Source organism: Ostrea edulis, chromosome 5, assembly GCF_947568905.1.
Source record: "Ostrea edulis chromosome 5, xbOstEdul1.1, whole genome shotgun sequence".
Taxonomy (NCBI): Eukaryota; Metazoa; Mollusca; class Bivalvia; order Ostreida; family Ostreidae; genus Ostrea; species Ostrea edulis.
In genome coordinates, this window is record NC_079168.1 from 90,433,552 (window position 1) to 90,540,372 (window position 106,821).

General features: G+C 35.8%; 3 protein-coding genes across 3 annotated transcripts; 2 read left to right on the forward strand and 1 right to left on the reverse strand.

Annotated features, from left to right (window-relative positions):
• Nucleotides 1–23,003: 23,003 nt before the first annotated feature.
• Nucleotides 23,004–24,980, forward strand: LOC130046676 (uncharacterized). The gene is made up of 3 exons (XM_056139252.1): nucleotides 23,004–23,463; nucleotides 24,046–24,222; nucleotides 24,321–24,980. Exons 1-3 carry the CDS (start codon nucleotides 23,020–23,022, stop codon nucleotides 24,840–24,842), a joined length of 1,143 nt encoding a protein of 380 aa, XP_055995227.1. The 5' UTR covers nucleotides 23,004–23,019; the 3' UTR covers nucleotides 24,843–24,980.
• An 814-nt stretch (nucleotides 24,981–25,794) lies between these two features.
• Nucleotides 25,795–26,981, reverse strand: LOC130055044 (uncharacterized). Its single transcript, XM_056166214.1, is given in 4 exon segments — nucleotides 25,795–26,109; nucleotides 26,111–26,218; nucleotides 26,220–26,321; nucleotides 26,961–26,981. Coding segments are annotated over 4 exon segments (546 nt in total).
• Nucleotides 26,982–44,472: 17,491 nt separating this feature from the next.
• Nucleotides 44,473–89,111, forward strand: LOC125652294 (uncharacterized). The gene is made up of 10 exons (XM_048881369.2): nucleotides 44,473–44,554; nucleotides 68,248–68,502; nucleotides 69,346–69,642; nucleotides 69,877–70,155; nucleotides 70,242–70,490; nucleotides 72,370–72,675; nucleotides 75,506–75,784; nucleotides 75,936–76,208; nucleotides 82,135–82,263; nucleotides 87,591–89,111. The coding sequence occupies exons 1-10, from the start codon at nucleotides 44,494–44,496 to the stop codon at nucleotides 87,614–87,616; spliced, it is 2,154 nt and encodes a 717-aa protein (XP_048737326.2). The 5' UTR covers nucleotides 44,473–44,493; the 3' UTR covers nucleotides 87,617–89,111.
• The last annotated feature ends 17,710 nt before the right edge of the window (nucleotides 89,112–106,821 follow it).

Sequence of the window (106,821 nt, forward strand, 5' to 3'; positions counted from 1 at the left end):
TGCCATTGTTCATATATCTGATGGTTACCCCAGTATTTAACCCAAAACTGACACTGGCGGTGTCTTAAACTTACCATAATAATAATATTTCTTACATGTAGTAAATCGTGACCTTTATCATTATGTCACTCGAGTAAACTCGGGTGACCTATTGCATGGTTTAAGAAAAACTAAATGCAAATGATATTAAATTGAAACTAAATGGACATTTAGGAGTAGGTAGTCCTTTACCAAAATTGTATGATCCTAGGGGGTAAGGGTTTGGTTTCGGGGTGGCGCTACAATTGTTATAGTGATTATTGTCTTTATCATTTGGAGGACTTCATTAAGTTTACTACTGATACAGTATAAAAACTAAATGATTATTCAAGAAAGGCAGTAAAGGATGTACAAAAAATGGTGAATTTTGCAACCCCAGAGTTTTGACTTTAGGGTGGGTCCAATTAGCGATATCGTTTAATGATTATACATATATCATATTATGTAAAGCCTTTCATCAGCACTTTTGAGGGCATAGAAGTTAAAAGAACACATCTTGTTTTATGCTATTGCTGAATATTAGAATTTAGCTTAGGTATTAAGAACAGAATTTTTTTCTAGAATTTTAGCCCTTGTGATACTTTTAACTAGCACTCAGTTGACCGATAAGGCCTGTGGGCCTCTTATTTGGTTAGGATTTTGGTTATACCATGATAAGACTATTTCGCGTGCCATTTTTGATGACAATTGTCCTTGAATGTGATTGATTGTTTATGGTTTAACATCCCTCTCGAGAATCATTCACCCACACGGAGACGTCACCATAGCCGGTGAAGGGCTAAAAAAAAAGGCCTATACTCGGCGTTTACTGCGATCTTTATTGTGCCACACCTGCTGTGACACGGGGTCTCGGTTTTTCCTGCCTTATCTGAAGGACCGCCCCATTTAGTCGCCTCTTACAACAAGCAAGGGGTGTCGAAGACGTATTCTAACCCGGATCCCCACGGGGTTGTCCTTGTACGTGAGGATCACAAAATAGAATATTAGGGCATTTGTTTTGTCCAGAACATAACTTTTTTGTCTTATGGCATAGGCCTTTGATATTTGGTATGTGGTTATACCATAATAAGACAATGTATCACGTGCCATTTTGATGACCTTTGATGTAAAGGTCAAATAATAGAATATTTAGGGCTTTTTTTCTCTCTAGATCATTGCTTTTTTGTCTTTTGACATGGAATTTGTTATGTTGGTAAGTATAATTTAATATCTTATTGTTCGCAACAATGTTCTTTGGTTGAAGTACATATACATACATATAGGTGACTGTTATGTACCGTGACTCGTAATCTTCCACTTTAAAGATGATCCCTACAAAATGTTTTTAAAAAACTAGGGAAAATGTAAGGGGAGACATCAGTTTTAGTGTGCTAAAACAATTCTTCCTAGTTATTATTGTCACGCATATTTTCGTGTTCTTACCAGTTTCTAGAGGGTGGCGTGTAGGTGCAATATATACAAAATATCGTTGAGTTATTGCACACGAGGAGGCGGAGCCTCCGAGTGTGCAATGACGAAATTATAATTTGTATACATCATCGAACTGTCAATCATGTAACTAATTAATCCCATGACCTTGTCATTGACCCCTTTTTATATTTTTTGCATCCACCAATAAAAAGATTCAATTTGCAACACGTAATTTACTCAACACTATGGAATATATATATATATATATATATATGTATGTATGTATGTATGTATGTATGTGTGTGTGTGTGTGTGTGTGTGTGTGTGTGTGTGTGTGTGTGTGTGTGTGTGTGTGTGTTGTGATGGAATTCTGCTTCTATCTTGATTAAATGTTGAATCTTGTCTCATTTGCATGGCTCCTCTTACATGTACTTCCTATGTGAAAGAGTGGGATAATAGTAGTTGGATATCGCATACACTGTATGTGATATTATGATTGGTTTGTATATTGTTCAACATCACTCTCTAAAATCTTTCACTGATATGGAGACGTCACCATTGCCGGTGAAGGGCTGCAAAAGTTAGGCCTAAGCTCTGCGCTTATGACCATTGGGCAGGGAGGGATCTTTATCGTGCCACATCAGCTGCGGCACAGGACCTCGGTTTTTGCGGTCTCATCCGAAAGACCGCCCCAATTGTTAAGTCGCCTCTTATGACAAGCAAGGGGTACTGAGAACCTACTTTAGATAACCCGGATCTTCACGGGACTGTGGAGATAGTCTTGTCCCATGATCCCCTGCTCTACGATTGGGGTCATGTAACAGCTATCGTCATGTTTAATGGCGGCGCCCATGGTAACTTCACGGTGGCGTTAAAGAGTTTAGCAAAATAAAAAGTAAATTGTTGTTGTTTAGAGGTAATGTGATATGTCTGACATAAACAGTCATAATTTTTATATTCCAGTCTTCGTTTTTTGATGCTTTTTAGGGCATGACAGGCGTTGAATTATAAATAAATGACTGCTTAATTGTGTATACATGTTTCGTCATGCCCCAACGTTCAGCTGATTCTTGTATTTTTAGGCATGTCTTAGGTTTCCTTTCAACATAAAAAGACAAAGTCTGTGTTCTTCTTTCAATAAATAGGGCCCAAGTTTGTAAGGTCTTTCGGATTTACTTGATTTTGGACTCATTTTCGTGCGAATTTCCTCGAAGATGGCACGTTTTGTTTAATTCTTATATCGAAAGAAAGATCTAACTTGACAACAAACTGATCAGATGAGATCACAGGGACACTTAAATTCTGAATTCCTCATTTCTAGTTGATATATTTACAAATGGGTTAACCTTTTAGCTGATTTTTGTTGTTGTTGAATGTAGGGGTATGATTGTCCTCAAAGTTTTGGACCCTTGAGCGAGTTAGCTACAATAACCTCTGTGTAATGTATGTTTAATATCTGTATCAATTCAAATTTCTTATACATAGTACTCTCAATGGATTTAGAATTAATATTAAGAGAAAAGAAGGCTTTAGTTTCATACAACATAGCTATGAAAACAGAATTCAGCTATCTACGTCCAATGCAAGTGCAGTGCCTTCGTGAAGCTGTTGAAAAGGATTTGATTGCAATTATGCCCACTGGATATGGCAAATCCCCTGTGTATGAGCTTTTGCCATTTTACTGTAAATGTGTCAAAAACATATCTTGTAAAGTGATTGTAACTGTGCCATTGAACTCCATAATTGACCAAGAAGTTGACAAACTTAGAGATGATATTTCCCATGTCAAGCAGGATATCACTGTTTTACCCAATAAAACCTTTTACATTGGGCACCCTGAAGATATTTTAAAGTCTGCATCAAATATTTTCCAAGCCACCAGAAATGTGGAAGAACATTTGTAATTGTGGATGAAGCTCATTGTGTACTTGAATGGGGGAGAGGGGGGGGGGGGGGGCGACTTTCGTCCTGATTATAGATTAATTGCGGATCTACGCACATATTTTGAAAAAGTAAAATTCTAGCAGAGATACACAGGATGCCATAGCCAGACATCTGGGCATGAATTTTTTTTATTTCTATCAATTCTACACCAGCCCTAAATCCAAACATTAGCATTTCAATACAGAAAAGAATCCCTACTACAGGAGATAACAGTGTGAAAGGTGCATACAATTTTGTATTTAAGCCACTTTTCCTTCAACTTATTCAACTTAAAAAAAGGTTCCCTCTTACTATAGTGTATACTAATCTTCAGAGGTGTGGATACGGAGTGGAGTTGGCTAGCCGATTGGTTCCCTCTTACATTCTCAACCCTAACAGTGATCTTCCCTCTGTTGTGCAGTGTCACGCTCAACAGCCAAAAGAGGTTCTAATTTGTTAAAAAAGTTTAATTGTTACTAGTCTAATGTCAATCTTCTTAACACTTGATGCATATACATGTACTAAGTTCATGAAATATCCGTACTAAAATGTGTCCCAAAATTCCATTTCAGATTAATCAAGCAATAGTCAATGCAATTACCAGACCTGATTCCCCAATAAAGCTGGTCTTTGCTACTGTAGCTTTGGGTATGGGTTGTGACCTCAGATGTGTGAAGCGGGTAGTGCATGCGGGTCCACCTTCTTGTATGGAAAGTTTGTCATCATATAATATTTTGCGGTCTAGTTCTCTTCTTTGACAGTTTGTACCATATAATATTTAAACCTTTTACTTTCAATTATAGTATATGTCCAAGAAATAGGCAGGGCAGGACGTGATGGTTCTCAGGCTGAAGCAATTTTATATTGGAATGCAACTGATCTCTGTCATGACTTTATTGACAAGTCTTTTAAAAATTTCTGCAAGAGTCAAAATATTTGTAGAAGAGTATCTATAACTCAATATTTCAACACCGTCTACACAAGTTCTGTAGAAAACTGCTGTGATATCTGCATGGGAAATGTTTACAGTATTGAACATTTTACATCCCCTAAATTGACACAGAGGCAAATCATGAGAGACTCTTTACGAGCTTATGTTTCCATTGATACTACCAACACATTAAGTGAACATTTTATTATGATCATAACTGATGTCTTTGAACATTTACACAATTCAAACCAAATCCAAAACATTCAATATCCTTGAACATGTAGCCCAAACAGTACTAAATATTAAGCATGCTATTTCTGCTTTGTGAAGCACTTTACAAATTTATGTAATCCTATAAAATGTTACTTATCATGACCAATGTACTTTGAGTATATTGTATGAATAAAGAAGTTTTTAAGAATCTTTCCAAAATAGAAATTTTTTTCCCTCATGTGAGCAGATTTGATAAATTTTATTAGTAAATGCAGGTACCAGTACAAAGGAAATGATGTAAACACACATACATAAGTGCATGTGTTTTCAAATGCTGATTGCTAATTACATGCATAAACATAGTTGCAAAACATGCTACATCAAATCAACTTTACATGTAGATTAGGGGATCATGGGACAAGACTAGCTATTTAGGCGGTTCCTGGCAATTCGTAAACAAATTGCTGTAATCTCTCTCCCACGAAGTTTATTCCACACTGTAAAATTGTATATTCTCGCATAACGAATTTTAAACTTTTGCAATAATATCTTATCTATTCCGTTCATACAAACAACAAAATGTACGATATGAAATACACCCACATTAGATTAAATTAATTGTTAATTCCGATTTATGTATGAATAGGGATGGGTATGATTTGAATAGTTTTCAAGATGGTTTACTTAAATAACGCGAGGAATATAACACCAGTCGACGTAAACGGTGCATTGTGACGTCGCATCTAGCTGCGATATGTGTTCTTTCAAACCAAACAATCGCAGCCATTTTCCTTGAATTCCCCTGCCACTCATTGATCATTAATTTTTTATTCAATATATCAAAAATTAACTACCATTTCATAAAAATGAGCAATCAAATCAATGTCATACACATTTTGGCTGCTTTTTACTCTCTTGTAAAGGAGTTTTTCCTGTTCGAGAACGTAGATCTCTAGTCCTTTTCAAGGTCTTTGTTGTTGGTACAGCCACATATGTGTGAAAAGATGGAAATCTGTCCATTTTCTGTAAAGGTATTTCATTTAGCAATAACAAGGAAAACTTTACAACAAAATATTTGTAGTTTTAAACATTAAGTGTTAGATTAAACACGTCTACTTTTTTCATTAATTTTTATAAATGTGTAAATAACAGCACATCAACTGTGTGAATAACAATGCAAAATATAGGCATTGAAGTCATACATTTCACATCCAACGATGAAAGTATCATACCATCTCATGAAGGACATAAAGCTGATCCACTTTCACATTACATAGATCAGTCAATATAACTCTTTTTTATCACATGAGATGGCTGAATTTGAATGGTATAAATCGGTCCCATCATGGTGTTAACTTCACAATGTCTAAAATGCAAGTTCTTGGAAATCTCAAGTTGGAAGGTCTTTGTAATCTGTTATATGGACCAAACTGATCATAAATCTATTAGCTGTAATAATTCTATGCAACAAAGTCGCAGTATAAAGCTCAAGTTTCCCTAGCAATGGCTAACATTGATGACTAGGAAATTCGAACTGAAAAGTGGTATGACTCGTTACTCCTGTCTGACCTCGGTTATTAATGTTGATTTTCAGAGATCATGTGACCTTAACAGTCTGGTGGTCGTGATAGTTTTGTTAAGACACCCTCTGGTTAGAAGCTATAGACCAATTTATAGGTCGTGAGATATGTAAACAATATAGACAATTCTCATAATAATCAATAGAAAGAAGAATACGCCTTTTTTATGTGCATCTAATTAAGAAGAATAATCCTATGAACCTTACCCATACTATAGTTATACCCCCGCAACAAGTTGTGGGGGGGGGGGGGGGATATACTGGAATCGGGTTGTCCGTCCGTCTGTCCGTCCGTCCGTCTGTAGACGCAATGGTTTCCGGGCTCTAAAGCATTGTTCTTTCCACCTACCGTCACCATATCATACATATGGACTACCCATGAGATGAAGATGTTCCCTATCGATTTTGGGGTCAAAAGGTCAAAGATCAAGCGCACTGGACATCGAAGTAGCAATATGGTTTCCGGGCTCTAAAGCGTTATCCTTTCCACCTACAGTCACCATATCATACATATGGACTACCCATGGGATGAAGATGTTCCCTATCGATTTTGGGGTCAAAAGGTCAAAGGTCAAGCGCACTGGACATCGAAGTAGCAATATGGTTTCCGGGCTCTAAAGCTTTATCCGTTCCACCTACAGTCACCATATCATACATATGGACTACCCATGGGATGAAGATGTTCCCTATGGATTTTGGGGTCAAAAGATCAAAGGTCACGTGCACTGGACATCGAAGTAGCAATATGGTTTCCATTTAAATTCTTTAACGGCTTTTTTCATCACATGGAACACCCTTTGGGAGATTGGTGTAAGCGGCGGGGGGGGGGGGGTATTCTTACTGAGCATTGCTCACAGTACCTCTTGTTTCACTTGTTTTGTAATGTAAATTGTCAAAATTCACGATCACTTTTTACCTCTGAAAAACGTACCTTTACATTGCTATGCGAACCGCCATCTTGTAATGGCACCGGCGTTTACCTGGCCCCAATAACGAATGATCAATGAGTGGCGGGGGCGCGGACCAGACTACTGTGTAGATTGCCACAGTTTTGATAATATGTGATATACATCGTCCTAAAAGTCAAAGAAAATCGGCTGGTCGTGGGATAAGGGTGGATTGTATGGTGAAATCTACCCCGTAAAGAATGCGTGAAAGAGAATCAGGACTATGGGGAATACAAATTTGAACGTTGAGAGGAATAAACACTTTTTTGTTACCTATTTCAAAGTAAATGAAGTGCTTTATTTTCATTCTTATAGGAGTTTTGAGATTGATATCTGTTTGTTAGCTCTTCTGAGCCAAAGGCTCAATGAGCTAATGCTATGGCCATTTGTGCGGTGTGCGTAAACTTTTTAGAAAAAGGGCTATAACTCAAGAACCCCTTGGCCAATTTTTTTCAAATTTGTTACAGGGTATCATTGGCCCAAGGGCTTTCATACATACTAAATAGAGGGATGTGACCCTTTAACAAGGGGAGATAATCAGGAAAATACAAACAAAAGTAGTGGTTGCTAAAAAATCTTCTTCTCAAGAACCACTGGGCAGATTATCACCAAACTTACACATAAGGATGAGGATATGTTGTAGATTAAAAATTGTTCAAGGCATTACCCTGGGGCAAAGTGCGTGGTGTCAAGGTCACTTCAAAGTTGACCTAAATTTATATTTCCTTAAATCTTTGATATTTTAGTCATTATAAAGACTAGGATCATCAAATTTTGACAGTTGATGCATCTTAGGACTTTGTGTCAAGTTGTTTCAAAAGTAGGTCACGGTGACCTACTTTTTGAATTTTGCAGGTATTTATTTTAAAATTAATTTTGATGCATATCTTGGACACTTTGAAGCCTATGATCATCAAAACTTGTCAGTTGGTGGATCATGGGACCTTGAAATGCGTCAACTGAAAAATAGGTCACCGTGACCTACTTTCTGAATTTTATGGCTTATCATTTATAGATATATTTTAAGTTGTTATTTCAAATACCGAGAGGTTTAGAATCATCAAATCTTGTAAGTTGATGCATCTTGAGGCCTTCAAACATATTTATAAAAAAAGTAGGTCACAGTGACCTACTTTTTGAATTTTGCAGATATTCAAATTTCACATTTTCAATTTTAGATGCATATTTTGGGCACTGTAAAACCTAGGATCATCAAACTTTGTCAGTTGATGCGTCTTCAGTCTTCGGTTTGTGTCGACCAAAAAGTAGGTCACCGTGACCTACTTTTGGTATTTGACAGCTAAATTACTATATTTCAGACACTATTTGACCTACAATCATCAAACTTTGTCAGTTGATGCATCTTGAGTCTTCGGAGTGTATCGACCAAAAAGTAGGTCACTGTGACCTACTTTTGGCATTTGACAGTTATATTTATATATTTCAGTCACTAATTGACCTACAATCATCAAACTTTGACAGTTGATGCATCTTGAGTCTACGGAGTGTGTCGACCAAAAAGTAGGTCACCTTGACCTACTTTTGGAATTTGACCGCTATATTTATATATTTCAGATACTATTTGACCTACAGTCATCAAACTTTGTCAGTTGATGGGTCTTGCATGTTCGGAGTTCGCTGACCAAAAAGTAGGTCACCATGACCTACGATTGGAATTTGACAGCTATATTTCAATATTCAGATACTAATTGGCTTAAAATCATCAAACTTTGTAATTTGATATTTCTTGGGTTCTCAAAATGTGTAAACCAAAAAGTAGGTCACATTGACCTACTTTTTTTGAATTCTTAGGATTTAACTAAAGATTTAGAATACTAAGAGGCTAAGAATAGAAATGGTGGGGTTGTACAATTTATCAGAAGAGCGATTCTAGGCCCTTGGGCCTCTTGTTATCTTCACCTTTCACGTAATACATCGTTAATTTACTTTTTTTGTTTGTATGGTTGAAACCTAGAGTGTAATATAGACGTGCATGGAGCGCCAACTTGTCATAATTTAGAATGTCGAAATTACTAAATTTTGAAAGAATGTTTATAGTCTTTCTCCTTTACGAATTTTTCCCATGGAAAGTTTTATATGAAATATGGAAACTTCTCATGGACAGGGAAATTTTGCAAGGCCCGGAAAGTGTTTTCCTATTTCAAAGTCCAGTTCTCCTGACTGTTGGACCCCGAATTCGATAGAAATCATAAGTTTGTTGACTTCGGCTGAAATCAATTGATGCCAGACATCAATGTCCAGTTTGTCTGACCTTTCAACCCCCAAATCAATACGGATCATGTTCATTCTATGACGAATGTGCGTGTGAAGCATGAAGACTGCAGGTGAAAAGCGAAATGACTTGAGCTCCGAAAACCAATCCGTCTTAGGAAGGACAACCTGGTTCCAGCATGTCCCATCCACTATGTTATAGATAGATAATCAGGTTAAAAATCAATGTATGAAACAGGGTGATATAAATAGCATATTAAATGACAGAAACAAGAAAATATAAATACACTTACCCATTTCTAGTATGATCTTAAAATATTATGCAATTTAAATACATGTTAAGACTAGCAATTTGAACTATATAAACATATAATGGTTACCACAGTACCATTGGATTGATTTGCACCTAAGGATAACCCTTGAAAGCACGAGTGTTTATTTCCCCTGGGGTCCTTGTTGCGGAGGTATAAAACATCGTAGTTGTTCGCCGAGTGAAAAATAACGTTGAACAACATTTTATGTTGCAAAATATTTTTTTTTCAACACAATATATTTAGGTTCCCTTTCCCTTGGATAATAAGGAATGTTGTAAAGATTTTTCACACACCATTTGATTCGATCTATAAATTGAATAAAAGTAATGCATTAAAATTTAGAATAACAGCCTATCTTTATTGATTAACTTAAGATGGCGGTTCTGTTTTATAGCCATGATTTTATTATGGCTAATGCTCTAACTAACTGATCGCCGATTCACCGTGAAACCCAGCCCACCATGAAAATACCGGGGAAATGCCATACATTCGATATATTTGAAGGATGTCCTTGACAATTTTCTCCGAATCCGATATTGACTCTGCCTTATGAAAGGCGAATATATAAGTACATACCATAGCTATGTTCAAAACCTTTGTGAAATACTTAAATGAGTATTCATAAAGTATTCAAAATGAGGCTAAGGTCGTATTGTAGTGACTCTATATACATGAAAGGTGAATATAACGAACAGTGATCAATCTCATAACTCCTATAAGCAATACAAAATAGATAGTTGGGCAAACACGGACCCCTGGACACTCCAGAGGTGGGATCAGGTGGCTAGGAGGTGTAAGCATCCCCTGTCGACCGGTCATCACACCCGCCGCGAGCCCTATATCCTGATCAGGTAAACGGAGTTATCCGCAGTCAAAATAGTGTGCCAAGAACGGCCTAACTATCGCTATGAAACATGCCAGACAGCATTTTACCCAATGATATGTTGTATTGACGAACTAGATCGTTATAACGACCATAGAATTTGCGAAATGCTGACTTCAATCGAGACTGTTGAAACCCCTGTACTATCAACTCGTTTCTCAGTAGCTTGCCTCGATTTAAAAACTTACTATACGCAGAACAAGCTCTTGCGTGTCGAATCAGTTGAGAGATATAAACACCATATGCAGGTGGTAATGGGTTATTACTACATAAATATGAGAAGTTAACGATGGGGAAGTTGAAATCATCCCGTTTATCATACAGTTGAGTTGTCAGTTTGCCGTTAATGTCTTTCAATAAGGTATCTAAGTATGAAGCAGAAGTGGACGACTCCGTGGTGTCCTTTATTTCCAGCTCACAGGGATATATCGAATATATATGAATTGAATGTTATTATTGTTAATAGACAGAACGTCATCGAAATGTCGAATTGAAGGCCATACCGAGATTTTTTCTTCTCACGTAAAAGTTTTTTAATACATTCTGCTTCATATGAATATAGAAACAGGTCAGCTAACAAAGGAGCACAATTCCTGTCCATGGGAATTCCAACAGACTGTTGGAAGACCTGATCACCAATGATCACGTCAATGAGGAACTCTAGCATATTTTTCATTTCAATGTCAGAGTACTTGTGCCTGGAATCAGTGGTGTTTAACAAAGTAAGTTTTTGAATGACTGATCACAAGATATGAATGTTTCCGTTTTCCATTTTTGTTGAAGAAGCAACTGTCTATGATGTCAAAAAGTCTAGTCTTTTAATTTATCGTGAGGAATGGTCGTGTATAGTGTTGAAAAATCATAGCTTTTAATGTTATTGATTTGGGAAAAATTCTGTGATTTCAAGTTTACTAAAAGTTCTTAAGAATTTTTTAGAATCCACATTTGATTAACACCAATTCTGGTATATGTAGTTGCACAGAAAGTTTCTCCTTCACAGCTGTTAATATTTTCGTGAGGAGCAAAGATAGGCGCTTGGTAGAGCACTTACTGGATCCAGCAATGTATCTTTGTTTGTAAAGGTTTTTATGTAGTTTAGGAATCCAGTATAGGTACGGTAACTCGTATTCATTCGACCCATTGACTGGGATATTAAATGTGTCTAAAACTGAAGCATGGTTTTGACGAATTTCCTGTTTTGAAAGGGCAGTTGGAGTACAAGTACGATTACCAAAAGTGGAATTAATGCGAAGTTCGTTTAAAATACAGTTGTAATAAAGAGCCTTAACAAAGACAATATTGTTAGTAGCTTTGTCAACTGGAACCAAAACATATTCCTTATGTAACCTATCTTAATTCTTTTATCACTTCAGGTTTACTAAACACAGAAGGATAGATGGTATGTAATTTTGTTTTAATATGTCTAATGCGGGATTTTAATATCCCTCTTATGCTTTTAACCCAATCTGACAATGTATCAAGTTCTTTTTCATATTCAGCCCAACGTCTGGCATAATCTTCGACAGAATTCATCATAGAGATGACGTTCTGTCGCCAATTAAAAGACTGAGGTTCTCTGTATTTAGAACAGTTTAGAATAAGTGATTTGAGGTCCTCATTTTCAACTATGTCAACATCACCAGTAATGACATGTCCAGCTGGACTATAGTTGAAAGAAGATGAAGATCAAGAACACGTTGGTGGATAACGGATAAGATGGTCTATAGCTTTGCACTGCAAAGTTTGCTTATAATTAAAAAGTTTGGATGCAATAGTATAAGTATAGCTGTAGGAAATACAGGGTGTAGACTTGAACTTGAAATAAGTTGGTATACACGACTGAACCCTTTTATGACGAAGAATGTTGCTTATGTTGAAGACATCTATTCCTTTGTTTGTAAATTTGAGTTCAGTCTATATTCAGGTGTTGAAAAATCCAATTATAGACTAGCTGTGGCTTCTTCAAATAACGTATGTCGAACTCTCAATGGAACAGTGTAAAGTTTTGTGCGAATATGATGTGGACCTAATTGTCTGTTGGCGTAAGGCAAAAGTGAATCAAACGTGACATCATTTATACTTGGTCTTTTATATGAACGATGTCCATGACTGCATTTCCGTCTTTGAGTATTGGGAAAGAGTCCCATCACATTCACGTTATTCCCCTGTGGACTAGTCACATTCTCCACCTCATATACGTTATCATTGCATCCATATGGAAATGCAGTGCCTAGGGTCCTGATCCAGTGATCTTCTCGTTGTCTACGAAAAGGGGTGCTTAATGTTGGATTGTTTGTGTGATGGTAATTTGTTTTCCAAAATCCTTACCCTCATGGACAAGATGGAGTGATCCGGTACATTGAAATGCTTGTAAAGAAGTTGGTTACCACCATTATTTATTTGAAATATGTGCCCCGATCTTTTATTAAGTGAACCTTTTGTTTCTCCCACATAAATTAACCCATGCAGATTACACTCATACAAGTCAAATTATCAAAAGTTTTGGTACAGAAACTACGTTCAGTGAGATTAGTACTAAATGAATTTAGTGAATGAAATGTAGTACCAACATGGCGAACAGCGAAGCCTTCGCAACGTTTTCAACACGCGCTCTTCGTTTAGTGTCCTGCTGGGGAAACAATTAAAAAAATGCTCGACAAGTGAGAATGAGGAGGCGTTCGGATATGACGTTCACCTTTTCATAGTTATATATTGTAACAATAGAATTTGCGAAATGCTGACCTCAAACGAGATTGTTGAACCCTCGGTAATATCAACTTACTTATCAGTAGCCTACCTCGATTTATAAACTTGTCATACGCAGAACAAGCTCCTGTACATCGAACCAGTTGAGACATTAATATCATAAAAAGGTGAGAATGGTTGGTTGGTTGTTTGAATATTGTTTAACGCCCGGAACATTGCTATATAAATATGGAAGTTGACGATGGAGAAGATGAAACCATACTGTTTGTCATAAAGTTGACATGTTAGGTTGCCTTTAATATCTATGTTCAATAACATATCTCAGTATGAGGCAGATGTGGAAGACTCTGGTGCCTTTTATTTCACGTTCACTAAGATGTAAAACTTATACGGTACCAATTTTGATGCACCAGATGCGCATTTCGACAAAAATGTCTCTTCAATGATGCTCAACCGAAATGTTTGAAATCCGAAATAATAGTAAAACAGTAAACTTGTAGGCCCTAAGAGCTATTTTAGAGGAAAATAGAGTGCCAAAAAATTGGAGTCAAATTCGTCTAAGGATAAGAGCTATGCATGAGGGAGATGATCCTTAATTTTGAAATGAATTTCTAAATTTTATCACAGCAATTAAATATACATCCGTATTTTCAAGCTACAAGTAACGAAGTACTTAGCTACTGGGCTGTAGAGACCTTAGGGGACTAACAGTCCACCAGCAGAGGCCTCGACCCAGGATATATCGAATCGACATATATGAATGAAAATCAGTGTTGTTAATAGATAAAACGTCGTCGATATATCTATTTCTAACTTCGACTTCGACTTGAAGGCCACTACAAGATATTTTTCTTCTCATGTAGAAGCTCTTAAATGAATTCTGCCTCGTGCAAGAATATTAAAATAGGTCAGCCGATAAAGGAACACTCATGGGAATTCCAACAGACCTGATCACCAAAGACTACAAATGAGGAACTCCAGCAATCGGAGTGCTGGCTAACAAAGTAATTTTTGAATGACTGATCAGAGATATGAGTAGTTCTTTTTTGTATTCTTATTAAAGACGCAACTGTTTATGATGTTAAAATGTCTGGTCTTTCATTTATCGCGAGAAATGGTCGTGTAAATGTTGAAAAGTTATATGTTTAGGTGTTAATTTGAGGACAGTTTTGTGATTTCAAATTTCATTTACACCACTTCTGTTATGCCACACTACGTTTGAGGTCTCTCTTTTTTCAGCTGTTGATATTTTCGTGAGAAGCAATTGGTAGAACATTTGCTGGATCCAGCAATGTATGTAAGTTGGTAAGAGTTTTTGTTAAGTTTAGGAATCCAGTTTAAGTACGGTAACTGATACACCTGCATTCGTCCTATTGACTGGGATATTAAATGTGTTGAAAACTGAAACAAGATTTTGAATAATTTCACCTTTTGAAAAGAAAGCTGGAATATAAGTAGGGTTACCAAATGTGGAATTAATAGATTTCACTTGAAATGCAGTTGTAATAATGAGCTTTACAAACAAAGACAATGTTGTTACAAGCTTTGTTATATGAAATTCATGTAACCTATATAATTCTTTTATCATTTTGATAAGTGATTTTAATATTCCCCTGATACTTTTTATCCATTTGGACAAAGTATCAAGTTTATTTTGTCCTTTTTCATATTTAGCCCATCGTCTGGCATACTCTTCGACGGAATTCACAAGACAGATGAAAGTTCTAACCCCAATATAAAGACTGGGGTTCTCTGAAATTAGGACAATTTCAGGTCCTCATTTTCAACGATATCGACATTACCAGTAATGACAATAACTAAAAGAATTAGAGGTACTTTCAAAGAAAGTGCCATCATACAAGTTTTTGTGTGCCATTAACACCGGGTTTGTGGACAATTCACTGGCCTGCTATATTTTTGGCTCATATGAAAATTCGAACCATGCAAGCAATTTCCACAAATACTGTCAAGACGTCTCTACCCCAAACTGGCATATTCCCAGAGACATGAGGTCATTTTTTCGCCCAAATACATGTTTATTGTTGTGTGATTGGTTGACGTGCACAAAGTGGCTGTAAGAATTTAACCAGCACTACCCGTGCCACTCAGACAAAAAACCCACAAGTTTAGTTAGTAGTCAAGGATTTACCACCCTCACCAGTGGACAATGCAATGATCAACAATCTGTGTGCAGTATTGTGCTCTGAAAAAAACCCACCTGAAGGTCGAGTCGTTGAGTGTGACGTTGAAATAGGTGACAGAGCTAGGAGGCGGCTACACGACCACAGACCCGGAATGGGAAGTGGCATAGTTCAACAGAACAAAGTCACAACATCGGTCCAGGAGATACAGTGAATGTTAACATGGTTTAGTTACAAGTTCGATGTTTGAATTAAAACATGAGTGTTAAACCTGAAATTTTTAAGTATATATCCTATTTACAGGTTTGAAAATAAAATATTCTGATTATTTATTACACAGTTTACACTTCCATAATTATGTATAACCTTAATTTCATAGTATGAGAGATTAATAAAATCCTGCATAGTGGTGACAACCAATATGAAGCATCGTGTCAATATTTGCTACTGTATAGATCTCTGGTTTTGTCCCCCGCCGCAATACGGAAGTGGACATAGAAATACCGGAGTCCGCCCCACTTGACTTCGTGGACGCAACTCCTCCGAAACTGCTCAATGGATTTTATTCACATTGTAACATTGTTAGTCACCATATGTAGTTGATCATATTGCGCCATCATTTTATTTCGACAAATTTTACAGGAGTTATGGGACTTTGTTGAATTTGTACATACGTATACTATACTATAGTATAGGAACACTTTGTGGACGCAACAACTCCGAGACTGCTGTACAGAGACTGATGTACGGATTTTGCAGGAGTGTTAGTCACAATATGTAATTGATCATCGCAATTTTGATTCTACAAATTTTACAGGAGTTATGGCACTTTTGTGCTTACAACTTGTTTGCAGCGGTAGGGGACATATGGCTACGCGTAGTAATCTTGTTAAGGCAACATGTTACATCTACATACAGTCTGTCTGGTCAATACATCCCCCATGTTACATACATATGTATACATACAGTTTGCCTGGTCACTACATGCAAGGTGAAGATAACGAACAGTGATCAATCAGTGTGCTAAGAACGGCTTAACAATCGGTATGAAACACGCCAGACAGCCTTGACCCAATGCGAGGTTGTATTGACGAACTAGATCGTTATAACGACCATAGAATTTGCGAAATGCTGACTTCAATCGAGACTGTTGAAATCCCTGTACCATCCCTGTACATATATATGTATACATACAGTCTGTCTGGTCAATACATCCCCCATGTTACATACATATGTATACATACAGTCTGCCTGGTCAATACATCCCTAATGTTACATACATATGTATACATACAGTCTGCCTGGTCAATACATCCCTAATGTTACATACATATGTATACATACAGTCTGTCTGGTCAATACATCCCTAATGTTACATATACATAGTCTGCCTGGTCCATACATCCTAATGTTACATACATATGTATACATACAGTCTGCCTGGTCAATACATCCCTAATGTTACATACATATGTATACATACAGTCTGCCTGGTCAATACATCCCTAATGTTACGAATACATACAGTCTGTCTGGTCGCTACAACCTTCATGTTACATATACATAGTCAGTTTGTCTGGTCAATACAACCCCATGTTACATGTACATACTGTCTGTACTTGCACAAAAACATCTGAAAGAGATTTTTAAAATTTTCTCTCTCTAAATTTCATATGATAATCAGTTTGATACATGTAACTCGTCAAGCAGCTAAAACCGGCTAAATTCCACTGATATTCACGTGGACTTGTGAGAGATGTTTTGCTCGTATTATGAAGACTACTCTCACATTCAAATTGAAGAAAGAAAAATACAAATTTTTGCGAAATTTAATTTTAATTTTGATTGTTATTGCTAAATATTTTATATTCCACCCATTATACAACATTGTAAGCTTTTTCTTATTCCACAATAATCCTGAGAGTATTCTTTGTCTGAGAAAACGGGGGCGTAACACTACACAGACAATTCTTTATTGATTGTACGAGCAAGTCTATACATTAAGAAGGCTAATTTTAATTAGATTAGGAAATTTACATGCAAAAAATATTTCCATCTAGTCGGCAATGTTGATCATGCCCCCTCGGGACTCTCTGACTGCAGATGTCTCATCAATATCAATTCTTTGCAATTGATAAATGATACGCATTTTTTTCTGTAGTATACATGAATAATTAAATACATGTATTGGTACATAGCCGCACTTCACATTCAAATCCCTTGGCTATAATTATAATACAACGCACCGATATATTCTGGGAAATGAAAATCTATATGGCATAGAGATTTCATTTTCTCTCTTTGTTGTTAGGGGAGTGGGGTATTAGCATAAAACTAGAGAAGCGTTAGCAAAATCTAACCTAATGCGTGATAATCATTGAATGGTATAAACATCTTCACAATACACCCATGTAAGACAAATTCCCAACACCATTGGCGGGTTAGATTCCCTTTATTCCAAGTCCATAAAAACATCACGTTACTGAAAAGTCTAGAGATCACGGCTACCTATGTCCTAAATCATAATGTATCAGTTGTGCTAGAAAATTCGTTTAGAGTGTTTCGGAGAGAACACGCCGCTTCGACAGGCGGGTAGATCTGAGTTTTTCATGTTTATAATTGTAATTTAACTACTGTTAACGAAAATTGGCGAATGTAGTCAGCTGTAGAAATGATTAAGCACACGAAATAACCACAATTACCCATATTTAAAGCGGTAAGATGACACGAGCTGATTTTCCGAGAGTAGGAGGTTGAATATTTCTCGCGACTCGATATTGTCAGGGTCAATTTGTATTTTGCCAAAATTCCTATCTAAACGGGTCAGGTAATGCTTTAAGGGGGATTGGTTATCAATTAGAGGGAACGTTCTTTAATGCACACCCCGTTGATAGATTCAGTAAAATCAGAATTTCTAATGCAAAAAAAAAAATGTCTAAGCTTTCGATATTTTTCATCAATGTACTCCCGATGGACGGACAATGCCATAATACAGTTCACATGTACATCCCGTCTGACGAGGGGCGTATAAAAACTAAAGCATGAGAGATATGCAAATTTACTGCATATAAGCATACAATTATTTATAAAAGATAATATTGTACCTGGAGAGCGAGACATAGCATTGTAATACATAATTGTACATGTTTCGACTTATTCCCTTCGATTGCCTTACTAATGAAAACTAACCTTCGCAAGTCAGTATAGGGTTAAGAGATCACTTTTCAAGAAAGAAAAATAAGAATAAAGGTTTTTAGATACTATTCTAATATTTACATTCTACTTTTATTTCTGTCGGTTCCCGTGTGCATTCGGGTTACAAGAGGACCTCAGTACTCCTTGCTTGTCGTAAGAGGCGACTAAATGGGGTGGTCCTTCGAATGAGACCCCCAAAACCGAGGCCCCGTGTCAAAGCAGGTGTGGCACGATAAAGAATTCTAAAGGTGTGGCACTGCTCAAAGGCCGTAAGCGCCGATCATAGGCCTAAATTTTGCAGCCCTTCACCGCCAATGGTGACGTCTCCATACGAATGAAAAATTCTCGAGAGGGAATGTCTAATCACTTTCAAAAAGACACATGCACATCTTAAATGTGTCCATAACAATTGTGCAAAGTTTGAGGAATGTCAAGTTAGAGGTGTGAGAGAAGTTGATTACACAAAATAGGTACCGTCTATTCAAGACAAGAGTTAAAAAAATGACATAGCTGAACTACAGGTAAATTGTTCAAAATAAATGTCTGATCACTTTCAAAAAGACACATGCACATCTTGAATGTGTCCATAACAACTGTACAGAGTTTGAGGAATGTCAAGCCAGAGGTGTGAGAGGAGTTGAATAAACAAAGTACATGTAAGTGCCCGATTACTGGGACGCCCACCCGACAGACATTCAGAATCTCCATTCTATAAGCCGGATACACGTTGTGCAACTTGGCCAAATATTCTCGAGAGGGACGTTAAACAATATACAATCAATCAATCATTTCTGTCGAAATTCCCAGTCATTAGAATAGACGTTCTATATTTAAATGTATTCATATGTTCACATTGGACACATTCATTTAACGCCTTTTGGCAGTATTTCAGCCATTGTATGGCGGTTTTGATCGGTCTTCAAAAGGTATGGATTTCCCCTGACGGCTCCCAGTCATCTTCACAAGTCAAGGGTTCTTAATTCGTTAATTCGCACTAACCTTTGACATCAGTCACCAATCAAAGCATGGATTTTGGACAGGGGATGAAGCAATAAGCTAAAATTAAATCAGCCAATGAGATTCCTCGTTTAAGATGCGAGTTTGGTAAGAGCAAGAAACAGAAAGTAGAAATGGTCTTACTTTTACTTGGGGGGTGGGGGTGGTACTTTTACTTGGGGGGTGGGGGGTCTTACTTTTACTTGGGGGGTGGGGGTGGTACTTTCCTCAACATCATGAACATTGCATGATGATTTTATGTGAAACGTTATTAAGAATTCACATTTTAGTCCCTTCAATGTTATAGCTTTTAATCTATTTCATAGTCAATTTTAAATATAGTGTTCAATTTGTTGAAACACAATCGACAAACATACAATCCATCGTTTTCATGCGATGGGCCTGTCCTTTCCTCTGATGTAGCGTCCGAAGCGATGTACATTGCCGAATGCTATGTTCTTTTCAATCTCGAGTTCATAGTATATGAAGTCTCGGAGTTTTCCTTCAGTATCCTCATGAGTGGTCTCTCCACCACGACCAGTGAATACCAAATTGTTCTTCATGGATCGACACTTCAAATCCAACACTGCTGTTTTTAAAAACTCTTTTAACTTATCGGACTCGTCGCTCACATCACGGAGCGCTCCAGAACCACGTCTACGCTCGCTGATGTCTACTCACTACCTCATGAAATAAACCACCGGTGCCTCATTGAATATAATATTGAATTTGTTGAAAAACGATATTATACAAATGTAATATTTTACATTTACCATTATGACATTAATTAAAAATAATTCAAGGTAAGATTCATTAGATGATGATATTAAAATGTGTAAAAGACGTACATGTATTAAGCCGTTCTTTGCACGCTGATTTTGACTACTGATTACTCTGTTTACCTGATCAAGACAGGGCTCACGGCCGTTGTGACCGGTCGACAGGGAATGCTTACTTCTCCTAAGTACCTGATCAAATCAAAATCACGGCGAAAGAAATTATATCTAATTACATGTAATTATAACGATTATAATTACCGGGTATATAAATCGATATACATACAGCACGTGAGAATTGGTTACATGTTATGAACGCATTATTACAGGCCGCGCAAGAGCGTTGTCTGTGGTGATAGGTGTGTTCAAACTGTGCATGCGTTTCTGCAGGATTGATGTGAATGTATTGTTTTTTAAATATCCCTAATTCTAGATCTAATTAATGTAATACGTACTTAATTAGGGACTGAAGTTACATGTATTGCAAAATTAATCGTCGAGTGCATAATCTCTTAAAATAAATCAAACATATTGACATAAAATGTAATATATATACCTTTTAAAATAAATCAAACATATTGACATAAAATGTAATATATATACCTTTTAAAATAAATCAAACATATTGACATAAAATGTAATATATATACCTTTTAAAATGAATCAAACATATTGACATACAATGTAATATATATACCTTTTAAAATAAATCAAACATATTGACATACAATGTAATATATATACCTTTTAAAATAAATCAAACATATTGACATACAATGTAATATATATACCTTTTAAAATAAATCAAACATATTGACATAAAATGTAATATATATACCTTTTAAAATAAATCAAACATATTGACATACAATGTAATATATATACCTTTTAAAATAAATCAAACATATTGACATACAATGTAATATATATACCTTTTAAAATAAATCAAACATATTGACATACAATGTAATATTATACCTTTTAAAATAAATCAAACATATTGACATACAATGTAATATATATACCTTTTAAAATAAATCAAACATATTGACATACAATGTAATATATATACCTTTTAAAATAAATCAAACATATTGACATACAATGTAATATATATACCTTTTAAAATAAATCAAACATATTGACATAAAATGTAATATATATACCTTTTAAAATAAATCAAACATATTGACATACAATGTAATATATATACCTTTTAAAATAAATCAAACATATTGACATAAAATGTAATATATATACCTTTTAAAATAAATCAAACATATTGACATAAAATGTAATATATATACCTTTTAAAATAAATCAAACATATTGACATGAAATGTAATATATATACCTTTTAAAGTCGTTACGTGTATCGTTCTGCGTAAAATTATTTCTGCTAATTTTGCTTTCTAAAATTTTTAAGATATCTTAATAAAAGTATCACTTCACAATACAACTTATCGTGCTGAGGGGATATACAAAATGCTTATTATCAGTGTGGTCCAATCTCTAAATAAGCTTAACGTAAAAAAAATTTTTTTAATCGATTTCTTTCATCTTCTGCGGCCTGATATCTTTGACTCTTGCGTCAAGTTGATTTCTTGTTTACATATATTGTTTGTGTAAACAATATATGTAATTATATAAGAAATACAGTTTTTTCATTCATCATACGCATGCTACAAACAATAATATTTACATATACCAATAACCGCATTCTAAGAGCATGCTCAGATCTCAATATTCAAATGAGGTTGATTTTCGTTATGCTGATGCTATAACCAAAGCTACTTCCACCATCTCCGACTAATCAGGATCAGGAAAGGATAAAGAATCAGCCAATCTAATTAAAATCAGGAACCTACGTGCATGAGCGGATCAAAAGATCTGATCTTGCTCTCGGCTCATCGAAGATCGCCTTGAGCTGATTTAACAAAAACCAAAATAACCCCCCCCCCAAAAAAAAAAAACAAACCCAGTCCATATTTTATTATGTTTTACGTCCCATTCCGAAAAATTTCACTCAAGTAGAGACGTTACCAGCTGTAGATGAAGAGCTACAAATTATACATGGCGCCTTCAGCTGTATAAGGTAGTGAAGATTCATTATCGTGCCAACGCCCACCACTTCGCTTTCAAGTCATATCCAAAAGACCCATGGTTTCCACATCAAATGGTAGAAGCCTGGTGAAGGAACACTTACTACTACCTATGTCAGATCCACACCTTTAAACAGATGTACAGTATTGTATCCAACAATGTTATGAGGAGGTCAGCATTTGCAAAATAAAAAGTTTATCATGAACAAGAGAAGCAGAAACAGAGAAAGTGGGAAGTCATCCACAGAATCCACCGTTTTATATACTTCATATTTATGCATATGTATTTTAAAATCATTAACTTACCATGAAAAATATTGATAAAGGAAAAAAAAAGATTTTTAAAAAAAATCATCATTCTGAAAAAGACTACAATTTTCAAATTTTATATCCATTGAATAAAAGACCCCCCCCCCTTCCCCGCCGAAAATAACAATTTTCCCCAAACACAACCGTCTTAAATCGAACTTGCTTTTATTCGTAATTTAGTTCTACACCTGATATAATATATGTATGGGCGACTTCACTTGGAACTATTGTACACGGTTAACTGACGTCTTCTGTCTAAATTTAACCCAAATTTGCATAAAATCAACTGAACAACAATAGTAAGCACGCGTGTTTAGTTCAAAATGGCGCAGTATAAGATGCTTTGCGTTTACATTTTTGAGAGTTTACTGGATGACAGAGAAGACGAATTTTCATACGAATATAGTAACTTCTTACTTCATACAGGAGCTTTTCTCCTCCACGGCACAAAATCTGTGTCACCACGAGTAACCGGTTATGTTGAAAATGTTATTCCTTTCTTTTCTACGGATAATTTTCGGTATCATTATCGTATAAGTAAAGAAATGTTCGAGGAAATACTTACCAATATCGGTGCCTACGTTACATCCAACCACGGTGGGGGCATTGAAGGGATTCCTCCATCTAAGCAACTCCTTGTATTTATGTGTTACATGTCAAATAAAGTGACAATGCGTGAAATTCGACATTATTTTGACATAGGACAATCCACAGTGCATGTTGTGTTGAAAAGGGTGAACGGCACATTCAACGAAAACCTATCAAAGGTAAAGATTACATACTGATAGTATACATAAAATGTAATGCATAGGAACCTGAAATTTTATCAATAAGTTTCATATCCCCTCAAGCATTTTTTGATATAGGGGTTTAACTTATTGCTAAACTGTTAGGTGCAAATAGGGGGTACTATTTTTTGATCTGTGGCTTTTTTTGCAATTTATTGGTTAAATATCAGGTACCTGTAGCAATTACATGTAAGGGGAAGGTGCATGTTTTTACGTCAGGTGGACTAAACTTTTAGATCGAAACAGGGCCCCCTGAATCTCTGTGCTGTGATCTACATTGAAGTTTGACAAACACATTCCCCCTTTCAGTGTCTCATCATAATATCATTGTTATAGATCACCTTGGTTGTTCTTTCATTTGTGATTTCTGTAGCACAATGCGATGGGACTGAAAACAGTGAGATTTGTATCGCTGAAGTCTTGAGCAAGGTGCTTTGCTCAAATGAGCTTTTTTTTGCCGTAGCATTCAAGCCAATATTAACATCTTCATATTTCATCTGCACACATCTATAATTATCATTTCCCCCTGAAATCAATGATTTTTTAAATTTTACTTTGTAGATCATCCAATGGCCAAATTTTATTGAGCAACAGAGAATCGCACAGGACTTTCAGCTTCAGTCTGGGCTTCCAGACATAATTGGTGCCCTGGATGGGACGCACATCAGATTATCTTCTTGTATTGGTGGAGATAATGACTATATTAACAGGAAGCATTACCCATCGATACAACTCCAGGTGATAATACTTCATATTGTGAAATTTACTACTTTATTGATAAATGATACCTACATGCTAATTATAAAAATATATTTTATTTAATTTTTTAATTACAGGTGGTAGTAGATGCTGATTTAATGTTAAGGGACATATACACAGGCTGGCCGGGATCAACTCACGATGCCCGCGTACTACGAAATTCAAGTCTTTTTACCAATGCTACTGGTGGACAGTACTTTGATTTGAATAGGTACATAATTGCAGACAGTGCATATCCGTTAAAGGCCTGGTTGATCACTCCATTCAAAGACACCGGTCATTTAAACATAAATCAGAGGAGGTTTAATCGAGTTTTGTCATCTGCACGACAGGTAGTAGAGAGGGCTATTGGTCATCTAAAGCAACGGTTTCGGCGACTACAAGAAATAACCATACATGACTCTGATGAGATTATCAAGACAATAGTATCTGGTTGCATACTGCACAATCTTTGTATCTTGCATCAGGATAGTGTGGAGGATTTCTTAACAAATGATCTGAACAATGGCAATGGTCACCCTAATAATTATCCAAACGTGTACCCTGATGGAAGAGATGGGCTGCGGAGGAAGCAACAACTTGTTCAGGGACTACCATGACCATTTGCCTTGAAATTGCAAAAACAATCATCTGCTCATGGAAATCATCATTGTTTTAGTACAGAATAAAAATGCAAAATGATCAAATTTTGTTTATCAAAGAATATCTTTCTTAGGAACAGTAAAGTTAACAAAATTAAAATTTGAACAACAAAAATAACAAATAACAATACAAAAATCACTTCACTCTCTCTGACACCCAGACAAAATGTCCTATCTCTGATAAATCATTGTCATTTATAGAACTGCAGTTCATCATGATAATACATGTGCATGTGTCAATATAAACAGCAAACGTAGTTTAACTTTAACACATAAAAGTTTATGAACACAAAAATATTCCTTTACTCCTTGTAACCATAAAACAAGAAAGATGAGCCAATGCGCCACATTGCTCACCTGAACAACATTTATCATCACATTCATATTAACAGCGTGCAGGAGAGACGTGAAGGCTATACCTACAAAAATTACCTTAATAATAAGAGTGGAGGGCATATTAAACAAACTTCAGTCTTAACTGCATCAGGACCATCTGAACAAACTTAAGGCTACACTATATTCATGATATAAGGATGCTTTTACATAAATTTCACTTTGTGCACATATTGTTTCTGTAAAGATTTTTTTAAAGAACTAATCTAAATGATTAACCAATGTTAAACTTTTAACCCCTATTGTAACTCAATCTTGTTCAAAAGATGGGGGAATGGGGAGGCATGTTTAAAAAAAATTACATGATAAAATTAACAAGAAGCCCATTTGAACCTTTGGCTCAGGTAAGCTCAAAATATTTAAGGTACGAGATATGCTTTAGTTGAAAACTGGTTGAAGTAAAAGATTTTAAAAGTTAACAGACAGATGTAAAATTTAGGAAGACAAATGGCAGGCAAACAGTACTTTCAACTCGGGTCAAAAAAAAAGTTTTGGCACCCATAGGACATTATAAAGTTCACTTTTGATCATGACTTTTAACCGATCTTTTAAAAATGTCCAGCATTCTGTCAAAGCGTCTGAGTTTTTCTTCCTGGTGCCTCTCCATCTGTTCTCTCATTTCTTTGTTCATATTTTCCATTTTATTCAACAGGTTTTCTGCAGAACGCTTTTTAGGTCGAGCGGGTTTATCATCAGTTGTTTCTTTCTTTTTATCTTCTCCATTTACTCCACTGTCAAATGACACCGTTGCTTTTGTTGATGCCTTGTGTCCAAACAAATTATCAAATTCATTTTGGTACTTGAATTCATGTTTCTCATTACCAGTTTTTTTTATTTAAGTCTATAGTTTCCTTATACTTTCTTTTCAAATTCCTCCATTTATTCAAAATCTGAATTTTAGTAACCTTAATTCCTGCAGCATTCATTTTTTGAATTTTTTTTTTGCCATAATGTTTCATGATTCTTATTTCTATGAAAGTCTGCATCCATATCTGTTCTCAGTGAAATAAGCTGTTTTTCCTCACTTTCGCCCCATATGTGAACCTGAAATGAGTTTTAGGTGGATTAGATTTTTCCCATCATCATAATATCAGGTATGATAAGTAAAAAGAGCATTTCGCAGAAACAATATATGTAATGAATTTACTCTGATAATGGCTATGTTTAATAGACAACTTTTACAAATCAATACTAAGATCTAAAAGTTCATTGTTTGAAAAAAATATAGCTTATTTATTTATAATACCTCATCTGCAGAAGAAGAAATTTCAATCTCTCTCAAAGATATATGGTACTGTTTCTACTTTTAACCATTCATCACATACATAGCTTTACTTAAATGTTTAGCAATATATATAAGCTTACGACATTTAGATTTCTTCTTATTTTTTCTCTTGCTCTTCTTTCTATAGCTATTGTAGTCTTTCAATTTCAAATTAATATTTGATTGAAACTCTTCTGAAGTGAGAAATGTTTTAGGGCTTGAATTAAATTATTTTCTGTACACAGATAAGGAGGGGATGGAGTGAATAAAGATGAGGTAAAACATCTTGTTGAAGCCAAGCATGATGATGGATAAGACCCAGATTCAGATGATTCAGAATAATATATTGGTATGAGTTTGGGGGCATAACAGTTCAGAACATTGTCCCCATCATCCAGGTTATACAGGCTGTAATGTACCTTTTGATCACCATCTTCCATAGGAACAGTCTGTGGCAATGGAATGACATGTTCAGGAACAAGTGCATTTGCAGTCGGGGACTCAGGATCTTGTGTGGTCATGGCAGGTGATTCTGAATGGGGCTGAGACTGGGAGTCGAAAATACGTTTCAGAATGGATTGCTTTGTCTCCGCATCTGAATAACAAAAACATTAATATAAATACAATGCACAAGCTAGAGATGTCATAGGATTTCTCTCAAAAGTTAATATCATGAGCATGCATCATTTAACAAAATAGTGAATAAAACAAGCATGAAGGGAGGAGAGAAATAATTCAAGCAGTTCATTTTCTTTCTATTAAACCCATATAATAGACTTATTTGGCATTATATATGAAAAATATATATGAAAAATGAGTTTTAGTCATACCATTCTGCTGTAATGAAATACATTACCTCCATTGGGATTATTCAAAAATTTTGCAAGTTCTTTGGACATTTCGCAGGTCAGTTCTTGTCCATTCCTATTCCTCACTTTGATTTGAACTCTAAATTAAAAGATAGAATTATTATTAATTATGATTACTTTAACCAACACAGCAAATACCTATATGCGAAAATAAAACAAAAGATAGGGAAATGCAATTCTTTTAAATACACAAAACAACATGAACAAATCGTTAACAAATTGCAAACCTATGATTATTCTAAGATTTTCCTAATATTTTTTATATAGTTGTCATATAGAATTCATTCATTTTAATTATAATAACATACTGATAACTACCAGACATGTCTGAGTTTAATGAATTTGGTATCAATCAAACAAAACTATTACCACAAGCTACCAAATGGAAAAAGCTTAGCTTCAAAAGAAAAAATACATACCTTATATATACATATACAACGTATATATATATATATATATATATATATATATATATGCGGTGTAATGACAGAATTTAAGAAAGTTTACATGCTAAGAGGCTTTGTCACTCAGTAATTATCAATTCAGACATTTTTTTTTTTTACATATAATTCACCCAATTTCCTTTGGCGTCAACGTGTCCCCCCCCAATGCACACTTGTTGAATCTCACTTACATTACACATATACTTCAAAGCTTCATGGCTTCCCCCACATCTAAACTAATCAATTTAAGAAGCTTCTGTAGGAACTAAAAGAATATAGTGACCATAGAATAACTTTACTTCTCTAAATTGTAAAAAAAAATATCAAGACACTCGTGTTTAAAGAACTAATTCGAAGTGAGAAATCATACAAAAAAACTAAAATGACTGCAAAGATGGCATCCAAAATATGATGACACTAGACATGATCATATTCATTGCACAAAGTCATATAAGTTGTTAAGAAAAAATTCTCTTCACTCACGTTACCTACTTTCTCCGCCATCTTTTATCTTTGTGTACCATTGGAGTAGTAGGGGCTAGCGTGTGTTCATCACGGGTTAAGGTCAAAGTTGAAATGATGTCACTATTGTTGATACAATGCCTGTTCATTTGTTACTGACATCCTGCGGATTAGTGTTGAACCCGAAGATATAAAGAAACAGAACCGATGAAAACTAAGGTGAAGTTTACAATCCACAGTATGAGATATTAACAGATATAAAATACGAGATATAAAGACTAACAGACAATGTATACTTGAAGGGAATTAAAAAGGTCATCTCATTATTAATCTAAATATTAAGATACAAGTATTTAGTTTAGAAATAAACTACTAGATGTCTTCCATATTTAGGATTGGAATGCTGCGGTTACAATCTCTGTTACTTAAAAAATATTTATATCAAACAAATGCGGAATCAATAAGATCATGAATTGTTGTTGTTATATACATATATGCTTACTCCTTTTAGGCATTTGATACCACCTCTGGTGTGTCCAGGGGTCCGTGTTTGCCCAACTATCTATTTTGTATTGCTTGTGGGAGTTGTGAGATTGATCACTGTTCGTTATCTTCACCTTTCATACATACCACAAATTTACATGTAAATGTGCGTTAATGCCGTTTTGCCACCCGGGGGGATATATAAAGTACCTGTGTTCTTTCCAATCGCTACTCGCTAACACATCTGTCAATGCCGATATTTCAAAATTCTTGTAATATGCATTGTAAATTCTTCAACAGACGCATAACTTTGCTTAATCAATTTATGATGCAGAATTTTAAGATGAAATTGTTTTCCCGCTTGTAAACAAATTCCCAAAATTTAGATTTTAATCATAATAAAGTATTTTCTTCCGATTGTTGGTGTTATCTTAGTTATATTAATCATTCTAATTCTTAAATTGTTTCGTTTCCCGCTCCATCTTCCGTTCCGCGTTTTAGCAACACCCAATGTTTCATTCCGATTGTTAGACCGTTCTTGGCACACTGATTTGACTACGGATAACTTGGTTTACCTGATAAATATATAGGGCGGGTGTGAGAAGTCGACAGGGGGTGCTTACTCCTCCTTGGCACCTGATCCCACATCTGGTGTGTCCAGCGGTTCGTGTTTGTCCAACTATCTATTTTGCATTGCTTATAGCAGTTATGAGATTGATCACTGTTTGTTATTTTCACCTTTCATGAATGAAAGTTATGATTGTTAATAAAGGAAACGTCGTCGATATATCTAAATGTTGAATTGAAGGCCACGGCAAGAGATTTTTGCTTCTCATGTAGATTGATTGATTGTATCTTGCTTAACGTCTCATCTTCTCATGTAGAAGATGTAGAAGTTTTAGAATAAATTTTGCTACATAGGAATATAATAACAGGTCAGCTAACAAAGGGGCACAATTTGTACCCATTGGAATTCCACCAGACTGTTGGAAGACTTGATCACCAAAGACCACGAAGATATTTTCAATGAGGAACTCTAGCATATTTTTTATTTCAACTTCAAAGTACTTGTGCATGGAATCAGAGTGATTTTTTTTTTGGATGACTGATCACTAGATATGAATATTTGCGTTTTCCATTTTTGCTGAAGAAGCAACTGTTTATGATGTCAAAAACTCTAGTCTTTCATTTATCGTGAGGAATGGTCGTGTAAAGTATTGAAAAGTCATACGTTTTGATGTTGTTGATTTGAGAAAAGTTTTGCGATTTCAAGTTTACTAAAAGTTCTTTAGAATCCACATTTGATTTACACCACTTCTGGTATATGTAGTAAGTGTGAAGTTTCTCCTTCACAGCTGTTAATATTTCATCAGAAGCAAAGACAAGGGCTTGGTAGAGCACGTACTTGATCCAGCAATGTATCTTTGTTTGTAAGGGTTTTTATGTAGTTTAGGAATCCAGTGTAGGTGCGGTAACTCATATTCATTCGACCCATTGACTGCGATATTAAATGTTTCTAAAACTGAAGCATGGTTTTGAAGAATTTCATCTTTTAAAAGGATAATTGGAGTATAAGTACGATTAACAATAGTGGAATTAATGCCAAGCTCGTTTAAAATACAGTTGTAATAATGATCCTTACAAATAAAGACAATGTTGTTACAAGCTTTGTCAGCTGGAACCTAAACATATTCCTCATTCAATATATCGAATTCTTTCATCACTTCTGGTTTATTAAACACAGAAGGATGGATGGTACGACCAGTGTACTTTTGTTTTAATATGTCTAATGCGAGATTTTTATATTCCTCTTACACTTTAATCCATTCTGACAATGTATCAAGTTCTTTTGCATATTTAGCCCATCGTCTGACATAACCTTCGACAGAATTCATAATAGAGATGAAACTCTGTCGCCAATTGAAACACCGAGGTTCTTTGTATTTAGGACCTTTTAGAATAAGTGATTTGAGGTCCTCATTTCAACCCTATCAACATCACCAGTAATGACATGTTCTGCTAGGCAAAAGAAATTGTGATAAAAAGAAAAGAAATTGATACAGTTGAGTCTAATTGCATTTCATATAGAAATTAAAATGGCAATTTGTGGGAAAAGGAGGAAGCCAACGTCGGGGGTGTAGGTAAAGTCTACGGGCTATGGATGGGGGTTCAGGGCAATAACCAGATTACTATTTTTGTGAAACTCTGATGAAGGTTATAAATATTAAATTATGCATCTGGTAACTCGCACAAAATATATAGTCATTCTGCAAAACGGCATTGCTCTTCAGCATATTTTTATTACTACATACATGTACAAATTATCAAAAGAGTTTGCATTGAAAGACCCTAATCTGATAGAAGAAATCTATGATTTAAAAACATGTTCACATAAAATAAAAATTTACTGCCTTAAAATATTAATTTAGCGATATTTGAGCAAGGGTAGAAAAAGGTTTTCAACTCGAGCCCAAATATTGGCGAGCTCTAAAGATTGGGACAGAGAAAATTCAAGCTACATATACGCCGACAGAAAAATCTCCATAAACTTAACGATCGTCCTTTTTCATGTTGCAAATTATCATCTCGTTGATCTGGGATTACGAACTGAAGTTTATTACCTCAATTCCATCCAAGTCTTATTATTCCCTGTGCATTGGGAATGAATAGGTCTGTGTATTGGAATAACGATCATACCTGGAGCAAGACGATAGCTGTCACGGTCTTTATTCGGCGTAAAAGAGGAAGTGGTGAATATAATTGTAGAGATTGTTTTGAGCAACAGAAAATACAAAGTAATACCTCTGGGTTTTTTCAGCATCTGAAGATAGCTGCTCACGTGTAATTACTAGTCTCAACTCCTTGGCATGTCGGGTGATTCAAAACGCGGTGAGATACCACACTCCCACCCTTCATTGGTTTTCTTAGGCTAGGTTAATTAGCATACACACACCTAAACATCAAACATGTCACTAACAATGACAGAGAAGTTCATTACAGTACTTGTGTCTATGTAAGCCTGACAAATGATCAACTCACTTAATTCTAGGCTTGTGAATGGATCCTAATGTATCCTTACAACAAAACACATTTCATATGGATTGTGTTTTTTCATTATATTGCCTATTTCCCCGTTTTCTTTTATATCAAATATCTCAATTCTAATGGTAGAGGTCGCATAAGTGAGATGGGAGGTTTGAAGGAACGAACCCACCATCCCTTGAGCTTAATAGAAAATAAATATATCTCTCCATTTTATGTACTTTCAAGATAGCAACTCACCCTAACATTAACACAGTCAACAAATTATATTTCAAGATAGCAACTTACCCTAACATTAACACAGTCAACAAGTTATATTTCAAGATAGTGGTGATGTACAGTGTATTTTCTTAATTTACTTTCCGAAATTTACGTTATTAAAGTAACGACGTTTTAAAAACGTCGTCTGACTTCACAATATGAACGTTGAGAAATATGATCATATCACAGGAAAATAGAACGCACGAGACTATTTGGGCATCTTTGGTGTAGTGGGTTATCTTTTTTGGGTCAGTAAAGATGGCAGTTGCAGGGTGGAATAAAGAGATACACAATGTCTAACGAAGAATTGATTCCATCGGGTTTTATGCACGTCAGACTGGTGGTCACCACAATGACTGTACGATATTGATCTTTTACTCAGAAATCGATCGTGGGATTCTTTCAGTATTATCTGGTATACGTGTGCAATTACTACGGCATTAATAACTACATTCTGCCTACTATCAGTCTTCGTTATAAAGAGGAAACACTACTCTTGATTTAGTGGTCGTCGCGTTGTTAATCGTATTATCTACATAGTTATTGACCTAGAAGTCGATAGGTTTTATCCTTTGCAACCGAGTGCAGTAAGTACAAATACCCGTGGGTAATTGTAGTTTGATTATAAACTTCCCATTTGTTTATGTCTAGAGGCAAAAAATTATCGAACTGGTCATCTCTGGTTATTCTATACGAATTACCCTCATGTTGATACGTTTTCAAAATATGTTACAAATACCCTTTAAATGTTACCTTTTTCTCTCTCCATACATAGGAGTTTAGTCTCCATTATATGATAATGCGACCATGGATAGCAAAGATGACCCAGAAGGTGACTATAAATGGAGTATATAATGCAAGGTGAAGATAACGAACAGTGATCAATCTCATAACTCCTATAAGCAATACAAAATAGATAGTTGGGCAAAGACGGACCCCTGGACACACCAGAGGTGGGATCAGGTGCCTAGGAGGAGTAAGCATCCCCTGTTGACCGGTCACACCCGCCGTGAGCCCTATATCCCGATCAGGCAAACGCAGTCAAAATCAGTGTGCCAAGAACGGCTTAACAATCGGTATGAAACACGTCAGACAGCATTTGACATACAGTCTGTCTGGTCAATACATCCCCCATGTTACATACATATGTATACATACAGTTTGCCTGGTCAATACATGCTAGGTGAAGATAACGAACAGTGATCAATCTCATAACTCCTATAAGCAATACAAAATAGATAGTGGGGCAAAGACGGACCCCTGGACACACCAGAGGTGGGATCAGGTGCCTAGGAGGAGTAAGCATCCCCTGTTGACCGGTCACACCCGCCGTGAGCCCTATATCCCGATCAGGTAAACGCAGTCAAAATCAGTGTGCCAAGAACGGCTTAACAATCGGTATGAAACACGTCAGACAGCATTTGACATACAGTCTGTCTGGTCAATACATCCTCCATGTTACATACATATGTATACATACAGTTTGCCTGGTCAATACATGCTAGGTGAAGATAACGAACAGTGATCAATCTCATAACTCCTACAAGCAATACAAAATAGATAGTTGGGCAAACACGGACCCCTGGACACACCAGAGGTGGGATCAGGTGCCTAGGAGGAGTAAGCATCCCCTGTTGACCGGTCACACCCGCCGTGAGCCCTATATCCTGATCAGGTAAACGGAGTTAACCGCAATCAAAATCAGTGTGCCAAGAACGGCTTAACAATCGGTATGAAACACGTCAGACAGCATTTGACCCAATGCGAGGTTGTATTGACGAACTAGATCGTTATAACGACCATAGAATTTGCGAAATGCTGACTTCAATCGAGACTGTTGAAATCCCTGTACCATCAACTTGTTTGTCAGTAGCTTACCTCGATTTAAAAACTGACTATACCCAGAACAAGCTCTTGCATATCGAATCAGTTGAGATATATAAACACCATATGCAGGTGATAATGGAATATTGCTACACAAATATGGGAAGTTGACGATGGAGAAGCTGAAATCATCCCGTTTGTCATACAGTTGAGTTGTCAGTTTGCCGTTAATGTCTACTTTCAATAAGATATCTAAGTATGAAGCAGAAGTGGACGACTCTGTGGTGTCCTTTATTTCGAGCTCACAGGGATATATCAAATCGACATATGAATGAAAGCTATCATTGTTAATAGACAAAACGTCATCGATATATCTAAAAGTCGAATTGAAGGTCACAGCGAGAGATTTTTTCTTCTCACGTAGAAGATTTTGAATAAATTCTGCTTCATATGAATATAAAAGCAGGTCAGCTAACAAAGGAGCACAATTCGTGCCCATGGGAATTCCAACAGACTGTTGGAAGACCTGATCACCAAAGACCACAAAGATATTGTCAATGAGGAACTCTAGCATATTTTTTATTTCAACTTCAGAGTACTTGTGCGTGGAATCAGAGTGGTGTTTAACAAAGTATGTTTTTGAATGACTGATCACTAGATATGAATATTTCCGTTTTCCGTTTTTGTTGAAGAAGCAACTGTCTATGATGTCAAAAAGTCTAGTCTTTAATTTATCGTGAGGAATGGTCGTGTATAGCTTTGAAAAGTCATAGGTTTTAATGCTATTGATTTGGGAAAAGTTCTGTGATTATTATTCTGTGATAATATTAGATCTGATTGACTAAGAAACCTTTGAAAACATAATGTATCCTTTTGAAGTAAAAGCCACACCATTCAGGGTGATAGTATCTAGCATTGGGAACGATTATTGACTACGAATAAATCTGTTTACCTGATCAGGATATACAATGTAGGGCTCACAGCGGGTGTGACCGGTCGACAGGGGATGCTTACTCCTCCTAGGCACCTGATCCCACCTCTGGTGTGTCCAGGGGTCCGTGTTTGCCCAACTATCTATATTGTATTGCTTGTAGGAGTTATGAGATTGATCACTGTTATATTCACCTTTAATTATTTGACAGCGGATGATATCAACAAGACATGTTCCAGAAACATGTACGTCTCTCGTACATTCTTTAGTCTCTACCCAGAGTTCCATGCGCTACGATTGATAGATTGTTTGTTTTGCGTCTCGTCGAGAATTTTTCACTCATACTGAGACGTCACCAGCTGTATATGTAGTACCAGATAATGAGACATATGCTTAGCGCTCAGGACAGCAGCAGTTAGGGTTCTCTATCGTGCCAACGCCTGCAGCGATACTGGACGTCTATTTTTAAGGTCATATCCGAAAGACCCGTGATTCTTACTTCCAAGTGTCGAGTATTAGCCGAAGGAGCAATCAGTACCTACTTTAACGTCTTAGGTTTGACGCGGCCATGGCAAGAGCGGCGCTCGAACTCGCGACCTCCCGGTTACGAAGCGAACGCTCTACCACTAAGCTACCGCGACCAGTCCGTGCGATACGAGCACTACACCTCTGTCAACGGCTCTTTATAGAAATCTTTTAGAAGTTTCTATAACGCATACTTTATGTTTCAAAAGGTGAAGATAACGAACTGTAATCAATATCATAACTTATATATGCAATACAAACAAGCATTCTTAGAGTATTGCATGGCAATACAGAATTTGGCTCCACTTTATTGGCACTCTGGTTTTGGCTATATTTAGCTCTAAAACTTCATAGTTATTTCGGATTTCAAACATTTCGGTTGAGCATCACTGAAGAGACATTAATTGTCGAAATGCGCATCTGGTGCATCAAAATTGGTACCGTATAAGTTTTACATAGTCCTCTACCGGTTGCAAAAATCACTGTACCACAACAATATTCAAAGTTCATTATGTAGGTTATGATAAAAGGGAAAATTGGGGAACCAGGATAGGAATGGTTGGAAATCAACTACTATTCGAGTAGAGACTAGACCAAGAAAAAAGACAAATTTATGATTAGGTTTAGGTCTTTAACCAAGTCAATAAACTGTGACATGTAGATGATCATGAATAATTTAGCTATATTGTAGTATTACTGGGCTAGAAGTTTTAATGAGTTTAGTATTATTTGCTGTAAATTGTTTAAAATCGCTATTTTCTGATCCTAAATTTGGAACTGCAGTGTACTTCTTAATTTACGTGATGGTTGATTGAATATCGTTTCACGTCCCTCTCAAGAATATTTCATTCATATGGAGACGTCACCACTGCCGGTGAAGGGCTGCAAAGTGTAGGCCTATACTTGGCGCTTATGGCCATTGAGCAGAGAGGGATCTTTATCGTGCCATACCTGCTGTGACACGGGGCATCGGATCTTGCTGTCCGCCCCATTTAGTCGCCTCTTATGACAAGCAAGGGGTACCGAGGATCTATTCTAACTCGGATCCTCACGGAATAATTCGATGTAAACATGAAATTGAAACTTAGAAAGGCTGTAAAAATACGGTAAGACTTGGAAAATAAGAGACAAACCGCTAAATGATGCAAATAAACGCACCCTCTCATGAGACACCCCCCCCCCCCCCCCGGTGAAATATTGAAAAGGATATACATGTATATGTGACCAGCCATGAGATTTTGGTCATGAAGAAATTCATTTATGTACATAAATAAAATCAAATTGAATCATAAATAACACCAATGTCATTCACTAGCAATTCCGTTTATTTTAATAAAATAAATGAAGCAATAGGATGACCACAATCATTAATGATTTCGAACCTTCGAGATGAAAGGTGTTACGAAATTTTCCATTAATTCATATAAAATTCCTGATGCAAATGTTTATGATATCAAAATGCTTAAACTTGATCTACTACTGCGCCTATTATATTTGCTGTGAAAATAGACTTGTATAATGATATCATATGTAGCCAGGGTAATGTGGCCATTTTTTTCCTTAATGTCCTGTCCTCCTTTTTTTCTTCTTTTAAAATTTACATACCTATAAGATACCCCATATCCACTGGTTTAGGTTGGAATGTAGGGGTTTCTAAAATCATAACCCAATAAATGCCAATAGTAAAACAAACAACATTTACTCACAATTTTTTTTATTGCAACAGCATATTGGTTGACAACAATTAGTAGGGACTGGCTTTAGTCAGACTGACAACAATCCATTGGTGGGACTTATTCTTCAAATATCATGTCCGTATTAGTCTCTTCGTCAAGATTGATTAAATTAATAAGCTTTGGGTGCGTTTTGAAGTGTCTTCAATAAATATGGTCTTCGAAATTCAGTAATTAAAAAATGTACATAATATTGAAAAGTTTCGTTATTTCTCACCCGTTACCTACTTTTTTCTCTCTCTAAATTTCTGATAAAATATACATTAATATTTAAGATTATGAGTCAACATTTTTAAACTATGTAGTGTCAGTAATTTTTCTACTGAAAAGTTTAAAGCACTTGAACTCGTTTATTGTTCTATCCAAATTCCATATGTATCCTAACAGGTACATTTACTCCTATTTACATGTAACATCATACGGGACTTGGTATCCAGCTATTGGCTCATCATATTGCTAAGAAAACAAAACAAAACAAAATTACTTTCAGTAGATCCCGGTAGGATCATCGTTTAGGTTTTGTTGAAACATATGCAACTAAGTTTAACTGATACATCTATACAAATTAATGCATTAATTATCAATGTCATTAGTATGTAATCCATGGCTAACAAGCACAGTACAAACTGCAAACACTGGATTTTAGTTGCATGTTTTACAACTTTGCAAACATGCATGTAGTGCTCAGAGCAGTGTAGTGTGACAACGTATCGACCCCTTTCCCCTTACAATGACAGTTTTACACTTCCTCTGACTCTCCCCTTTTGTGACAGTTGTAAAAGAGAATACATAAAAATTGAAGATATGTATCAGCAAGTGACACCCCCCCCCGGAAAAATTATGCTATGTGCTTGGATTATAAATGTCTGCGTAGTACAATAAACAACAAAACATCTTACCGAGTTCATAGATACGTATTTTCGTTATTTTGTGGACATTTAGCTGACTTTGAGGCCTGTGACATAAGGCAATAAACGACATGTACACTTCTGCAAGTCTGCCTTTCGTTGATGGAAATGGTGTGAATTTGGCTCCATTAAGTTTGTCTGGATACCTACTGTGTGATTTACAGATTCCAGAGAAAAATGTTTAATCATTCATCATACGAAAAGATGCGTACACACTGTATTATTAACACATGATCGGTCGATAACTTTCTGTGTTTACTATACAACACGATGGCGGATGTCCGATGTTTGTCCGAGGCTCGAGTTGGTGGGCAGGGCTTATTTTTTCAGAGCATTTCATTGGTCAAAATATAAGGTCACGAACTGCAGTGGATCGGTGTATTAGCACGACAAAAGTGTAATTATTTCTTAAACAATGAGCATTAAATGTAAAATTGAGTACTTTTATTTGCTGAGAAAGTAGATGAGCCCCATTGCTTTTCAGGTCACGACTCAATTTTACATTTTACAAAGCATAAGAGGGATATTAAAATCCCGCATTAGACACATGAAAACAAAAGTACGTACCATCTATCCTTCTGTGTTTAGTAAACCAGAAGTGATTAAAAGAATTAGATAGGTTACATGAGGAATATGTTTTGGTTCCAGCTGACAAAGCTAGTAACAACATTGTCTTTGTTTGTAAGGCTCATTATTACAACTGTATTTTAAACGAACTTGGCATTAATTCCACTTTTGGTAATCATACTTATACTCCAACTGTTCTTTCAAAAGATGAAATTCTTCAAAACCATGCTTCAGTTTTAAACACATTTAATATCGCAGTCAATGGGTCGAATGAATATGAGTTACCGTACCTATACTGGATTCCTAAACTACATAAAAACCCTTACAAACAAAGATACATTGCTGGATCCAGTATGTGCTCTACCAAGCCTCTATCTTTGCTTCTCACGAAAATGTTAACAGCTGTGAAGGAGAAACTTCAAACTTACTGTACGACAACAAATGCCAGAAGTGGTGTTAATCAAATGTGGATTCTAAAAAAATTCTAAAGAACTTTTAGTAAACCTGAAATCACAGAATTTTTCCCAAATCAATAGCATTAAAAGCTATTACTTTTCAACACTATACACGACCATTCCTCACGATGAATTAAAGACTAGACTTTTTGACATCATAGACAGTTGCTTCTTCAACAAAAACGGAAATATTCATATCTAGTGATCAGTCATTCAAAAACTTACTTTGTTAAACACCACTCTTATTCCACGCACAAGTGCTCCGAAGTTGAAAAAAAAAATATGCTAGAGTTTCTCATTGACAATATATTCTTCGTGGTCTTTGGTGATCAGGTCTTCCAACAGTCTATTGGAATTCCCATGGGCACGAATTGTTCTCCTTTGTTAGCTGACCTGCTTTTATATTCATATGAAGCAGAATTTATTCAAAAACTTCTACGTGAGAAGAAAAAATCTCTCGCTGTGACCTTCAATTCGACTTTTAGATATATCGATGACGTTTTGTCTATTAACAATGATAGCTTTCATTCATATGTCGATTTGATATATCCCTGTGAGCTCGAAATAAAGGACACCACAGAGTCGTCCACTTCTGCTTCATACTTAGATATCTTATTGAAAGTAGACATTAACGGCAAACTGACAACTCAACTGTATGACAAACGGGATGATTTCAGCTTCTCCATCGTCAACTTCCCATATTTGTGTAGCAATATTCCATTATCACCTGCATATGGTGTTTATATATCTCAACTGATTCGATATGCAAGAGCTTGTTCTGGGTATAGTAAGTTTTTAAATCGAGGTAAGCTACTGACAAACAAGTTGATGGTACAGGGATTTCAACAGTCTCGATTGAGGTCAGCATTTCGCAAATTCTATGGTCGTTATAACGATCTAGTTCGTCAATACAACCTCGCATTGGGTCAAATGCTGTCTGACGTGTTTCATACCGATTGTTAAGCCGTTCTTGGCACACTGATTTTGACTGCGGATAACTCCGTTTACTTGATCAGGATATAGGGCTCACGGCGGGTGTGACCGGTCAACAGGGGATGCTTACTCCTCCTAGGTACCTGGTCCCACCTCTGGTGTGTCCAGGGGTCCGTGTTTGCCCAACTATCTATTTTGTATTGCTTGTAGGAGTTATGAGATTGATCACTGTTCGTTATCTTCACCTTGCATTTGATACCTTATGTCTGTGAAGAAAAAGTTTGTCAAGATAATGAGTGGATAATATCTTTTCATTATGCCCAGAGTATTCTGGATTGACCCTTGACCTTGTGACCTTAAAATCGATAGGCGTCATCTACTACTTAGGATATACCAATGTACTAATAATATATTACCATGTCTAGTTTGACCCTTGGCCATGTGAACCCAGAATCAATAGGGTTCATATACTCCTTACGATGTACCAGTGTATCTAATCTCAGCGAGATTCGTCGAGGCTGGATATTTGGACTGACGCCTCTTCCGAAACTCAGACCAGTGTCACATAAAGTGATTCGGGAAATCTTGCCTGAACTTCGGCCGCTTGTTGCGATTAAAATGGGTTAAATTGAATTTCTTGCCCGCTTCAACTTTTCGCCTCAGACATCCTATTAACTCCCTATCACAATGAAACATGCATTTCTTACCTTTACAAGGTGTAAATCCCACAGTAATTCAAGTTGGCTATTTTCGAAGCCATTGCAAACGGCCACCATTTCATATTTTACCTTCTCAACACTGAAGAGTTCCGATAGTTTAGGACGCCTTCTAATAGATTGATTAAATATTACACAGTTTTCTTTTTATTCTTTTAATTTTTATGCTTAAATGCTTTGTACAAAGTAATTGTCAACCAATAAGTTCTGTATTTTCAATCATAGTACAAATGGTCATGAAGTAGTATATCGGAACTCTTCAGTGTTGAGAAGGTAAAATATGAAATGGTGGCCGTTTGCAATGGCTTCGAAAATAGCCAACTTGAATTACTGTGGGATTTACACCTTGTAAAGGTAAGAAATGCATGTTTCATTATGATAGGGGGTTAATAGGATGTCTGAGGCGAAAAGTTGAAGCGGGCAAGAAATTCAATTTAACCCATTTTAATCGCAACAAGCGGCCGAAGTTCAGGCAAGATTTCCCGAATCACTTTATATGACACTGGTCTGAGATTCGGAAGAGGCGTCAGTCCAAATATCCAGCCTCGACGAATCTCGCTGAGATTACAGTGTATCAAGCTTGATATATGTTCTCAATATACTGAGCGGACAATATCTTTCTATTTACAATGGTCCTGAGCGAACAAAACTTGGTCTACAGTCCGGCCAACAGGTGCAAAACAATCGAGATAATTTGATTTTATATCAAATAGTCTGTATTAATTTCGAAACCCTGTATGCTGGGTCTACACATGTTTCCCGTGGGGATACGGGTTAGAATAGGTCCTCAATACCCCTTGCTTGTCGTAAGAGGCGACTAAATGGGGCGGTCCTTCGGATGAGACAAGCAAGGGTTACTGAGGACCTATTATAATCCGGATCCCCACGGGACTCTATACACCGAACATGAAATAAAGCTTCTGAAATAACTAGGAAGAGTTGTTATAGCTTCCCTTCCATTTTCTTTCTTTTTTTAAATAGAATCTCCCAGAAAAAATAAAACGAACACGTTTCGGTCCTTGATCTATCGGGCATACATGGTTGGGTTTAGCTGCAGAACTGTAGCTCTCTGAAAAAATATTTTGACATAACAGAGAGCTACAGAGCCACCCCTTATAAAAACCTTCGATTTACGGCGCACAAAAAGCTGCGCACGGTTGAGACCTTATATCGTTGTATTCTTGAGTTACTGTCTCATAAATTTAATATCAAAAAATTCTTAACATATTTTCCTACTATATTTGTGTCTAAACATACCTTCAAATATTCATTAAAGCCCCACATGACCTGAAAACTCCAAGCTTCAAATGATTTCGTTTGTTGACGTAGCCATGTTAGGTAGCCGGGTCAGTTCGTACCCTGTTGTTGTTAGTATATATTCATAAAATTCGTTATATGTTATGTATTCGCTCTTCATTTATTATCAATACGAATAATTTATAGAAATTAAAAAAATAAAGTTTTTCTAAAGGTAAAATAAGCTCTTGATTCATGAAAATGCTACTATAGTCCTTAACACTCGTGTGGCAGGGATGGAGACCGCACCAGACTAATGAAAGCCGCATTGCCGTGAGTTTAGCTATTTGAATAATTATTATTTAAAGGCACTGGGATGATATATTATTTAAAATATTTAGCTAAAATATTTGTGGGGATATTAGTTCACATCTAGACGTTATTGTGCAAGTATACTGTATGGAAATTAACCAGGATTCGAATTGACCGGCTACCTAACATGGCTACGTCAACAAACGAAATCATTTGAAGCTGGGAGTTTTCAGGTCGTGTGGGGCTTTAATGAATATTTGAAGGTATGTTTAGACACAAGTATAGTAGGAAAATATGTTAAGAATTTTTTGATATTAAATTTATGAGACAGTGAATCAAGAATACAACGATATACGGCCTCAACCGTGCGCAGCTTTTTGTGCGCCGTAAATCGAAGGTTTTTATAAGGGGTGGCTCTGTAGCTCTCTGTTATGTCAAAATATTTTTTCAGAGAGCTACAGTTCTGCAGATAGGTTGGGTTAACGTGTCAAATCACTTTCGGTTCCTGATACCTTCCGAAAACCAAGATTGTACACATAGATGAAAATTACCGCCGCGGTGGCGTAGAGGTTAGATCGTTCGTAAAGTAGGTCATGGTGCATCAAAACACCTGAAATGCTAACTGCATTCCTCCGAAAGGAAGTTTTTGACCAAATTTCAGGGCAATATCTGAATCCGTAACAAAAGAGTCCAGAAAACTGTTGAACCTAGTTTTAGTCCAAAAGTAGATCAAGGACGGACCAATCCAGCTGAAATGCAAACTGAACTTGTATTCCTCCCAGAGGAAGCCTGTGACACAATTTCAGGGCATATCTTTATCCGCAATGGAAAAAAAGCCCGGAAAACCGTTTCACCTCTTTTTAGCCCGAAAGAAGGTCAAGGACGGACCAATCCAGCTGAAATGCAAACTGAATATGTATTCCTCCAAAAGGAAGCCTGTGACTAATTTTCAGGGTAACATCTATATTCGTAATGAAAATAAAGAGGCCCATGGGCCACATGGCTCACCTGAGTCACGTTGGCCTATATTTATAGATTTTCCCTATATTTTCGCTTGTAAAACTTTGATCCCTATTGTGGTCCCAACCCACTTCCGAGGCCCATGATTTTGACAAACTTGTACTGCACTATGTCAGGAAGCTTTCATGTAAATGTAAACTTTTCTGGCCCAGTGGTTCTTGGAAAGATTTACCCTATATATTTGCATGTGAAATTTTGATCCCCTACTGTGGCCTCATCTTACCACCAGGAATTATGATCTTAACAAACTTGATTCTGTCCTATTTCATGCAGCTTTCATGTAAATTTCAACTTTTCTGGCCCAGTGGTTCTTGAGAAGATTTTCAAATGACTCCCACCTTGTTTTGCATTTTTATGATTATGTCCCCTTTGTAAAGGGCCTGGTTCTGCACTTAAATAAACTTGAAAGCCATTCACCAAGGATGCGCTTCGCCAAGTTTGGTTGAAATTGGCCCAGTGGTTTTGGAGAAGAAGTCGAAAATGTATTCATAATGTAAAAATGTCCCGAAAACTTTGACCTATTTTTAGCCCGAAAGTAGGTCAAGGATGGACAAATCCAGCTAAAATGCAAACTGTTCATGTATTCCTCCAAGAGGGTGCATGTGACTAATTTTCAGGGCAATATCTGTATTCGTTATGAAAAAATGTATGGAAAACTGTTTGACTAATTTTAGTCCTAATGTAGGTCATGGACAGACGTGCCAATCCATCTGAAATGCAAACTGAACTTGTATTTCTCTGAGAGGAAGCTTATGACTAAATTTCAGGGCAATATCTGTAACGAAAATGGGTCGAAAAACTGTTTGACCTTCTTGTAGCCCTAAAGTAGTTCAATGTGTACCAATCCAGCTGAAATGCAAACTCACTCTTACACTCTTGAGGGGAAATTGTGACCAAATATCAAAGTCGTACATGCATTCGTTACGGATAAAAGTTCGGAAAACATTACCTCGGACAGACGGACAGCCAGCCAGACAGACGCACAGACAGCGCCATAACATAATACCGGAAATGAAACATTCGCATTGATATTAACTAATGAAATTAATAAGGAAGAAACAGATACTTATAGTTTAATGGTCGTGTAATTAAAATTCATTCCCTGTGATGATATTGTGAATTATCTGATATATGTTTTGGGGAACTCAAACCCGGAAATAAATTTAATATTATACCGTTCATCATATACATACACGTATTCAAATGTAAAAAGGTTCCTCATTCTTTGCAACATGGCCGACGGATACATCAGAGGAACCGTGGCAATGCTTTGTGTTATGTCCTTCCTGCGAGGTGGGTTGTTATCTATATGTTGCTTTTATTTAAAGAATATTTGCTAGTGATGAAACAATATGTCAGTCAAACTTTGTTGCAGGTATTCCATAAAAATATGGTTATATTTTATCTACATGTAAGATTAGATATAATCAAAGTACTTAAAGTACTCGTGGGAGTTGAACATTGTGGAAATTCAGTTAGAAAAGATAGTACTGGAAGGGTAGGGGGATAAATGACTGAATATTATCATGATTTTAGATACAAATCAACTGTTGTTGTTTCAAAGCGTTACAACAGCAAACATGGATAATGGAAGGCCCATGGGCCACAACGCTCCTCGAGTAACTGAAGTCGTGTTGTTGTTTTCTAGAATTTCACCCCTTTATATTCTCATGAAAAATGTGACCACATATTATGGCCCAAACATTCAAATCAATATGGTTATCAATGCCTTGCAGTTATGAAGAAGTTTTTCCCCTGTATATATACATTCAAGTTTAATCCTAGTTATAGCTAATTCTAAGGATGCATTACTTGAAAAGGTAGTCCAATATGCTAAACTGTCACCTGAGTATACTACAGTCGGAACACTTCTAGTATACCGGTCCCCAAAATAAGGCGCTAAAATGTGTGCCGCCGAAGGCGGTTTAGTATATATATACGATCGCGTTAGCGATCAGTAAAATCGCTAAAACGGGAAAAAAATCACAAAAATAACCCCAAATTCGAATTCCTTGTTAAAAATGAAGTTTAAAAAACTGTTTTTTAAATCAGTTTTTTAAATCCGAAATGAAAAATAATGCAAGAAGACGTACATTTTTTGTTCCAAAATAAATGGAATCCGTTGTTGAGCAAAAGGGTCACGTGCGCTTTGTATACGTAATTCTCATGAATATTTGCATGATACGACGTCACTGGTGTTGATGTAAACAAACTGAACAGCTGATTTGCGATGAAAATGCCTCTAAAAGTGATTTTTTTTTTATTTGTGCTGATGCAAGAGAGCTGATTCACTAGGATTATCAGTTTTGATAAATTTGGACGGCAAAATCTGTGGCAGCTGTGGCAACGGGAAATTTGGATTAAAGGGTTCGTCATTATCAAGCGACGGATTTATATGAAGATGTTCTAACCAAAATTTCCATCAGGACTGGCAGCTGGTTTGAAAGGCACAAATTAACGCTGGAAAAAGTTCTGTTAATAACATATTTCTGGGTATACAAAGCTAGTAAACGTTTCGTGAGACACGAACTTGAAATTGCAAGTCAAACTGTTGTTGATTGGTATAATTATTCCAGAGAAGTGTATGCATATTTAAGAGAAGAATTCAGAAAAAATAGGAGGAGTGCGATTTTTTTTTTTTTATTTTTATTTTTTTTTTGAAATTGACGAAATTTGGTAAAAGAAAATTTCACAAGGGACGGAAAGTGGACGGTGTCTGGGTTTTTGGAGGCACTAAAAGGGAGACGAAAAGGTGCTTGTTTACAACAGTGGTAGATCGAACACGAGAAACTTTGCTTGAAATAATAAAAACCAAGATACAGCCCGGTACAACTATAATTATAAACTTGGGGCACACACCAATACTATAGAATCTACTTGGCGTGCATTGATCTGATTAATGCAAACAACAGCTTATAGATGACTTTATGTTGTAAGGTAAGACAATTTTAACTACATTTGACTTGTCGGGGGCTACCGCCCTCAAGCCCCCACTTAGTATACTCAAACGCCGTCGGGCTTTTATTTTTATCGCACGATTTTCATTGCTCAGCATCCGAGGCGAAAATGCAAATGGCGGCGTGTTTACATTCCGCTTAGCAACGGCAAGGGAAATAACTGTTCATGCACAGTCGCGTGCTTCTGGGGACCGGTATACTAGAAACTTCCCCTACAGTCCTGTAGAGGATCAATGGAATGGTAAATAATTGTATAATAACTCAAAATAAATGAAATGCAAAAAAATTAAAAATTGTCGGGCATCGGAAATGCACAAGCCGAGTTGCGCAAGGAATGGGCATAGAGGGAACCGGCAGAAAAGTTTTCAAGAATTATCAAGCAGGGAGCAAAATTTTGCGTACATAAATTTCAGCCGACTTAAATCCTTTGTGACCTTGACCTTTAACCCTTGACCAAAATCAATAGGCTTCTTTGTCTCATCAAGGGCGATAATCCATCTAAGTTTAATTGAGATCCTATCATTTGTTAAAAAATTATAGTGCAGAAAACAAAATTTTCTCCAAATTTCAGTCTATTTATAGCCACTGTGACTTTGACCTTGTGACCCCGGAATCGATAGGCTTCTTGTCTTACTTAATCGATCTAAGTTTGATTGAGATCCTATAATTCGTTCAAGGGCTATGGTGCGGAAAACAAAATTTTCTCCAAATTTCAGTCTATTTATAGCCAGTGACCTTGACCTTTGACCTAGTGACCCCAGAATTGATAGGCTTCCTCATCTTACTGAGGGTGACAATCCATCTAAGTTTGAATGAGATCCTATAATTTGCTCAAGAGCTATGGTGCGGAAATGAAATGTTGATGCGTGCCCGCCTGCCCGCCCAAAGGCACTTCATCAGATCATATGCCGAGTTCGACTTCATCGCAACTCCGCTAAAAATGAAACACTAGTCAAATAATGTTATTTATTGCCAAGGTATTTGGGATATTATACTGTGACTCAAACAGGGGGTGAATGAACCTGACAGTATGGAAAGCATATAGTGGAATCAGACTTGTGATGCTGGAAATCTATAGTGATTAATAAACTATACATGTACAAGATCCATAACTTTTTTTTTCAGTTTGTGAGGGAGAATCCTCATGTCTCTTTCATCTGTAGACAAATAAACAATGTGTTTTGACCAGAGCAATTTCCAATCCTTTTTGCAGCATAAATTCAACATTGTGGCAACTGGGTTAAACTTTGATAGTGAAGTAAAACATGGCAGCACCTTATCCCATGCTCTTAAAATTTCTGTTTGACACACTCATGACATCCACTCAAACATTACAGAGTGCAGCAAAATCCCATTGTAATAGGGGATTCAAAATGGATAACTGGTACAAAATATGGTACATACTATTCAAAAAGGATAATGAATTTGACATATTGATGTCTTGGAAAAGGAAATTCTGACATCGGGGCTCTAAGCGTTTTCAAACATTGTCATTTGATAAAAGTGTTCTACATTTTTAAAAATAGAGATTAATATGTCTTTACATACATAGGTGAGAAAGTTTCCATTATTCCTAGCCGAGACATACCATGTATGCTTAAAAAATTCATAAACAAATATCACACTACTCACGTAGAAAATGTGGACCTTACCGTCAGATCATCAAGCGCAGCGAAACACGCCATTTCGAGATTATAGTCGACGAAAGCTCGGTAACAGTAATGAATAAGGTACACTCATTTTGTATCTATTTTGTGACTTTCTTTATTAAAAGGAACAGTTCTCTAATGTGTAACGTGCAATTACTACGTAATTCAATAACTTGAAGCATGAAGCAGTTTCACTTTGCCATCGGATATAAGAAATTTTATTTCGTATTCCGATCCCAATCGAAAATTGTTGACTGGGAATGACGTGTTTTAATTCAATGTACATGTAACATCAAGCATTTTTTGTATCACATTAAAAAAAACCCAAATATATACACATACACAATGTTGTAGAGTTATTTCTTGTAAATTTTCTGAGGTTTCGCACCATATTCGATATTTCGCGCCACGGTGTCAATAGGGCTTGTGTGCAGTTGTCGTTCGTTTCCCTATCAATGTTTATAGGTGACGCTGTGCTACAAACGACAATTTTCAACCTTATCTTTTATTTTTCTATGTCTATCAGTATCAATTTGATCGAAATCTTGTATTCAAATTGATTTGAATACAATATCATTGCATTTATTTACATGTCAATTATCAAAATTAGATTAATTCAGAAAAGTTACATGGATTATTTAATGGCGGATGTTTATAAAAGTTTACGTTGATTTACCTAGGAGTAAATCAGCTGACACAGAACCCCCGCTGACGACCACTATACAAATCAATACAAATTACTGCGCAGAAAAGTGCGTGATGACCCAGGGAGATTGAACATAGTTCAACTCCCAAAAACTACGAATATATGGAAAGGGGCACAAGAATTGAATAAAACAGGGTGTCTGTTGCTTCTCACAACATGACATGCTGTATGTAGTATTCATATATTATGCCCTAGATTCAGTTCCACAAAAGACGTTGAACTGACAATTAATGTTAGATAAATATTTCAGTTTACTTACCTATGCGGAGCTGGATCAGTTGATGATTTGATAAGTCAATCAAATTATTTTTGAATTTTATTTTATCAGCCCTAAGAACCTGTCCTATCATCAGAACATCTGACCCAAGGGCCACGAGTTTTACAATTTTTGTAGTGGTCTTTCTACTCGCCGTGAAACATCAATCAATCAATCAATCAGAGTCTGTTAGATGTCTCGGAGTTGTTTGTATATTGTTTTACGTCCCATTCGAGAATGACTTCGTTCACTTTAGGAGAAGTGCAACCAATCTTGATCCGTATACATGGCGCTTAGGACATTGACAGTTATGACTCTTTATCAGGCTACTGACAAATAAGTTGATGTTACAGGGGATTCAACAGTCTCGTCTAAAGTCAGCATTTCACATATTCTACGGTCTAAATAACCAATACAGTCTGTCATTGGGGTGAATGCTGTCTGACGTGTTTCATACCAATTGTTAGGTCGTTCTTTACACACTGACTTTGACTACGGATTACTCCGTTTACTAATCGAGATATTGGGCTCACGGTGGGTGTGACCAGTTGACAGGAAATGGCTTACTCCTAGGAACCTGATCGCACCTTTGGTATGCCCAGGGATCCGCGATTACCCTACTCTTAATTTTGTATTATTTATATAAGTTATGTGATTGATTACTGTTCCTTATCTTCACCTTTTCATTATGACAAAGGTCGCGGTAGTTCAGTGGTAGAGCTTTCGCTTCGTGATCGGGGATTCTGAATTCCGAGTCGAGCTCGTGTAATAAACATAGGTAGTGAGTATTCCTTTGCCAAACGCTCGGTGTTTAGAGGTGAAAGTCAATGGTCTTTGGGCATTACCTTAAAACGCGGGTTCATTGTCGTGACAGGCGTTAACAAAGGTGTTGCTAAAACGCAGGACGGACGCAACTAGGTTAAGGGGTTCCATAGTAAATTGTACTATAATTTTGGTACGAAATTACACCTCAAATTCACTGGTATGATTATAATTAATTGAAACGGTTTAAGGTATATATGGCGTATTTTTATGATCAAAATTCGAAAGATGTTTTCTATCCTTTCATTACTTTATATGAAGATATGACTTTTCCCATAAATCAATTGCGTTTCAAAGATATTAAAATTAGAAATCAAATGCCGATTTATTTGTGGAAGCCACAGAAAAAAAGATTTGAATAACGCCGCCTTGAATTGGTCTTGCTATACTTTTAGACCAAGAGATCATGACATCAAATGAAAGGTTTTGCCAAAAGGAATTTAATACATACAAAGGTTCTAAACCCTAACCTTAAATAGTTCTTGCCAATGATGGGTTTTCTTAAAAGTGGCAAGTCAAACTCACAAGTTCCAAACGGTCAAAAACTATTAATTAATATGCCCCCCCCCCCCCCCCCCCCATGAAATACCTGTAGATACATTGTAAAACAACAAATGCATTAGAAACATAAATGTCCCCACCCATATGGCAATGTTGAAGAGGACCAACTTTAAAATAAAAAATACGGCTTATCTACTACTAGTAGTCATACATGTAGCAACCACAATACTAAGTTTGATCTCTATGAGGCAATGGGTTCTGAAATATTTCTTTAAGGTCCAGAGTGAATTGATTTATGACCTTTTGTGATTCATAATGAAAAGAGAGTCGTAATATCATTAGACATTTTGTTGAGTCGCCAAACTATGTAGTGCATTGTAAATATGTACCGACCTTGGGGGGTGGGTGGGGGTGTATTCAATTGATTGACTGATTAATTGTATCTTGCTTAACGTCTCGCTCGAGAATTTTTCACTCAAATGGAGACGTCACCAAGATCGGTGAAGAGCTTCAAATTTAGGCCTATGCTCGGCGCTTACGGCCATTAAGCAGTGAGGGTTCTTTAGCGTGTCACACCTACTGTGACACGGGACATCCGTTTTTAAGGTCATCTCCGAGGACCCGTGACATTCACACCTGATGCCGAGCGTTTGGCGATGGAACTGTCACTACCGTTTTTAACGACTTAGGTCTGTTGCGGCCGGGATTCGAACCCCGGCCTTCCGCATGCTGGGCGAACGCTCTAACATCTCGGTCACCGCGGCGGTGGGAGGGTATTCAAGTTTGATGTCCCATGAAAATAGTTCACAGTATAATGATAAGACAATATGTCCCTAGAGTAGATTGACCTGGTGACCTCAAAATATATAGTGTTCATCTACTCTTTCAAGGGGAAACTAACACAAGTGTCTATTAAGCAAAGGGTTCTCAAGATATAGAGTGAAGAACACTTAGATGACCGACTAATCCACAGGTGCAAGCATAGGCCCCTGACCCCCTCCCTTTTTTTTCAAAGGCAGGAACATCATTGTAAAATCATTAAAAAGAAGTAACAATAGCGAGAGAGTGAAACACATGAATGCACACTGTGCCAACAAGCATTCTGAGAGTTTTGCATGGCAATACGTAGTCCCCTACCGATTGCAAACAACAATATTGAAAGTTCATTATGTAGGTTATGATTATTTGGAAATAATTATTAAATGGAGGGTACATAATTTGCCCGGCCTACTCCTCCCACAGTTTTCAAGTGAGAGCCTTCTTCTTTTGTGGAGTGTTTGTATGGGTATTGAAGATGTGCATGTGGGATGGATTTTGATTTTCTACAATTTTTGAGAAAATTACAGGTTGTTGAACTTAGTCTATTTGGAAATTAATATTCTATGGAGGGTACATAATTTGTCTGCCCAACTCCTCCCACAGTTTTCAAGTGAGGATCTTCTTATTTTGTGGAGTGTTTGTATGGGTATTGAAGATGTGCATATGGAGAAGGATTTTGATTTTCTTCCATTTTTGAAAAAAATTACAGGTTGTTGAACTTGGTCCATTTTGAGGAAATTTCGATTTTTAAGCTAAGACCCTTTGTTCATATGAAAGTTTGTTACAGCCTCATGATGGCTGATGCTACCTGAAGCAAAGTTATACAAATTATAGCTCAAGAAAAACACCCTATGTAAGCATTTCACGGGCGTATTATGTACTGTTTGCGGTACTCTTTTTAAGGAATATTTTGGTAATTATTTATTATTGATAAATGTAAGCACATTCTATACTAGATCTTGACTTCACAATTTATCTATTAACCTAAACGCATAAAACCATGATATTGTCCGTATTGCTCATGACATTTGTCTCTAATGGCCTATAAACAGCAACTTGGATCAACTCGCCTCACTCAACTTCTAACCGTTCAAGGTGCCACAGTATAAATTGACAAAAGGCAGCATGTCTTTTCCCTTTGTTACTATCTTGTGGGAGGGCTAGGGCATCCTGTCTGTACATCAACAGACACTCAGATTTGATTGATAGGATATTGTTTAAGTTTCCTCTCGAGAATTTTTCACTCATATGAAGACGTCACCATTGCCGGTGAAGGGCTAAAACATAGGCCTATGCTCGGTGCTTACGGCCTTAGAGCAGGGAGGGAATTTATCGTGCCACAGAAGTTGAGACAATGGGCCTCGGTTTTTTGCGTTCTCATCCGAAGGACTGTCCCATTGGGTCGTCTCTTACGACAGGCAAGGAGTACTGAGGACCTATTCTACCCGGTGTTGTAAAGCATAAAATCCCCCCCCCCTCCCGCATAGACTTTTCCTCCGAAAAAACGGGCCCGGGATAGACATTCCCCCCGGAAAGATGGGCCTGGAATAGAATTTCCCCTTACGAAGAATTAACCCGGGTCCAACCCCAACCCCCTAAGAAAAACCGTCCCAGTATAGAAATTCCCCCTAAATGACAGTACACCCCCATTCTTACATTTTAGCTATGTATCTGTTTCCATTTCTATTACTAGAATTCTCTTGCTTATTTAGACCCAGTAATTCTTCTGATTATTTTTGTGTGTGTGTATCGTGAACAATCATCATCTTATGATTTTTTATAAAAAGGAAATTGCTCAAATCGTGTAATGGTATATCAAAATTCATTCAGACATCTTAAGTCTTTATCGTTATTTACTAGTATCTAACATTTGAATTAGTAAAGTTGGGAAGAACTTAAATGATTTTTTTCATTTAAATAAACGAGAAAATTGAATTACTTTTATTTATACAGTTCATCTATTTCACTTTTCAGATATTTTAATTATACATCTTATAGTCACGTCGCGCACGGTACTGGTGTTACTTTCATACGTGCATTAGAAAATGTTTCCGCTATGTTTACACAGTTGTATATTTTGTGGATTATTAAAGTCTTATACATCAATGGCAAGGAAAATATATAAATAATAATAATAGCTTATATAAAATATAATTTACACGCATTATATTATCAATAACGGAGTTATATACACGCAGATGTCGTCATTTTTCGTTGTCCCGCGTTACATGAAATACGCATACGCTTTATCCACAGATTAATAAAATGATTGATTTTGTCCCAAATAACGTAAGAATTGGTGTATGATTGTGACGTCCCTATCTAAAAACCATAAACCAATTACTTTAAACATTTAGTTCATAGAATTGATATAGCGACCTTAAAAATGGCAAAGACAGTGCCTGTCAGTGGTGTCCCGTGTTTGTAGATAGACTGCAAATGCAAATCATCATGACCAGTAGCACGCCTAATACAGGGGGAAGTTGACTATCCTTGTTACATTTATAATGTACATGTATCGTGGAGCACAATGTATACCAGTATTATAAAATTCTGAGTATATCCATCAAGTAGATTGATTTTATCGGTGTCCAGTGAAATGTCCTTTTTCTACAAATACCGCGCTTTTTAAACAATTCTACCATTTTATGTCTTATTTCTAAGCATTATTCCAACGCGAATATTTTCATGAATATAACTTTATCCCGCGTCCATTTAGGAAAACGAAAAGATACTTAATGTCCAAATAAATGTCCCATGTGATTTTGTCGCGCAATGACGCGACGTCAATGTACACAACCTACGTCTAGCTAAAACGTAAAATGTTGCTTTTATTATTTTTGAATTATCTAAATTAAAATGATTTTTAAAAATAGTATACAAGGTATTTAAGCTATTGCATGTGTATCTCATAGATATGTTTTACTCTAGATCTGGTACATATACTTTAATTGACTTTATCAAATGACAATTGTACAGACTACATTTTGTTGCATGTACTACTGTATGTCATCGTCGCAAACCACGGGTTATTGTTTCATTCTATTTCACATACGTTTGTGAAATAGAATGAAACAATAACCCGTGGTTTGCGACGATGTACTGTATGTATGCATATAAAAATTCAGCATTGAACAGATACACTTACGGTGTGTAAAACGTTGCAATATTATACAAATCTTGATTTATATACGAAACTCTTTAATCATATTCGATAATCTTGTTATTCATATATGACAAAATTTTAATTATATTCGATAATCTTAATATTTATATGCGAAAATTTTGATTTATATTCGATAATCTTGTTATTTATTTACATTTGGTAACCTTGTTATTTATATTCGATAATTATATAAATCTCGATTTATATTCCATAATATTTGATTCGTATTTGATAATGTTGATGTACACATGCTAGATGTACGCATGAATTTAGTCATATTGATTGTAGGTGAAATGCATAATTTCAAAAATTGATAAAAGAATTAGCTTCATTGACCATGACCTGACCTCGGATGTCTTAAATTTAACTAGAGGAGCTACTCTGCTAAAATTAAACTTTAATAAATATACAGCACTACCAGCCGTGAGACATTTGGCCTACTGCCTGAATTGAATAGTTGACCTTGCCCTAATATGCTGAATAAACCCAGTAGCTATGTCGAAGCTTGGGTGGCTGCCCTGTAATCCCCCATAGGCTGCTTACCTAGCTGGATTAACAAGTGTGATACAAATTTGAATATGTATTAATCGTAATCAGAAACAGGGTGCAAATTTACATATATGGCGGAAAGGGTCGCGTGCAATTTTTTGTGGGGAACTGGGGAGGCGGCCAGTTTGACTACCAACGTAGGGGCAACACAGGGGGCCTTATGTGGACATGGGTGCCTGGACCTGAACGGGTGATCATCTAAGGGGGAAGAGATCTCTGCGCATCTCAGCTGTCTCCTGCGTGCTACCTGGTTTAAAGAGCAAGTACAGAGCAAACTGTGGACCCTCCTACAGTTTCCAACATGCACCAGCCAGTAGCATTCCCTAGGAGGTGGATGTGAGCACAGGCACCAGAACGGTGGATATATATAGCGTGTTAGATCTTATGTACCCCCCCCCCCTTCCAATGAATGAAAGATATATACATAAGTCACATATTAAATGAATTGAATGTCAAAATCTTGTTAGAGTATCAGTGACGTGTTGAACAACCTCACTGTTGTATTTAGGACCCAGGTGATCTCTGGCGGGTGTGAGCGATTGCCCCTGGAATATTTCGCCCATATGCGTTGGTACTCCAGAAGAGTAGAGGAAGCCTCTCTCTCTCTCTCTCTCTCTCTCTCTCTCTCTCTTAGAGTAAAATAAAAAAAATTCGCATATGAATATCAAGATTTCTCACATATAAATCAAAATTTCCGTCCGCATATAGATATCAAGATTTCTCACATATAAATCAAAATTTCCGTCCGCATATAGATATCAAGATTTCTCACATATAAATCAAAATTTCCGTCCGCATATAGATATCAAGATTATCGAATACAAATCAAGATTTCCGCATATGAATAACAATATCATTAGATCAAAAGTTCAACATCTGACAAAAAAATCTAAAGTCACACGGTTTTCACGAGACCACCCCTTCAAAACTAAATATGATATATATTGAAACTAACCGATTCGCAAGTAAAACATACGAGTATAAATAACACTCTGTATACCTTTTCTACTGTTTATTCAGAAATGAAAGTGAACATTAAAACGTTAAAATGTAATATTATTTGGAAGTTTTTATCTCTCACTTCAACTCACCGTGGTTATTATTATTATTCATTTATAAAGCGCAAAACTACATATACTTTCTATGCGCTGGTTGTTGTTTTTTTCCCACTAGAGCGTGATCGATGTAGATCGATGACAGAAACGTACGGGAGTTTTTAACCCCCCCCCTTCCGTGTTTGGCATTAATAAAAAGTATTAAAGAGAGCAATGATTATTAAACATAGAGACTTGAACAAGTCTATATATATCCTAGAAAAAACCAAAACTGATTTTTTTTACTGTGTTCAAAATTTTCAGAGGTCATATTCATAAGAATTGCAAGCCTTATTTCATGGGATGGTTACCTGTAAAATGCGAAACGAAATCGAAAGGAAACGAAATCTACCGAAGCAAAACGAAACCTACCGAAACGGGTACCCTTATTTCATACGACATGCCTGCTGTTGTAGGCACGGTGAAATAAATACAGAACGTATACTTTGGAGTATTTCTAAGAATTCATAATTTTTATGAATGTACACTATACACGTACAAAGATTTATTTTCAATTTTTAAACATTAAATCATGCATGTGCTTTAGTTATGATATTACAGCTTGGAGATAATGAATTTGTTTAAAATGTGACGTTGCTTTCGTGATTATATTTTGCCACAATTTATGACGTTATAAGTGTAACGTAAAGTGACACCAGTACCGTGCGCTTAGTGAGTCGATTTTTTACGAAAAATCCTACTTATATTGACCATCGTTAAAGTCTTTTGGTAAGCATATTGTATTTACAATAAAAATATTTGTTTGTTTTATGAATATCGTAATATTAATGAGCGCATATCTATTTCCTTAAACTATTATAACAAATGAAATCCGGAAACAGGGGGGGGGGGGGGGGGGTTATATATATACCAGGGCGATTTTTCCGCCAAAGGGGAGACTCTATACTGATTTTGTACATAGGGGGAAATTATATCCTGGGGCGCAATTCCGGGCCCGTTTTTCCGGGGGGGGGGGGGGGGGTCTATGATACAACACCGGATCCCCACGGGATGAAACATATCTGATATACATATTACATGTAAAAGCCCTACATTAACTGGATACTGGATATTGGACTACAAGGGCTTTGCAATTGAGGACTAACCAAATCACGGTTAGGGTGGTTCGGGAGGGGTTGTCCCCCTCCCTTACGGGAGAAAATATTGAAGCATTACAGGTAATGATCAATTGCAAGCACATTAAATTCTTATCTTTGAAATGATGGGGGGGGGGGGGGGTTGGGGGGGGGGGGGGGTTCCATCTCCACACCCCTTAATTCTGCAAGTGAGACTGTTAGTTAACTCTATGATAAAATTTAGAAGATATAAAACAGAAAGAATTTTGATACAAGTAAAAAGTTTCATATATTTTTGGAAAATTATCTAGATGTGCAATATTTAGGATTAAGCTCAATAAAAATCCGAAGTACGTAACATTTGATAAGGGTAATTTTCGCATGGGGCGCCTCTATGCCGGATTGATTAGATCGCGTCGTATACGTACATTTAATGACAGAGTGAAATTTTAGTGTTTTTATTGAAGAAAATATGTGGTTGTCATAGACAAAAAACTCCGCACTTTTATCGTGTCCAGAGTTAAATGTCGCACTTTTAAAGGTATTTTGTTGATTAGGAATATGCATTGATTGATCACTATTTTACGATCAAGTGTTGCATCTATATATTTTGGAAAATGAACTATACGTGATGGCTGGTCGAGGGGTTGGGGAAAGGGTGGGTGCTTTGATCAGTCCGCTACTAAAGTTTTCCTAGTAATGAAGACAGTATTAGTTCTTCATTGTAAAATCTATTTCCAATATCAACCGTAACTATTTCAACTCCAGTAAAGCTTCCACCAAAAAATTACAACAAACAACAAATCATCGATACATAAATGTTCGAGATTATGTCTCTAGGTAGTGTCAAAAATAACAACGAAATCTTTCTTTGGAAGCGGAAGACCATAATGATAACAGAGATAACAATGAGGTCTTCAGTTGGAAGCGGAGGACCTGAATTACAGTAAACAAAAAACCCATTTATACTAGACTAGATAGGTTAGGGTCAATGGCTTATGATCTCGTGTCTGACGAAGCGTAACGTGTAGAATATAATAGGATAGATTGTTAATTGGGAATACAAAATGACTGACTAGTGCGACCACTATTTTTTTTTTTATTTAAGTAGTGTCAAGAACAACGAAATCTTCCGTTGGAAACGGAAGACCTTAATGATATCTTATTCAGGTTTCCATTTGGGAGCAGAAGACCTTAACTACAAGACTTGTTCGGTTAGGGTCAATGTGTTATGTTGTCGTGTCCGACGAAGCGTAACGACTAGGATTTAAAAGGATAGTTTGTTAATTGGGAATACACAATGACTGACCAGTTGGGCCACTATATTTTTTTTTATATCCGAACTAAACATCGTGTGATTATTTCCTGTACATATATGAAGTATTCAAATTGTACATTGTATAGAATATCAGGGACTAAGTAGAGTGATTGAACAGTATTTTCCGTTCAAGTGCCATTTCTATCTGGTCAAAACGAGCCTTTTGTCAATTTTGGACCATAAATTCTGCAGGAGGAGGGGTGGCTTCTGCTCCTCCGCCGCTAAAGTTTTGGTTTTTTTTAAATTTCAAAATATTCATAAATAAACACCGCACGATTATCTATTCTAAATATTCAAATTATTCAAAATGTTAACGTTGTCTATTTCAACTTTCAATATAGTTAGGAAGCTAAGTGAATAACGCTGAATTTTACCGCAGATATCCATTGACTTCATTTACCTGATTATTATAGATCAACACAATTATATTTATATGTGTACTTTTAAAAAGTGGCGGATCCAGGGGGTTAAATTGCAATATGAATACTTTACTTTTGAAGAAAGAAAAAATAGAAAACCCAAACAGATAGAAACTCCAAATAAACAATGAAACATACTAGTAAAGATCACAGGAATTTATCACGTACAAAATCAGTATCTAGGTAGTATTAGTGGGTTAGTGTCTGACGAAGCGTAACGGCCAGAACTCAATGGTGAAGTTCGTTAATTGGAATTACACAATGACTGACCAGTGCTTTACGTTCAAGGGTAAAAATGGGCCACTTGTCAATTCTAGAAATTGAACTGTGCGAGGGAGAGGGGGATGTTCGCTCTCGGTCATCCACCACTAAAGTTAATAAACATCATATGATGAATTCCTTAACATGTATATATGTAAAGTATTCAAAATGTTAACATTAAATTTACTTGTATTTTAACTTCCAATAATGTTACAATGATAGATGAGTACCGCTGTTATAGGCATCACCAAAATTATCTAGCTAGTGGCGGATCCAGAGGGGTAAGAAGTAGGCATAAAATCGTGATAACAGTACTTTGCTTTTGGAATAATGATAAATAAACCCTGACAAGACAACCCTGATATATATATATAAATGTCCGTGATCATAGAAATGTATCACATAAAAAATCGATGACTAAGTGGAATAACAATTAATTGTCAATGATAACAGGTTTTCATTGCGAAGCAGACCTTAATTACAATAAACAAGTACACCCACAAGATGTTGTCGTGTCTGACGAACCGTAACGAGTAGGATTTAAAAGGGTAGTTTGTTAATTGGGAATACACAATGACTGACCAGTGTCCCCACTACATTTTTTTTAAATTTCCGAACTAAACATCGTGTGACTGTTTATACCATACAAATATGAAATATTCAAATTGTACATTGTAGAATACCAGGGACTAAGTAGAGTTACAATGGGAGTAGTTTTTTTAATTGGAAGTACACAATGACTGACCAATATTTTCCGTTTGAAAGTGCCATTTCTATCTGGTCAAAACGAGCCTTTTGTCAATTTTGGACCATAAATCCTGCAGGAAGAGGGATGGCTTCCGCTCCTCCGCCTCTAAAGTTGTTTTTCTAATTTCAAAATATTAAAAAATAATCCTCGTATGATTATGTATCCTAGATATTTAAAGTATTCGAAATGTTAACGTTGTTTATTTCAACTTTCAATATAGTTAGGAAGCTAATATTAAGTGAATAACGCTAAATATTACCGCAGATATCCATTGACTTCATTTACCTAATTAGTAGATCAACACAATACGTCTACCTAATAACTGGCGGTTCCAGGGGGTTAAACTGCAATATCAATACTTTGCTCTTGAAGAAGAAGAAGAAGGGGGAAAAACCAAACAAATAAAAACTCCAAATAAGCAATGAAACACACGAGTAAAGATCATTAGGAATTTATCACGTACAAAATCAACTCACGACTAGTGTCAGTGGCTGTATTCAATGATGAAGTTTGTTAATTAGAAATACACAATGACTGACCAGTGTTTTACGTTCAAGGGTAATGTCTATCTGGTCAAAATGGGCCGCTTGTCAATATTAGAAATTGAATTGTGCGAAGTAGGGGTGGAGTGTCGTTCTCGGTTATCTACCACTAAAGTTAATAAACATAACATCATATGATGAAGGCATGCCTTTATATATATATATATATATATATATATATATATATATATATATATATATAAAATATTCAAAATGTTTACATTAGATTATATCTACATTTATTTTAACTTTCAATAAGTTAGAATGATAGGTGAGTACATGTACCGCTGTTATAGGCATCACCAGAATTAATTTAGCTAGTGGCGTATCCAGGGGGGTATTATAAGAAGTAGGTATAAAATCGTTGTAACGGTACATGTACTTTGTTTTTTGAACACTGATAAATAAATCAGATAATCCTGATATATAAATGTCCGAAATCATAGAAATGTATCACAATACAAAATCGTTGACTAAGTAGTGTCAATGGATTGATTTAAGGTTTCATGTCCAACGAAGCGTAACGATTATGATTTACGAGGGTAGATTGTTAATTAATTGGGAGTACACAATGACTGAACAGTGCTTTACATTCAATAGTCGTGTATATCTGGTCATTAAGTGGCTGGGGAAATAATTAGTACTATGCGTGAGGGATGGGAATGGGACGGGGGATCCGCCCATTCGCCACTGAAGTTATTATTTGAAAAATAAACATCGTATAGTTAAATTCTTTTGCGTATACAAGGTATTCAAAATATTAACGTCATCTATTTTATCATCCAATGAAATTAAAATGATAAGTGAAGACTGTTGTATCCACACAACTTGTGTAACTAATTAGTGGCGGATCTCGGGGTTAATACATTTGTAAGTAGACCTAAAAATTTGCGATAACATTGCTTTGCTTTATGAGTAAAAAAAGTCTACAATATTAATAAAACATTGATACACAAATGTCGAAAATCATATAAGTTTATCACTATAAAATCGCTCGAGATGTTTAGAACACTTAGAGCCGAACTTCCCTAGAGTCGAGACGTCTGTTAACCGTTTATTCGGACACGCCTGTCAAAGTCTTTTCGACGCTTAATGTAAAGGTAGCAATCGGAGAAAGTACTTTGACTTGAGAATGAATACGATTGTAGAAGGGAGGGAAAGATGGACCGAAGCATGCATTTTGTAAAACGATTCTTGTGTTGTTAAATAATCGAGAATCTTATTTGAGATGTCTGATTCGGTTCACTAAACAACTTAGCATCACCTAGCAGAGTTCATGTTTCACCGGAAGCACTTAACACTAATTTTAGAATATGTAAACAAGTTGTAAGCTAGGCCTATTCCGTAATTCAACAACATATCACAGGAACTGGTAATTTAATCTGTAGTAATAATACTGCTACCCTTTATAAAACCACAAGGATGGTGGGTGACGATAATTTTAAGAACTATTTTGAAACGAAGTTTTGAGTGAAGTATCAGCCCTTGTAGGTTCCCCCCCCCCCCCCCCCCAATAGCAGCTGATTAGGGGATGGTACGGTATATGGTATATACCCACACTATTATTAATACAGACAAAATTACCGGTTCCTGTGAACATATTTTAGTACCTGACGACATATGAAGGGTTGTGAATAGTGAATGTGAGCAACTGCATGTGAATGCACGGGCAATGGAAGTTGATGTAAATAGATACATGTAGTATGTGCATGTATATATATTTATACATGCACATACTATATATTTACATTAACTTACAGTGCCCGTGTGTGAATGAGTATTTCATAGTGTTCTTGTCTGCTTGTTGCAATAATATAGTCCCGTCCAATTTTATATGGATATTTTTGTGCAAGGGTTATATGTATACAATTAAAATTGCATGGGGAAAAGTTTAGTAATGCAGAGCTCTAATATCTTTTATTATCTCTCATGTTTTTTAGACATTTATTCACAAACACATAGGCCTACACATAAGAGTTTATAATTACTATATATATTTAAAAATTAATGCCATGCCTTGGCTTTTAAGTACATTTTAAGAATCATGACAAACAACACTTTTTAAGATACAATTTTCTGTTTTATTGTTATATTCATGGAATAAAAATCCCATCCTGTGTTTTATTTGGGATATCTATTCCCATTCATGCTCAAATAGGATATTTACTGCCATTTCATGTTCATTATGGGACATTTCCTCCTATGGGACATTGTATCCCATATTAAGTTTAAATATGGGAGTTAAAATCCTATGGGAGAAATTATATTTTTTCTCCCATAGGATTTTTTGTGGGAGTGAAAATCCCCCAAGTGGGATTAAAAATCCCTCCAAAATCCCATGGGATTTTTTGATTTCAGGTGAAATATCTTAAAAACTACAATAGGTGCAAGTGTAAATGTTGGTGCATGTCTTGTGAACATAAAATCCCATCTTTTTTTGTGAAGGGTTTATTTGTATTCTTAATAAAAGGGTTGGCGAAACTCCAGACTTTTGTCGTGTCCAGAGTTAAACGTCGCACTGTTATTATATGATTTGAGTTGAATTAACGAGTTATTCTCGGACTACACTATATGTCATTTCGAGATGGGCGAAATAATTTGTGAATACACAACTTTGTAAAAAAAACAAACAAAAAAAACAAAAACAAAAACCAAACAACAAAACCTAAATCCGTTAGGCCTAATGGCGACTTTCACGAACTGTTTACTGTTGAGCAAACGGGTTTCTTGTGGACTCAAGAATGCAGTTTTAAAAGGATGAGTTAAAGATAAGTCCTGTTGAGAGAAAATTGCTGGAATTTTGTTGAGTGGAACTGGAATCAAATGCAAAGTTCAATGTCGGTACTAACGGAGAGCGTGGGACACGTGCGTAATCATGATGTGAGATGCCAGGTGGGGGTCTCTTGAGGGTTGTCACGGCTTTCAAGTGAACAAGTGGGTGTTACAGAGGGTTTTTAGAGTTTTATCAGTGAATTTCTATTAAAGGCTGTGACAGCTGTTGTAATGTCATACGGAAGCTTCGTTTCGGTCCCCACTGCACTAAAAAACATATTATGCCGAAGTTCGAAACCATAGTCGTTAAAGGCTACGATATTGCAGTATCTCTGAGGCAGTGTGCGTTGTATCTGGTATTTGGGTTCGTGACATGATGGAAGTTGTCGCAAGGTGCAAACTGGACTATTGTCATCCTCGGTTGAATACACTTAACTCTCAGCCCGGGATTGTAGAAGCAGACGTGTGTTGTTATATTTGCGGCGGGGGGATGTCCTCAAATAGTCATCTTTATTTCAATTTGCATAATTAATTATTATTCATATTATTTGATATTTGTTTGTTTTTGTTTAATAAATTTATATAGATCGATAGAATTGTCATAATAAATTTTCTTTTCAGGATTCCCTAATCTATATATGAATACGAAGCATCCAGAGGAATCCTCAACATTCCAATCGAAAGTAGTTCCGGCCATTTATTTTTTCCCCCGTTAGATACGATATTCCAATAATTTTTCAACCGATGAAATAGCGTGTAAAATTAAACGATGTTGAAATCATCTGATGATAACATATTTACCGATGTACATGTATATAGAAATATAAGGAGGAATTTTTTTAATTATGCTTTTCATTTTTTATGCATTTGGCAAAAATGGAATTTAAGTCATAGAAATGTACCGGCAAGTTGGATTGACAGCTGTTTGATCTTCCACAAGTCTTTCTGGTTGTGTCGGCATTTCATTGGTGAATCTCTAGGTTTTTGGATGGTAGCCGCCATGTGAAATTCTATCTAACACATGACTGAAGTGGTTTCTCCCAGTTGTTTCTCTCGATCTTGATCTGTCATTTCTTCAATGTGTGCCTGAAAGAATGATAGATGGAATAAACTTTCAAATTAATATTCATACGCCATCAGTAGGGATAGGGCAATTGATTGATTGATTGAATATTGTTTAACGCCACTCTCGAGAATATTTCACTCATATGGAGACGTCACCACTGCCGGTGATGGGCTGCAAAATTTAGGCCTGTGCTCGGCGCTTATGGCCATTGAGCAGGGAGGGATCTTTATCGTGCCACACTTGCTGTGACACGGGACCTCGGTTTCTGCGGTCTCATCCGAAGGACCGTCCCATTTAGTCGCCTCTTGTGACAAGCAAGGGGGTACTGAGGACCTATTCTAACCCGGATCCCCACGGTATTATATATATTGTAATTGAGTGTAATTACAAATTTCCAAGTAAATGGAAGTGATATGTAAATGAGTATCATTTACAAGTAGAATGGTAATTTAACTTTGAAATATGTCATGTCAATGCAATTATATTTCAATCACTTGTATATACAATAAACTTCAAACCTTTTTTTTCTACCTTGTTTTAACTCCCAATTGACTTAAAATTAATTCAAATTAATATCATTTCATGGAGACATTACAGAACTTATTGATGATTGGAACAAAATACTTACATAAGAATTAATATTTATGTACCGTGTGATGTTGAATATGATTAATGGTCTCCTTTGTGTATTGTCCTTAAAATAAATATCCCATCAATATACCTGTTAATTGCTAAGTTAACTACTTGGGGGCACTTTTCAGTATATAGAATAAAGAAAATATAGAGTTTATGTTGTTAAATTTTAAAAACTAAAACTATTTAATATTGATGCGATTTTTACAGAGAATTTACTTTTCATTCTTGGAAATAAATAGAAAAACCCCTTATGTGGCCCCAATAGCTGTCGCCGAGTTTACGGTGTGTCTAAGTTAACACAAAATAAACAACACAAATCTTTGTATTAACTATGTAATGTCCCAATTATCGATCAATACTAAAAAAAACTTAAATTTCGAAATAAAATCGCGATTTTGTTATAACAAAATATTTGTTTACACTTACGTTTTCCAACGTGGCTCCCACGCTGTATTTTCCTGCGCTCATGCGCAGCAGTGTTGAAAATGATGGATCTCATTAATATTCCACACAAATACAATGGGGATTCCAGTCAAATACAGAAACACGAGGTTATCTAACTTCAGTGAAAAGTTTTAATTTAACATTCGTAACATGTATCTGCCCTCAAATTCGTATCAAAATGTTTACCACAGATACGCCATACAGTATCAACCAGTCTCAGAAAGCAGTCCCGGGGACTGCTCTCTCAAAGAGTGGGACTGCTCTAGAAAGCAGTCCAGCAGACCCCGGGACTGCTTTGTTCAGCCAAGCGTGATGAATCACGTGATGTTATGATTGACAAGAAACATGTATGCACAGGTTTTTATTTTTTATGACAAATGAAATTTAGCGTTACAAAAATATTAACTCAATCTGATGCTCAAAAGAAAAACAACTCAATCCGATGCGCAGTAGAAGTCCTACTTAATCCAAAATTTACTAAAGTTTTCAAAAATATAATCAAACGAAACATGAATAAATACATAAGAAATACATAAGAATAGATTTTTACTGCACAGTAAGAAGTGACTAAATGGGACGGTCCCTTGGATGAGACCACAAAGTCACTGCAGGTGTGTCACGATAAAGATCTCTCCCTGCTCAAAGGCCGTAAGCGTCGAGCATAGGCCTCAATTTGCAGCGCTTCAACGGCAGTGGTGACGTCTTCATACGAGTAAAAAAAATTCCCGAAAGGAACATTAAACAATATACAATCAATCCTCGATATTCATGATAATTGCAGCACTCGTAAGTTTAAGATCTTTTTTGAGGCGCACCTGCTGAATTTAAAATGATTTATTTTAAGTTCCTGTTGGAATTTTAAACGGATACATCCATGCAATATTGAAATAAAAAATATGAGTATTTCATATAATTATATTTTTTGAAAACTCTTAAAGTACTCTACTTAAATGATTGTACACGTAATGCCTTTTTTTAAAGTGAGTATTCAAATTAAATTGTTTCATGATCATTTTGTTTCGAATTTTAAATCAAATATTTAATATGACAGTTTCCGTATGTTTCTTTGGAACAAATTTAGAATATTTAAAAAAAATTAGCAGCTGATTTGATGATTTGTATCAAAATTATCTTGTTTAAGCTAGATTGCTCCCGTTGAATTTGAGCGATGAGGTCCAGATTGAATATAAGGATGACCCCATATTCTTAGGTTAAAGGTCAAAGATAAAAATATTTCATATCCATTTTATTTCGTTACGGCTCTAGCAATGACTTAATAATGGAATATTTCCATGTAAACTCAGGTGACCTACATGTATTGCAAATGGTCTCGTCCGTCTTACGTTAACAATTGGAACATTTTTAACGTCTTGATAAATAACGTTCCAATTGTTTTCAAATTTGGTATGACGGATTTTTGGGACAGGGAGAGTATGACTTGTAAATTTCAGGACATATGGGGCCTTAGGGGCGGGGCATAAACTGTCAAAAATTGACCAATTTTCAAACATCTTTCTACAACCGCAATGTCGAGGAAAAACTAAATGCATAGTGATGTAGCGCAGGATGGCATGTGCCAAAATTGTAAATTTCATGATATTCGGGGTAGAGGTTCTGACTCCAGGACACCCTTTAACAAAATTGTAAATTTCATAATTCTAGGACTTGGGTTTTTGGTATCAGGGTGGGGTCAAAGTGGTAAGTGATTTACAATTCAATATTTTTAACTTCTTGATGACTGTCATTCTAATTCCTTTCAAATTTGGTATGAAGCATCTTTGAGACAAGGGGACATAAATTGTAAATTTCAGGACTCCTGCATCCCCATGGTCTTAGGGACGGGACAAAAATTTGCAAATTTTCAAAAATGTTCTTCACTACAACCGGATATCTCCAAGTAAAACTAAATATATAGTGTTGTAGAGCAGAAAGGCCTCTACAACAATTGTTACAATTTCATGATCCCTGGGGTAGTGGTTCCGATTCTAGGGCCGGGCCAAACTTGTTATATATAGTGTATAAATGTACAACATTTAAATAATATCTTCGTTCATGATATTGATAATAAATTGAAACTAAATAGATATTTAGAAGGAGTAGGTAGTCTTTTACCATTTGTAAATTTCAATATCGTAGGGGGTAAGCGTTTGGTTTCAGGGTGGAGCCAAATTTATTACAGTGATTATCGTCTTGATCATTTGAAAGACTTCTTTAAATTAGCTGATATAGTATAAAAACTAAATATATATTGAGGAAAAGCAGAAAACGATATACCCAAATTGTGAATTTATCAACCCCAGGGCACTACATGTAGGATACTGTGTTAATGTTACATATATTATGTAAAGCCTTTCCTCAGTATAAACAATTTAGTTTAAGAAGACAGCTTGTTGATAGTTTGTTTATACTTTTGCTGAATATTAGAAGTCCAAGGGGACTTTAGGTTTGCGCTCCGTCCGTCTGTCTGTCCGTCAGTCCTGCAAATCAGTTTTCCGGACTTTTTTTTTTGACATGGTTGTAGATATTCATTTGATATTTGGTACATTGCTTTGCCATAACAAATTACAGATCAAGTTGAAGTTTCGTCTCGGTCCGTTGATTTTTCACTAAGTTATGGCCCTTGGACTAAAAAAAAATAGCATGAATTATTAGTTTTTCGGACTTTTTCTTTATGTGTTTACAGATATTCATTTGATATTAGGTACATTGCTTTGCTATAACAAGTTACAGAACAAGGTCAAGTTTTGTCTCGGTCCATTGATTTTTCATTAAGTTATGGCCCTTGGACTTAAAAAATAACATTAATTATCAGTTTTCTGGACTTTTCTTAATGTGCTTGCAGATATTCATTTGATATTCAGTACATCATGATGATTGCTTTGCCATTACAAGTTACAGATCGATTTTGAAGTTTTCCTTGTCTAGTCTTTCTACCTGAATAGTAGTTGATTTCCAACCATTCCTATCTTGGTTTCTCAATCTTCCCTTTTACCATAACCTTGGTCTCATAAAGAACTTTGAATATTGATGCAGTCCAATAATTTTTGCCTCCGGTAGGGGACTATATGTTTTGCTATGCAATACTCTCAGAATGCTTGTTTTTATTATTATTATTAAAATGCATTCGCGTTTCAAAAATAATGTTATTGGCATATTCTAATTAGTTTTATGATTTTTAAATTTAGATGCACGACCAATGGAAATAAAAATAAAGTTTGTAAATGGAAGCGTACAAATTTCTTGGAATCAACCAGATCCATCACAAGTCATGGAGGAGTATGCAACATTTACTGGGGATTCAAGAGTTGTTACGCCTTGGACGAGGGTCGAAAAAATGAAATTTTCCATAACGGATGTGCTTAACTATAGCAGTATACAATTAACCATACAACACAGATATCGAAATTTTTCTTTTTCCGAGTCTCAATTTGAAACCAAAGGTAGATCCATTAATGTTCATCAGTTATGTACATGTCAAAGACATCGTTGAAAAATACGTATACTTATATACTTATACATGTAATACTTATATACTTATAAGTGAAAGCAAAGAGGATTATTATAGTTTCCCTCTGTACGTCTTGAGACCTTCTCTTTCGGGTACTTTTTTCGCTACGCTTCGATCGAAGGAGTATGAAACTTGACGTGTAACCTCCTAATGTTTACGTGAGGGAAAAAAGAAACGCAAGTTTATTTACGATATTTATTACCTTACATTATTTAAATTATTGATGATTATTTCTTCGTTGGGTTCTTCAATTATTTCATTATTACTGCATACAGTTGATGCAACACGCGTTTCCAATGTACTGAACGAAACCGATTAGGTGCATGTGCAAGCAGCCACTGCAATCGACATTAACGTCGCCTATGCGTAAATGTCGGACCAACTTCGGGACGTCGTGGCCTTAGATAAAACTCCCGCAACCTATTCCTAACCGTTCTTGGACACACTGGTCGACAACTTGGCGTGTCGTCTCTGTCGTCGTCCGAAATCGGTTGACGCGGTTATCCGTCCGCTCCTGGGACGGTCACCCAATATCCCCGTGGCTCTGATGCGCCCAACTAAACGGGATATATGTGGTCTCATATACACCATACTACTGGGCTACATGACGTTGCGAATTCCCCTGCATTATCAGAACAATGGTCCTACCCCTATTGACTTCATTCAATCGCGACATTTCGCTCTACAATCGCTTCGAAAAGAAATGTTGTGTAGCTGATCTGTACTGTTCCAATGTTAGATTTGCTTTAATTCAGATTTTTAAAATTGATTTTAGTTAACAAGCAATTCTTCAACGAAGGTGACACTGGGATGGTTTCATGGAATATCCACGCATTTCCGCTGACAGGATTGTACGCAATTTTTCATTCAAATACACAAATTTTAAAGGTGGGACTACAAGACACAAGTAGCATTGACCAAAACAAATACATTTATCTGAGTACACCGACAAGTTCCACAAATGTGAAATTCCGAATTAGAAATATCACAACTGCAGACGCCGGAACATATAAAGGAGGCGTGTCAATGGCGACGACCGTCAATGAATTTGGAATCCTTGTTGTTGTATTTGGTAAGTTCCACTTTACACATGACTGTACATTCCTGAAGGGGGCGATCTTATTACACATGTAAATTAAAGTTAACGTTGTAATAGTTTAAAAAATCGATAGAAATAGTGGATCTAGTTAAGTAACGAAATTTCCTCAAGTAATCAGTACATTTTGATTTCATCTAGAAAAACAAACTACCAGAATTCAAATATTTGATAAAAATATAAATGCCAGGTAACGTTTTAAATTTTAAGGGGTACCCAAAAAACCAAATATCATAGGACAAACTGCCGTAAGTCCAGGAAATGACGTCACTCTCGAATGTTCCAGCAAATCTACTTCCACCCCAGTGTTCTATAAGCAGTTTCCGTCCATCACATACAAGTGGTACAGGAACAACAGTTATATTACATCAGGAAAAATATTGAGATTACGCGTAGACGAAAATCTTTACAAGGATTTCATCACTTGTCAAGCCAAAGAGGAATTACTTTCAGATCACAGTGATGTAGTGAAAATTGTGAAACCAAACTGTAAGTTTCCCTGTTTAAGTAACAATGTGCATGTAATTTAATATCGGTTATAGGAACGTAATTTGACTATTCTGTTATTTCAATAGGCACAGAAAGGAACATAATAAAGTCAAAATTTAAAGATGGTAATGCTGTGTTTTCATTGATGACAACGGGTTCTGGAAAAGTGCTGGTATTTGTAACTCTGAACAGTCATAGTGGTGCTGATTGGATGTTGCAACGCAATGATGTTGAAAATCAGACATACACATTAAAAAATTGTTTAAAGTATTCTACAATCGAAGTTGATGTTGCTTCTCAGCATGAAGTTTGTCGCTCTGTATTCACTAACAATCGTAAGTATGATGCAACTTTCAAAACCATCCAAACCTTTCCCCTAAGGCTACTTCAGAACAAAAAGTTCTTTAAAGGCCGATCAAAATAAATTCTACGTTTTACATGTTGACCGTGCGTAGGTTTTTGGAAGTTGTTGAATAACAAATATAAATTAATTGTTGGAACCAAATTCAATATTTGTGACTTATTTGGTACAGATGTGATGGATTCCCTGACGACGTTTTCCTTTAATAATTTTGATTACCACCAGCAAAATACATCTTTTTTTGCCCAATATTTGGATACGTACAAGATAATGTTTTATTCAAGTGTTTAGAAATTGTGTTTACTGATAAACGTAAAAGAAAGTTGACACTCACTATACAACAATGCGAGAATTAAAATTCTTATTTTTATCTCCCCTTAATAATTGAGATATAAAAATGATAAATGTTTTTGAGTTGTTGTTAAAGGTTCTTATGATCAATATTTTATGTGTTATATATATATATATATATATATATAATATATAAAGAGTTGATATCACACAGTCAGTGAAGATAAATAAAAAAGCAGTTCCAAAATATATTCAAATCACTAGCGCTTTCTGGATTTTAACACCCATCCTTAGGTGAATACAAATATTGATTGTGAAAAAACGTATTTGTTTTTCAAAGTTCAATGACCATAACTCCACTGAAGACAATCAACCATGATTTAAGCCACTGTCCAACCTCTACACGTAGAACGGAATAGGTCAACACTTTTTTTTCTTTTCTATGTTGAGAACACACAGTCCCCACCATTTCCTAATATGGGTATCTGAAAATATAACAGAACGTATAGACTTTTTGGTTTGCTATGAAATATGGGCTTAAAAGAAATGAAAATGTTTTCAGAAATATGTATTTGCTTTTAAGGTAGTACCAAATAGATACCTATTTTTCTTCTTATTCAAGTTTTAAGGCTTTAATATTTTGCTCTAAGGAACAAAATCTCTTACTATGCATGATATAAAAGAAATCTATCCTATCCACAGTTTCAAATATAGGGTATCAGACCCCAGTTAGAAGAGTGTGAAATTAAACATTCGTGATAAGAATGTGCCCTACACATTATCTACAGAGATTTACAAAAATTAATAATGCCAATCTATTTCTTACTACATTTGTAAATCTCAACGAAATGTATTGTAATTGATATATGTGTGTACATCACGATTTACAATGTAACACACATGGCTCGACAACAGTAAATCTTGAACGTAAAAATGCTACATAAAGATCTCTATAATGGAAATGTAAAAATCAAAATTTGAAGACAAAAATTCCGATAATGAATAAAATGATCCAGGAAATGATATATTTTAAGATAAAAAAAATTCAACCTAGGATTTTGGACATTTAATTTAGAAAATTTTATTTAAAAAAGATTAGCACATTTTGCAAATGACATCATCATATTCGACCTTTAACCTTAAAATTTGACATTCATTATGCTTTTAAACAAAATACTGCTTTCATATGTGTCCAAATATCAGAGTTATGTAGAGACAGTTATTATATCTCACAAAGATGAAATAAATGCATTTAAGATTTAGCCTACCAGACCTCCAAGATATTGGATGTCTTCCATATTTTTCAGAATAATGCTAAATACATGTCATGGATTATATTAGTTTGTTCAGAACGTAATTGAATATTTAGTATTATGGAGATTTCATTTATCAAATCAATGAATTTAAGATACATGTATATAGTGAAAATTGATTTTACAGGTGTTCGGTACTACCTTAATGATGTATGTCAATATAAAGCTTTGTAGGTTATGCCATTAAAATGAAAAGAGTCGTAAGTATAAGATTTCAAACCAAATTCTGTAGCATTTTTCTCTTTGCAGCTGATACGCTGATTGTACAGAAGGAACAGAATGCGACAATTCAGTGGAGCATTCCATTTTTTCCGTTGTCCGGATCTTATAAACTTTTTCACAGTGTTCGGGGCTTGAAGGAAATCATTTCAATTGACGGGGCGAAAGTGGTTAGCGGTAATCCAATGAAATACATGTACAAAAGCAACCCTGTTCATTCTACAAAAATTACGTTCGGTGTTAACAATGTGGAGGCAGGTGATAGTGGGATCTACGTAGGGGGACAGTCACGCTTCGGCGCAGATGACACAAGGGGCGTTTTACTGATTGTTGCTGGTAAATATAAATACAAAGAAGATGGTTAACTTTATCTAGCCAGAAACCCACAGATGGACAACTATCAAAAGTTAAAATTGAAACTCTCCAGAAAGGAAATATTTGCATTCTAGTTATAACAAGGAATCCATACTATTAAAAGTATAAGAGGAATATTAAAATCCCGAATTAGACATATCAAAACAAAAGTACGTATCATCTATCCTTCTGTGTTTAGTAAACCAGAAGTGATAAAAGAATTAGATATGTTACATCAGGAATATGATTCCGTGGGGATCCGGGTTAGAATAGGTCCTCAGTACCCCCTTGCTTGTCTTAAGAGGCGACTAAATGAGACGGTCCTTCGGATGAGACCGCAAAAATCGAGGTCCCGTGTCGCAGCAAGTGTGGCACGATATTTAATAGATCCCTCCCTGCTCAATGGCCATAAGAGCCGAGCATAGGCCTAAATTTTGCAGCCCTTCACCGGCAGTGGTGACCTCTCAATATGAGTGAAATATTCTTGAGAGGGACGTTAAACAATATTCAATCAATCAGGAGTATGTTTTGGTTCCAGCTGACAAAGCTTGTAACAACATGTCTTTGTTTGTAAGGTTCATTGTTACGACTGTATTTTAAACGAACTTGGCATTAATTCCCTTTTTAGCAATCGTACTATACTGCAACTGCCCTTTCAAAAGATGTAATTCTTCAAAACCATGCTTCAGTTTTAGACACATTTACATGTAATATCCCAGTCAATGGGTCGAATGAATACGAGTTACCATATTATACTGGATTCTGAAACGATATAAAAACCACTACAAACAAAATTAAATTGCTGGATCCAGTAAGTGCTCTACCAAGCCCTATCTTTGCTCCTCATTAAAGTATTAATAGCTGTGAAGGAAAAATTTCAACCTTACTTTACCACTATATATGCCAGAAGTGGTGTAAATCAAATGTGGATTCTGAAAAATTCTAGCGAACTTTTAGTTCACTTGAAATCGTAAAACTTTTCTCAAATCAACAACATCAAAACGTATGACATTCCAACACTTTACACGACCATTCCTCACGATAAATTAAAAAATAGACTTTTTGACATCATAGACAGTTGATTTTTCAACAAAAATGGAAAACGGAAACATTCATGTATAGTGATCAATCATCGAAAAATTACTTTGTTAAACGCCACTCTGATTCCACGCACAAATACTCTGAAGTTGAAATACAAAATTTGGTAGAGTTCCTCATTGACAATATCTTCGTTGTATTGGGTGATCAGTTCTTCCAACAGTCTATTGGAATTTCCATGGGCACGAATTGTGCTCCTTTTTTTAGCTGACCTGTGTTTATATTCATATGAAGCAAAATTTATTCAAAAACTTCTACGTGTGAAGAATACATTTCATGCTATGGCCTTCAATTCGACATTTAGATATATCGACGACATTTTATCCATTAACAATAATGACTTTCCTTCATATGTCGATTCAATATATGCCTGTGAATTCGAAATAAAAGACACCACAGAGTCGTCCACTTCTGCTTCATACTTATATTTTATTGAAAGTAGATATTAACGGCAAACTAACAACTCACCTTTATGACAAACGGGATGATTTCAGCTTCTCCATATTTATATAGCAGTATTCCATTATCATCTGTATATGGTGTTTATATATCTCAACTGATTCGATACGCAATAGCTTGTTCTGGGTATGGTCAGTTTTTAAATCGATGTAGGCTATTGACAAACAAGTTGATGGTGCAGGGGTTTCAACAATCTCGTTTAAAGTCAGCATTTCGCAAATCCTATGGTCTTATTGTTTTTAGTTTGCGAATACAACTTACCATTGGGTCAAATGCTGTCTGATGTGTTTCATGCCGATTGTTAGACCGTTCTTGGCACGCTGATTTTGACTACGGATAACTCCGTTTACCTGAACTAGATATAGGGATCGCGGCGGGTGTGACCGGTCGACAGGGGATGCATATTCCTCTTAGGCACCGGATCCCACCTCTGGTGTGTCCAGGGTTTCGTGTTTTCCCAAATACCTATTTTGTATTGCTTATAGGAACTATGAGATTGATCACTGTTTGTTCATCTTCGCCTTTTATTTATCAATTTGTTTTTCCATTAAAGTTGTATGATCCGAATAGCAACAACTTTTTCTACCTTGTAAAAGCGCTGTTAAATCATCGCACGTATGTATTTACGAGGCTGTACGACATGCCATACATTATTTCACCTGTTTTAACCAAACTTATTTGATTTTAAATCTTTGTTTACAAAATCAAGTGACAGTCAGGTGTCCAGTTCAGACTCATGCGGTGTTTTTATCTGTGTAAAGCTTAGTATTTTGTTACTACAGTACCGTGTCATAAGTTTAAGAGAAATAAAAATATCAGATACCTTTTATTCAGACTTAAATTTAAATAGTTGCGTCTAAGTTATTTTCGTCACGTAGGAATTCCCTTGATGCGCTTGGAGCTATTTATAGACGCCTAATATATTTAACGAGCTCTATATTTACTTTTTATATCATATTGTCACTGTTTTCCTTTACATGCAAATGATATCAAGCATGTAATCAAGGGGAAGTTCCCGTTAGGGACAATGTTGGATGCTGCACTTATCATGCACGTCATATTGTACATCGGGTACTCCACACACACTAAAAGCAATAAAATAAACAGTACACAAAGTTAAAATTTTAACGCAAGCGATTTCATTTCATAATTTGAAATGGTGATTTTTTTTAGAGAGAAAATTTGGATCTTCCATATGAGCCCATTCCTGAAGTGTCGAACACTGGTAATATCTGTCGGGGTTTTTTTTTTGTAGGTGAACCAGAAATTCCAACAATAAAAGCAAACAATGATGCTAAATATGGCGAGGGTATCTCTCTGACTTGTCAAAGTTCTTCTACCACGTTTCCTGAATACTACAGGGAACTACTGCCTTGGTCCTATACTTGGTATAGAAACGGCTCAGAAGTGTATCACGGATCCACCTACTCGTTTATCACCAGTCGGGTTAACATGCATGATGAGATTGTTTGTCGTGCCAAAGAAGTTACTGCATCCATTAAGAGCAAAATTTACAAAATAAGATTGGTGAAATGTAAATAAATGTCATTTACATCTTACCTGTGCTCTTTTAAAAGATCTCAGATTCACTTTGTAGTCTTTGGGAGTTTTATTGTTTGAGTGGTCTTTCTTCGTGCATGTTCATGTATTCCGCGTCGTTTGTATTTATTCTTCTTTCTCTTCAGCAACTCCTGTGGTGCCAGACATCATCTCAACTGTAAGATCATCCCCCAGCACACTGACAGTGACGTGGGAGTCGTGGTATGACGGAGGATCACCTCAGTATTTTCTTATATATCAATATAACAATATATTATGGAATGTTGTCGCAAACGTCAGTGACACGAATACATCCATTCACTCCGCTGAAGTTCCCCCGGGTACTGGAGGTTTGCACGGTGTAGCTGTACAAGCCTGCAACATATTTGGATGCTCCATGCCTAGCAAACTAGGAAAAGGTTTGTACATTTTCCCCAGGAACTATTCAAAAAAGGTGCAGGCATGTGCCGTTGCCATCCATAAGACAGTATGTAACAATTTCTTACAAAGCTTAGCACGAATGGCGATGCTACATGTATGTAACCACAAAAAGTTAAATAGCATCGCCATACGTGCTTCGCTATGTAACAAATTGTTACATATCGTCTCGTTGTTACGGACCTTGTCGTATCAGTGCTTGACGAAAGAATAGCCAAACCCTACATGTATATTAAACGTCTTAGATGTGACGTGGCACGGAGATCATTAATTGAATCTGGACCTCCCGGTTGCGGATGACAAGGCTACCGGGACTGATGACAAACTGCACGCATAGTTACTGGTATGATGCGCACGGAAACCTATATTACAATTGTAAATTTCATGGTCCCAGGTCAGGATTTCCGGTGCTATAAAAGCATGCCATTTTGGTTCATAGTGAAAATGTATTATTTCTATTCAAACTTTTAGACTCTGCCATCAAACTGAATGCACAGTAATAATGACTATAGTCGTCTCTATTAGGAGGTTGTCTCCTCAGCTTTTGAGCACAGCTGCTCAGGGTACTCTAACTTTGTATGGACTGGTTCAGGGTACTCTAACTTTGTATGGACTGGTTCAGGGTACTCTAATTTTGTATGGACTGGTTCGATACTGATCCCCAGGATACTCTAACTTTGTATGGACTATTACCCAATAAATCGTAATTTTTATACCCCTATTTCAGATTTATAATACAAGTACTTGGGACTTGGAACGAATTCATATGTTGTAACAATCTCTCACAAGAGAGAATGATGTTGTAATGCATTAATTTCATTGATATATTTTCCCCAAACAGAGTACCTATTTCTTAAAACCAATTGAATTATATTACCCGAAATTTTGAATAACAATTCAGTATTTTGGACAATTATTCAAAAACATGATATATAACCCCCACTTTGTTAAATGCACTAATGCGAAGGGGAGATATGAAAAAAGTTCTTTCGAAATTCATGACTCAACCAAGTCATCTAGAAAGAAAAGACAGTGAACTGTAGATCCACCATTTGCACAAGGACAAGATAAGGTTGGAGATATTTACATGAAGTAATGTGTTCCGTCTGCCTGGTCTGAGACTCGACTGCACGTCTTTTTTTCTTAATTTCTTCTTAACTGTTTGTGATTTGTCATGTTTACAGTGCTGCAAATGAAATAAACCGGAATAGACGGTGTGACGTCATAAATTAAACTTAAATGGCTGCTTTCTAAGCGGCAGGTAATTTAAAATATATGAAATATTAATATTGATTTAATCGTTATGCAAGGATTTTTGTTGTTAAAGACTGTCATTTACGATATCAACAATACTTTATTCATAAAAGCAACAATGTGGTTAGGTTGCCTTTTCCTGTAAGCTCCATTTTAGATTTTAAGACAAGACTTTGTAATTTATGTGCAATTTTATAAGTTGACATTACTCCTAATAATTCTATATCATGAATTTTCCCGTATATCAAGTGCAAAAAGGGCATTATTTCTAATCTTTATAAATATCTAAATTGTTAGAAGGCTTGATTATTTTGACACCAACAAACAAATCAAGTTTGAACGAATACATCTATAGTAAATCTTAAGTGTAACAAGCATTCGGATGTACTGTGTCACAATAGGTGTTTCACACTAAAGAACCCTCACTGCTCAATGGACGTAAGCGCCGAGCAAAGGCCTACATTTAAAGCCCTTCACCGGTCTTGGTGGCCTCTCCATATGAGTGAAAAAGTCACGAGAGAGACGTCAAACAAGATACAATCAATCAATCTTTCAAGCAAAAGTCTCAAAATATTGAGCACACAATATCTTCCAGTGTTCAGTTTGACCTTTGACCATGTGACCTCAAAATCAATAGTGGTCATCGACTTCTTAGGATGTGCCAGTGTACCTAGTTTGATCTCTGTCAAGTAAAGTGTTCTCAAGATATTAAGCGGACAACTTCCTATGTCCAATTTGGCCCCTGATCTTTGACCATGTGAGACCTCATAATCAATAGGGGCATGCACGCCTTAGAATGTACCAAGTTTGATGTATATCAAGGAAAGGGATCGTAAGATATTGAGCAGACAGTATATTCATATGTCCAATTCGACCTTTGACCACGTGACCTCATTATCAATAGGGGTCATTTGCTCCTTAGAATGTACCGGTGTTTCAAGTTTGATGTCTGTGAAGCAAAGAGTTCTCAAGATATTGAGCGGGCAGTATATTCCTATGCCAGTCTTACCTTGTGACCTCAAAATCAATAGAGGTAGTGTACTCCTTAGGATGTACCAGTGTTCCATGTTTTATGTATGTCAAGGAAAGGGTTCTCAAGATATCTTCCTATATTTATATCTCGTGGGGATCCGGGTTAGAATAGGTCCTCAGTACCCCTTACTGACTAAATGGGGCGGTCCTTCGGATGAGATTGCAAAAACCGAGGTCACGTGTCACAGCAAGTGTGGCACGATATTTAATAGATCCCTCCCTGCTCAAAGGCCGTAAGCGCCGAGCATATGTCTAAATTTTGCAGCCCTTCACCGGCAATGGTGACGTCTCCATATGAGTGTTCACACAATTTTACTTTATTATTTTCAATTATCACAAAAGTTGATGTCATTTGGCAAATTTCGTAATGTCTTTTGAGTGTTGAGACCTCCGAGTTCACGTTCAGTAGATGGGTTAATTAACCTGGTAATGTCTTTTGAGTGTTGAGACCTCCGAGTGCACGTTCAGTAGATGGGTTAATTAACCTGGTAATGTCTTTTGAGTGTTGAGACCTCCGAGTTCACGTTCAGTAGATGGGTTAATTAACCTGGTAATGTCTTTTGAGTGTTGAGACCTCCGAGTTCATGTTCAGTAGATGGGTTAATTAACCTCGTATTCCGAATAACGATATCAGATATCGACCAAACGTCGGCTCTGATCGCGTATTGTTTTGGATATTTTTATATATACAATTCGCTCACCGTGAGTTCACCGTTGTTCAAGTGGGGAAAGTAGAACGTTTTAGGGACTGTACATCTGTATTCAGAAATGTGTTGTCTGTGAAGTACTGGCCAATTGTTATATCATTCCTTATATATACATATTCCTTATAGATAGATAGATATGGATGTGTAACGTGTTACATCCTGTGTGGATCCGGGTTAGAATAGGTCCTCAGTACCCCCTTGCTTGTCGTAAGAGGCGACTAAATGGGGCGGTCCTTCGGATGAGACCACAACTGAGGCCCCGTGTCGCAGCATCTCTCCCTGCTCAAAGGCTATAAGCGCCGAACATAGGCCTACATTTTGTAGCCCTTCACCGGCAATGGCGACGTATCCATATGAGTGAAAAATTCTGAAAGTATAACTAGGATACAACCTAATACATTGACAATTTGAAAAGATGCGTGTTTTTTAAATATATTTTGGGATACTGTTTTCGTTACGTTTTTGAAATTTGAATAATTGAATTTCATTGTTTATTACAAGATATACGAAGACTACATTCAATCGAGCGGGACGTTAAGCAATATACAATCAGTCAAAGTAATGTGTTACTGATACATGTACTAATTGTTTCCAACTGTCATTTCATGATGGCTGAATGTACTAATCTTGTTCAGTTTTAAGGTAGATATTGTTTAAATGTAGTCAGACACTACGAATTTGCCAAATGGCATCAACTTTTGTGAATATTGAAATTATATTTGACATACATGGACTCTGCTCGCTGAGAACTTCCACTGTTAGTAGAATGTGTTTACTTTTGTGGTAATAACACAGCAAGATTGGTTCTTGTAGTTTACCCGCTATTAGAAACGATGTGCATGGAATGCAGTACTAAAACCCTCTTTAAATTGCTTCCCCTTTAAAACTATTATAATTCACGTCGAATATATCGTAATAAACAACGAATTTCAGTATTCATAGTTTAAAAACATAACGAAAACCCCAGATGGCATCCCAAAAGATAACAAAAACAGGCATCGTTGCAAATTGTCAATGTATTAGGACTGGTTGTATCCTGCGTTATATTGTAATTATCGTAATTAATTATCGTCTTAACTGCAATGTTTTCTTCTTGACGTTTATGGTATACATTTGTAATGATGTTGTCTTTTCATTGATGTAATTGAATTTTAGGTGTTTTTATACCCCCCGAACGAAGTTCAGGGGGATATATAGGAATCACTGTCTGTCTACAGATTCGTGTCCGGGCCATAACTTCTTTGTTCTTTGAGATAGGCATACCATATTTGGCACACAGGTGGATCACCATGAGACGATGTGTCAAGTACCTTCATGACCTCTATATGACCTTGACCCTTGACCACAAGGTCAAAATGAAAGGTTTTTTTTTTTTTTTTTTTTTTTACAATGGGTTCGTGTCCGGGCTATAACTTCTTTGTTCTTTGACATAGGCATACCATATTTGACACATGAGTGTATCACCATGAGACGATGTGTCGGGCACCTTCATGACTTCTATATGACCTTGAATTTTGACCTCAAGGTCAGAATTGATTATAGGGTTTTGACAGTCATACCATAAGACATGGGTGTATCACCATGAGACTATATGTCATGTACATTCATGACCTCTTTATGACCTTGACCTTTGATCTCAACGTCAAAATTATAGGTTTTACCATGGATTTGTGTTCGGAGTATATCTTCCATTTTCTTTTACGAAGGCATACCATATTTTTACACTCAGGAAAGAGGTAATTTATACCTATTAACAACACCCTTTGGGAGATTGGGGTAAGCGGGGGGTATTCTTAGTGAGCATTGCTCACAGTACCTCTTCTTTAAATATACAATGAAGAAAACGAACGGCAGATACTATTTACACGGAATTTTCTGTGTTGAAGTGTTTGCGCAAGTGGTAGGGGATCTGACCTGTAAAGTGTCGTAGGAGTTAGTTGTATTCTGTGTTAAAAGCACGATTATATCCTACGTCGGAATGATTGTATTCAAATGACGTTTGGCCACGGTGTGATTGAACCACGTGAAGGATTGTAATCGCTACCTTAAGTATTTTGTTGTGTGATACCCAGGAGACTGTTACATGTGTAAGGCCCATTAGCCTTTGATTTTCATTTTTTGAACTTTTCTAATTACAAACTGTCAGTGCCTGTCTGTGTCTTACATAAACTTGAGTCACATTCTCGATTTCTCTAGAAGACTGCCTGCCCAGTGATTCAATAACGCATAGGATTTGTTTCTCTCGATAGTTATCCTAAACTTCAACAGCTTAGTTATCATTGAGGTGGCTTATATATCATTTAGTTTAATGAAGCAAATGCTGCATTACTGGTGTGCGAACTTGGAAGATATTTTTCGAATAGCTCATGCTCAGTCAACAATCTTAAATGTACAGTTTTCTCATGAAACGATATCAATTTGATGATATAATTAAGTCAGATTATCGATTGCTATTGGTACATATGTGAGAGTTATTTCCAATGAGCCTTTTGTAATCAAGCATCTGGTCTTGTAGTACATATACGAATTGAACATATGGATTCAAGTGTATCACGATTACATGTTAAATCTGGTGTTTTACACCAAACGGGTGACATTTCCACAAATGTACATAGATGCAGCTTATTTTCACTCTGTACCTTTTTATGAACGAAGGTTACCCCATGTACAATGTATGTAAAACAGACTTGGCCAAGCAAATGGAGAATTGTCATAAATTATAAAATTTTAGTTATAACTGTATTTTTAATACAGAATGGAAACTTCAATATTTAGTGTAATGATCAATTAAATTATGTATAATAATGTACATGTTTATCTTTGCATAGAATAGAGAAACATACATTACCGTGTTATGAAACTATGCTTGAATCGTTAAACCCTGTAACTCGTTTTTTGAAATTTCGGCATTCAGCCACAGAATCTGACGAAACGTTGAAAGACGTTGAGAACGGAGATCTCGGAGTCGCCGTGGGCGTGTCAGTGAGCGTCATCATCAGTATAATGCTACTAGTGCTGTTTGGATTACTACATATGAAATATGGTATGGCTGAGAATTTTATACATTTCATGTAGATAGAGAATATGAATAAATTTCATTCATTGCTTACTTTAAAAGTGTATTTTTATGTTTGATTTTCATGTAGAAACACGCTATAAATATGCGTGACTTATTAAACACCCAACTCTTTCTCAATCACACATCCACACACATACACGGTACACCTTGTTATCTGGCTTGCACAATGGGCGTGCTTAATTTACTTACACCGTGTTCATCTTTCTGAAATGAATTGCTGTAGTTTACACGTGTCAGTGGGTATAATGCAGAATCCAACATGGCGGGAAAAGTAGAATAAGCTGTTTTGATTTTTAATGCGACGTGATATATAAAGAATACCAAATAGATAGTGGGTAAACACGGATCCCCCCCCCCCCCAGTTGACCGGCCACAATCGCCGTAAACCCTATATCTTGATTAGGTAAACCGAGTAATCCGTAATTAAAATCACTAGATAATCAACGGTCCAACAGCTGGTATGAAACATGTTAGACTGCATTCGACATAATGACAGGTTATATTTGCAAACAAAATCTTTTAATTATGATAACAACCACATAATTAGCAAAATGCTGATTTTAAACAAGATTGTTGAAATACCTGTGACATCATCTATCAGATCAGCTGAGAAACATATGCAGGTGATAATGGAAAATTGGTATATAGATATAAGTAGTTGACGATAGAGAAGCTGCATGGAATTTGACATAAAGTTGAGTTACTGTTGTTAATTTGTAGATAGCGTCTATATTCTATAAAAGATGCTATCGACAAATTAACAACAGTTACTCAACTTTATGTCAAATTCCATGCAGCTTCTCTATCGTCAACTTTGTATATCTATATACCAATTTTCCATTATCACCTGCATATGTTTCTCAGCTGATCTGATAGATGATGTTACATGTGTTTTATAAATAGGAAGCAGATGTGGACGACTGTGGTGTCTTTTATTTCGCGTTCACTTGAATATATCGAATCGATACATGAATGAAAGTAAATTTTGTTTCATGTACAGTGTAACACGGTATATTTACTGTACTTTTCGAGTTAAGAGTCGAACAAGAGATTTTTTCTTCTCACGTAGAAGCTTTGAATAAATTCTGCATCATTTGAATTGGTGACAAATTTGAATTGGTGACAGAATCTCTATTGACATGATTTAATTATTGATAAAATAAACATATTCGAAAAATGCTGCATAGCTTTGAATAAATTTTGCATCATTTGAATTGGTGAATCTCTTCTGACATAAGTGAATTCTTGATAAAAAAAAAAAAAATGCTGCATATTTAATTGACATGTTTTACTAGTTTATGATTTGTGGGTTTGCTCTGTCTAATATTTTGGACAAGACTAGTACAAAATTGTTCGCTAATTAAGAATATATAAAAATAAAATATGCAGATTTATTTATATCCTGATCCGAAGTCGTAAATCAAATGAAGAAAAGCATAAGTGAAAGAAGAGAGTCATTTGTCCAGTATTATATTGTTTTATCAAACATGTTGAAAATACACTACACCTAAAAGACACATTGGTTATGGAGTGTAATGTTTTAATACCGGGTTTACACTGGTGTAGAGAAATCAAGGGCGCCCTATCAATGTACATGTATACTTCATGATAGCAGATAGCTTTGAACAATATTGCGAAGAAATACAGTTTTATGGGATCTCGTAGTTCTTATCATGGCACTAAATCACTTTGAAAATTCTTTTCAAAAGGTAATTTAATACATACAGTGTAGAGTCAGGAATGGTTATGGTTCATTTGAACATAATGCATATAAATCATTTTCTGCTATTTTTTTTTATTTCACAAAAGAAGGAGTGTGTGCCGATATGACGCATAATTGTTCATTGCGATGTATTTATTAACTTCTGGTCCATCATCTTTGTTTACAGCAAGAGTGCAATAAAGATGATATGTACCTGGAACATTTCGGTGCGGATCCTTTTATTTTACGAACAGTTAACGATCAATACTAGCCCAGATATTGCACTTTAAAATTCTCTAAAATTTAGGAACATTTTATAACTAATACTTGTTATATACGTGAAAGGTGAAGATAACGAACAGTGATCAATCTCATAATTCCCACAAGCAATATTAAATAGAGAGTTGGACAAACATGGACCCCTGGATATACCAGAGGTGGGATCATGTGCCTAGGAGGAGTAAGCATTCCCTGTCGACCGGTTACACCCACCATGAGCCCTATATCTTGATCAGGTAAACGGAGTTAACCGTAGTCAAAATCAGTGTGCCAAGAACGATCTAACAATCGGCATGAAACACGTCAAACAGCATTTGAATCAATAATAGGTTTTATTGGCAAACTAGATCGTTATAACGACCATAGAATTTGCGAAATACTGATTTTAAACGAGACTGTTGGAACACCTGCACTATTAACTTGTTTGTCAGTAGCCTGCTTTGATTACAAAACTGACCATTTGCAAAATAAGCTCTTGCGTATCGAATCAGTTGAGAGATGTAAACACCATAAGCAGGTGATAATGGAATGTTGCTACATAAATATGGGAAGTTGATGATGGAGAAATTGAAATCATCCCGTTTGTCATCAAGTTGAGTTGTTTGGCGTTAATGTCTAAGTGTGAAACAGAAGTGGACGACTCTGTGGTGTCTTTTATTTCGAGTTCACTCGGATATATTGGTCGACATATGAATGAAAATTATTACTGTTAATAGATATTACATCGTCGATATATCTAAATATCGAATTGAAGGCCACAGCAAGAGAATTTTTCTTCTCACATAGAAGATTTTTTGAATAAATTCTGTTCATGGGAATATAAAAACAGGTCATCTAACAAAGGAGTACAATTCGTGTCCATGGGAATTCCAACAGACTGTTGGAAGACCTGATCACCAAAGACCACGAAGATATTGTCAATGAGAAACTCCAGCATATAATGATATAACATATGTGCATTTTACAATATTGTGTAGAATTAGGCGCAATATCGCGAGTTTCCTCTGCCCAAATAGAAAAAACCCTCATCCAATTAAAGTATGTATCTCACTTTAGTCTATAGCTCATTTCGAACAAGCTTTTCTAACAGTTCTCCATCGTCTGTCTGAAAAGTTTTTGCACTATCGATATCTTCTCAAGAACCATTGGACCAGTTTCAACCAAAGCTGACAGAAAGCATCCTTTGATATAGGGGATACAAGTTTGTTTACATTAATTGCTGCTTGTACGTCTTTTTCTGAAGAGTAATGCTAATATCAAGAAATAGGTAGGGTGTTTATAATCTTCTGAACCAAATTCAAGCATAAGACCAGAAAAGCTCAATCTTGCATGAAAGTACTCTGATATAATGAATACACACGTGAGTCACAGTTTGACACAAAAATAGGTTAGAAATTTCTTTGAAAACCGTCTTCTCTAGAACCACAAGGATACGATTTGCCAATCTGATACATATAGCGTGGATTCATCATCCTCTATCGCATGACCCCCGCAGTGTAGGTCACAATAGAGGTTTGAAATTATACATGTATATAAGATCTTCTCAATAATTTATCAGATAAAACAGTTTATATGCAAGGATTAGCATGTAGTGTAGATTCTGTTCAAACCATCACGCCGGGCCATGGATGAGGTCGTACCATAAACTTTTTATTTAAAACTGTATACACTGTAAAGCTGTTCTATGAAGTATAATACCTTTTTAGATCCATGGGGCCGGGGGTATTTCATCAAATCCATATGAAAATATTCCATGCAGTGTAGAAAACAGTTTGTTATAACGATGGCATCATGGGTGAGAATAAGGCCAGTACATTGGTTTTCGAAGTTTCACAATCGATTGATTTTAAGGCAATTCCACCCCTCCCGAATTATAGGTTCAATGTTATACTTGACTGTTGATTCTTTAAATGATACATCTTAGTAACAAATAAAAGAATAAATATGCTGCGGTAGTAAACATTATTTTTTTTTTATCAATTAGCAAGATATACCTGTTATCAACGTCAGAAAATTGAAATTTTCCTTAAACAGCATTATCAAAGTTCACAAAAACTGGTTGTAACGATATAATTGTATTCAAAACAATTTCATGAAACTTTTTCTTTAAGAATATACAAATTATATCGTTACAATTTTCTGACGTTGATAACAGGTATATCGTGCTAATTGATAAAAAATTTTATTAATACCGCAACATACTTGTTTGTGAAAAATAAAGGACATCTTTCGCATAATGGACTTCAAAAATAATTTAATAAAAACAGAGTTATTGCCCCTTGATTCAATGTTTTGAAACATATACATGTAATTGATTATTCATATATAACATTGACTTTCGAAATATTTTATTTATTTTAAACAAGATTTTTTACAATGACTATTGTAAAAGACTCTTTATGTTCCTGTCATGTGTAAATCTTACTAAATCTTTGACTTTGCAAAATCTTGTCACAGGAAGGTGGAAATACCTTAAGCTCAAGAACTACAAGGCTAAATACACACTTGTAAGTGATTTTATCGTGATACCCAATGCGATGTAAACAGTATAATATTGATAAACCGAGTAAAGAAATGCATTGCTCTAGTGAGCAATAATGTATCCTTTAGGGCTCTTTCATAATGATGACAACTTTCTTTTGATTTTCAAGTTCATTCACACTCAAAGTCACAAAGGTATTACGTGAATTTCCTTTTGATGAAAAAGGTATTACGTAATATTCCTTTTGATTAGGGCCGATGGAAAGTGTCCAGGGGTCAGTGTTTGCCCAACTATCTATTTTGTATTGCTTATAGGAGTTATGAGATTGATCACTGTTCGTTATCTTCACCTTTCATTCACACACTCCTTTTTATGTGCAAATCATAAAACACATAAAGAGGTGTTCGAATAAAAAAAACACCACTTAGAACTATTTTCCACTGCTCATTAAATAAGATTTGAATATCATTACAAAGAAATGAAGTGGATATAGCACACTAAATTTGGCAATGTCTATATTCATTGGCTGATGAAGTAGATGTCGACGATCAGGGGATTTTCATGATTATTTCCATGATTCGTTGTAGATTCACATTTGTGTTAATATATATACATTTCTATCATTTACATGCATGTTTGTCTTTGGATATTATGATATCATAAATACATTATTTTGGACGGGGGATTCATTAAAAAAATTTATTAGTTCATCAATACATCTTGAAGGAACATAATTAGAACTTCATAATTGTCTTCAGGAAAGCCCATTCTATTCTAATAACGTTGACTGTTAAAAGCATTAAATGTATTTTTTTCTTCTTTATATAGGTCTCCTTGAACGATGCAGTGATTGAGAACTACAGACTAATACGGAAAGGACTGTAAATCAAAGATTTTATACCGTTTCTTTTTGACAAATGTTTAATTGTAATTGAAAAAAATTACTTTCAGTGTTTGATAGAATGATATACGATTATAAATGCTAATTAAGACAATATGGACTTCCAACACTATAAGAATATTTAGCTCTTTATTCCGTCACGATTTCATCGTTCTAGGTCAATTTAAGATTCCCTTTCCTCCTACGTCAAGGCTTCAGTGCACTGTACACAGTTAAATGCATGGATAACAGACATTGCATGTGAATGTTATATAATTCTTGACATACTAACATAATACAATTAATCACTCACACAGAATGTACATGTGTGTGTATATATAACGTAATCAATCACTTACACAGAATATGTACATGTATATATATATATATATATATATATATATATATATATATAACACGTAATCAATCACTTACACAGAATGTAAATGTGTATATATATATATAACGTAATCAATCACTCACACAGAATGTACATGTGTGTACATTTGTATATATATAACGTAATCAATCACTTACACAGAATGTACATGTGTGTATATATATAACATAATCAATCACTTACACAGAATGTACATGTGTGTATATATATAACATAATCAATCACTTACACAGAATGTACATGTGTGTATATATATAACGTAATCAATCACTTACACAGAATGTACATGTGTGTATATATATAACGTGAACCTTTAAAACAAATTTGCAAAACACGTTAACGTCACCAACACGAGAGGATTGTAATTTGAAAATATTACAAAGAAATCACGTTTCGAGATGTGAAAACAATTATTCGCGAATATTCTTTTAAAATATTTGAATGGAGGGTATCAAATTTTTATACAATTTCTAATAATGTCGTTTTAGAATTGATGTACTTTAATTTCATAAACAAAGATCTTTTTATAGTGTGTTGTTCCGGAAATTAACGTGTGTACGTGTTATTTTACTAACGTGTTTTAAGCTAGCTTGTGTCTTTTGTGGAGCATGGCTTACATAGTGATCATTTTGCCTGTCTGTCTGAGTCCCACTTTGTATTAAAACATTTTTATACAATACGAGTTATCTGTTTCTCTCAGTTTTACTTTGATTAACTTCTCCCCATAATTAAAAATGACATTGAATTAACGTTACTATTCACTTAAGTTTATTTCAGGCCAATGCGGTTAACCATTAAAAGTAGGTACGCTTCAGACGATTGGATGTCTTTAAAGTAAATGTCATCGACAATTAGAAAAAGATTAATTATATGCTTTTCAGCTGAATTGAATGTGTCATAACCATAGCCAGGTTTATAGTTGTTGTGTTTTGTAACTGAAGAATTGCATTATTCACTGTAATACTCCTATTGTTTGAAAAAATTGTAACTGAAATGTTTTCCATGAAAATTAAAATGTAAAAAGAATATTGCACGGTGGTTATATTTTGCTCAAGTAGTTGCATTTTAACCAAACTATTAATTACACCAAACTCTTCAGGAATCGGTACTTTTGTCTCTAATAAAAATAGTAGGGGGTCTATAATAAAATAATAACCCTTAATCAAAAAAAAACACAAGGAAAGACACGTTGTTGATGGCCACCAGGACAAACATAAGAATGTGCCGGAAAGTGGTCACGAAAATCTATCAAATGCTCTAGGTATACGCGTCGATGAGGATTATTTTTATGGTGGACCAATGGCATAACTATTGAAATAACTGGATCAGAAAAAATTTGGGGTGAACGATAAAAACAAAAGTTTTGAGTAAAAATTCATTTCATTCTTTGACAAGCGTTTTTTATTAGGGTGTGATATGTTATAGACCCTCACTACTATTATAACAAACAAAATTAGGAATAATTATTTAAATGCACTACAACCGTTATTTCCCCTTCCATTTTCCATAGATTTTAAAAAATATATTTAAAGATCATATTTAAAGTGGAAAATTAAGAGTTACGGTACATAAGAGTCACCTATATGCAAATATGCTTCAACCAAGAAACAGTGTTGTGAACATATGACAGTAAATTAAACTTACCAACATATCAAAATCCTATGTCAAAAGACAAAAAAAAAAGTTATAGTTCGGACAAAAAAAGGCCCTCCGAATTCTACTATTTGAACTTTACATAAAAGGTCAAAGGTCATCAAAATGGTACGCGACACCCTGTCTTATCATGGTATATCATCATACCAAATATCAAAGGACTATGTCAAAGACAAAAATAGTTATTGCCCGGACAAATGTACGAGAAGCGGAAGAATACTTCACACTAAAGCAAGATGTCCTCCTTTTGGGAAGAAGAGGAATAATTACTGGTTCTTGTGGATATTTTGACTAGCTTAAAATTCACCACTATTGAAATTCCCTTTTTACGAAAAAGGAATCAGAATAAAATTCCTTAGGGGCTGAAAGACGCCAATTGAACAAGGTCATAGTCAACTCGACGTTTAGGTCTATAGTAAGCGTTTACTGGGAGTCGGCGTATATGTATACACAAACATCGGCTTATACAGATTAGTTCATGTTACTGTTAACAAAAAACAAAACAAGCAACATGTGCAGATAATGAATTTGTTTAAAACTGCAGTTGTTCTTGTATTAGATAAGGGCTTCTATAACCGGTGATAGCTGGACAATTGAAACTTACTTAATACTTTGTTACATACCCCTTACATCGTATAATTTTGGTTATTCTCTGAGGAAGTGGCCTACTTTGAAAACACTCCATTTCTTATAAATAGTGGAGCATACAAATAAAAGAATGACGTCATAGGTGGAGTTGAAAACTTTGTAAGTGTAAGTCAGCATTTCGTTAAAACAGGCTACCACAGTTGCTTCCTCTATTGCACAGCGCCTTCCACGGGTTAAATTGTTTGATACACGTTCTTTCCCAAAGTGGTACGGTGTTTCAGTAATAAACTGAACTAGACACGATCTCGTTGCGAGCAACGAGTAGGTCTTCCGTCCGATTTGTTGATGCACTCGGAGTTAAAAAAAAAAAAAAAAAAGACAAATGAGTCCCAATTTAGTTTCCGACTTTAAGACACTTTAGATATAATCAATTTTTCATATCATAAGCTTCTGAAGCAAAGTTGCGGTGAAATTCGTTTGAAATTCGACTCTCCAGGCGAGCCATAAGGCCCGCGGGCCTATTTCTTGATGTCATTTGTTAGCCCTCTATAGACTCAACAACTTTAGTTCTATATGTCTTTACAAAATGTTTACCTGTAAAAAGTTATTGAGATCGACCGATATCGACAAAAAATCGACTCTACAGGCGAGCCATTAGGACCATAGACCTATTTCTTGATATCAATCGATAGATCTCGATAAACTGAACAACTTTTGTTCAATATGTCCTTACAAAATATTTACCAGTTACAAGTTTTTGAAATCGACTGATATCGACAAAAATCGACTCTACAGGCGAGCCATGGGGCCCACAGACCCATTTTTTGATATTGATCGATAGGTTATGACACATTGAACAACTTTTGTTCAATAATGCTTTTCAAAAAATATGTCGTTTTAAAGATATGAGGCGTCAAATATTTACGATTTTGGCCCTTAAAATCTCTAATTACGTAACATATGACCTACTTTTTGATTTGATAAGATCAAGCTCGTTGAGATGAACATTTCCGCTTCTACAACTTATTATAAAATATTAATAGTTTCTGAGATATTCTCAAAAACATTTGAACCCTTCTGAACCCCTAATTTAAAGGGCCAGCCCGTTTTGCTTGATATCGTAAGAAAGGCCTTGTCATTTTAAACATTTTTTGCTCAACAAGTATTTAGAAATTCTTTACCGTTCTCGAGTTATCTCTACAAGAAATATTTAGGGGCCAAACTGTAGCTCCCTAACGGGGCCACATAGGGAAAAAACGAAATGTACATATTGTTTAGATTATCATTCTGAACAACTTTTGTTCAATAATGCTTTTCAAAATATTTGTCGTTTTCAAGATATGAGGTGTCAATTATTTATGATTTTGGCCCTTAAAATCCCTTATTACGTAACATATGATCTACTTTTTGATTTGATAAGAACAAGCTCGTTTAGATGAACATTTCCGCTTCAATGACTTATTACAAAATATCAATAGTTTCTGAGATATTCTCATAAACCTTTGGACCCTTCTGGGCCCCTAATTTAAAGGGTCAGCCCCTTTTGCTTGATATCGTAAGAAAGGTCATGACATTTCAAACATCTTTTGTTCAACAAGTATTTAGAAATTCTTTACCGTTCTCGAGTTATTTCTAGAAGTAATTTTTAGGGGTCAAACTGTAGCTCCCTAACGGGGCCACATAGGGTAAAAACGAAATATGCATATTGTTCAGATCATCATTCTGAACAACTTTTGTTCTTTATTGCTTTTCAAAATATTTGTCGTTTTCGAGATACAAGGGGTAAAAAATTTATGGTTTTGGCCCTTAAAATCCCTTATTACGTAACATATGACCTAAATTTTTATATGAATAGATTTGGATTGTTGAGATGAACATTTTTTGTTCTTTGACTTATACCAAAATATTAACGATTTTTGAGATATTTGATCTAGACTTTGAGCCCTTCTAGATCCCTAATTTAAGGGGCTAGCCTCTAAATCTTGATATTTTCGAAAAGATCTTGTAAATGTGCACAACTTTTGTTCTACATGTCTTAACAAAATATTTGCAAGAAAAAAGATATTGGAGATCAAAGGTCAAAAATCGGCGAAATCGGCGAAAAATGTTGGCATCCATTTTTTCAGGTCCAGGCGAGCGTTTAGGCAAATCGCCTCCGGTAAAATCGAATCCCCCACAAATCTTCTAAAATGTTTACTCTATCTTGTGTAGAAATTTCAAGACTCTAGCTTCAAGACTAACGGAGGAGATGTGTGGACAACAAGGCCCTTTAAAAAGTCACTAAAAGAGAGATAACTCCTGACCGGAAGTGACGTCAAGCACGAAATTTTGCAAGCAAAGTCTCGTCACCAAAAGACATCTTTCCTGAAAATTTCGTGAAAATCGATCGAGAAATGGCTGAGAAAAACGCGTGTACTACCAAGGAAAATAATAATAATAATAACTAGACACGATCTCGTTGCGAGCAACGAGTAGGTCTTCCGTCCGATTTGTTGACGCACTCGGAGTTAAAAAAAAAAAAAAAAAAAAAGACAAATGAGTCCCAATTTAGTTTCCGACTTTAAGACACTTTAGATATAATCAATTTTTCATATCATAAGCTTCTGAAGCAAAGTTGCGGTGAAATTCGTTTGAAATTCGACTCTCCAGGCGAGCCATAAGGCCCGCGGGCCTATTTCTTGATGTCATTTGTTAGCCCTCTATAGACTCAACAACTTTAGTTCTATATGTCTTTACAAAATGTTTACCTGTAAAAAGTTATTGAGATCGACCGATATCGACAAAAAATCGACTCTACAGGCGAGCCATTAGGACCATAGACCTATTTCTTGATATCAATCGATAGATCTCGATAAACTGAACAACTTTTGTTCAATATGTCCTTACAAAATATTTACCAGTTACAAGTTTTTGAAATCGACTGATATCGACAAAAATCGACTCTACAGGCGAGCCATGGGGCCCACAGACCCATTTTTTGATATTGATCGATAGGTTATGACACATTGAACAACTTTTGTTCAATAATGCTTTTCAAAAAATATGTCGTTTTAAAGATATGAGGCGTCAAATATTTACGATTTTGGCCCTAAAAATCTCTAATTACGTAACATATGACCTACTTTTTGATTTGATAAGATCAAGCTCGTTGAGATGAACATTTCCGCTTCTACAACTTATTATAAAATATTAATAGTTTCTGAGATATTCTCAAAAACATTTGAACCCTTCTGAACCCCTAATTTAAAGGGCCAGCCCGTTTTGCTTGATATCGTATGAAAGGCCTTGTCATTTTAAACATTTTTTGCTCAACAAGTATTTAGAAATTCTTTACCGTTCTCGAGTTATCTCTACAAGAAATATTTAGGGGCCAAACTGTAGCTCCCTAACGGGGCCACATAGGGAAAAAACGAAATGTACATATTGTTTAGATTATCATTCTGAACAACTTTTGTTCAATAATGCTTTTCAAAATATTTGTCGTTTTCAAGATATGAGGCGTCAATTATTTATGATTTTGGCCCTTAAAATCCCTTATTACGTAACATATGACCTACTTTTTGATTTGATAAGAACAAGCTCGTTTAGATGAACATTTCCGATTCAATGACTAATTACAAAATATTAATAGTTTCTGAGATATTCTCATAAACCTTTGGACCCTTCTGGGCCCCTAATTAAAAGGGTCAGCCCCTTTTGTTTGATATCGTAAGAAAGGTCATGACATTTCAAACATTTTTTGTTCAACAAGTATTTAGAAATTCTTTACCGTTCTCGAGTTATTTCTAGAAGTAATTTTTAGGGGTCAAACTGTAGCTCCCTAACGGGGCCACATAGGGTAAAAACGAAATATGCATATTGTTCAGATCATCATTCTGAACAACTTTTGTTCTTTATTGCTTTTCAAAATATTTGTCGTTTTCGAGATGCAAGGGGTAAAAAATTTATGGTTTTGGCCCTTAAAATCCCTTATTACGTAACATATGACCTAAATTTTTATATGAATAGATTTGGATTGTTGAGATGAACATTTTTTGTTCTTTGACTTATACCAAAATATTAACGATTTTTGAGATATTTGATCTAGACTTTGAGCCCTTCTAGATCCCTAATTGAAGGGGCTAGCCCCTAAATCTTGATATTTTCGAAAAGATCTCGTAAATGTGCACAACTTTTGTTCTACATGTCTTAACAAAATATTTGCAAGAAAAAAGATATTGGAGATCAAAGGTCAAAAATCGGCGAAATCGGCGAAAAATGTTGGCATCCATTTTTTCAGGTCCAGGCGAGCGTTTAGGCAAATCGCCTCCGGTAAAATCGAATCCCCCACAAATCTTCTAAAATGTTTACTCTATCTTGTGTAGAAATTTCAAGACTCTAGCTTCAAAACTAACGGAGGAGATGTGTGGACAACAAGGCCCTTTAAAAAGTCACTAAAAGAGAGATAACTCCTGACCGGAAGTGACGTCAAGCACGAAATTTTGCAAGCAAAGTCTCGTCACCAAAAGACATCTTTCCTGAAAATTTCGTGAAAATCGATCGAGAAATGGCTGAGAAAAACGCGTGTACTACCAAGGAAAATAATAATAATAATAACTAGACACGATCTCGTTGCGAGCAACGAGTAGGTCTTCCGTCCGATTTGTTGATGCACTCGGAGTTAAAAAAAAAAAAAAAAAAAAAAAGACAAATGAGTCCCAATTTAGTTTGCGACTTTAAGACACTTTAGATATAATCAATTTTTCATATCATAAGCTTCTGAAGCAAAGTTGCGGTGAAATTCGTTTGAAATTCGACTCTCCAGGCGAGCCATAAGGCCCGCGGGCCTATTTCTTGATGTCATTTGTTAGCCCTCTATAGACTCAACAACTTTAGTTCTATTTGTCTTTACAAAATATTTACCTGTAAAAAGTTATTGAGATCGACCGATATCGACAAAAAATCGACTCTACAGGCGAGCCATTAGGACCATAGGCCTATTTCTTGATATAAATCGATAGATCTCGATAAACTGAACAACTTTTGTTCAATATGTGCTTACAAAATATTTACCAGTTACAAGTTTTTGAAATCGACTGATATCGACAAAAATCGACTCTACAGGCGAGCCATGAGGCCCACAGACCCATTTTTTGATATTGATCGATAGGTTATGACACATTGAACAACTTTTGTTCAATAATGCTTTTCAAAAAATATGTCGTTTTAAAGATATGAGGCGTCAAATATTTACGATTTTGGCCCTTAAAATCTCTAATTACGTAACATATGACCTACTTTTTGATTTGATAAGATCAAGCTCGTTGAGATGAACATTTCCGCTTTACAACTTATTATAAAATATTAATAGTTTCTGAGATAATCTCAAAAACATTTGGACCCTTCTGAACCCCTAATTTAAAGGGCCAGCCCGTTTTGCTTGATATCGTAAGAAAGGCCTTGTCATTTTAAACATTTTTTGCTCAACAAGTATTTAGAAATTCTTTACCGTTCTCGAGTTATCTCTACAAGAAATATTTAGGGGCCAAACTGTAGCTCCCTAACGGGGCCACATAGGGAAAAAACGAAATATGCATATTGTTTAAATTATCATTCTGAACAACTTTTGTTCAATAATGCTTTTCAAAATATTTGTCGTTTTCAAGATATGAGGCGTCAATTATTTATGATTTTGGCCCTTAAAATCCCTTATTACGTAACATATGACCTACTTTTTGATTTGATAAGAACAAGCTCGTTTAGATGAACATTTCCGCTTCAATGACTTATTACAAAATATGAATAGTTTCTGAGATAATCTCATAAACCTTTGGACCCTTCTGGGCCCCTAATTTAAAGGGTCAGCCCCTTTTGCTTGATATCGTAAGAAAGGTCATGACATTTCAAACATCTTTTGTTCAACAAGTATTTAGAAATTCTTTACCGTTCTCGAGTTATTTCTAGAAGTAATTTTTAGGGGCCAAACTGTAGCTCCCTAACGGGGCCACATAGGGTAAAAACGAAATATGCATATTGTTCAGATCATCATTCTAAACAACTTTTGTTCTTTATTGCTTTTCAAAATATTTGTCGTTTTCGAGATACAAGGGGTAAAAAATGTATGGTTTTGGCCCTTAAAATCCCTTATTACGTAACATATGACCCAAATTTTTATATGAATAGATGTGCATTGTTGAGATGAACATTTTTTGTTCTTTGACTTATACCAAAATATTAACGATTTTTGAGATATTTGATCTAGACTTTGAGCCCTTCTAGATCCCTAATTGAAGGGGCTAGCCCCTAAATCTTGATATTTTCGAAAAGATCTCGTAAATGTGCACAACTTTTGTTCTACATGTCTTAACAAAATATTTGCAAGAAAAAAGATATTGGAGATCAAAGGTCAAAAATCGGCGAAATCGGCGAAAAATGTTGGCATCCATTTTTTCAGGTCCAGGCGAGCGTTTAGGCAAATCGCCTCCGGTAAAATCGAATCCCCCACAAATCTTCTAAAATGTTTACTCTATCTTGTGTAGAAATTTCAAGACTCTAGCTTCAAAACTAACGGAGGAGATGTGTGGACAACAAGGCCCTTTAAAAAGTCACTAAAAGAGAGATAACTCCTGACCGGAAGTGACGTCAAGCACGAAATTTTGCAAGCAAAGTCTCGTCACCAAAAGACATCTTTCCTGAAAATTTCGTGAAAATCGATCGAGAAATGGCTGAGAAAAACGCGTGTACTACCAAGGAAAATAATAATAATAATAACTAGACACGATCTCGTTGCGAGCAACGAGTAGGTCTTCCGTCCGATTTGTTGATGCACTCGGAGTTAAAAAAAAAAAAAAAAAAAAAAGACAAATGAGTCCCAATTTAGTTTGCGACTTTAAGACACTTTAGATATAATCAATTTTTCATATCATAAGCTTCTGAAGCAAAGTTGCGGTGAAATTCGTTTGAAATTCGACTCTCCAGGCGAGCCATAAGGCCCGCGGGCCTATTTCTTGATGTCATTTGTTAGCCCTCTATAGACTCAACAACTTTAGTTCTATTTGTCTTTACAAAATATTTACCTGTAAAAAGTTATTGAGATCGACCGATATCGACAAAAAATCGACTCTACAGGCGAGCCATTAGGACCATAGGCCTATTTCTTGATATAAATCGATAGATCTCGATAAACTGAACAACTTTTGTTCAATATGTGCTTACAAAATATTTACCAGTTACAAGTTTTTGAAATCGACTGATATCGACAAAAATCGACTCTACAGGCGAGCCATGAGGCCCACAGACCCATTTTTTGATATTGATCGATAGGTTATGACACATTGAACAACTTTTGTTCAATAATGCTTTTCAAAAAATATGTCGTTTTAAAGATATGAGGCGTCAAATATTTACGATTTTGGCCCTTAAAATCTCTAATTACGTAACATATGACCTACTTTTTGATTTGATAAGATCAAGCTCGTTGAGATGAACATTTCCGCTTTACAACTTATTATAAAATATTAATAGTTTCTGAGATAATCTCAAAAACATTTGGACCCTTCTGAACCCCTAATTTAAAGGGCCAGCCCGTTTTGCTTGATATCGTAAGAAAGGCCTTGTCATTTTAAACATTTTTTGCTCAACAAGTATTTAGAAATTCTTTACCGTTCTCGAGTTATCTCTACAAGAAATATTTAGGGGCCAAACTGTAGCTCCCTAACGGGGCCACATAGGGAAAAAACGAAATATGCATATTGTTTAAATTATCATTCTGAACAACTTTTGTTCAATAATGCTTTTCAAAATATTTGTCGTTTTCAAGATATGAGGCGTCAATTATTTATGATTTTGGCCCTTAAAATCCCTTATTACGTAACATATGACCTACTTTTTGATTTGATAAGAACAAGCTCGTTTAGATGAACATTTCCGCTTCAATGACTTATTACAAAATATGAATAGTTTCTGAGATAATCTCATAAACCTTTGGACCCTTCTGGGCCCCTAATTTAAAGGGTCAGCCCCTTTTGCTTGATATCGTAAGAAAGGTCATGACATTTCAAACATCTTTTGTTCAACAAGTATTTAGAAATTCTTTACCGTTCTCGAGTTATTTCTAGAAGTAATTTTTAGGGGCCAAACTGTAGCTCCCTAACGGGGCCACATAGGGTAAAAACGAAATATGCATATTGTTCAGATCATCATTCTAAACAACTTTTGTTCTTTATTGCTTTTCAAAATATTTGTCGTTTTCGAGATACAAGGGGTAAAAAATGTATGGTTTTGGCCCTTAAAATCCCTTATTACGTAACATATGACCCAAATTTTTATATGAATAGATGTGCATTGTTGAGATGAACATTTTTTGTTCTTTGACTTATACCAAAATATTAACGATTTTTGAGATATTTGATCTAGACTTTGAGCCCTTCTAGATCCCTAATTGAAGGGGCTAGCCCCTAAATCTTGATATTTTCGAAAAGATCTCGTAAATGTGCACAACTTTTGTTCTACATGTCTTAACAAAATATTTGCAAGAAAAAAGATATTGGAGATCAAAGGTCAAAAATCGCCGAAATCGGCGAACAATTTTGGCATCCATTTTTTCAGGTCCAGGCGAGCGTTTAGGCAAATCGCCTCCGGTGAAATTGAATCCCCCACAAATCTTCTAAAATGTTTACTCTATCTTGTGTAGAAATTTCAAGACTCTAGCTTCAAAACTAACGGAGGAGATGTGTGGACAACAAGGCCCTTTAAAAAGTCACTAAAAGAGAGATAACTCCTGACCGGAAGTGACGTCAAGCACGAAATTTTGCAAGCAAAGTCTCGTCACCAAAAGACATCTTTCCTGAAAATTTCGTGAAAATCGATCGAGAAATGGCTGAGAAAAACGCGTGTACTACCAAGGAAAATAATAATAATAATAACTAGACACGATCTCGTTGCGAGCAACGAGTAGGTCTTCCGTCCGATTTGTTGATGCACTCGGAGTTAAAAAAAAAAAAAAAAAAAAAGACAAATGAGTCCCAATTTAGTTTGCGACTTTAAGACACTTTAGATATAATCAATTTTTCATATCATAAGCTTCTGAAGCAAAGTTGCGGTGAAATTCGTTTGAAATTCGACTCTCCAGGCGAGCCATAAGGCCCGCGGGCCTATTTCTTGATGTCATTTGTTAGCCCTCTATAGACTCAACAACTTTAGTTCTATTTGTCTTTACAAAATATTTACCTGTAAAAAGTTATTGAGATCGACCGATATCGACAAAAAATCGACTCTACAGGCGAGCCATTAGGACCATAGGCCTATTTCTTGATATAAATCGATAGATCTCGATAAACTGAACAACTTTTGTTCAATATGTGCTTACAAAATATTTACCAGTTACAAGTTTTTGAAATCGACTGATATCGACAAAAATCGACTCTACAGGCGAGCCATGAGGCCCACAGACCCATTTTTTGATATTGATCGATAGGTTATGACACATTGAACAACTTTTGTTCAATAATGCTTTTCAAAAAATATGTCGTTTTAAAGATATGAGGCGTCAAATATTTACGATTTTGGCCCTTAAAATCTCTAATTACGTAACATATGACCTACTTTTTGATTTGATAAGATCAAGCTCGTTGAGATGAACATTTCCGCTTTACAACTTATTATAAAATATTAATAGTTTCTGAGATAATCTCAAAAACATTTGGACCCTTCTGAACCCCTAATTTAAAGGGCCAGCCCGTTTTGCTTGATATCGTAAGAAAGGCCTTGTCATTTTAAACATTTTTTGCTCAACAAGTATTTAGAAATTCTTTACCGTTCTCGAGTTATCTCTACAAGAAATATTTAGGGGCCAAACTGTAGCTCCCTAACGGGGCCACATAGGGAAAAAACGAAATATGCATATTGTTTAAATTATCATTCTGAACAACTTTTGTTCAATAATGCTTTTCAAAATATTTGTCGTTTTCAAGATATGAGGCGTCAATTATTTATGATTTTGGCCCTTAAAATCCCTTATTACGTAACATATGACCTACTTTTTGATTTGATAAGAACAAGCTCGTTTAGATGAACATTTCCGCTTCAATGACTTATTACAAAATATGAATAGTTTCTGAGATAATCTCATAAACCTTTGGACCCTTCTGGGCCCCTAATTTAAAGGGTCAGCCCCTTTTGCTTGATATCGTAAGAAAGGTCATGACATTTCAAACATCTTTTGTTCAACAAGTATTTAGAAATTCTTTACCGTTCTCGAGTTATTTCTAGAAGTAATTTTTAGGGGCCAAACTGTAGCTCCCTAACGGGGCCACATAGGGTAAAAACGAAATATGCATATTGTTCAGATCATCATTCTAAACAACTTTTGTTCTTTATTGCTTTTCAAAATATTTGTCGTTTTCGAGATACAAGGGGTAAAAAATGTATGGTTTTGGCCCTTAAAATCCCTTATTACGTAACATATGACCCAAATTTTTATATGAATAGATGTGCATTGTTGAGATGAACATTTTTTGTTCTTTGACTTATACCAAAATATTAACGATTTTTGAGATATTTGATCTAGACTTTGAGCCCTTCTAGATCCCTAATTGAAGGGGCTAGCCCCTAAATCTTGATATTTTCGAAAAGATCTCGTAAATGTGCACAACTTTTGTTCTACATGTCTTAACAAAATATTTGCAAGAAAAAAGATATTGGAGATCAAAGGTCAAAAATCGCCGAAATCGGCGAACAATTTTGGCATCCATTTTTTCAGGTCCAGGCGAGCGTTTAGGCAAATCGCCTCCGGTGAAATTGAATCCCCCACAAATCTTCTAAAATGTTTACTCTATCTTGTGTAGAAATTTCAAGACTCTAGCTTCAAAACTAACAGAGGAGATGTGTGGACAACAAGGCCCTTCAAAAAGTCACTAAAAGAGAGATAACTCCTGACCGGAAGTGACGTCAAGCACGAAATTTTGCAAGCAAAGTCTCGTCACCAAAAGACATCTTTCCTGAAAATTTCGTGAAAATCGATCAAGAAATGGCTGAGAAAAACGCGTGTACTACCAAGGAAAATAATAATAATAATAATAATAATAATAATAATGAAGAAGAAGAACGCGAACAATAATAGTAAGGTCTTCCGCAGGAGACGGAAGACCTTAATAATGAAGAAGAAGAACGCGAACAATAATAGTAAGGTCTTCCGCAGGAGACGGAAGACCTTAATAATGAAGAAGAAGAACGCGAACAATAATAGTAAGGTCTTCCGCAGGAGACGGAAGACCTTAATGAAGAAGAAGAACGCGAACAATAATAGTAAGGTCTTCCGCAGGAGACGGAAGACCTTAATAATGAAGAAGAAGAACGCGAACAATAATAGTAAGGTCTTCCGCAGGGGACGGAAGACCTTAATAATGACGAGATTGTATTGGTTGTATCTTGTTTAACGTCTCTCTCGAGAATTTTTCACTCATATGGAGACGTCACCAAGACCGATGAAGGGCTTTAAATTTAGGCCTATGTTCGGCGCTTACGGCTATTGAGCAGTGAGGGTTCTTTAACGTGCCACACCTACTGTGACACGGGACATCCGATTTTAAGGTCATCTCCGAGGACCCGTGACATTCACACCTGATGTCGAGCGTTTGGCGATGGAACTGTCACTACCTGTTTTAACGACTTCGGGCTATCGCGGCCGGGATTCGAACCCTTCCGCATGCGGGGCGAACGCTCTAGGCGACTGCGGCGGTTAATAATAACAAGAGATGTTTGTAAAACACATATGCCCCCATGGTGCAAAATTGAAAAGGGATATACACACATCATTTAATTGATAGTAGCATCATCAATTCAAAATATTGAGCAGACAATATCTTCCTATGTCAAGAGTGGATTGACCATGTGACCTAAAAAATCAATAGGGGTTATCTACTCCTTATGCTGTAACAGTGTACCATGTTTAGTGTACAATCAAGCAAATAATTCTTAAAATATAGGAGACAATATATCACTATGTCCATTTCAACCTTTGACCATATGACCTCAACATCAATAGGGGTAATCTTTTCCTGAAGATTTACCGGTGTACTAAGTTTGATGTCTGTCAAGCAAAGGGTTCTCAATATACTGAGCTGACAGTATATTCCAATGTCCAGTTTGATCTTTGACCATATGACCTCAAAATCAATAAGGGTCATCTTCTAAAGATGTACCGGTGTACCAAATTTGATGTCTGTCAACCAAAGCGTTCTCAATATATTGAACGGACAGTATATTCCTATGTCCAGTTTGACCCTTGACCTTTAAACATGTGACTTCAAAATCAAAAGGGGTCATTTTCTCCTGACGATGTACCAGTGAATCAAGTTTGATATCTGTCAAGCAAAGGGTTTTCAAGATATTGAGCAGAAAGTATATTCCTATGTCCAGTTTGACTATGTGAACTCAAAATCAATAGGGATCATCTTCTCCTGAGGATGTACCAGTGTACCAAGTTTGATGTCTGTCAAGCAAAAGGTTTTCATGATATTGAGCGGACAGTATATTCCAATGTCCAGTTTGACCATTGACGGTTAAATATATGACCTCAAAATCAATACGGGTCATCATCTCCTGAAGATGTACCAGTGTACCAAGTTTGATGCTTGTCAAGCAAAGGGTTCTCAAGATATTGAACGGACAGTATATTCCTATATCCAGTTTGACCCTTGATCTTTGACCATGTGACCTCAAAATTAATAGGGGTCATCATCTTCTAAAGATATACCAGTGTACCAAGTTTGATGTCTGTCAAGCAAAGGGTTCTCAAGATATTATGCGGACAGTATATTCCTATGCCCAAAGTAGATTGACCCTTGACACACAATTGGGGTCCTCTTCTACCCATAGCCAACCCACATATGAAATACCATTATCATCAAGTGATTGGTTCTCAAGATATTGAGCAGACAACATGTGGTCTACCGACCGACAGGTGCAAACCAATATGCCCCTCTTTGAGGGGGGGGGGGCATAATAAAAGAATTAAATGTATAACCATGACCTTTTCTTTAATCGATTAGACCCTGCGTTAGAAATAAATTAAGTAGCAATTGATTCAATGTAACGTTTTCCAGCACTACGGTATGTCCAAACACAATCGTCACTGCTGTCGAGATGAAATCTCAACTCATCCGTAAACAGAACTTCCACCCAATCTCTATTAATGAAACGACAATGCCTCCTACACCACGCCAACTTCGTAACACGGTGCCGACAGAGCAGAACAGGACGTCTAGGATGGATGTTGGCATCTCGCAATCTGTTCCTTACGGTACGAGGACTTATCCGTCAATGCTCCGGGATGCTTTTTGCGGTCAAAGAAGACGACTGGAATCGAATACGCAAATGTGACGTCCATATATACGTATCTTGCCGACATGACGTCACAAGTGGGAGTCCTAATCATGGGCGGACTCGAATGATGCCAGTTTGCTGATATCGTCTATATAAAGCATTTACAGTGTTAATATGAACTCCAAACTGCCTTGCCAAATTCTATCATCCCAATAACACACAAACGATAATCATATAATTATATTTATCACTTTCATTTCTTTCGGAATTAATAGACATACAACTAGTATATTCATGAATGTTTACACACATTGTTCACAACTGCAGTGCATTCATGAGGAAATGGTTATTATAGGAAGTCGGAAATATTCATATATTGTGATCAGTCAGTCAGTAAATTAATTTATTTAACACAAGTTTGATTCCACACACAAATTCTCATAAAGTTGATATTCAAAGATGCTAGTGTGGTCTTTGGGGATAAGATCTTCCAACAGTCTATTAGAATTTCCATGGACACAAATTGTGTTCCTTTATTATCTGCCCAAGTTTTGTATTCTGATTAGCTCCAATTTATTCAAAATCTTGAGACGAAATTTCTTGTTGTGGCCTTCAACTTAACATTTAGATATACTGTATTTCTATTAACAGCATATATCGATTCTACATGTATGTACATGTATCCTATTGAATTCGAAATGAAAGACACCACAGACACTGGAAACCTTCCACATCTGCTACATATTTGGATATATCAAGCTTCTCCACAATTATACAGCAATATTTCATTATCACGTCTATATGGTGTTTATATCATCTGAATCGATTCAAAAGAACACGTTCTGCGTATGTTCAATTTCTTAACTGAGGCTTGCTACTGACATATAACTTCATGTTACGGAGGCATCAAAAATCTCGTTTATTTAAAGTCAACATTTCACAAATTCTATGGTCGTTATAATTATCTTATTTAGAAATAACATCTGATATTACCTTGAATGCTTTCTGATGTGTTTCATACTAATTATTAGGCCGTTCTATACATACTGATTTTGACCATGGATTACTCCGTTTACCTGATCACGATAGTGGGTTAACAGTGGGGGAGATAGCGGTCAACACGATGATTACCAGTACTCCTAGACATCTGACCCCACACCTGGTGTTTCCGGGGTTCCTGTGTTTGTGCTACTCTCAGTTTGGTATTTTTTATAGGATTTATGAGATTGGTCACTGATCGCCATCATCACCTTTTTCATCTTATAGCTTATATAGAACGAGTAGTGTCCAGTAAATAATCCCATCTACAGAAACGAATGCAAACATAAAGAAAAGCAATCTTTCAGGGAAAGAACAACAGTTTATCACTAAATCAAATATTCTGATTATCATTATTGCATATTAAGTAATGGACATGACTACTTCTTACATTTGTATGGTCTTGCTTGTATTTTACATTACCTATGTTTCAAATGAGTGTACCAATCATGTATACATAATTATATTTTCACACGTTTCGTAAGTAATCGTGGAAAAATGTTGTATTGATAACACAGCGCATTGTAAAATGGAATGATCCATTATTAGCCAATAGTCTGTGTGTAATAGAAAACAGGTTTTCGAAATGTAATTCGGGTATAATTCACTTCTAGCCGCCGCTCGTCACGAAATAGTCGAAACTTTTATGTATGATAAAATATTACGCTTTTCATTCGTAAAATATACAAATAAGTTGTTAGGTTCGTTCACAACACCCTGCATAAAGTAAGTAAGTAATTTTTATTTAAAGTCGGAACTATATACAGGTAACAATAAACATGAGCTAAGAGCTCTTTAACCGACTATATATCATAAAAAAAACCACAAAGCACTAATGATATATAATTGCATGCATAGACATAAAAACAGAAATTTGAAATAAAACAGGACGCATGCATGTATACATACATCACAAGTCATGTATATATATACACATGGACTAGCTATATTAAGATGCACAGCACTGAAAAAAGTTTGCAACACAAACATAAAAATATGGATATATACATAGACTAAATAAATGCATCCAGCGGCACCTGGTAACGGACACAGGCTTTCTGGAGTTTTGTTGTTGCGATTTTCATCGTTTTTATATCTAGTTGTTTCCTGACCAGGCCTGATGCCATGTAAAGGAGATATCGAGTTTTTTCAAAAGTTGTTATAACATGAAGTATGGCTTGTGTTCGTAAGGTATTGCATTTTCAGTATGTTCAAGAAAGCGTCATGTTTCTTCCACCAGATTGTTTTATTGCGTATTTAGAATACAACAAGCATTCTGAGAGTATTGTATGGCAATACATAGTCCCCTACCGGTCGCAAAAATTACTGGACCACAACAATATCCAAAGTTCCTTATGAAAGGTGAAAATAACGAACAGCGATCAATCTCAAAACTCCTATAAGCATATGCGAGTTATGGTAAAGGGAAAATTGGGGAACCAGGATAGGAATGGTTGGAAATCAACTACAAGGACTAGACCAGGACAAAAACAAATTTATAATAAGGTTTGGGTCTTTAACCAAGTGAACGAACTGCGATCAGTCCGGACTTCCTTGTTGTGCTTTCAGGTATTCATTTGATAATTTGTACATTGCTTTGCCATAACATGTTACAGATCAAGTCTGAATTTTTTTTTTTCATTTTTCGCTAAGTTAGGGCCTTGGATTTCGAAAATAGTGTGAATCTGCAGGAAGAAACATGACACTTTCTTGAACATACTGAAAATGCAATACCTTATAACTCAATATATAGAACACAAGCAATACCTCAAGTTATAACAACTTTTGAAAAAACTCAGTATCTCCTTTACATGGCATCAGGGCCGATCAGGAAACAATGTGTTCATGAATAATTTAGCAATTGTATTACTATGCTAGAAGTTTAAATGAGTGTAGGTAGTACTCTTATCTACAGAAATAAAACACTTGGATATAACCTTTAAGCTGGTGTGGATGTGACTCCACTAGTTCTTATCAACAATTAAAAATCTACCAAATATCAAATGAGTATCTATAAGCACAACAAAACAGAGTCCGAAACACTGATAATTCACCCTATTTTTCGAAATCCAAGGCCCTAACTCAGCGAAAAATCAAAAAAAAAATCAGACTTGATCTGTAACATGCTATGTCAAAGCAATGTACAAAATATCAAATGAATACCTGCAAGCACAACAAGGAAGTCCGGAGTGATCATT

What these genes read in the sequence shown, in the direction of transcription:
- LOC130046676 (XM_056139252.1), top strand. Translation starts at nt 23,020, where the DNA reads ATGGCGCAGTATAAGATGCTTTGCGTTTACATTTTTGAGAGTTTACTG. An exon ending in TCAACGAAAACCTATCAAAG is followed by an intron (nt 23,464 to 24,045) that starts GTAAAGATTACA and finishes TTTACTTTGTAG; the next exon opens with ATCATCCAATGGCCAAATTT. An exon ending in ACCCATCGATACAACTCCAG is followed by an intron (nt 24,223 to 24,320) that starts GTGATAATACTT and finishes TTTTAATTACAG; the next exon opens with GTGGTAGTAGATGCTGATTT.
- LOC125652294 (XM_048881369.2), top strand. Translation starts at nt 44,494, where the DNA reads ATGGCCGACGGATACATCAGAGGAACCGTGGCAATGCTTTGTGTTATG. An exon ending in CGTTTTACTGATTGTTGCTG is followed by an intron (nt 72,676 to 75,505) that starts GTAAATATAAAT and finishes TTTTTTTTGTAG; the next exon opens with GTGAACCAGAAATTCCAACA. An exon ending in ATTACTACATATGAAATATG is followed by an intron (nt 82,264 to 87,590) that starts GTATGGCTGAGA and finishes TTCTTTATATAG; the next exon opens with GTCTCCTTGAACGATGCAGT.